This window comes from Schistocerca piceifrons, chromosome X, assembly GCF_021461385.2.
Source record: "Schistocerca piceifrons isolate TAMUIC-IGC-003096 chromosome X, iqSchPice1.1, whole genome shotgun sequence".
Lineage (NCBI taxonomy): Eukaryota > Metazoa > Arthropoda > Insecta > Orthoptera > Acrididae > Schistocerca > Schistocerca piceifrons.
Window position 1 is genome coordinate 395,518,389 of NC_060149.1, and position 144,179 is coordinate 395,662,567.

General features: G+C 39.6%; 1 protein-coding gene across 2 annotated transcripts; it reads left to right on the plus strand.

The window, feature by feature from the left end:
• Nucleotides 1–32,205: 32,205 nt before the first annotated feature.
• Nucleotides 32,206–99,637, plus strand: LOC124721871 (protein arginine methyltransferase NDUFAF7, mitochondrial). Of its 2 annotated transcripts, XM_047247009.1 has the most exons (8): nt 32,206–32,397; nt 32,472–32,681; nt 50,442–50,552; nt 69,524–69,790; nt 79,390–79,506; nt 80,992–81,135; nt 99,018–99,191; nt 99,281–99,637. In XM_047247009.1, exons 1-8 carry the CDS (start codon nt 32,344–32,346, stop codon nt 99,458–99,460), a joined length of 1,257 nt encoding a protein of 418 aa, XP_047102965.1. In that variant the 5' UTR covers nt 32,206–32,343; the 3' UTR covers nt 99,461–99,637. The 2 variants fall into 2 exon arrangements, with proteins under 2 accessions (XP_047102965.1, XP_047102966.1); XM_047247010.1 differs by lacking the exon at nt 32,472–32,681.
• Nucleotides 99,638–144,179: the final 44,542 nt, after the last annotated feature.

Below are 144,179 nucleotides of genomic sequence, written 5' to 3' on the forward strand. Positions count from 1 at the left end.
GGGGAAAACACAGAAAAAGGTAAACACATAACTTGACACTCTTTAGACATATGTCACCTGGAGCCAGGTCTTCTGCTCACTAGGCAGATGCACTAATCACTACACCTCCATGGCACAACGGCTTTGCACCACTGCATGGACTACTGTAGCACATCTCACTCCTCCATTCAAATACCCATTCACTTACAAAAACGTGAGATTAAACATTTTAAAGAGAAAAACATGCACAAAATTTAATAAATATAGTTTGGGGAAAACACAGAAAAAGGTAAACACATAACTTGACACTCTTTAGACATATGTCACCTGGAGCCAGGTCTTCTGCTCACTAGGCAGATGCACTAATCACTACACCTCCATGGCACAACGGCTTTGCACCACTGCATGGACTACTGTAGCACATCTCACTCCTCCATTCAAATACCCATTCACTCCTCAGTCTGGTTGGTATTTGATGGTGAGGCGCTATTCCAATACAGTTGGAGAGTCTCTGCAATCCTGTTTGAGTTAAGGGGGATTCCAATTGGGCTGAGGCGTGAATGGGAATTTGGATTAATGAGGGAAGTGTGCTAGTGTTGTCTGTGCAGTTGTGCCCAGCCACTGTGCCAGGGTGGCGTAGTGGTTAGCACGTCTGTCTAGTGAGCAGGATACCCGGGTTCGAATCCGAGCCTTGATACAAATTTTCATTCATCATTTCAGTCTTTTAAATAATGCCCTTTTACAACGTGAGAACGATCTCTTTCCTTATTGCTTTCTTTTTAGAGGGAGGAATTGGGTACAATTTTACTGTAAAATTCTTGTGAGGGTTAATGGTTAGTTTACATACAAAGCCTTTCATAATACCTGGATGATTAGAAAATAAACTACTGTTATGTAACACTATGTTCAACAGGTCAAATTTCTGTTCAAAAATATATGTTTCAATGAACTGATTCTACCTCTTAATTTCTCTTTTAATGAGTTCTCCTTAACCCTACTACAATTAACTGACACACTAATGTTCCTTGGAGTGGCTTCAGTGTACATGCATTTTGTCTTGACAATATTCACTTTTAAATCTTTGTTGGCAATACAAAGATCATGGCTGACTTTGTTCCCTTCAGATAGTGCTATACTTTGAGGTGACAAAAGTCATAGGATACCCCCTAATATGATGTTGAATCTGCTTTTGCCTGGCATAGTGCAGAAACTCAACATGGCATGAGCTCCACAAGTCGTTGGAAGTTCCCTGCAGAAATATTGAGCCATACTGCCTCTGTAGCTGTTTTTAATTGCAAAAGTGTTGCCAGTGCAGGATTTTATGTATGAGCTGACCTCTCAAATATGTCCCATGTCGGGTGATCCAGATGGCCTAATCATTTGCTCGAACTGTCCAGAATGTTCTTCAAACCAATCACAAGCAATAATAGCCTGGTGACATGACGCATTACTGCCCATAAAAATTCCATCATTTTTTGGGAACACGAAGTCCATCAGTGGTTACAATTGGTCTCCAAGTAGCCAAACATAACCATTTCCAGTCAATGATCGATTCATTTGAACCAGAGGACCCAGTCCATTCCATGCAAACATCAGTCTACACCATTATGGAGCCACCATCAGCTTGCACAGTGCCTTGTTGACAATTTGAGTCCATGGCTTCATGGGGTCTGCAATGCACTTGAACCCTACCATCATCTCTTACCAACTAAAATCAGGACTCATCTAGCCAGGCCATTGTTTTCGAGTCATATAGGGTCCAATCAATATGATTACAAGCCCAAGACAGGAGATGCAGATGGTGATGTGCTTTCAGCAAAGGCACTCACATCATTTGTCTGCTGTCATACCCCATTAATGCCAAATTTTGCCACGCTGTTGTAACGGATACATTCATCATAAGTCTCACATTGATTTCCGTGGTTATTTCTCGTGGTGTTGCTTGTCTGTTAGGACTGATAACTCTCCACAAACGCTGCTGCTCTTGGTTGTTAGGTGAAGACCATTGGCCACTACATTGGCTGTGGTGAGAAATAATGCCTGAAACTTGGTATTCTGAGTACACTCTTGACATTGTGGATCTCAGAATACTGAATTCCCTAATTTCCAAAATGGGATGTCCCAAGCATCTAGTTACAATTACCATTCTGTGTTGAGAGTCTGTTGCTTCCTCTTGTGCAGTCATAATCACGTCGGACATCTTTTTACATGAATCACCTGAGTAACAATGACGGCTCTACTAACACACTGTGCTTTTATATCTTGTGTACACAATACTACTGCCATCTGTATATGTGCATATCACCATCCCATGACTCTTGTCACCTCAGCGTATTTCATTTTGCAAGGAATCACATAGCAATCCTGTTACTATCACCGGAAATTTATACCACAGGCAGCAGAAATTGTAGAACTTCTCTGTAAGCTCTCCAGGAAAAATGTAAAGTGGTGTTGGATGCTAGCATGTGACAGGGCTTTCAGAGAATTTAAGCAGGCACTTATCCACCACGTGTGTCTCACTGCTCATCTTAGTAGCAGATGCTTCTGAGTATTGAGTGGGGGCAGTCCTTTCTCCATTATCAATGGGGTGGAGCAGTCCATTGCATTCATCTCCAAGACTCTGTCCATTGTTCAACAAAACTACAGCCAAATTGAGAAGGGGGCACTGCCCATCACCTTTGGCCTCAAAAAATTTCATGATCATGTATGTGTTAGAAAATTCACATTTTTGACTGATCATAAGCCATTATTACCCCTTTACAAGGCTTCTGCATCCATACCCACCAGCACAGCTCACCAACTACAGCAGCAGGTACTATTTTTTCTGGATGTAAGTGTGACATTCAGTTCTGTTCCACCAGACAACGTGCTAATGCTGAGCCTCTGTTCCAGTTACCAGTAGATCAGGAACCAGAATTTGACAAGGGTCCAGAAGTATGTTTCCACTTGGAGAACAAGGCAGAAGAGGCAGTAGTCAGCCTCCCACAGGATGTGATGCTGCTGGCTACACTGTCTGCAGATGGCCCAGACCTCAAGGAATTCCTTCATTTGATCCAGTGGTGGTGAGCCTCTGACTGTAGTCACATCAGAAACCTAAAAATCCAGGCATAATGATGCATAAGACACAAGCTTTCCACTCTTTGTGGCATGCTGCTCCTGCAGCACGAGAACCACTTCACCAGGATGGTTATCCCGACATCACTATGGCAACGGGTGGTGGCCTTACTCCACAATTTGCACTCTCACTGGCATGTGTATTGGCAGGGTATTGATGCCACCAACATTCAGATGGTTGTAAGTGGCATAACCAGCCATAGCAAGCAGTCCACGTCACTTCACTGATTCCTCCCATGTTCAAATACTTCCATGCAATGTTTGAGACTACACCTGGATTTTGCTGGACCATTTATGGGTCATACCTGGCTCATAGCCATTGATACAGGTACATGTTTTCCTTATGTCTCCTGTCTGTTGAGCACCTCATCTAGTCAGACCATACAGACGTTGTCAATTTTTTTTTCAATAAAAGGCCTCCCAGAGACCTTGGTAACTGCTAATGGCCCACAATTCAGTTCAGCTGAATTTACTTCCTTTTGCAAAAAAGAATGGCATACAATTAATACATATGGCACATTTCCATCTGGCCTCCAACAGCCTTGCAGAAAGATATCTCTGCACATTCAAGAATCAAATAACGACATTATACTGCTATCAATCTCTGGATGAATCCTTGACCTTGTTCCTAGCTTCACATCACACCACTCCACAAGATGAAGCCTCACCAGCAGGAAAATTACATGGTCAACTTCATAGGTCACAATTTTCAATCACCCATCCATAAATCAATCAGCAACAATCATGAAAAAAATATCACCACCATTAAATCCTTAAATATCTTGTCTAGGGCCTTGTTTTTTGTCAAGGATGGACAATTGCTCCCTGCAACAATAACAAAATTATTCAGCAGGGCCATGACCAGAGTTACCCTGACAAATGGCATGGTCTGCCAGAAACATATAAACCAAATACGGCCCCACAAAGGCAAAATCCCAAACATGGAAGGATTACCTTATGATCTTTTTCCAGTGATGGAGACCCAAGAGATGCCACAATAAGTTAACACAAGGTCATATCAACTGCAGCCATCAACCAGTTCTGTGGGCCAGCCCTGCAAAAACCAATGGCGATGGAAGTGCTTGTCATTACAGACCCTTCCCTGCCCACCATCAAGGACCCGAAGTAGCGGGGAGATGAGCTCTTCCAAGGAGGGGGGGATGATATGTCATGGTGTTACGCTTGAAAGGTTGACAACACATCATATGTCCCAGTGTCGGGGGATGCCCAATTGCTGGGCAACCATTTTTTGCCAAAAAGTAGATTACCTGGTTTTCCACAAGGCGGCCCTAGCAATGCTGCCAGAGGTTGCGGGTTGTGGGAACCTACTTGCTTCCACAATTCACATGACTGAAAATAGATTCTGAGATATCCTGCCACCAGACAGTACTTAAGCTGGCACAAGGCCACCCATTGGCTGACTCCAAGCCAGGACTCCGGGTTGGACATCCAGTCCATGCCAACGCCACTATTTCCTCTGCCAACCAGCTGCTGCTACTATGGACAATGCCACGATGTAGCTGAAAGACCTGTTGTCGTGGTTGTGGATGTCATAAAATTTTGCTTAAATAATTCTTGTCGTACATTGACTGTAGACTGTTCCAAGGGAACTTTAATTCCATGCCTAGGCGGAAAAACTTAAACCTTTTGTGCAACTTTAACTGTGTGCGTTCTTGCAAGAACTGAACGTTTAATTGAACTTTGCTTCAAGACAGTCTCAACAAGACCTAGCATTTTCATTTTGTGTGAACAACTTGTTTGTTTCTAAACTATGGCCTTCAACCACGGACTTTCAGCTTATCAATCTTGTATTATTATTGATCGGAGTAGACAAGTAGTGTTTCTTGGTTTTGTTAATAAGCTCTTTGAAGAATCTTGGACATTGTTTGTGTCACCTACAGTGGATTCTTCAGATGCAAATAACAAACCATGACATTCACTCATTGTGACCAGACATTATTTTAGATGATGTTGATGCCTTCATGGGTTTTAAATACCATTCTTCATCATCAGAAATCAGTTCATTTCATCTTCATCACTGTTTGTGCCTTTGACACCACACAGATATTTATATCATCAAGAAAAACAAATATTCTTGTTTCTCACTGATTTTTCTTACTCATGAAGTTAATTTAAATTTTGCCATGCTGTGCCAGAGCCTCAATTCTTCCAGCATATCATTTTGAATGGTTTATACCTGTAACAGGCAACTGAACTAAGCAAAATCATTTTTGACCACTATCATTATACTAGTCTCAGAAATTTTGACTCCATATTCCTCTACAATACTGGTAGTTTCAGATATTGCAGTTTCTTGATCCAAAACTTGAGAATCATCATCTTGCACTTCCTCACTGTCCTCTAATTATTTTCTGGAATTTATGTCTGTGATGTGAGACTTTTGCCAGGTGGAACATCCAGTTTTCTACTGTGACTTTTGTTGGCTTCAGAATTTAGAGAGCCATAAAGAACTTCCTTCGTGTGTTTCACAAAGATGCCAGACCTATCTGCTTTGAGTCATCTGTATCATTTTGCAAAATTCTATGCTCAGGTAAGGTGCCAGATGCACTAAATCCTTCAAGAATATTATCTGAACTTTTTTCACCCGTGTTTTCAAATGTCATCGTCAACATCCTAAGAAAGTCACATTTTGAAAGAACACCTCTATTGCCTTTCTTCAAATCAGTCAATGCTTTCCACCAAGCTATCCTCACTGGGCAAAGGAAGCCATGTATAGAGGCTGGCAGAAGTGTGAATTTGGGGGGAGAAAGATAAATTTAATATTGTTTTCCTCACACTGGGAGACTATAGACGTGGAAATGGGACTTGAGAAATTGTAACCTTTCAGAACTTTGACTCTGTCAAGCTGTCTGAAATATGGCAAAGCTACTGTCTGAAACTAGTCTTCGTATACACTGAGGTCACACCATGCACTTTGGTTTGTATTGCAGGCTCCACTATTAACTCCACCTTCGGTCAAAGTTACTAATGGGACAACCGAAAACTGACTGTTTTCAACAACCAATTGGTCAGTTGATTGTTTTCTCCTCCAGCCAGAGGAAACAATGAAAGAAACTAGTCTCTGTGGCCATGTCAGCTATATGAATGTTTTCACTCACTCATAAAGTTTAAGTGGTTTCACTTAATGCAAGACAACCAACTGAAACAAGTCTCCATCAGCTCCAGCTGTTATATGAATGTTTCCTCTCACTCACCAGATTCAACTGGTTTCATTCAATGCAAGACAACCAACTGACCCAACTCTCTGTCAACTGCAGTCATCACTCACACACCTGGTTTGAGTGGTTTCATTCAATGCGAGACAACTGACTGAGACAAGTATAACAACAGTTATATGAATGTTTTCAATCAGTGTCTGGGTTTGAGTGATTTCACTCCCATGATTTTTCCCTATTTCCCATGGGGTGTGAGGATCGTTGGGGGCAGGCACGTGGTGCCACCACTGCAGCCTCCTCCTGCTGCTGCCAGGGTCAGGGATGCAGCTGGCTCAAAAAGGTAGCACATGGCTGGCACGAGCACAGCACTACTAGGACCTGCACTATTGGTGACTGGCTACCTCCTTGCCCTGGCCGCTATCCTGGCCCTGGCAGTTACAGGACGCACACATGGACCATGTGGGACACTCAGTTACAACTAAAAAGACTGGTTGGTTTCACTTGAGAATAAAGAATGACTAACTCAATCAGTATGCAAAAATCCACAGCATTGTGTCGACTGTTTTCATTTGGTTTCTCCAACGGACTAGTTTCACTCAAAAGGAATGAAACTGATACATAAAGCTACAACTGGCTGATTTGCTTGTTTCCATTTGGTTGCTCCCATACACTAGTTTTACTGAAAAGAATGAATAAATAATTTAACCAATACATAAAGATACAACTGAATGAGTCAACTGTTTTCCAACAACTGACTGAATCAGTTGTTTTCATTTGATTATTGCCAGCACTAGTCAGAGTTGGATAGAGATGAATGACCTTGTAAACTGCACAAGGAGGAAGAATATGTACATCTTCTGCAGCAGCTATCATCATAGATGTACTTGTTCTGGATGAGTCTCTGATTATGTGTGGATGTTTATTTCCACTGCGATGAAGCGAGCTGGGATATTTTTACTTCTCCTCTTGTTTTGCCATATGCCTCCTTAAAATTCCTTTTTCATGTCTGACTAATTACCATTGACACACATGAGTATAATCTGCATTTTCATAAAAGAGAAAGATTGGCCCCCAGTTTTAAAGAGTATAGCACCAGATCCGATTTTGTGCTTGGTTTTATGTATGTAATTTACTTTCTAATTTAGTTTGACTATTCCTAGTTAATATCTTTTGTTATAGGGTGAAATCAGTAATTGTTTCATAACTTAAATTCTGTTCTTGAAATATAAACAAATATAAATTCTGTACTAAATATAAACATTTGGAGGAACAACTAATAGAATTCTTTAAGTATTTATTTGGATATATTCGAAAATATATTAGCAAAGCCAGCCCTTAATTAATTCCAAAATAATTAACAGGTTTGTCAAAAGTATTGTTTGTGTAACTATATATGTTAATTTAATCATTTAAACAAATAAATCGGACTAACTCTTGCAGTAGAAGAAACTGTTAAAAAGACGGAATTTTTCAGTCTATTCAGTTAATTTAATGAGCTAGGTTTTAATTGTGATTTCTGTAAATTAAACATCAAACAATGTGTACTTTCAGTGCCTATTATTGTGATGATATATAAAGCCCGGTTTTTGCTCACGAGACAGTCAGTCCATGGCCGATTTTCAGACAAGGAGCCTGTATTGGTTAGATCAACAACAATGCATCCACTTGACTGTGAAATGAGTGTAATAGGCCATATGCTAAAACAATGACAGTGCCTGTTCAATACATACTGTATTATGCAGCAAGAACTATATGGTTAGGTCTTTACTGCTCATAGTTGTTCAACAGTAAACTATTGTAGCAGTATGCTGATGTTTGCTTGCAAACAATTAATGAGACTTATGAAAAGTTAAACAATAGTGCACTCACCATATAACTGTGTGTTATTGGGGGGTTGTGAACAGTAAAAGTAAAGAACTGTGAAACGAAAATGTGCACCTGTCAACTACATCATTTAAAGTAATCAGTGTTGAACTTCCACCCCCTAATTTTTCAGCCAATGTAGCAATGCATTATGTCAACACCGAGGACAATCAACAAAGAAATAAAGCAGACAAACATCACACCCCTCTTGACCAACATGCTGACACCAACAGGATCATCAGAGAAGTTGTTCTCATTATAGTTGACTATATGACCGGGTGGGACACCTCTCACAGTCTCCATTCTGCCATTTAAATAAACCACTGTTTAAAGTCTTCTCCTCTTCTACCATAAAGGCACTCTGTCCACCTATTTTCAAAGGCGTTAGTGTACTAGCAGGTATTAGATATTTTAGATGCATTCCAGAGAGAGACTTTACATGCCTTGACTTAATTAATGACTTTCTGGAGGTTCATTTTGCTATATTTTGATACCCATTTGGCATAATCTTCTTATTGAGCACTTGTATCATGTTCAAATTAACCCTGTAGGAATACTTGAGGCAATACAGACCCTATGATTTATTTTACAAGATGTGGTGGAGAAAAGCAAACCTACGTTTACATTATTTGTAGATTTATACAAAGCTTTTGACAATATGGACTGTAACACTTTCTTTGGGATTCTGAATGTAAAATATAAAATACGGGGACTGAAAGGTTATTTACAATGTATACGGAAACAAAACTGCAGTTAGATAGTCATAGCACACAGATGAAAAGCTATAGTTGAAAAGGAAGTCAGGCAGGGTTGTAGCCTATCCCAGTGTTAATTCAGTCAATACATTGAGCAAGTTGTGAAGGAAACCAAATTGATATTTGGGTACAGTATGAAAGTTCAGGGAGAAAAATTAAAATTTGCTGATGATATTGTAATTCAATCAGAGACAGCTAAGGACTTGGCAGATCAGCTGGATGCAATGGTTAGTGTCTTGAAAAGAGATTGTAAGTGGGACACCAATAGAAATAAGACAAGGGTACTGGAGTATAGTCAAAGCCAATCAGATGATACTGGGGGAATTAAATTTAGGACTTGAGATGCTAAAGATGCTACATGTTACTTAGACACAGAAATAACTGATGATGGCCAAAGTACGAAAGATATAAAATTCAGACTGGCAGTAGCAGGTAAAGAGCATTCCTGAAAGAGAGGAATTGTTATCATCTGATATAAATTTAAGTGTTATGAAGTACTTAGGGATAAACGAGACAACTCACCAAAAGGCAGAAGTGCCATGTCATCAATAAGTACACAAGCAAAAGATACAGAGTTTTGCTTTGCTAGCTTTCAGAATGAAATTCCTGTCTCAAGCTTGTAAGAGAAACATGTGCGTGCTCTTGCGCATGCACGCACACCCGCACACACACACACACACACACACCACACACACACACACACACACACACAATTACACCATGGAGGTTGTGGAGGTGCAGGATATGCTGTAAGGATAGCTCCCATCTGTACATCTCAGGAAAGCTGGTGGTAGCAGGGAGGATCCAAATGGCACGGGTTATGAAGTAGATATTGAAATCTCACATGTCGTGCTCTGCTGCTTGTTGTACCACTATGTGGTTACCTTGGTTTTGGCAACAGTTTGGTGGTGCCATTTATTCTGGCTGACAGCTGGTTGGTTGTCATACCACTGTAAAACGCTGTGCAATGGTTGCAGCAGAGCTGGTATATAACATGGATGCTTTCGCAGGTGGCCCAGCCTCTGATGGGGTAGGATAAGCCTGTGACAGGACTGGAGTAGGAGGTACTGGGTGGATATAAAAGGTCTTCCATCTGGGTCTCCCACAAGAGTATGATCCCTGTGACAGGGGATTGAGGGTCGGAGTAGCATAGGGATGGACTAGGATGTTGTGGAGCTTGAGTGGGGGGCAGAACAACACTTTGGGAGGGGATGGAAGTATCTTGGGTAGGATGTTCCTCATTTCAGGGCCTGATGAGAGGTAATCAAAGCCCTGACACAGCACATGGTTCAGTTGTTCCAGTCCTGGGTGGTATTGGGTGACAAGAGGGGTGCAACTTTGTGGTTGGTTGTTTGGATGGATGTGAGTATTAGGTGTGTGTGGGGATATGGTATGGGAGATCTGTTTGTGTATTAGGTCTGGGGAGTATTGTCTGTCTGCAAAGGCCTTTGTGAGGCCTTCGGCACATTGGGTGAGAGAGTTCTCATCACTGCAGATACATCTGCGATGGGTGGCCAGACTGTACGGGAGAGATGTTTTGATGTGGAAGGGATTGCAGCTGTCAAAGTGCAGGTATTGTCAGTGATTGGTGGGTTTGATGTGGACTGAGATGTGGATGGAGATATCTGCGAGGAGGAGATTGACATATAGAAAAGTGACACAGTGGATGGAGGGGGACCAGGTGAAGTAGATGGGAGAGAAGATGTTGAGATTGTGGAGGAATGTGGATAAGGTATCCACGCCTTGGGTCCAGATTAAAAAGATGTCACCAGTAAACCCGAAACAGACCAGGGGTTTGGGGTTTTTGGAAGCTACGAATGTTTCCTCTAGGTGGCCCACGAAGTGGTTGGCATAGGAGGGTGCCACGTGGGTGCCCATGGCTGTGACGCGAATTTGTTTATATGCCTTTCCTTAAAAGGTGAAGTAGTCATGGGTTAATTTAAGAGTTAGTGTCTTCCGGAGGTATTTATCTGAAGTGTGGCCTTGTATGGCAGTGAAACATGGTCAATATACACACATCAAGAAAAGTTTTGCATCACTTCGGTTCCGAGAGTTCCAGAACCTGTACAGAAAATTGGAATAGAGATCAACATAAACTTCATTACCGCCCTGTTTACTACTCATGAAAGACCTTCATAGGTGGTGGTCCAGATTTCTGTACACACAGGTACCTCTAATACCCAGTAGCACATCCTCTTGCATTGATGCGTGCCTGTATTCGTCATGGCATACTATCCACAAGTTCATCAAGGCACTTTTGGTCCAGATTGTCCCACTTCTCAATAGCGATTTGACATAGATCCCTCAGAGTGGTTGGTGGGTCACCTCATCCATGCCAGCCCTTTTCAATCTATCCCACATATGTCCGATAGGGTTCATGTATGGAGAACATGCTGGCCAGTCTAGTCAAGTGATGCCATTATCCTGAAGGAAGTCATTCACAAGATGTGCACGATGGCAGCGCGAATTGTCGTCTATGAAGATGAATGCCTCGCCAATATGCTGCTGATATGGTTGCACTATTGGTCGGAGGATGGCATTCACATATCGTACAGTCATTACAGCGCCTTCCAAGACCACCAGCGATGTATGTCGGCCCCACATAATGCCACCCCAAAACAGCAGGGAACCTTCACCTTGCTGCACTCACTTGACAGTGTATCTAAGGGTTCAGCCCAACCGGGTTGCCTCCAAACACGTCTCCAACGAATGTCTGGTTGAAGGCATATGCAACACTCATTGGTGAAGAGATCGTGATGCCAGTCCTGAGCGGTCCATTCGGCATGTTGGTGGGCACATGGTGTCGCAGTTGCAAATATGGACCTCACTATGGACGTCAGGAGTGAAGTTGTGCACCATGCAGCCTATTGCACACAGTTTGAGTTGTAACACAACATCCTGTGGCTGCACGAAAAGCGTTATTTAACATGGTGGTGTTGCTGTCACGGTTCCTCCGAGCCATAATCTGTAGGTAGCAGTCTTCCACTGCAGTAGTAACCCTTGGGCGGACTGAGGGAGGCATGCCATCGACAGTTCCTGACGATGTGTATCTCCCCCATGTCTGAACAACATCACTTGGGTTCACTCCGAGATGCCTGGACACTTCCCTTGTTGAGAGCCCTTCCTGGCACAAAGTAACAATGCGGACACGATCGAACCGCAGTATTGGCCATCTAGTCATGGTTCAACTACAGACAACAAGAGACGTGTACCTCCTTCCTACTGGAATGACTGAAACTGGTCAGCTGTTGGACCCCCTCCGTCTAATAGGCGCTGTTCATGTATGGTTGTTTATATCTTTGGTTGGGTTTAGTGATATCTCTGAACAGTCAAAGGGACTGTGTCTGTGATACAATATCCACAGTCAACGTCTATCATCAGGAGTTCTGGGAACTGGGATGATGTAAAACTTTTTTTCGTGTGTGTACAATTGAGCCAAGAAAAGGCAGAAGCTTCTCAATTGTTTTACTAGAGCATAACGCTGAGGAGGTATGAAATCGAAACAGGAAAAAAGTAATTTATGGCCAAACTTGATTAAAAGAAGGTTTTGGTTGATAGGACACATTCTGAGACATAAAGGAATTATCAGTTTTATAATGCAAGGAAGCTTGAGAGAATAGGAGCTGCAGATGGAAACCAAGGCTTGAATACATTAATAAGCTTAAAAAGGAGCAAGGTTGCTGTAGTTATGCTGCGATGAAGAGGCTTGGACAGAATAGACAAGCAGAGAGAGTACATCACACCAGTCTTCAGACTGAATAATACAACAATAACTACAACAACGACATACAGCTGTGTACACGCTGACACCTGTATGGATGGATTTGGGAGTGTTTTATTAGTGATTTTGAGATATTAAATTTTATTTCTTTCATGCTCAAAATTATTGTCTGTTCACATGACTATTCCTGTGATTTAAACACTGGAATGATCCTATGTTTCTGGCCAAGAGTAGTTTGTATTGGTCAGAGACTGCTGGCAAGGAACTCTTTACATGTGTCGCCTATAGCTGAGCAGCTGGTGGCATGTTTGCTTTCCCCAGGCACAGCCCTTGTACTTTTATACTGAAATATATCACACTTATTACCTATTTAGCTCTCATGTTATCATTTGAAGCTACTACAAGATGTCCACTCCTTTATCATTCCCAACACCTGTATAAATTTGGCATCAATCCAGTGAGGTTCCACACCTTAGAATAGATAAAGGATCATATTTTCAGTGCTGGATGGCACTGTGTGCGTGTCGTCGTTAGTCGAGGATGCAGTAGGCCTACACATGGCTGGTAATGTCTGGGTTTTGGGGCTTGGGCCACACTCTGCATGTCCCATCAGACACATTCCTCCACTGATAGATGGCTGGGCAGCCAGCAGACATTTGTCAATCAAAAAATGTGCCTGTGTGTGCTGAACACAGGCCCCAGCCCACATGACAATCACACCAAGACACATCCACTGCCTCCAGGCCATGCTGTGCCACAGCTGGCTTTGTGTCCTGTCAACAGTTGCCATTGCTGATTTAGCGTGTTTAAACGGCTGCTACAGAAGCTCTTGCTACAGAGAATCTCTTTGGCTGAGGTGCCGCTTATTGGTTAGTTGTACAGCATATTTCGTTGGTGGGCAAGGATTTTATGCTCAGGATATAAAGGCCTGTCCCTGCTGTGCCTGTGAGAGTTCTGTTGCAGCAAAGGCTCTACTGCAAAAGCAGAGTGGCCTGTGGTGGGCACCCTTGATGGCATCCTCGTCATAATAATATTGATACAGTGGGAGATTGATTGATTTTATTTTTGGTGGTAGTATTAGCGATGCACTGCAAAACAGTCACAACAAATTGGCCGGTGATATCTCTTCGACACGTATATTCTTGTATGCAGGAATGACTCACTAAATCTTATGCATTTTTAAAACCCAAGAATCCAAAATGTCAGCCTGTCAGGTCATCGCTGTCACGTCCCGATATATTGCCATTATATTGGTCATACTTTATGGGGGAATTACGCTATGTTGATAAGCACTCACGACATGGTGTATAATTAATTTGTTTTGGTCATGAACTGAGGACACGGGTATAGAGTTAAAATCCAATATTAAGATACATTATTGGGCAAAAGTGCCGAATCTTTTTTTTTAAGATAATTTTCAGTTAGTGTGGTGACGCCTTCTGTGCAATTGGGTGACAACGCGTATCCTCATAGAAGATCATAATAAATCTGTATCAATTTCGGTACTGTTAAATACCAATAGCATTTACGGGGATTCTATTAATTCCTGGGGGTATATTAGAAGAAATTTGTTTCGTAATGACAGCTATTTCATCTTGATTAATAGGTTGTACTATTGACTGATCGTCAAAGTTCGTAGTCCAGGCGCGGCTCGTAATTAAAGGCTCTGAGGCGGAGCCGCCCCAAAATATGTGTTAAAGTAAATTTCGCAAGAACGTATTACATAATTTAAATTATCAGGACGAATTTCGCATATTTCCCATTCCGATTAAGATAACGATGGTCAACGTTTTTGGAACTGTTTGTATCGATGAATGTTTTCCGAACGGTTAGTAGTGTTTAGGCTGCGCCTTGGAAAGTCCGTAAGCGGTTTGGGGGCGTGGCTTCTACATAGCACTGCTCGTTATGGGCGATCCGAAGGCACAGAGCTTGCAGCCTAAGGGTGTCATACCAACCACCACACGATTTTCACGTTTCACTATCTATGTAATAAAGGAATGTAGAGTGGCCGAAACTTCGCTATCCAATCTCTGTCTCTGCACATCTCTACTACGCCTCGATGCGTCATTAATCGACGTTTAGTATTATAGTTTTGATAATGTTTTACATAGTAGTTTTGTTTCTGCCATTGGCTATTGTATCCACATTTAGAGTAAGTTTGCAAATATCCCGCCAGAGTGCACTAGACTACAGTAACATAACAGTACTGCCATCTAGCGAGAGTTTCGTAAGTGATTAGAGGACAAAGCGCGCGAAATTTGTCCCGTTACTTTACTTTCCTTGCTTGCTGATGCTGACTGCTTTTGTTGATACCGTGTGATATTAGCAAGTTTCTATTTCGGAGTGTATTTTGCAAGATTTTAGTGAGTTTTACTTCCTTGTGAATATCTGCGACATACGGCGAGTGTGAAACCAGCGCAATATGAATTCAGTGTGCAATTTAATAGGTAAAAGCTTGGAACACGGCCACAGGATGAAAATGAAAGAACTTGGTGCACACAGACCCGATCTAACGATCAATCAAGAACAGAAACAGTGCAAATCTAGGCAAGGATACAAACGCAGTTTTAATAGAGCAATGTACGATGCAGCTGAGTGGTTGTGTGGTTGTGAAGTGAAAAATGCATTTTTCTGTTTCACCTGTCTTCTTACAAATAGTACTGATAGTGCCTGGACTGAAACTGGTATCGCTGACTTAAAGAATTTTCACGCAAAGGTGAAAAAACATAATTCCAGCGAAAAACATTTAAATGGGTTCATTGAGTTTTCAATGCTAGGGAAAGTGGACATTATGTGCCAAATAGACAGTGCTTACCGCCGCAATATAAAGATATATAATGAAAATGTATCAAAAAATCGGTATATTCTGGGTAAACTGGTAGACTGTATTAAATTTCGCGGCAAATTCGAGCTTGCCTTAAGGGGCCATGACGAAACAGAAGATTCCAAAAACCCAGGAATTTTTCGAGGATTAGTCAGTCTTATGGTAGAACTGGACTGCGTCTTGAAGCAGCACATTGAGAAATCAGAAAACCGTGTTTTCTTAGGCCTATCGAAGACAATTCAAAATGAACTCCTGGAATCAATTTATGAGGTATGCCTCAATCTCATCAAGAGTGAACTGTCGAAGGCAAACTTTCTCGCAATAGAAGTTGATGAAACTACTGGCTGCAATTTTGTCACAATTGGTCCTAATAATTCGCTATGAGCTACTGGGCCAAATAAATGATTTATTTCCTTTCTACGCCCAAAAAGTCACAGTGCAGACGATGTAACTGCAGCTGTTCTCTGCGAGCTAGAGAAAATGAATGTACATGAAACACCGGAAAAACTGATAGCTCAGTATTACGACGGTGCTCCTGTTATGAGTGGCCATAAAAGTGGAGCTCAAACTAGAATTAGAGAAGTGTACAGGAATGCTCACATTATTCACTGTTACGCCCATCAGTTAAATTTAATTGTTGAACGTTGTGTGACGGGCAATGAACAAGTGCGGATCTTCTTTAGCAACTTGGAAGGAATTTCCACCTTTTTTTCCCGGTCTTCTAGCCGTACAGCCATTCTTGACAAAGTAGTGAAGAAGCGTATTCCTACCTGTCCTCAGTCCATCAGATGGAATTTTAAATCACGGAGTGTAACCACTGTGTACAAATACCAAAAGGAAATTGTTGAGTGCCTAGAAAGAATTATTGATGATGATGCCAGTGATTACAAGACAATAAACAAGGCCACGGGACTGAAGGGTTTCCTGCAAGACGAAGATTTCCTCTTCTGGTTAAATTTTTTTAATACAGTCATGCCTCACTGTGACATTCTATTTTAATCAACTGCAGCAGAGAAATATTGATGCAGTCAAAACTGTTGAATATGTTTCGCACTTTGCAGATTCTGTCCAGCAAATTAGGGCCTCACTTGAAACCGACGATCACTGGGAACAGGTAGAACCAACTGCAAAACGGGGACGTTTCACAGAATCAAGAATAGTGTGTGCACGAAACGTTTGCGACCTCATCACAACTCAGATCAGAGAACGATTCAGTTTCAATGATCCCTTATCGATTGCACAGCGGTTTGATCCATCGTTGTTTGCAAAACATCAAACTATTTTTCCGGAAAAAGAGTTTAAAATAGCTGTTAATTTGTTCAATTTACAGTCTTCTGATCTACGTCATGAGCTGAACGTGTTGTACAGCCGAAAATATTTTATGAAGGCGTCAGGTGCTTTGACCTTGTTGAACTTTCTTTACGATAACAATCTGGCTAAAGCTTTTCCTGAAAGTGTAAAACTTCTGCAAATAATAGTAACCTTCCCTATGACGACCGACGAGGCAGAACACTGCTTCTCGACGTTAAAGCGAGTGAAAACATTCATGCCCAACACTATGAATGAGGACAGACTTTGTGCGCTTGCAATGTGTTCCCTAGAAAAAGAATTATTTAATCGGCCAAATTTCAATGAAATGGTCATAGACCATTTTGCTGCGCAGAAGGGGAGACGAGCTGACTTCGTCTATAAACAAATGAATTGAGGTAAGCAAAAGTCATTCATACTTGATAAGAGGTAATTTCTTTATATTAAGTCCTACTTAGCCTATTAAGTGAAGTGAGTAAAAAAGTGTAGTGTCATGTTTAGCCAGTCATAAACGTGATGACATTTTCCGAAACGAATCACTTTTGGTACCGGTACAGTGTGTTGCGCTACAGTGTCACATTTTGTGTACTTTAGCACAACAAATCGTACTAAAAATGACGTATTTTGGAGAGATCTTTAGTGCGCTATTTCATATAAATGCATATTTTCATAATACACAATAAATACGAACTGTTCGCTTCTCAAACATGTGAATTAATATGGCAGTTTCACGGATTGCTCATGCCACCCAATCACAGCACAAGACTTGTGACGTCACGAAAACATCACAGTATCGTCATGCGAACCCGTAAACTTCGAGCTTTGGAGGTTAACCACAATAAACGCCTTAAGTTTAGTACTGAAAACACCAAAAATATTAAGCAACCGCAAATTTAACATTCATTGCATTAAAGATCTCTCCAAAACGCGTCTTTTCATATGATTTGCTGCAAAGTGTCAGAATATGTAATGATGACATATAAAAACACTAACCAAAGATTTTAATTCGAAGTTAGCTTTTAATCATATTTGATACCTGATTATAGAAGATGCAGTACGTAAAATTATGGGTAGAGAATGATCTGCCACCCCCCCTCCCCCTGAACTTTTAGTTGTTTATGTCAGACTAATCTGTAGTGCAACCCGAGGTCTATGTTGGCTCGGATCGATAAATGCCGCAGCCTTCCCCAGTATAGAAACAACGAGCCGCACCTGTCATAGTCACATGTTGGTATGATGGCTGGGACACCCAAGTCGGGATATGAGAATACAGAGCTTGAAAATGTCATAAAAGGTATGTTTTTTTATCTCTTGTTTTGTGTCCCATATACGTTCCTGGGACTTGATTAGCGAACTGATGATAAGATGTAGTGGGCTGTGTCGCTCTTACATAATATGATATATTGCAGATTCTTGCTGAAAGTCTCTTGTGCAATTCATAGATCTATAACATATTCCGGTGTAGCGACACGTCACTTGCACAATTTTAGCTTTGTTCCATTTAATTTCGACTATGTTTTGTTGTATAAACTCTAACGCAAAAACCGACTCATCAAGAAGGAATTGTCCCAATAGGACAGAAATAGGTAGATGTGATATACATTACATTGATTGTCTAAACAAATTATTGTATGAGGTTGGTTTGAAAATTTCTCGGAATCACCACAAGACGTCAGCGCTAGAGCAACGAATTGTTCACGTAATCTTCATTGGACTGTTGCTTGTAAACACGTGCCACGTCAGTGCTCTAGAAAAGAGCTATGGTGGTGACGTGGTTCTGTTGTTGTTCCCACGTAGTGATTTGTGAAGATGGAAAAAGTCGATATTCAAACAGTGATTAAGTACTTCGTAAAGAGAGGTATGAAAGCAAAGGACATTCATGTTGATTTCCAGAATACACTGAGGGACCCTGCTCCTTCATATTCAGCTGTTGCCAAGTGGACAAATATATTTAAATTTGGTCGGGAGAGCTTAGATGATGATTTGAGCAGTGGTCGGCCAAGATATGTCACTACTCCAGAAATCATTGCAAAAGTGCACAAAATGGTCCTGGAGGATTGCCGATTGAAAGTGCGTGAAACTACTCACACTTGCCAGATGTCATCTGAAAGTGTATATCACATTTTAATTGAAAATGATAAAAAATATCTGCAAGATGGGTGCTGTGACTCTTGGTGCTGGATCAAAAACGAATGAGAATGGACATATCAGAAATAATGTTTGGCCCATTTTAGGAGATACGAACATTATTTTTGCGCCGTTTTGTGACCACAGATGAAACCTGGGTGCACCACTATACCTCAGACACCAAACAACAGTCAAAGCAGTGGAAACATGCAGGTTCTCCTTCGGTGGGAAAGGTCATGGCATCAGTGATCTGGGATACGAAGAGGATTCTGTTTGTAGATTAGCTCCCCACTGGGCAAAGAATTACAAGAGGATACTACACTAACCTCCTGGACACATCGCAACGAAAGATACCCGAAAAAAGGCCAGGTATATCAAGGAAGAAAGACATCTTCCATCAAGATAATGTGCACCCACACACATGTGCCATCGTCATGGCAAAATTACACGAACTAAGGTATGAATTGTTGCCACACCCATCTTATTCACCTGATTTGGCTCTGTCAGACTTCCATCGCTTCCCAAAACTGAAAATTTTTCTTGGTCGACGAAGATTCACTCCAAACGAAGAATTGACAGCCGGAGTTGGAAACTATTTTGCAGGTCTGGAGGAAACTTATTTTCGAAATGGGATCAAGGCACTGAACATCGTTGGACCAAGTGCATTAATCTAAAACGAGACTACATTGAAAATAAAAGAGTTTCATTGATGCAAGTACTTTATTTCTATTCCATTCCAAGAACTTTTCAAACAATCCTAGTTATTGCAGAAAAAATGGGTTATTTATTCAAGAGAAAGAGCTTAACAAACTGAGCAAGTCAATAACAAGTTGGTCTACCACTGCTCCACCTCTGACCCTTATGCAAGCAGCTGTTTGGCTTGACAGTGATTGATAGAGTTGTTGGACTCCCCCTGAGGGATATCATGCCAAATTCTGTTCTATTGGTGCGTTAGATCACCAAAATCCCAAACTGATTGTAGGGCCCTGCTCATAAGCTCCAAATGTCCTCAACTGGGGAGAGACTTGGCGACTGTGCTGGCCCAGTTACGGTTTAGCAACCACAAACACAAGCAGTTGAAAGTAGCCGTGTGCAGGTGGGCAGTATAATGCTGAAATGTAATCCCAGGATGGCTTGCCATGAAAGGCAACGAAACGGGCGTAGAATGTCGTTGCTGTACCATTGTGCTATAAGGGTGCCGTGGATGACAACCAAAGGTGTCCTGCTATGAAATAAAATGGCAACTCAGTCCATCACTTGTGGTTGTCGGACCGTATGATGGACGACAGTCAGGTTAGTATCCCATTGCCGTCTGGGGCATTTCCAAACACTCTTTTTGCTGGTCATCAGGGCTCTGTTCGAAGTAGCTCATCACTGAAGACAGTTCTACTCCAGTCTGTGAGGTTCCTGGCTGAATGTGCCGCACACCACTGTAAATGGGCTTATCGGTGTACGGAGGTCAATGGTAGTCGGCGCAAGGGGTGCCATGAGCTCTGCCCACTTTCACTGATTACTCCAACTGGCTTCTTTGAGCCCAACAACACATCATCTCTCAAATACTGACATCTGCGTATATTGTTCACACCACTGTCTGCGAGGCATTGTGACTGTCCAACTGGATGCATAGAATTAAATTCGAAAGGAATTTATGCCCTGGTATCGAAATCTCCCCTGTTTACTATCCTTGCCAGCTCTGCAGTTAAACTGTGCTTCACTGTCAAACGTTCATCAATCAGCCACCAAAGTTTACAATTTTGCATTTCCCGTCGACACCTGTATGAATATCAATTTGTGACCAATTTGCAAAACTTTGTGGTTCGTAGTTTTTTATCTTAAGAGAATATTTTCAGTATCCTGTATCAGCACTAAGTAATAATAACTATGGGAGTTGCGTCTCCAGCAGACAGTTTCTCTCGAAAATTATTTTACTAGTCATATAAGTTTGTACTTCGTATGGAATAACCACTTATCAATGCCTTTCACAATCTTGGAGGAAAAAACAACACAAAATACCCAACATTTTTCGATTTCGATCTGTACTAAGTTACGTTTTAAATGGCTAGCATTAAAGTTCCAAAGGCCACTTGCTCTAAGTACTTTTTGAAACTTCCTGGCAGATAAAAGCTGTGTGCCAGGCCGCGACTCGAACTTGGGACCTTTGTCTTTCGTGGGCAAGTGCTCTACCGTTTGAGCTACCCAAGCACGACTCCGGACCCCTACTCACAACTTTACTTCCGCTAGTACCTCCTCATCTCCTACTTTCCAAACTTCAACACCTCTCCTGCGAAACTTTCAAGACTAGATCTGGAAGAAATACTTTTTATTTCGTTTGCTTTCGTATAATATGGCAGCTGCAGTGGCCGGAAAAATGTCACTAATCGATATGTCAGGTAATAGTTTATTTAGTCTGATTTATAAACGATCGAGTTTGCTTGCATGTTATTTGCAATGTAGGTGAACGCCGTTTGCATGGGGTGGTCTTTGCATCGCATTCAGTGAGTTTCACGTCTTTGACCAAGTTGTGCAATACTATATTTCAAGCCTAGTTTCTTGATCTTTCTTGCCTATAACACAACTGAAATCTCTGGCAAGAACTGTGGCTGTTCGCGTGCTTGCAAAGAATTGTACCAGTTGCGTAAAAAAAGGAAAAAAATCACGTCGTTCTAATTTCGCGCCAGTGCTCGATTAAGCATAGATGTTGATTAACTGTGTGTCGTATTAACTGGCATGATATACCTCTGCCTGATGCATGCAGAGAGGCAGGAGTAGATGGTAAATCTTGTTTGTACAAAATGACAGTGCCATAGTGTCGCCTATGTTTATAATATGTTTGTAACCAATGTCTGCAACCACGGGAGAAGTTGTAGGTACTTGAGGTATACTATTCACACAAAGTAAACACACAACAATACAGAACTGATATCCATTTATAACTCATTAAATACACCGATACAGAAAACACCACATGGGAGACATCCGCATAACAGAGCGTCCATACTCCAGTATTTAAAAAAAAACAACAAAAAAATAAAGAAAAACAGGAAAGTTAATACTTGCTTTCGGTGGTCGATTGCATAGCTGTTGTCACTACATCAGCCATCCTCAACCCCTCCCCCTTCCCCCGCCCACCCTGTTCTAGGACTGAAGTGTGTAGCACCGCAATAATCAAACAAATCGAGGCACTGTACGTCACTAACACTTGGAGCTCCCTTGATATCAAGAAAGCGGTACTTAATCTGCTTCCCAGTTCGTGAAAACGTGAAAAACGGGAGGGAGATAGATGCTGGAGAAGGTACTGTATCAAGCTGCAGCACCTGTGACTGTTTAGGTCTCGCATTGTTAACTGGGTAATCCTCTGCTTATGCTGGCTTTAAGCAGTCAGTGGAGACTGTGTCCTTGTATCCATTAATATCACGGACAATGGTTATGTCTGAGCGACTACATACTTTAAATGGATGGGCCCTTCCTTGTATGCAGGGGAGAGTGGTGGCTTAACTGCCCCTTCGTGGACCCAGACAAAACAGCACAAACGTAAATCTTTGTAACAAAAGGCAGGTTTTGAACCACAACGACATGAAGCATTCATATACGATTGCAGTTTGTGTAGGAAAAATTCAAAGTAACATGTATGGCAAGGGAGAAGGAGAGAAGTCACTCAGAACTTTTGGAGTTTCGCCACAAACAAGCTGGGAGGGGGAATAATCAATATCTTAGGGCTGTACACCGTTACTTGTGGGATGGTAGCTTGTAGCGTGGACATGGCCACACCCACACAAACGCAATACTTCAGCAAAAACGTGGCTTTCAAATTGTTTGTCCTGTCTTTAGGAATACTGTGAGTGATACCAAACGGTGAAAACCATGGAATGATCAAAGCATGAGCAATGGAGGAAGCAGAAATATCCATGACCAGGACAGTTTCAGGCCAACATGTCAACCTGTTGATAGTTGTTGCAATGTTATGGAAACCCTGAGGAGTGAGAAGTGGGCCTACAATATCCAAGAAGATATGGGCAAAACGCCCTGAAAGGGCAGGGAAAGAGGAGATGGGAAGAGATATGTGGCGAGATATTTTTGTGGCTTGACAGCTTGGACAACATCTCGCCCATCATGCTGCAAACTGGGCCAGACTACTTTATCAGCAAGCAATTTTGCTGTTATTTTGATTCCTGGGTGTGCTTGGTCATTGTAAATTTTGAAACTTTGGTGACACCATTGAATAGGGATGAGGGGACGTACCTTGTTATGATATCTATCACTCCAAACTTTTCGTTTAAAATCTTGCAGAGGGAGAAGCTCCAGATGCAGTCCAGTGGATGATGGATGGTGAAGACACTGCAGGACGGAAAGGATGGATTCTTGATCGGTGGCCATGGCGAACCAGTCGATGGCAGTGAGCAATGCACAATCCCGTGACACGCAGTCAGGCATGATGTTGGTATGGCCGGTGATGTTCCAGATGTTGGTGGTGAACTGCACAATGAAATCCATGTGGCAGCATTGAGAAGGCGAGCTAATCTCATTAATTTGGCGAAATAGGAACGTGAGTGGTTTATGATCTGTAAACACCATGAAAATGTGCCCTTCAAGCTATGGTCTGAAATTCTTGAGGGCCAGAAAAATTGCAAGCAGTTCTCTAGCAAAGATACTTCAGTGCTGTTGTTGCTGTGACACATATTTTGAAAAAAATGCTAGAGGTTGCCATCAGAACGAAACATGTTGTTGTAAGACAGCTCCCATGGCAGACTGGCAAGCATCAGCCATTAAAGCCAGAGGTACCCTTGGGTTGGATGTACCAGTAAGGTGGTGTTAGCGAGTTCCAATTTCGTAAATTAAAGGCAGGAACACCCAAAGGAGTCCACAGAACACATCGCTTTCTGGAGATGTGTTTGCCAATAAGCAAAATATTGAGTGGTTCCTGAAGTGCTGCTAAATGCGGAATTTGGCGTCTGTAATAAGTGAGCATTCCTAAGAAACTACACAGTCCTTTAAACGTTTGTGGTAGAGGAAGTTGCTGGCTGGCATGCACTTTTTTTGGCAGAGGTGTGATTTCAGCTTTTGATTCCAGGAATTGAACCTCTTGCTTAGCAGAAAAGCATTTATTCAGATTTATCATGATTCCAAAACTTTGAAAGCTGTCGAAAACATGTCTTATATGATGACGATGGTGTTTCAGGTTTTGGGAAAAATGAAATTATCATCCACGTAACAAAACTTCAATGCAAGTCTTGCAATACTTCATGCATAAAACGCTGCCATGTTTGTGCTGCGTTGCAGAGGGCAAAAGTCATCGTATTGTGTTTGAAGAGCCGAAATGGCATAGTTATGACATTTTTATGCTAATCCCTCTTTGCCACTGGTATCTGTGAGAAGGCTTTTGCACTGTCAATAACACAGGAGATACACGAGCCCTCTCCTCCACATTCGAGTTAAAGTTCTTACATTCAGAACTGGGTACCTATCTCGAATTGTACGAGAACTAACACCCCAATAGTCACCACACAAGCACCATTTTCCATTTTCTTCTTGACCACGTGTGAAGGAGCAGCCCATGAACTGTGATATATATATATATATATATATATATATATATATATATATATATATATATATATATGGAATCATCTGATACTATTTCACTGAACTCACACTAGGCTGTCAGCAATTTATCAGGAGGTAGGCATCGTGATTTTGTGGTCACTGGATTTCCGGGAGTCATGAGACTGAAATGTCGTGTAGAGGCAGCAGTTTTTACAGGCCAGCACTGGTTCTGTAAGTGCAGGATATTCAGGTAGCAGCTTTATGCAAAGTCGTCGGCTTCCAGTGCACCAGCAGGCGAGAGCCTGAAGGTCATTAATTGTGGTGCATGTGGTCAGTAAGTTTTCAACTACAGCAGTTCACACTGTCCATCATGGCATCATCACGTCATGGTACCATCATGTCAGGGCGTATTCACAGTGTCTGTCGCATCACGGCATGTCAAGTCAGTTCAAGTCACGTGATCTCAACTCACATTGCTATCCTCAGCTGTTCTTCTTGCGAAGACTGCGATCTTTGCAAGATGATTTTCAACTGATTTTATCCGCAAAGTGCACATGCACAATGCAATAGCTTATAACATGGGTGTTATGAGTTCACAGTTTTACGAAAATGACATGTATTGGACTCACATGGTTTGCAGCTTGTAGTGTTAGCTTGTATAATAGAGTAGAAAGACAGAGATGCAAAATAACACAAAAAAGAGTGTGCACTCGAAAAATGTCATTACGTGCTACAGAAGGGGAATTTCACACACTATACAAGGAGCTCGAGGGAAATGAATCCACATTTTATATTTTAGGAAGTCCATCCATCAGTTTTTTCATTTATTACATCAAATTGCACCCAGAATCACTAAAAGCTACAAATTTTATGAGCTGCCATCACATCCAATGAAAAATTGTTTTAAGGTTAAGTTTTGTTGCTAGTCCAGTGAAAATTTTTGTGCAATAGTCATATACCGGTACCTTTCCCTTCAAGATTTATAAGTTTTCTTTACATCTTGTATTTGGGTTTTAATTGTTCAAATGCCTTATTTGTACAGGGGTTAGCTAGTGAAATCACTTAAATATTGATCACTGATGCTTTTTACACACAATTCAGAATGCTGCTTAAGAATAAATAAGTCTGCCACAAACACATGTTTAACCACACAACTAAAAGAGCCTGAAGGCTCCAGTCCATTTCTCTATGAAATACTACAAACGCCTGATAACATTAAAACTTCAGAAGTTGCAGCCGTACTGCAGTCCACTTCATTGTAAAATATAAAATACAATACTGGTATGTATAAAAATCCACTTTCTAAATACAGTAGAAGACAAGTAATATAGTATGCTTGTGCCATACAGTTCGGACTGTTATCTCACTGCTTCAATTAATCTTTCATCATTTATTATCAATTATAATAAAAAAGAACTATTTATATCAAATAACAAACAACATACTACTGATATCAAGAATGAAAACCACGATGAAACGAAATATGGAGATCTGCACATGGCCGTGTATCAGGAGGAAATAAATTTTGAGGGTCACGTGACGAACAGCGGCAGGATGATGCGAGCTGTCAAAATTTTCTTCCCAAGGAACCTTGACAGTGCCGTGATGTGATGGGATGGGACAGCTGGTGTGGATGCCACCATTTGAAATGCATTGCAGAATGTTTTGACGGGATGTAATGTCACGTGATGTGATGTGACAGTCACTGTGAACTGGTCTTAATGCACCATAGCTTTCGCATAAGCTAGCACTGGCACTCCATACAGCATTGCTGCGAGCTCATATTTCTGATACTTGTGCCTCAAATGTGTGACAACTCTCCTGTAGCTTTGTTATCTCAGCAGAAGAACGAGCCGAATCTCCTTCTGTGCCACAGGTGTGTGCAGTTCTCACAGATATGGATACAGTAACGAATCCTGATGATGGCAACGGTTGGTGTAAATATTGTGGACATCTTCGAGTGATGGAGCCCGGCAGCATAACTCATAACATGATCTGTTACAGCAGAAGTATGAGGGAGATCGTGGTACTTTGTGGAGACATTGATGCACTAGATCAAGCATAACAGAAATATGATGCAAAAAATTAATGCCTAAGATTGCACCTTTGACATCAGCAACCACAAAGGTCTAGGTGGATTGCAGCTCACCACAGAAACCCAAAGTCAACTGCTCTGTTCCAAATGCAGCAATGTGGGAGCCATTAGCTACTGTGAGGATAGGCACTTGTTAACTAGAACACTGCACGTGTGTGACTTGGTGTTAACACTAATTTCAGACCCTGAATCCACTAAGAAAGTGTCTCCAGTGCACTTGTCCTTTACAAAAAGTCTGTGTGATCCTGTTACCATGGATACAGTTCCATTGTGTATGGCATGCAGGCACTTTCAATGACCTTGACGAGTATACATGCCTACTGGCACTCGTTCAGGAAGTTTGGGTAGTAACATGGCTTGGTACAAAGTCGAGCTGCTTTGCTGAAACATTTATGAAACAAGCACAATCTGCACACTCGGCTGTCATTAGAAAGTGGGAGAGTTGCATCTCCATGTTACTGCAACCTGATGTTAAGGCAGGCAAGTTCAGTGATGAGATAGCTCATAGATGGCTCCAGCGTCAGACTGGGTGCCAGCGGAGAAACAGTGCCACTTGAAACAACTGAGCCTGTAATGCTTGGTTTGGAACCATCCGCCATAACCTCAGATTTCAGATCACAAAAACTAGGATCTGCATAAGCAATCGCCACAGAGTCTACTTTTCGTGCTAGTTCACCAGTTGGAAGGTCAGTAAAAGCTTACAGTACGGCCCAAGCGTGTGGAAGAAAATGTCAGAACGAAAAAAGCTTCAGTGACTGTTAGATAGTGGGCCTTGACCCGCCAACATGTGCCGGGAGTGGAGCACCTGGGAAGGGGAATACCAGTTACTGCCTCACTCTCCATGATTTTTTGTAAGCGCGATTCCTAGGGTGGCACAAAACGTTTAAAGACAACATCCTGAAGAACAGCAAAATATTGTTTGTCAAACACATCCGCCAGATATTCACTAATTGTAAGCTCCAGTTGCGACATCACAGTAGTAAATTTCTCTGTCAGAATTGACACTGTGGAATCGAAACGGCGGCGACTTGCATTAATCACAATTGTGTGTAGCTCAGCCACAAAGGTGGAATTTTTATATTTCCGATTCCCAAATGAATACCGTTGTTGACAGCTATGCTGGTGCCGGAGCTGATCTCTGTTGTGAGGTCTCATGATCTATGTTGACAGAGACACTGGACTCCATAGTCGTGTGCAGTATTTATCAGCATGCACTCAGAAAGCAAACTGTTCAGCTCGGGGTCACCACTTGTGGGTTCTTCAGGTAAACTATTCATATGAAGTATATGCACAACAATATAAAGACTGAAACGCTTTTATTATTCACTAAATCACTGATATAGAAAACACCACACAAGAGACATCCTTGTAACAGAGCGTCCATATTACAATATTCAAAGAATACAAAACAGAAAAGGTAATACACTTTATGCAATAACGTTGGTTTTGATGGTCGAGTGCATCGCTATTGTCACCACAAAGCCATTTCTTACAAGGCAGTGACGTCTATCTCTCTGCAATGTCTCGCTGAGAACCTCCTACATGCATTTGTTGTAATCAATTAGCTGCAAATAGTTGATCACATTGTGCCAGCAGGTGACCCGTCCAAGTGCATAATGCGCAAGTTTGTGGCTGTCCACCATAATAGATGAGAACACAGTATCCAATAACATTTATACAAGACGCTTCTAAAATGTATGTAAAAACTGAGAGGGCTGTCAGAGTGGGTCATAACAAGCAACTTTCACATAGAAACCTATGCGTTCGGCAACCCTTAAGCCATCGGCACACGGACCGTGCATGCGAACGTTGAGCGTTGAGCGTGCCGAGTTTCTGACGTCATAGCGTGGAATAGCACGTTCGGGAGTCTTTCCGAACGTGCAGAGCAATATCTGGCATGTCAGATATTCTGAGCGTGCGTCTGTGCATTGACCAATGAGATGGCACAACACCACCTACGTCACACGCACGCCGTCTCCCTTCAGTACAGAGTTGTGAGACGCCATATTAGCATTCATTTCAAGCCTATATGTACACTCCTGGAAATGGAAAAAAGAACACATTGACACCGGTGTGTCAGACCCACCATACTTGCTCCGGACACTGCAAGAGGGCTGTACAAGCAATGATCACACGCACGGCACAGCGGACACACCAGGAACCGCGGTGTTGGCCGTCGAATGGCGCTAGCTGCGCAGCATTTGTGCACCGCCGCCGTCAGTGTCAGCCAGTTTGCCGTGGCATACGGAGCTCCATCGCAGTCTTTAACACTGGTAGCATGCCGCGACAGCGTGGACGTGAACCCTATGTGCAGTTGACGGACTTTGAGCGAGGGCGTATAGTGGGCATGCGGGAGGCCGGGTGGACGTACTGTCGAATTGCTCAACACGTGGGGCGTGAGGTCTCCACAGTACATCGATGTTGTCGCCAGTGGTCGGCTGCACTGCCCTTTTATACCTTGTGTATGAGATACTACCACCATCTACGTATGTGCATATCGCTATCCCATGACTTTCGTCACCTCAGTGTATCGCATTTTGCAAGATATCAGATTGTAATCCTGTTACATCTTCAGACATAAGACCAATAGACATCACAAGCCAGTCATCTACCTCACTAATTCTCGGTTTACTACTACCAAAGTAGACTGAACTTCAGTATATTCTTCTGGATGTATGATTTAATGATGAGCTGAGGCACATTACTTACGAACTGATGTCTTCAGTCACTGTGCTCCTGTCACTGGATATGGTATGTACACTTCCTTCTACCTGCTGCTAAGGGCTGAGCTTGACAGAAACAACAATATACTCTCTGGTATGTACAGTGCCGCTGCATTCGCATTGGCCACTGCACAGCGAATGTATCACAGAAGCATGTAGCTTGTGGAAAATGCGTTCTAGCTTCAGTGAATTTTAGGTACTTGGTAAATTCAAAATCCATTTTCTTGACAATTTTTGAGAGTTGCATTTAACTGCTTCAGGAGACTGATATCTGAATTCTGAACTTCATGTACCACAAATATAAAAATTACAAAAATCCTATTGCCTTATGGTCTCCTTGTATGTATCGTTACTTACGACAAGATAAATTTAATGATGCCAAACAATAAATTCAGGTACCACTTTGTCAATTGATGCTGCACAGTGGGGTGTCAATACTTTTGCTGTAGACTGTATAATGTAGTTTTTATCTTCATTTTTACGGTTTGAGCAGAAAAAGTATGGGGTCTGTAGACAGAGTGAGTGTGTGGGTATATAGTGACTGGTCATACAGGGAAAGGGACAATCTACAAACCACAGGATACCTGAGTGGGATTTACGTATGTAAGATAACTTCACTCTCATGCTGTCTTATGCTGGGCTAGATACTCATGTGCTCACTCTGTGCAATAGAGTCCTGATATTTATTGCCGTATTTTGTTAATTAAATAGAATATCATAAAAAATTCTTGTGTGTTGCCTGGTGTTATTGGTTACTCACTTCCAGTATCTTAATATTCACAGTTGTTAGAAGCAGATTCTTTGAGCTTGAGTGGAACAGTGTTCAATAGTATGTTATGATGATGATGATGTTTGGTTTGTGGGGCGCTCAATGCGTGGTTATCAGCGCCCATACAAATTCCCAATCTTTGCTCAGTCCAATCTCGCCACATGCATGAAGCAATGGTGTGTGGTCGCTTCTGTAGACAACCAAGAGCCAAACAATTTAATGGCAACACGCTGTTCCAGCAGCCTTGGCAATCAAAGGAAACATTCATTACCAGTTAAGTCACATGAGCCATACACATACTTGTGATGATTTTTTATTTTGACGAATTAAAAGTCTAATGTTTCTGTTTGAATTTCCCCAGAAGATTATGCTATATCTAACAACTGATTCAAAATATCTTTGATGTACTACTTTTCTTTTGCTTACACATGAATAGTACCAGATAAAACACATTACAAAAGCTAGGTTATTCAATTTATTTGTGACGAAATCTCGATAGGTTTTCCATTTTAAGTTTTTGTCTTGATTTTGGCCAAAAGAACTTCATTTCATTTCGCAATCATTGTGAGTCGTTTTTGTTCGAACCATTTCAGGTGATTTTGCTCAAATCTGCATCATCTGAGCCTTTGCCAAATTCAGTTTCAGTCCATTTTGGTGAAACCAGAATTACAGTTTTTCTTGAATATTTTGTGCACTATCTTGGATTTTTATATACACTATCATTGTGAAGCAGCACTGATGAGGAATCTGCAAATAATACTGAATAAACGTCAGTATTTAACGGCAAGTCGTTCATATGCAGCTGAAGTAGATATGGACCAATATCGAACATTGTGAAACTGCTTGGCAAATTGTCTTAAATTCTGAGAAGTAATTGCTTGCATTTGCTGTAAGTTCTGGTTTATATAGCTGTCATAAAGATAAATTACATATGGATGTATTATTGTGAACGTTTCAAAAGATATAGTTGCTATATTTCGATACACCAGTAACAGCCAAAATGCTGAATTAGTATTGTACATGGAAATCATTACATAGTACATCTTTCCCGCTGTCTTATCGATAGTAATGCCATAAATCCAGTGGCATTTGTCTCAGAATGTGTCTCTAGAGACTGGACTGAGGTCTAGTTTATGGTTCATGTAAATTTAAAAGTAGCTCACACTTGTAAAGATCATCATCTCTAGCCATACACTAACTAAAGAAAACTAGAGAGGTTGAAGAAATCAGCCAACCAGTTTGAACAAATTTTTATTGGAAGCCTTGACCTAGGATACGAGAATTTTAAAATTGTCTTCTTCAGATGATATAATGCACCTTTTTACATCAGCCTCTGATAAAGTACATTGAATAAAGCCAGACGGCTCTTGTCGTATCAACATTCATCTTAAGAACAGAAGTAATCACAAGCCATTACTTACGATTACAGCACTATAATATTATAGGTGTGCAGATCAAATACCAAGCGTAGTAAGAGAAAGTGTTCTTTAGAAGGACGCCGAATATGACAAGAAATATTTGGCTTTATTAAATGTACTTAATCAGCATCTGATGTAAAAAAGTCCATTATACTTTCTGAAGAAGACAATTTTAAAATTGTCGAAACATAGGTCAAGTGTTCAAATAAACCTTTATTTGCACCATGTTGGCTGAATGTTTCAACCTCTCCAAGTTTACTGTCACATAGCTGTTGAAGTTGCAGCCATGTTTAGGAATGTAGAAAGAAATATTATTTTTGATCAAACAGGAAATACATTAGTCATTATAAAAAGATATTTACGATGATGTCTATGGGACATTCAAATGATTGGCTAATGCAACATCTACACTGCTCCTACAATTTTTCTCATCTACTTATCATTCGAGCGCCAATTTCGTTATTCTAGAGAGCCATAATAGATCTTCCACTAGCGTGGTCTTTCTTCTGGTGTGGATTTTCAATAGAGTTAAAAGACAACATCTAGTGAGGATACACTTTTTGTGGTGCAGTGTTGCTTGCATTCGGCATGTTTCTAATCCTTTGTTCATTAGGGCAGTTTCCTACCCGAAGTGCATGCCCGGTATTACGACTACAGAAGGAAGACCATTCGTTTGAAAATGGGCTCCAAGTGTCCATAGAATACCGACATGAATTTTTGACAGCTTCCGCTTTAATTTCAATATATCGATATCAACTGATTTCTGTTTCAGTTAACTTTGAATGTCAAAGATGTACAGTTTATTCACTGATTGTTTGTAAACAGTGGTGTGGGCGTTTGATTTGAAATTATACGACTCGGAGACGATATACTCTTTTTGCTTTTAAACAAAGTGACATAGATTTGTCTCTTTCCAGCTTCAATGAAGAAATGTTTACCAAACTTAAGAACACGCTGTCACGTCTTATAACTGTAACTCAGAAGGTAAAATATATATATATTGAGCTTTAATAATGTTCAATCATGATAGAAAATTTATTAATGCACATTAATTACAGAGGTTCTGCCAAAATAATGGACAACACGAGAAGAATGGAATGTTTCTCTATTTGAAGGACAGAATTAAAGCGGGTGGACCTTTGACCGTTGCAGAGTACATGAGAGAGTGCTTGACGAACCCAAAGTATGGGTATTATATGCATCGTGATCCGATTACGGAAAAGGGCGACTTCATTACCTCTCCTGAACTTAGTCAAATGTTTGGTGAGGTATGCATAAATTTGAATATTCTCTTAGTTCTGCGCACCCAGTCCCATGCCGTTGTTTTGTTGTAGTGGTAAAGGGTTACATGTCAATTTCCACACAACTAACCGGACCTAAACTTTGTTTTATACTTGAAAAAATTACCAGCTGTATTAAAATAACATTTGATACGAACTATTGCTTCTTAATTCGCTTTTCATGGTGTAGAATTTTATTTATATCAAGTGGACAAATTAGGCTTTTTTCCGTATGATACAATCATTATTGCCGAGCAAAACAAAGATGCGCCAACGGGGAAAATAATAAACGGTGTTATTGTTAAAGTTGTTGATAGATTTTGCACAAACGTACTGGCTTTTAATTTGGAAAAAAAATCCACGTCATTTAGTTGCATACTGTCAAAATTGATCGACCCTTTATTAATGTAGTGTGTCTTCAAAAAGTAATAAACCGGGTGGAGGGTCTAGGTCCATGTGTGTGTTTCTTGATGGAAAACTGAAGAGGAATAACCCCGTAGTAGACATGTTGAAACATTTAGGTTCAGATATTTTTGCCACAAGATACTTTGACAGATACTTTTGTGGTGACAGACTGACGTGATGTATAACTTGAGGTGTAGGTTAGTTTGGTAAGTGATAATTTGGTTATGGGTTGGCAGAGTCAATGAATGTGGTGGTGACAGATGATTTAGGTCATAGTGGAGATAACCCCTTTTGTCTAGTGTTATGACCATGGTATAAACTGTTTCTTTAACAGTGAACAGTGTTGTCCACCACAAAACTCATTAATGAATGTACATACTGTGTTGTAGTCATAATGTCAAGCTTTTTGAAAAGGCTGTGGCACTATGTGCTTGGATGTGCATGACACAAGTCTCTCAGTTCATTTTTGTGCTATGAAAATCTGCTTTCAAATTGACATATTGGCCCTGAAGATTATACCATTAAAGCATGGAAATAACTGGAGTGTGCTGATATTGAGACAGTGATGCAACTAAGTCAGAATATAATTCACAAGGCAAATGTTGCTGATGATACCCTAATCTCCAGTTTCTGGAGAATTTGATCCTGATTCAACTTGCTGTGTATGTGAACACCTAAAAATTCAGAGGAGTACACTTGCTTTATAGTTGTTTGTTATGCATTATACAGATTTTCTCTGGATTCTTACAGTTTGTGTGGAACTGAGTGAAACTAGGTTTATTAAATTTTATCAAGAAAGAGTTAACAATGAATCACAACATAATTTCTTTCAGCATGTCGGTGATGTAAGATACTATGTCACTAGTAGACGCACTATCTACCACACTGCTTGTATCATCAGCAAACACTGCACTGTTCTATTTTCTGCTTATTGTTGAAGGTAAGTCATTGATATGTGTAAGAAACAGCAAAGGCCATTGAATATGTTCTAGAGGGTCTCTGTGACATATTATGTCCCACCCAGAGTCCACTAAATCTTTAGGAGTACTCTCTGACACACCTAGAACTGTCTTCTGCTTTCTGCCTGTGAGGTATAATTTTAGCAAGTTATGTACTGATCACTAGATTCCATAATGGTGGTTCTTTTCTGTGAGTATATCTTGATACATATGCTGTGGACTGCCTTGGACAGATCACAGAAGATGCGAGTTAGCAACTTTTTACAGTCTGGTTTCTCCAAGACATAATTTGTGAATGACTTCTTGTGTAGAGACTCCATTTGGAAAACCAAATTTGCATTCTGCTTTCAATGTGTAGTTTCACATGATACAACAAGTATGATAGTTTTTCCAGAATGTTAAAAAATGCTCTCAAGAGAGAGATAGGACAATAGTTAGTGATACTCGTTTCATCTCTCTGATCTGACTACATCATATTTCATTCTCTGTGGATACACTCCTTGGTATAGGAATGTGTTGCATATGTGAACCGACACCTGTGGATACACTCCGTGGTGTAGGGATGTGTTGCATGTGTGAGCCAACACCCTGCTTATCTCATTACAATAGGCTTTCAGTAGCTTACTGGAGATACTAGCTATACTTGCAGCATTTTTGCTCTGCAAAGTACCCACAAATTTTCTGATTTCTTTAATGGTGATGGGGATAACACCTATCTTATTTAAGTACGTGGAGAACTTATGTTTTAATGCACTTGTGGCTTCACATAAGAAACCACTGCAATCTATTTGATAAGCAACAGTTAGAAAGCGTTTGTTTAAGGGTTCAGAACAATGATTTTGACACTAGTCAAGGGAAGAGCATGTGTTCCTCTGTTCACTGCATTACAGATGGTTTTGATTTGATAATTGGACCTGTTAATTTAAGACCTTATGCACAGATTTTGGACTACCTGATTGAACATAGAAGTTTGGTTCCTCCTCCCTCCAGTTGACATATCTCAACACATGGTTGCTAACAATAATATATCTGCTGATTATTTTATCTGTTATGGCTTGAGAACTCTTGATTGTATAGATGTATAACAACAAGAAAACAGATTACAACCTATCAAAATTTCACCAAATGTTCATCTTGTCTATCTGTAACCTGTTTTAGGACTAAGCTCATCTTTAGATTGTGGCATACATTTTGTAATCAATTTTATCAATTTTACGTGCCTCTAATGAGAAGAAAGTGGAGCACAAAAGCAATACATCAGCACATGTTTCTGTTAGTCTTGAGAATTAGTACAATGGAGAACTGAATGGTATCATTTAGTGATGTGGGCTGCACCCATACCTATATTTGCAGATGTAGAAGCTTACCATTCCGTCCTTACACCTTGTTTTATTGTATCAGGAAGTTGGTGACTGTCCAAACAGTTTCAAGTGTTCATTCAGTGGGAGAAGGAAAAGTGACTGCCTACATTCATGATGTCATTTCATTTACCCTTTCTTTTGGCAATAATGATGTACTTTCTACTTCTACACTGTGAGTGTACAGTTCACTCTGATCATTCACTGTCAGCTGTGTAGGGGTAGTGTTGACCTGTCTCATGGGCTGTACCAACCCTCTTCCAACAGGAGTGATAGTTTTCTTTATGGCACAAAGATACTGAGTGAGATGGTGTGGTGGTAAGACACCAGTCACATTTGGGAGGATGGTGGTTCAAATTCCAGTGTGGACACTGAACAATAGGTTTCCATGATTTCCCAAATTCACTTAAAGTGAATTTCGGGATGATTTCCTTGAAAGAGCATGGCCAATTTCCTTCATCAGTCTGATCTCGTGCTGCATTGCTAATGAACTCATTAATGATGGTACTTTTACTCCTAATCTTTTGTCTTACAATGATAAAAACATTTCCAAGGCTGTTGCAATGGATAAATATAAAAGTAAGAAATTAGACAAAGGAATGATTTGAAGATGAATCCAGAGTTTCTCACATAAACCTAGGTAAAAGGCTCAAGACCCATCTCAAATAACATTAAACCTCAATCCTCCTCCTATCATTAATTCACATAAATATCTTGAGCACCCTGGAATTTTGTGTAGACCATACAACGTATTGGGTATACTTGGTTGTAGGATACCACCTGTCTGCTTTGACCAGTGACGTAGTTCTGCTGCACTGTGATGTGTTGTGTGATATCATTGACCGTAGTGTGTTTGTTTTGGAGTGAAATGTTGTTGTATAGGGGGTGGTGCATAAAGAGGTGCTGTCCCCTAATAGTTTAATTATGTGGTGGCAATGTGCTTGTTTTAATGTGCTACAGTCGTCATGATGTGGAGTGGTGGCATAATGAAATATATTGTGCAGAATGTTGTCATATAAAACAGAATATGTCGTAAAATTTAAACTGTACTCTTAGGTGCTTGCTGAACTACTGAGTGAGTGGATCATAGTTTCTAATTAAATCATGAAAGAAGTTAGGTGGACCAGTGTTTATTAATATACTGAACATGCGACTCTATTATTTATAAACATTGAGCCACCTACCTTCTCCCATGATTTTTAATTAAAAAACATTGATCCAACTACGACATATATAAAAAACTATTTTCTCATGGGTTCCATCATCTTGTCCTATCCAACTCATCATTCACTGCACATACCTTTACCAGTTGCACCATGCAACAGAAAAGCTGCCAACATCATAAGTGCACTTTTGCAATAGGGTTTAGCTATTTAGGTTAGCTGGAGATACTGTGATCTTATGGTGATTTTTTTTTTAATTTTTTGACAGTTTCAGGTGTTTTGTTTTTTGCAGGAAGTTACATCTTCAACAGTGTTGTTGTTTTTTATTATGGAATTTTTAGTTTGTCCCCGTCCAAAAACCCATTTCTCCCACAGTTGTCCCGCTAATTTAATTCGGTTTAGTCATTGTATTGGTTCGCATAGTTCTTGTGTTTTTGCAGATGTTATGATTGATGTTTTGGTCACCATTTTGGATATGCTCGAAACAGGTTGGGGAATATTATGTGTATCAATATATCCATATCTTGCATTTGCACATGCAATGCACCTACTTAATTAAACACTCTGCCACATCTCACCATCATTTTAAAAGTGTTCTGCAATATAATGTGAACTTTTAACTTGTGCCTACTGTGCACCAGCTATTACAGTTTGTGCAGCAAACATACAGGATATCCCAAACCTTTAGGGTCAAAGTTATATGGATGACAGAGAATCCTGAACTGAGCATTTGAGATAAGTTACTAGCAGCTGAAATGAATATTTAGTATTTTATTGACATAAACAGCTTGCACCTTATAGAAATAACTTTAAGCTCATACTAATTGTTGAAAGTGATGGCCAGTCTCATTTCATGCCTTACAACTTAATCTGATGTCAGAAATGAACTCTGTACAATCATGTGGTCGCATTTCATGTACACATTGATTATGGCAGAGGTGTAATACCTGCTCCATCTGTACTTTCCACTTTGTATTAATCAAAGGATACATTTCACAGGCAAGTTACAAGTGTTTATCGTTTAATCTGGTCCCAAATGGTACATCACCATCTCCTTAAATTCTAATATGGAAACAATTCTTTTCTGAGGATGCCAGCCAGATGTCTGTGGTTTTAATGGACCAGTTTCCCACAAGTTTATATTCACAGCAATAAATTTCTTCCAGCTAGGATGAAATTTGTTTCAAAATTTTCTCTGTACATTTCTTCAGCTTTCCAGGCACCAGATTGTGCTGCACTGTGCATGTCTGCAAATTTCTGTCATGACCTCTCCAGGGTACCTACAACTTTTTTGTGGGTACATGTGTTATGAGCTTGGGACTGTGAGCTGTTGCACCATTTTTCTCTTAATTTTATGTCCTGTCATTTCCTTTCTCGACCCCTATCTCTTAATTCTCTGAATTTCTCTTCTCAGATTTTACTGACTCCAGTGTTAAGTCTTCACACTGAGCTGAGTGATTCTTAGGTAGTGAATAGGATTGCTCTTTGTTTTCTTCTATCACCCTTTCTGCAAATTAGTTTGGTCCCCATTTTCAGATTTGACTCACTTTTTTTTCTATTTCAAAATTCTGACAGTGCTGCAGTAGGGAAGGTGACCTTAGATGGTGCCCTGTTCATGGTGTATGACGATCACCTATGCTTTCTCAGTATGGGAACAGCCTCTCCTGCTAAGAAGTCGACACAGTAGCCAATCTTATGTGATGAAGTCATCATGTAACCTGCTGACTGTAGCCCCCTGACAATCAAGTGCGTGCACGATTGATGCTTGAGCTGTTACCTCCCCATTTAAGCCAAAGAATCAATGCCTATTCTTTAGGGGCACAGGGACTCTGAACAGTAATCTTCGAATCAGGTGAACATTGCTGTGGCTGGGTGGCACCTGAGGTGAGAGCCCTCTACCAGAGTAGGTGTCATCATGGCAGTCACCTCACAAATAAAAAGAATTAAACTTGCATCAAACAAAGGCCATGTAAATCCAGCTGTCTCAGTGATTGGAAGAAGAAAATTTGATGTGAAAACTCACACAACTCCTCTGCCTTCCCTTCTATGATGGGATGAGGGGCACACTAAGAAACAAGGAATCAAACAATTTATCTAATATTTAGTTTGTACTAAAAGAAGTGGTGATCAGAATCAACAATGAAACCTATTCTTCTTCTTCTTCTTTTTCCTCTTTTTAAATAGAGAATGTCAAAGATAAGTTTGGTGAAGTAGCCACCCTGGTAGAAAAAAGCCAAATTGATCCTTATTAATTGGAGAGTCACTAAAACACAATCTCAAGTACTTCAAGTTTGTACCAAGACATTAAGTTGTACTTCCCACCACCCATGAGATGCTTCTGATGGTTTCGTTAGGTAATTCTGACAGAACTCCTTCTGATGATCAACCTTGTGAACACCCTCCACTGGGCACAAATTGTCCAGACTATCACCCTCCTCACTTGCAGGTTTACTGTAATTTTTAAAACAAAATACAGAAATATTAGACATTTGATCACCCATCATTTTAAAGCTTACAAAACTTCCTCCTTCCTGAATCAGTAAATCATTTGAGGGGAAAGTTATCACCTCCTTCGAACACCACTCATATTGCATCAGTAGATGACCCCCCCCCCCCCCCCCCCTGTTGACACAGCAGAAGGCCTTCCTCCAGTATTTTAACTGACCTATACACAAATAATGATCAATGGAAGAAAGCCATAAGAGCATTGGGTCATAGAGTGATCAGCTCATCCTCTTTCCCACATGTCTGACTCAACAAATCCCCCCAGAAATTAAAAACTTATAAAGGCAAAGGGAAGATAATGAAGAAATTTAAACTAAAAATCTGGGATGGTACCACATGATCTTGAATCTTCACCTACAGCAGAACTGCCTGTAAATATGGATATTACACCTGATGTACAGGAAGCTGTGGAAGGAACAGTGACTTAAACAAGCTAGCTTTCAGTTTTGCTGCTCAATCACCCCCCTCTTTTAACAATAATGCAGTGGAACTGTACTGGGGACAACTACTTCTGCGAAGAAGTCAACCCTGACATGGTGGGATCATTATGTACTCTTTTGACTATAGCCCCCTGACAGTGAAGTGCTTGCACGGTGTGTTGCACTGTAGGAATCATGGTTATTGGAAGATCACCTACGTACTTTCGTAACAACCAAACTAATTTGCTGAGAGTTTCAAGAGGTGTTTGGTACAGTCACCCTTTTTTAGCAAACAGGTGTTAGTGGACACCACACTCAATGTTGTAGCTGTTTGGATTCAATCATCTACCTTGGTAACAATGTACAACATATACCTCCTACCAGTATAAATGTTGTTGAAAAGTTCAGGTAGTGTGTAATACTTGAGCGCATGAAAAATAGGTGATTGTCATGATTTTTTTTTCCAAGTAAAATAAAAAGTAAAGTTAAATGTGGTGATATAGTTTTATTCCTTAAACTTTTGTCTTTAAAAAATAATTTTTGTGTCCACATTGGACGCTTCCTGTAACTGTTGCACCAAGTGATGGATCCCCTTGCAGCTGGAACATTGGTCACTGGCAGGAATTCCTGAAACTGTCGTATAGGACCTGTAACAAAATAAGTTTGTGCTAATCATTTTCAACAATTTTCTATCAGCATACATAGGATAATTGAAAAATATTAAGTTCCAACAAAATGGCAACATGTTGAAACAAGTATCATTTTCTTTGCCCACAAAAAAAGCCAAAAGTGTGCACTGAAAATAGACTTATGGAGATGTTGAAAAACAGCCACATACATTGATAGAAAATTCAAATTAGAATACCGACATCAAATTCCAATGAAAATCATATGCACTGCTTTCAAGTTATGTTTCCCACCAAATGGAAATATTCGGTTTTGAGAAAAAATGTGTTTAAAGTTTTGCTGTACTTTTTTGTAGTTAAGTTAAACATTCCTCTAGTCAGCAATCCTTGGACCATACAGTAATCTGTCCAGGTCCAAGAGGAGGTCCTCCTCCATCTTCTTCCTGGCCACAGTGGTCCTGGCAGTCCTCTTTGGCCACTTCTGTCATCTGTTGCTCTGTTCACTCGATACGCTTTTCGTACGCTTTTGTGCAAAAGTTGTAACAGGGTGGTCTGATCTCAGGTTTGAGCAAGTTTGTAATTTAAATAATGCCTTCACTGAAATTACATGTCAGCTATTATTTCCCTGCTGTGAATGGTTTTTGGAGAGACTTTCTGATATATCACTTTGTAACGGAGTTTCTGGCTAAGCTGGGATGAACACTACAATGAAGTAGACATCCAAGTTAACATTTAAAAAAAAAAAAATTCAAAGAGGACTATCCCCTTAAACGAGACATCACACAGAAAAGCAGGAGTGTTGAGTCGTTGATAGGCACACGGGAGGGGGGGGGGGGGGGGGGGGGACTTGACAGCTTTTGCTTTTCGAGCTAGAGTACACACACACACAAAGTGCATGCACAGGTGCATATATCCCCCTCCGTGGTGCTGCATGCCTTTCAGCAAGTGTACTAAGATGTGGTGTGGACTGTGTTGGGTGGGGTGGCTACTGGGAGAGGGAGGTGGGAGGCCAGGTGAGGGGTTCAGAGTGGATGAGTAGTGCCATGTAGGGATCAGCCGGTTTGCTGGTTAGGAATGTGGGATGGAGGGGTGGCAGGTGCATGGGCTAGGCATGTGATGCACAGTGGTTAGGGCCGGAGGGGAGCAGTACATGCTGAAGGTGACATGTGGATGTGAATTGGGATGGGGTGACTGAGCAGTGGAATGGGAAACTGTTGGGTAGAGGGTGTGGAGACTGTGGGTTACTGGAGATTGAGGCCAGAACAATTATGGGAGAGAAGGATGTGTTGCACAGATAACTCCCATCTGTGTGGTTCAGAGAAGCTGGTGATGGAGGGAAGGATCCAGATGGCACAGGCTGTGAGGTCATTGAAACTGAGCATGTTGTGCCCAGGTGCATGCTGTACTGCCAGATGGTCAACTTTGTTCTTGGCAACAGTTTGGCAGTGGCCATTCATCCTGGCAGACAGCTGTTTGGTAGTCACAATGACATAAAAAGCTGTGCTGTGTTTACAGCAGAGTTGGTATACACCATGGGTACTACCCCTGCCTCTGATGGGGTAGGACTATAACAGGATAGGTGTAGGGAGTGCTGGGTGGGTGGATTGGGCAGATCTGGCACTTTGGTCTTTCACAAGAATATGATCCCTGTGGCAAGGGGTTGGGAGTAGCGTAGGAATGGACTAGGATAGTTTGTAGGTTGGGTGAACAATGGAACACAACTTTAGGAGGATTGGGAAGGATCTTTGGTAGGAGATCCCTCACTTCAGGGCATGATGATAGATAGTCAAAGCCTTGACGAAGCATATGGTTCATCTGTTCCAATCCTGCTTGATACAGATCTGTTGGTGCGGCCCTAGTATTGCTGAGCGATTTGCCTGCATGGACTAGGAAATGGTCTGTGGTGATAAAATCCATGAGTGATGTGAGCAGTAGTTGGTTGGTGACGGGCATTGGAAGTAGTCGCATGTGCAAGTGACGACCCGCCAATTGGAAGTACAACATGCTTTCGATTGGTGCATGGTGTGTGCAGTAACATGAGGAAGTGTCAGTGGCCGCCACAGTCTGTGAAGGCCTTTGTGAGACATTCAGTACACTGGACAGTCGGAGTTTTGTCACAGCAGTTATGTTGTCCATGGGTGGCTAGGCTATATGGGATGGATTTATTTGTGTGTGCTGCCATCCGTTCCACACCAAAAAGTCCCTCCCATACATCTTAGCGACCCATGAATAACGTATTTGTAGTGACAAGAACTCTCTTGCCAAGTATGCTGAAGGTCTCACAAAGGCCTTTACAGACAGGCACTACCCTCCAAACCTAGTCCTTACACACCCCTAATACTTGCACCACCCCGAAGAATCAGCTACAGAGAGCACCTCCCTTGTCATCCAGTATCACCATGGACTGGAACAATTGAATCACATCCTTTATCAGGGATTTGATTACCTTTCATCCCTTGTCACCCAGTATCACCCTGGACTGGAACAATTGAACCACATCCTTTATCAGGGCTTTGATTACCCCTCATTGTGCCCTGAAATAAGGGACATTCTACCCAAGACCCTTCCCACCCCTCCTAATGTGGTATTCCAGCACCCACCCAACCTACACAACATTCTACTCCATAACTATGCTACTCCCATTCCCCACCCCTTTCCACAGGGATCATATTCCTGGGCAAGACCAAGGTGCAAGATCTGCCCAATCCACCCACCTAGCACTTCCTATGCCAGTCCTGATACAGGCTTATCTTCTGAGGCATCATGCCAAATTTTATTAAAAATGTCCCGTTTCATCAGCCTTTTCAAGTTGAGTTGGTGTGTCCTTTAATAATTGACATATACCTGAGAACTGGGTTCCATAGCGTTCAGTCTTGAGCACTATGCTCTTCACAGTTGCCACAAACAAAATTGCTGCCATTGCGAGACCAAATGTACTGTTGTTTCTTGTGGAACAGATTTACAGGTTGTAGTAGAATTTTGCTGAACTGACAATGGATGTATCTCTTACAAATCAACAGGCTCTTCTGTTTTAGACCACTAGGCCCTGTACATCCCAGAGGAGTCTGCCTGATGACTCGAACTCCCCGCATAAGCCCTGACTGTAGTCTCTTAGCTGAAGCAGGTAATCCAGCTCTAAAGATACACTGGCAACATATCTCAATTAACTGCACGGTTAACATTTACTCTGGCCAGAATATCCTTTTTACAGGACACTTTTCCAGAACCTCAATATATGTCTTCTCATGAATCATTCGAAAATGGAGAGAACAGCAGCAGTTAGACTACAAGATATGCTTCAGGAGCTTCCAATCCCCCTCCCCGTGATATCTTGCTCACCTACTCCACAAACTGAACTTTGCCCCCCCCCCCCTTTCCCATTCCCTGGCCTATTTCACAACCAGTAGCACAAATTGATCTCTGGTGTGGCATCAAAAATCACACGGATCGTAATATTCATTGCAGTAAGTTCTATTCAGTCTTCTGCACCTACACAAGCCTTAGTTATTAGATGCTGATGATGAGAAAGTCAGCTACATATTTATCAATAAATATGTTAATGAATAACACCACCTTTGCCCTGTGTGCAGCATCTACATGGTGGAATTAATAGCAATATACAGAGCTCTAACACACGTACAACCACAGCATCCTAGAAGCATGTTCAGACTCATTTGACCTACAGCGTAGATAACATGTTGATGAATCATTGCCACAGCTCATAGCTGACAATGCAACAAAAGCAGTTCACATTTTAACCTTTGTACAGACAAATGGATATTACCACTTGATTTAAACCACTCATCTTAATAATTGACTCGTGGGGTGAAGATGGGAAATGACCTCCTCTAGCTACTGCTTATTTATCAGTGGTTGAATGAGGGCAAAATAAGAAGCTACAGCAGGTTAAACCAGAAGTCAACCCATGTTAGACATCCCTTCAGTCACTCACATAGAAAGAAGTGACATTAACAAGATTTAGAAGTTTGCCACATTAGCACTCCCTCTAGAGATTTCCGTAGTGTACTAATTTAAACACCCATGGTTTGTATTGTGACTTGGACAATCCTTAGTACAGTTGAAAATTTGTGTATTGTTTTTTAGGCAATGGAGATATTAGTGTGGAATGGATTTGAAAGTTTTGTATGTTGTCTGATATATCAGAATTGACAAGAAGAATATATTAAGTTTTCAAATGAGGGAGTCATTCTTCCCTTATCTGTTAGTTAATCTGCAACTCTTAGTTATATTTTCATTGTATTGTATATTTATTGGTCCTGTGAATCATACACTGTACAGGGGTACATAATGATATAGGACAAGTCAAATAATTTTCAATAAAGTTTAACAGAAAAAACTGTTGTATGGTTTTCAGTATATAGCTATATAACTCTAACATATGGGAATAACATTTCACAAATAAATTTTACATGCACACATTTCATACTTTTGGCCTTGATTATACAGACACACATATATGTAATATACCACATATAATACACATATAAATCTACATGTACGCATTTCTTATTTTGGCCTTAATTGTATAAACTGTTTAAATTTTTCACATATTTACATTGCAGTTAAAAATTCATCAACACTATAGTAGCAATTCTGTAGCAAGTAGTCACTCACTGCAGTTTGAATTTATGCATGCCAGTTATTGCCTTAATTTCTTTAGGTAGTTTGTTATACAGTTTTTTTCCTGCTTGCAAGGGTCCTTTTTGTTTTAGTGTTGTATGTGAAAACTGCATATGTAAATCTTGATTATTCCTTGTGTTGTATGAATGGATATTTTGGTTTTTTGGAGCAATCTTGCTATTTTCATCTACGATTCTCCTTATAAACATTGTTTCTAGGATATATAGGCATGGTAATGGAAGAATATGAAGCTTTTTGAATGAGGGTTTGCATGAAGATCGAGGTGCTGAGCCTTCCATGGCTCTTATTCTTTTTTGTGCAATAAAACAGCTTTTGCTAGGTGGTGAATTTCCCCAGCAAATTAAACCATATCTTAGTAGTGATTCTGCTTGGGCATAGTACACATTTTTTTATGGCTTGCTATGCAACTGGTGCTGTGATTGAATAAAAAATTCCTGTATTTGTCAGTTATCAGTAATTTATTCATCCCTTACTAATAAGTTGGGAATTTCATTTATTTATGTTATAACGTCAAGTTTAACACATATTTCAGAACGACACAACACATATAAGTCACAGAGTAAGTTGATAAACAGGACATGTGTACACGTTAGCATTCAAATGAGCACTGAGTCCCGGTCTAGCGGCCGCTGCTCGGCTGGCCGCTTAGGTGGTGCAGCTGGTGCATGGCTGGCAGACAGCGCCGCACGTAGAGGATGCACGTAATTGCGTGGCGGCGCTTTCAATGATCGGCGAGTCACAACACTTTTCCCCCCTTTGAAATTGTTGCACTGGTCCTGATGGACGTGTCCTGGAGATGGACAACGTCCATAGGTGTTGTTTGACTCGCCGTAAAGTCTTGAGGAGGAGGCTTCCCATACGGACGGAAGTGTCCCCAATGATAACGGGTCGAGATGACAGGAGACGTAGGGGTCGAATCTGCTGGGGCCCCATGCACCCATCTGCCCGTTGCGGCAAGTCCAGTTGATATGACAGGAGACATGGGTGATGTGTCGGCGTCCGTTGGAGGAGGAGGTGAGTAGATTTGCTCTGACAGAGGATGGTCATCCGGTTCCTGCATGAGCACGTCTCCTGGTGGCATCCGTTCTTGTGCTGGCATCGCGATGACGGTGAGAGGGCTGCGTTGTGAGTATTGAGAGATGCCAAGATCCCGAGCGTCAGGTAGAGCCAAAGGTGGTGTAGCGGCATTCGGAACAGGCGTTGCTGGCACACGAAGCCGAAGCTGGTCCGAATGACGCACTGCAACACCCGTGTCCGTCTGGATTTCATACAGGCGTCTGCCACGGTGTCGTAAGATGCGGCCTGGGCTCCATTTTGGCCGCCTGCCATATCCCTGTACCCAGACAAGGTCGTCGGTGGTGAACCGGCCAAGTGAAGGCACCCGCGGCCGTGAGGTGGAAGGCCGCAGAAGATGAAGTAGCGTGCGGGGCTGTTGGCCATGTAAGAGCTCAGCCGGGCTGTGGTCGCCCATGGGGGTGAAACGGTAAGACGCCAGAAACTGGAGAAGCGCATCATCAGCAGCAGAAGAAGTCAGAAGTTTCTGCATCTGAGCCTTAAATGTGCGGACCAGTCGTTCAGCCTCACCGTTTGATTGTGGATGGAATGGCAGGGCCGTGACATGCATAACGCCGTGACGAGCACAAAAATCCGCAAATTCGGAAGAGGCAAATTGCGGACCATTATCAGTAACAAGAGTAGAGGGGAGGCCTTCCAAAGAAAAAATGCGGGTGAGAGAACTGGTGGTTGCCGCGGTGGTAGGCGACGTGCAACGGACAATGAAAGGAAAGTTAGAGTAGGTGTCAGTTACGAGGAGCCAATAAGTACCTAAAAAGGGTCCCGCAAAGTCAGCATGAATGCGCTCCCAGGGCTTCTCAGGCGAAGGCCACGGTGACAAAGATGACTTTGGGGCAGCGGCCTGTGACGCATAAGGGCCGCAGGCAGCGACCATGTGTGCTATTTCAGAGTCGATGCCAGGCCAGTACACATGACGGCGCGTCAGAGATTTTGTGCGAGACACACCCCAGTGCCCTTGGTGAAGGAGGCACAAGACCGAAGCACGCAAAGACGCAGGTACCACAACACGCGGCGAAGCGTTGTCAGTGAAAAGGAGGATAGCACCATCCCTAGCCGTGAGGCGGTAACGCAAAGCGTAGTAGTTCCGCAACGGATCAGAAGTCTTAGCGGACGGGCGATCTGGCCAACCCTTCTGAATACAGCGTAAAACCTGGGAGAGGTTAGGGTCAGAACCCGTAGCAGCTGCCAGCCTGTCCCCAGTGATGGGGAACCCGTCCACAACCCGCTGCTCGGCAACATCCAGGTGGAAACACAAAAGTTCGTCCCTATCGAATGCCAGATCAGGACCCATGGGAAGGCGAGACAGAGCATCAGCATTTGCATGTTGAGCCGTTGGCCGGAAATGAATCTCATAATTGAAACGAAACAAGTAAACAGCCCAATGCTGGAGGCGGTGTGCAGCCTTGTCAGGAAGTGACGATGGATGAAACAAGGAAACCAGTGGTTTGTGATCTGTAACAAGATGAAATTTTGAGCCATAGAGAAAAACACCAAACTTATGAAGAGCATAAATAATGGCCAAAGCTTCTTTTTCAATTTGAGAATACTTTTGCTGGGCATCCGTGAGCGTTTTGGAGGCATAAGCAATGGGTTGTTCCGAACCGTCAGAAAAACAGTGCGCAAGGACTGCACCGACCCCGTATTGAGAGGCGTCTGTGGCAAGAACAAGATGGTGTCCAGGTCGATAAGTAGCCAGGCACGGGGCCTGTTTCAGCATTGTCTTCAATTTCTGGAAAGCCGCATCGCATGACGCGGACCAGTGAAAAGGCACGTTTTTGTGCAACAGGCGATGCAACGGCTGAGCCACCGAAGCCGCAGACGGTAAAAACTTGTGATAGTATGCTATTTTCCCCCAGAAGGCCTGCAGTTCCTTAACAGATGTAGGGCGAGGAAAGGCATCGATCGCAGTGACAGTTTGCTGAAGCGGACGAATACCATCCTGAGAGAGTTGAAACCCCAAGTACGTGATAGATGCCTGAAAAAATTGTGATTTCTGAAGATTACACTTATGACCGGTAGTCTGTAAGACATGAAAAAGTGTGTGGAGATTTTGAAGATGTTCTTCAGTGGTGGAGCCAGTGACAATGTAATTGACAATGTAATTGATACACCCAGGGACAGGGAGCAATAATTGTTCCAAGAATCGCTGAAAGAGAGCAGGGGCGCTAGCAACCCCGAATGGCAAGCGTTGGTATTGATAGAGGCCAAAAGGCGTGTTAAGGACCAGAAACTGCCGGGAAGCAGCGTCGAGAGGAAGTTGATGATAAGCTTCTGACAGGTCAATTTTAGAAAAATACTGGCCTCCAGCAAGTTTAGTGAACAGTTCTTCAGGACGGGGCATAGGGTAAGTGTCGATGAGGCATTGAGCATTTACAGTGGCTTTGAAATCGCCACAGAGACGAATATCACCATTTGGCTTAGCAACAACAACGATAGGAGAGGACCACTCACTGGAAGTGACAGGAAGCAAGACCCCTGAAGTAGTGAGACAATCCAGCTCCCGTTTTACACGATCACGAAGGGCCACAGGAGTGGGCCGAGCCCGAAAAAACTTAGGCCGAGCAGTGGTTTTGAGCGTGATATGAGCTTCAAAGTCGTTTGCACGTCCTAACCCAGGAGAAAAAAGGGACGAAAATGTCATCGACAAGGAATCCAGTTGAGCATAAGGGATAGCATCAGAGACAATATTGACAGAGTCATCTATGGAGAACCCAAAAACGCGAAAGGCATCGAAACCAAAAAGATTCTCTGCGTTACTCTGGTCGACAACAAATATGGGGACAGTGTGAACGACGGATTTGTAAGATACCTCAGCATTAAACTGTCCCAAGAGAGAAATCTTCTGTTTATTGTACATCCGTAATTGCCGAGTGACAGGTGATAGGAGAGGAGAACCCAATTGAAGATACGTCTGAGAATTAATTATAGTGGCAGCAGAACCGGTAGCCACCTGCATGTGAAAATCTCGACCAAGGATTTGGACAGTGAGGAATAACTTCCCTGAAAGGGAAGAAGTGCAATTGACAGACAACACGGAATCAGAATCAGCATCATGTTCATGAACATCATGTATGCGGTCGGATTTGCAAACTGAAGACACATGACCTTTCTTTTACAATTGTGACACACAGCCCAACGTTGGGTACAATCCTCGCGTGAATGTTTCGTAAAACACCGCGGACATGAATGAAGTTGCCGGGGGTTTTGCTGCAGTTTCTTAGCGGGTTGTTTACGGTTAGGCCGAGGCTGCGCGTGGGATCGTACTGCGGCCACGTCGGCCGGCAGGGACACGCCGCACACTTCGTCAACAGTGCACAGAGGTTGTATTTCCCCGACATCACCCCACGCCTCTATTTGCGCCCCAGCGGCGCGAGAAATTTCAAAAGACTGCGCAATGGAGAGAACATCTAGAATCAGATTTGCCAACTGAAGGGCACGTTGCCGAACTTCTTTATCGGGCGCCGACCGGATAATGGCATCCCGTACCATGGAATCGGCATAGGATTCTTTGTGAACGTCAGTAACAAATTGACACTTTCGACTGAGGCCGTGATGTTCAGCAGCCCAAGCGCGATAGGATTGATGTGGCTGTTTTTGACAACGATAAAAGGCAACACGAGAGGCTACCACATGTGTTTGCTTTTGAAAATAGACAGACAGAAGTGAGCACATTTCAGCAAAGGACAAAGACGCAGGATCCTTCAAAGGAGCCAATTGCGACTACAACCGATACATTTTAGGTGAAATCCAGGAAAGGAACAGAGACTTACATGGTTGTTGGTCCGTGACATGAAATGCCAAGAAGTGCTGTCGAAGACGTTTTTCGTAATCAGACCAGTCTTCCGCCGTCTCGTCATAAGGAGGAAAAGGAGGTATAGCCAACGACGAGAAACGCCCTGCATTTGACGCCGGGACGAAATCGCGAATCGCCACTGTTAGAAGCATTTGCTGTTCAAGGAGATTTTGCAATAGTTGCTCGACAGTAGCCATGGAACCCTGTGGGTCAACGGTGAAAAGGAAAAATCCACTACCTCGTCGCCAATTGTTATAATGTCAAATTTAACACATATATTTCAGAACGACACAACACACATAAGTCACAGAGTAAGTTGATAAGCAAGACATGTGTACACATTAGCATTCGAATGAGCACTGAGTCCCAGTCTAGCGGCCGCCGCTCGGCTGGCCGCTTAGGTGGCACAGCTGCCGCATGGCTGGCAGACAGCGCCGCACGTAGAGGACGCGCGTAATTGCGCTGCGGCGCTTTGAATGATCGGCGAGTCACAGAGAGAGAGAGAGAGAGAGAGAGAGAGAGAGAGAGTGAGAGTGAGTGTGAGTGTGAGTGTGAGTGTGAGTGTGAGTGTGTGTGTGTGTGTGTGTGTGTGTGAGAGAGAATGCATATTTGCAATTATGCAGTACTGTTGAGCTAATACAAGAAAAAGAAATAAGGATTATGAAACTAACGCCTCAAGAATGAAAATTAATGCCAGTTCTATTAAAGATTGTAGTACTGACTATTGTAATAGGTCATTAAATCTCCTTACACCTCTATCTCACAAGTTAATGTTTCCTTACAGCTTATTGGAGTTTGGATTCTAAATGAGTGGACCAAATTGGGTGCACCAAATCCTCTTCAGATAACTGAATTAGGTCCTGGAAGAGGGACGTTAATTGCTGATATTATGAAGGTCTGTATTTTGAGCTTTTACTCGTGTTTGTCCATTTTGTGGTCTATACTGTGTAACAAATTTTTAAATATTTAAGTTTTTCAGCTAACATGGGATTCTGCGAAGGCCATTAAAATTTGAAAATTGTTTAATGTTTGTGATGCTTCAGGCTTTCTTGACTTAGTAATGATCTGAATTATCCCCAGATTGAAAATCAGATATTTTCAGAATAACTGCCCAGTATTTTGTGAAGTAACTGTTTAGTGTCACCACCAGATATGATGGAAAACAAATTACAAATTGTCAGCATGCGGCTTATTTGTCTTCATGGTTGTGCAACAGAGCAAGACAATAAACCCACCTCCCCCCCCCCTTGCACGCTTTTCCTGTTCTGCCATTTTCTTTCTCCTGTACTCCCCCTATCTCCAGACGAGCGTGATGTCTCCAAGGATAACATAATGAAAGGTACCCATAGTAGCCGAAGAAAGACGTCTGCACTGTTATTCAGGTGATGGTAGCCCACAATGAGTTATGCTGTTTTTAATGTTTTTGTGGTAAGGTATTTGAGTCTTTGATAGTGCAACAGATGGTCCTCCAACTGTTGCCATTCCTTGTTTGCTACTGGGTATTGTTTTAATCTTATGGGCCCTGTTTCCCCAGTCTTACAGAGTTAAAAATTTGATGCACAAGAGAAGAGTATTGACTCTTTAATAACTAGTGGTGCTTTAGGACCACAGCCAAAATGAATTTTTTGATGGACATTATCTTTCTGTTGTTGACTGTAATGTTTTATTTCTCAATACACAATTGCAATTTTGGCATGTAGACCAGTGTGAAGCCCTTCTGCAACAAACAACAATTGTTAAATGTGTCATAACGTGTAACATAGGATACAGTACATGGTCAAACCAAAATGTAACTACTTACAAAGTAGTGCATTAGCACAAATAAAAGCTATCTGGCCATTATACAAACTTCAAGATGTCCAAGGCAGTTTCTTGTGTCAGCATTCCATTCTAGAAACATCCCCCAGGCTGTGGCTAAGCCATGTCTCCGCAATATCCTTTCTTCCAGGGGTGCTATTTCTGCAAGGTTCGCAGGAGAGCTTCTGTGAAGTTTGGAATGTAGGAGATGAGCTACTGGTGGAATTAAAGCTGTGAGGACGGGGCGTGAGTTGTGCTTGGGTAGCTCAGTTGGCAGAGCACTTGCCTGCGAAAGGCAAAGGTCCCGAGTTTGAGTCTCGGTGTGGCACACAGTTTTAATTTGCCAGGAAGTTTCATATCGGCGCACACTGCACTGTAGAGTGAAAATTTCATTCTAGAAACATCTCCCAGGCTGTGGCTAAGCCATGCTTCCGCAATATCCTTTCTTCCAGGGGTGCTAATTCTGCAAGGTTCGCAGGAGAGCTTCTGTGAAGTTTGGAAGGTAGGAGACGAGGTACTGGTGGAATTAAAGCTGTGAGGACGGGGCGTGCCTCTTGCTTGGGTAGCTCAGTTGGTAGAGCACTTGCCCGCGAAAGGCAAAGGTCCCGAGTTCGAGTCTCGGTCCGGCACACAGCTTTATTCTGCCAGGAAGTTTAAGTTTCAGAATTTTCTGTTCCTGTGTTGTAGAAGGGGGTAAAACGAACCAATACAAAAATCAGGCGTGTGGAGAAATTGAAAGACGTGAGATGCAATAATGAAAGTAATTTCAATGTAGGTAGTAAATTTGATTCTGCTGTGGAAGGTGATTCAGCTGAGGGTGCATGTGCTGGAGGCCACATTAAATAGGTGCTTGAAGGAGGTGGCGTGTCAGCAGGAAAGTTGGTCAGTGACCTTCGAGGTGAACAGTTAATGGAAATGGAGATGGGTCAATTAGTGATGGGTTGCTGCATGGGGTCAGATCTCACAAATAGTATGTATAATGTAAATGGAGATTTTGTAGCTACTCCCTTTGATGCCTCTCTGTCAGAGTGGAAGCATTCACCTCCTTTGATGGTAAAGTAGATTCTAGATCATTATTTAAGGAAGGGCCTAAATTCAGTCTGGCTGGTTGAAGATCATGTGTAGTTTAGTGGTCGGTGGGAGCAAGACAAGTTTTGAGTAGGGAAGGAGTTGGGGCCAAAGATGTATTCTATACATTGTTCCATGATGACAAAGCAGTAGATAAATTGACTTGTCTAGTGCCTGACACGCAACTACAGCTCCATGCTTATGAAGTGAGATGAGTTTTTACAAACTGAGGTGAGCTTTTACAAAATAATGGGAGCTTTTATGAAGCGAGCTGAGCTTTGATGGAATTGCAGTGATATTTACACAGCATGCAACAGAAATGCAGCTTAGTCTTTTACAACCTACCACTACACTGTGACATCGTTAGAAGTGTATATAACCACAATGAAATTAAATTCAGCTGTAAAAGGGAGATATTTTACTTACTGTGTTACATACTAATTCTCTGCTGCTTTCCTTTGTGTAAATGTCAATGCCTGTTGCCTGTCTTGTAACAGAGAAACAGTAATGCCTCTTGCCTCAGTTGTACATGGTTTCTCAAAGTGCTGATGTGTGCTATTTTTCTCCTGTTCTTTGCAGAAAACACCCATCTCTTTTATACTTTGTTACCTTCTTGATGCAGCATTGCAGAGAACAATGCATTGATGATCTGTGTTGGTCTTAACAGCTGCTAGTTTAGTTTTCATGCTAGATATTTGGCATTTTAAAACTATCAGTTGTCTTGGAGAAGATATTTTGTCAATCAGATCAGTAAAATTTTGCTTAATTTTCTCCTTCTGTTGATTTAAATCTAAAAGCTTAATGTTTTCTTGGCTGAGTTCGGCCAATATGCTTTCTTTCTCACATACTGATTCCCCTTCTCTGTCAACATGTAACGTATCTTTCTTGATGTCATCATTAACAGCACAAACGTTATTGGTGTTCATTGAACTGGATGGCTGGCTTAGTTTGCTTATACATGTTTCATGTGATACTGGAATCTATGCATGAGCATGTGTATTATGGGTGCAAGCTTGACATAAAATACAAATCAGTTTGCAGCGGCAGTCTTGCAAATTTTTTTGATCAAAATAAGTGACATTTACCTCAAAAGTTGATAGTGCAAGCCTGCCATTTTCTTCTCCAACTAGGTATTTACGAACCACCTTTGCATGTAAGTTGTGCTTTTTGCAAATGTCCTGGAGCTTGCCTTTTTCTGAGGTACAACTCAGAGTTAGTTGTAACAGGATTTTAAATCAGTTGCTCCAATGCTAAATAAAATACATGCTCAAAAGTTAGAACTACTTCTTTTAGCATCAAACTCCTCACTAGATCGTAAGGTTCAGACTGTCTTTCCTTTGATTTGATTTTAGTACTGTATTTTTTTCTCCATACTCTGTCAGTTTGCCATGAACAATACAGTCTTCTCACTGGTTCTTCCATTTATGAAAGCCAAGCATTATTAAATGTTTCAGCTAAATCTGACAGAAAACACCTGAGTACTTATTATTCCTACTACAGTCTTTATTTCATTAAAAAGTAATGGTAGCACCTCTTAGTAAGACCAAGACCTGTTTGAAATAAAGGAGGCACAAGCAAAACCTTGTGTCATGTTGTACAGTACAATAAGTGTAATTGACTTAAAACCATAACCATAACTATTCATTTAATGAGTTCCATCAATGCTGTACTACTTCAGAATTTCACTTTGAGCATATTATGAGGACGAAGTCTTCTCTTCTCAGGAGCAGGTGATGTTGGCTGCTTGTAAAATGACACACAAATGTTATCACTAACATTGATTTTGATCATCCATGTTTCAACACTGGTGCTGTCATCTTAATGTCTCCAGACACTGGAACATAATTTATTATGCTGCTCAATGTTGGCACCAGATTGCTGTAGCCTGGACTCACACGCATAAAGTGACTCTTGTTATGTTGAATATCACATGGAATGGAATCTTATTTGTGATATCAGCACTATTTGTTTCTATCTGCTTCTGTCAAACTTAAATGATTGAAGATATTTTGATGTCCCACATGAGTAACCAAGTATTTTATTTTGCAGCTACTATCTCCAGCTTAGGTTATTTTATTCCTGAAAGGACAGATACCTCATATGTTGTTAGTACCTTGGGTCTTCATGTGTTGTATGCCTTTACATTTAGGTACATATTTTCCTGAATGACGATATGCAAAGAAATTCCATGTGACATTCTCCAAAGTACAATAAGACCCATGCTTTCTGTCGTAAAGTGAAAATGTGTTTCAGTTTCCCACTGCCAGTCACTGAAATCCTGGGTAGATGCAAATTCAGTCATGTTTCATTGACAAGTGATCATAATAGCATTTCTTCGAAAGGCCTGAATTTGGTCCACAAGAAACAAAATAATAGTGGGGATGCAATTTAGAATTAAAGACCCATGCAGGTGCTGCATTTGGTGACACATTAAATGATTCTCTGTTTGATTTAGATTGTAATAATTTCATAATGCACCTTAATATAGGCATTCTATCAGTTGGAATGGTGAACAAGTTTTATGAGCTAGAAGTATTTGTGGAGAACACAAATTCTGTAAAAGTTATATGCTGAAATGAACACTGGCCTAAAAATCAAAATATAAACTTGATAAATTCACTTTCAGATTACAATTTAGCATTGAGTTTTTGTAGAAAAAACAGCTTTGGAGCATTGTGCATTCTAGTAGAGGACTCACCAAACTATGATACAGAGTTTGTCAGGTATGTAAACAAATACAAAAAATATTTGGCAGAGTAGATAAACAGGAAAAACGTATGACAAATGCTAAATACGTATCAAATGCCACAAATAAATCAAAAGCTGTACAGCAGATTGTCAAAGCTGAAACAAAAAGTTATAGTTGCTTGAACAAGGAACTATTGTTTGAAAGCTGCTGCATTGAACTTTTGTAATATGGTGTATTATTATCATATATCACATCCTGACTATCCAGTTACATGTGCATTTCTTGACAAATCTGTAACCTTGCTGAGTAGGTTGCAGGTGGAAAAGTTATGTAAAAAGATCATAATTTCTGCCGACTTCAACATAGATGTAAGTGCTGATGACAGGTTTGCCATTTGTTTGAAGAACTTGCTATCTACAAGTGGCCTAACATTAAACTTTAGTGAGTACACTAGAGCAACAGCATCTTCTGCGACATGTATAGATAATATAGTGAGCAGTATCAACTATTGTGCTACAGAAAAGTTCATCTTAGAATTAGGCATATCTGACCATACAGCCCTATTTATATCACAGCCAAATTCAGATAAAGCTGTAACAGTGAAATGAGTCAGAAACTTCAGTGAACAAAATGTGAATACATTTGTTGTGAGACAAAATGAACTTTCTGGTCATTCAGCAACCAGTACTCAGTAAATATGAACTGAAATGCTTTTGTATCAGAATTCATAAGTGTTTTTTGATGAATGTTTCCCCTTTATAACAGCACATGAAAAAAATGAAAGAAAAAATAACCTTGTGAATAACTGAAGGCATCAGCACATGTAGTAGTAGAAAGAGGAAACTGCACATGAAAGCAAAGAAAAACTATGATGCAGAGTTTGTCAGGTATGTAAACAAATACAAAAAATATTTGGCAGAGTAGATAAACAGGAAAAACATATGGCAAACGGTAAATACATATCAAATGCCACAAATAAATCAAAAGCTGTACAGCAGATTGTCAAAGCTGAAACAAAAAGTTTTAGTCCTAAATTAAAAATAGATTGGGAAATGATTTCAAACTACAGACATACATGTGAAGTATTCAACAGATGTCTTATAACTTCAAACAAAATTGATGTTCTTCCTCCTCCACACATAAATCCCAATATAATGCAACACAGATCATTAGAATTCAGATCTACTCATGTATCCAGCTATGGAGTGGTTAACATTATAAAATCCCGAAAAAATCTTAAATATGTGGGCTGGGGTGAAATTCCAACAAAAGTAATAAAGGCAAGATGCGATAATATTGCACCCCAAATCTGTCACATAATAAATCAGTCGCTTGATGGGGGTTGCTTTCCTGACTGGCTGAAATATGTGGAAGTACAGTCTACCCACAAAAAGGACAGACAGGAGAGAGGAAATTTTCACACAGAATCAATACTTACCAATTTTTTCCAAAATATTTGAGCGAATACTGTATAACCAATTAGAAAAATATAACAGAAACATAACATTATTCTTATTAATCAATATGGATTTAGAAAGGAGCAAAGTTCTGTCCATGCTATTAATGAACTTATCATTAAAAAAAGTAAATGCCTCGATAACAAGGAGTGCATAGGCGGTATTTTCTGTGACCTCACTAAAGCATTTGACGTGGTAAACCATTAGCAGCTGCTCCTCAAATTACCTTCTTATAGCTTCCGTGAAAAGCCTTTAAGTTAGTTCTCATCCTATCTCAAAAATGGAAAACAGAGGGTAGTTATACAATGTAAGGGTGAGAAAGCATGCTCTGGTGGCAAGGAAATACAAGCAGGCATACCCCAGGAGACCATACTACCCCTGTTTCTGTGTTATATAAATTACATTTTGGATAAGGTAAATTCAGATTCAATTTTGTATGCAGACGACTCAGAAGCAGTAGTCTGCTGTAAAAACACTGAAGGGTTAACACTTAAAATGAAACAAACTCTTCAAGAACTATAAAATTGCATAAATAATAATGCTATGGAGCTAAACCTAACAAAAACACAAATTGTACACTTGAGGATCAAACAATCTGTTGGATATATAACACAGTTAAGTTATGAAGGCATAACACTGATCACTGCAGAATCTTTCCAATCTCTTGGAGTGACTATAAACAAAAATTTGTCATTTACTGATCAAATGGATTGCTTACTGAAGTGGTTAAATAGTTTTGTTTTGTTGATGTATGGGGGTTCTAAATAAAGTAACTGATTTAGCTGCTAAGAAAATTGTGTACCATGCATATTTTATATCAGTTGTAAGATATGGCATAATTTTTGGGGTGTTGAAAAAGGAAACCTGCTCAGAGTGGTGAAGCTACAGAAAAAAATTTATCAGAGCTATGACTGGAACAAACAGTAAACAGTCATACAAACCTTTATTTGCAAGCCTTGACTTTTGAGAATTCCTTCTATGTTTATATATGAAACACTTCTCTTTGAGCTAAAAACCCACACCTTTTTGAAGGAAATTTGCTTTCACATGCGTATGAAACAAGGAATAACCAAGATTACGTATTACCTTATTATATGAATTGTTATCAGGAGAAAGAAAACTGGCGTTCTACGGGTCGGAGTGTGGAATGTCAGATCCCTTAATCAGGCAGGTAGGTTAGAAAATTTAAAAAGGGAAATGGATAGGTTAAAGTTAGATATAGTGGGAATTAGTGAAGTTCGGTGGCAGGATGAACAAGTTTTCTGGTCAGGTGAATACAGGGTTATAAATACAAAATCAAATAGGGGTAATGCAGGAGTAGGTTTAATAATGAATAAAAAAGTAGGAATGCAGGTAAGCTACTACAAACAGCATAGTGAACGCATTATTGTGGCCAAGATAGATACGAAGCCCATGCCTATCACAGTAGTACAAGTTTATATGCCAACTAGCTCCACAGATGACGAAGAGATTGATGAAATGAATGATGAGATAAAAGAAATTATTCAGATAGTGAAGGGAGACGAAACTTTAATAGTCGTGGGTGACTGGAATTCGATAGTAGGAAAAGGAAGAGAAGGAAACGTAGTAGATGAATATGGAATGGGGTTAAGGAATGAAAGAGGAAGCCACCTGGTAGAATTTTGCACAGAGCATAACTTAATCATAGCTAACACTTGGTTCAAGAACCATAAAAGAAGGCTGTATACATGGAAGAAGCCTGGAGATACTGGAAGGTGTCAGATAGATTATATAATGGTAAGACAGAGATATAGGAACCAAGTTTTAAATTGTAAGACATTTCCAGGGGCAAATGTGGACTCTGACCACAATCTATTGGTTATGAACTGTAGATTGAAACTGAAGAAACTGCAAAAAGGTGGGAATTTAAGGAGATGGGATCTGGATAAATTGAAAGAACCAGAGGTTGTAGAGAGTTTGAGGGACAGCATTAGGGAACAATTGACAAGAATGGGGGAAAGAAATTCAGTAGAAGAAGAATGGGTAGCTTTGAGAGATGAAATAGGGAAAGCAGCAGAGGATCAAGTAGCTAAAAAGACAAGGGCTAATAGAAATCCTTGGGTAACAGAAGAGATATTGAATTTAATTGATGAAAGGAGAAAATACAAAAATGCAGTAAATAAAGCAGGCAAAAAGGAATACAAACGTCTCAAAAATGAGATCGACAGGAAGTGCAAAATGACTAAGCAGGCATGGCTAGAGGACAAATGTAAGGATGTAGAAGCATGTATCACTAGGGGTAATATAGATACTGCCTACAGGAAAATTAAAGAGACCTTTGGATAAAAAAGAACCACTTGCATGAATATCAAGAGCTCAGATGGAAACCCAGTTCTAAGCAAAGAAGGGAAAGCAGAAAGGTGGAAGGAGTATATAGAGGTTCTATACAAGGGTGATGTTCTTGAGGACAATATTATGGAAATGGAAGAGGATGTAGAAGAAGATGAAATGGGAGATATGATACTGTGTAAAGAGTTTGACAGAGCACTGAAAGACCTAAGTCAAAACAAGGCCCCGGGAGTAGACAACATTTCATTAGAACTGCTGATAGCCTAGAGAGAGATTGTCCTGACAAAACTCTACCATCTGGTGAGCAAGATGTATGAGACAGGCGAAATACCCTCAGACTTCAAGAAGAATATAATAATTCCAATCCCATAGAAAGCAGGTGCTGACAGATGTGAAAATTACCAAACTATCAGTTTAATAAGCCATGGCTGCAAAATACTAACACGAATTCTTTACAGACAAATGGAAAAACTGGTAGAAGCCGACCTCGGGGAAGATCAGTTTGGATTCCGTAGAAATATTGGAACACGTGACGCAATACTGACCCTACGACTTATCTTAGAGAATGGATTAAGGAAAGGCAAGCCTATGTTTCTAGCATTTGTAGACTTAGAAAAAGCTTTTGACAATGTTGACTGGAATACTCTCTTTCATATTCTGAAGGTGGCAGGGGTAAAATACAGGGAACGAAAGGCCATTTACAATTTGTACAGAAAGTAGATGGCAGTTATAAGAGTTTAGGGGCATGAAAGAGAAGCAGTAGTCGGGAAGATAGTGAGACAGAGTTGTAGCCATCCCCAATGTTATTCAATCTGTATATTGATCAAGCAGTAAAGGAAACAAAAGAAAAATTCGGAGTAGGAATTAAAATCCATGGAGAAGAAATAAAAACTTTGAGGTTCGCCGATGACATTGTAATTCTGTCAGAGACAGCAAAGGACTTGGAAGAGCAGTTGAACTGAATGGATAGTGTCTTGAAGGGAGGATATAAGATGAACATCAACAAAAGCAAAACGAGGATATTGGATGTAGTCGAATTAAATCGGGTGATGCTGCGGGAATTAGATTATGAAATGAGATGCTTAAAGTAGTAAATGAGTTTTGCTGTTTGGGGAGCAAAATAACTCATCATGGTCGAAGTAGAGAGGATATAAAATGTAGACTGGCAATGGTGAGGAAAGCGTTTCTGAAGAAGATAAATTTGTTAACATCAAGTATAGATTTAAGTGTCAGGAAGTCATTTCTGAAAGTATTTGTATGGAGTGTAGCCATGTATGGAAGTGAAACATGGACGATTAATAGTTTAGACAAGAAGAGAATAGAAGCTTTCGAAATGTGGTGCTACAGAAGAATGCTGAAGATTAGATGGGTAGATCACATAACTAATGAGAAGGTATTGAACAGAATTGGGGAGAAGAGAAATTTGTGGCACAACTTGACTAGAAGAAGGGATCGGTTGGTAGGACATATTCTGAGGTATCAAGGGATCACCAATTTAGTATTGGAGGGCAGCGTGGAGGGTAAAAATCATAGAGGGAGACCAAGAGATGAATACACTAAACAGATTCAGAAGGATGTAGGTTGCAGAAGGTACTGGGAGATGAAGAAGCTTGCATAGGATAGAGTAGCATGTAGAGCTGTATCAAACCAGTCTCTGGACTGAAGACCACAACAACAACAACAACAACAATGAATTTGAGGTATCTGTTCTTTCAGATATGTAAATTGAAGGTGGAGAGGCCAAGAAAGGAAAGGAATCCGTGTAATGCCCCAGTGCAGCTGACAGCAGTGATGCCCTCCCTTTCCTTTCTTCCCCTCTCCACCATCAATGTACATATAATGTATAACAGCTGCAGATTCTGCATGGTGTCTGTTCTTTCGGACATGTCTGAAATAACAGACACCACACATTCATATAATTCGATAGACCTAGCTGGGCAATGGATCCACCATCTTCAGTGAAGATGCACAAATACATTCAACCTCCTGTGGGAATCTCAGAGAGTGAACATGGAGGAAATTGGCAGGGACTGCTGGAAGGTGGCGCTCGATGGGAGTGTGGATTGGCCATGGGGTTTGCCAAGACAGTACATGTAGAAGCGATAAAGCTGTGTCCCAGATGGTGCAGTGGTTGACATACTTGATTAGTAAGAAGGAGATCCCAGGTTCAAACACCAGGCCGGTACACATTTTCACTCATCGCTGCTTGTTCCACATAATGTCCCAGTGCGGCAGCAGTGATCCCCTCCCATTCCTCTCCTTGCCACAGACTAACATTATTTGAAAAGCTTGAAGCTTAGCAATAAAATATGGTTAAAGTTCAAGGACTGCTAGCTTGAACACACTGGAAATAACACTGAAAAATATTAAAAAGAAGATGTTACTACAGTGTGGATGATTTTAATAAACAAGGAAGGCAGGCAGGAAATAGTAAATTTGGTTTGTTTTTCTGTTTTTTCTACATTATATCCTATGGGTATGCATATGTTCCCATTTAATGAAGGTGTATGTTCTTTTTATACGTATGTATGTAAACCATGATTATTAAGTATCTAGTTGTATACACATATTCCCTTTTTATGGAGGTATGTGTTCTGGTTATGTATGCCCATATTTATAAACAAGAGAAAGGAGCATGAAAAATTTAAAAAGAAAAAAATTTAAACCATTGTGGATAATTTTAAGAAACAGGGAGAAATGTAACATGTATTTATCTCCTTATGTTGCAATGTGCTTCTGGATGTATACATATATGTTCTTCTGATGTATAGCTATTTAAGTATTAAATTATTCATTGAGGAGTCACCAATGTTTAAATTAAATGATTTTATATAGCATCTCATTTGACACTAAAGATTCTATTCTATTGTATTCTATCACACAACAGACATTTTTCATAGAACTATTCTCCAATGCGTGTGCATTTCTTTCATGGAATATTAAACTGTACTCCATGTTGAACTGTTTGCTGTATAAAGTACACAAATATTTATAAAACTTTTGTTCCTTTAACAGTGGATCAATATCATTTAACTTTCCTGGATGTGCCTGTGATACGTGATTCCTCAGATTTTGTTGTAATCATAGCTTCTTCCACACACTCTGAAAATGTGCTTTTTTTTCTTCATTCCTTATATTTCTGATGGTGTTGTTCATACATACATACATTAATACTTGTTCCATAGATCATGAATATGACATTTTGTAATGATGTGGAGTGTGTCACTAACACATAAGTTTTCTTTACACAAAAAATAATATTTTTTTTTTACAGTTACTACTTCATATCTCAAAATTCATCTATTGAGTAAAAGAAGTTGTCATTCAGAAATTCTTTTAATTTGCTTTTAAACGTTGGTTGGCTTTCTCTCAGACTTTTAATGCTATTTGGCAGATGACCAAAGATTTTTGTGGCTGCATAATTCACCCCGTTCTGTGCCAAAGTGAGATTTAATCCAGAATAGTGAAGGTCATCCTTTCTTCTAATGTTGTAGCTATGCAGTTCACTGTTATTTTTGAATTAGGATAGGTTATTAATAACAAATTTCATAAGTGAATATATGTATTGCAAAGGTACTGTGAATTTCACGAGTTCCTTAAATAAATGTCTGCAAGGTGGTCTTGGGTGGGCTTCAGATATTATTCTGATTACATGCTTTTTGCAATAAATACTTTCTGTCTTAAGGATGAACTGCCCGAAAATGATGCCGTATAAAAGAAGTGAATGAAATTAGGCATAGTAGGCTAATTTACTGATATATTTATCACCAAAATTTGCAATAACCCTAATAGCATAAGTAGCTGAACCTAACCGTTTCAGCAGAGCATCAATGTGTTTCTTCCAGTTCAGTTTCTCATCAATGCACACACCCAGAAATTTTGAATATTCTACCTTAGCAACAGACTTCTGTTCATAGTCCATATTTATCAAGGGTGTTGTGCCTGTACAGAATTGTATAAACTGTGTTTTCTCAAAATTTAGTGAGTGTCCATTTGCAGAGAACCATAGAATTTTCTGAAAAACATTATTTACAATTTCCTCGGCTGACTCTTGTATTTTGGGTGTGATTATTATACTTGTATCATCAGCAAAAAGAACTAGCTTTATATCTTCATGGATATGGAGTGGCAAGTCATTAATATATATTAAGAACAATAAGGGACCCAAGACTGAACCCTGTGGGACACCATTCTTGATATCTCCCCAGTTGGAAGACTCTGCAGATTTTTGCAGACTATCAGTACTGTTAATTTCAACCTTCTGCAGTCTTTCAGTTAAATATGAATTAAACCATTTGTGCACAGTCCCACCCATACCACACTACTTCAGCTTATCTAGAAGAATTTCATGATTTACACAATCAAAAGTCTTTGAGTGACCACAAAATATTCCAATGGGTGATGTTAGGTTATTCATTGCATTTAATATTTGATCAGTGAAAACTTATATAGTATTTCCTGTTAAAAAGCCTTTCTGAAAACCAAATTGACATTTTGTTAGTATTTCATTTTTACAAATATGTGATGCTACTCTTGAATACATTACTTTGTCAAGAATCTTGGATAAAGCTGTCAGAAGTGAGATTGGGCAGTAGTTATTAGCATCAGACCTATCACCTTTTTTATGCAATGGTTTAACAATAGCGTATTTCAGTCTATCTGGAAAAATGCCCTGTTTCAGCGAGCTGTTACATATGTGGCTGAGAATCCTACTTATTTGTCGGGAACAAGTTTTTAATGCTCTGTTGGAAATGCTATCAATTTCATGTGAGCTTTTACTTTTGAGTGAATTTATTATTTTCTTAATTTCTGTAGGAGAGGTGGGTTGAATTTCAATTTTTTCAAATTGCTTAGGTATTGTCTCTTCCATATACTGCCCTGCATTTTCTAATGAATAGCTGGATTATAAAAATGTTTTCTACTTCTGACTTCTTGTTAATACAGTGCGGTACTTTTTATAATGTTTGACTGTTTCTGGATCATTACTCCTTCTAGATATGACACACATTTTCCTTTTGTGTTTACGAGATATTTTTATACTTGTAGTAAGCCATGGCTTTTTACATGGTTTCTTACAGTTACATTTCATTGTTTTCTTAGGAATACTGATTTCAGATATACTCACAAAAGTGTCATGAAATAGGTTAAATTTTAAATTAGCATCAGGTTCCTTGTACACCTCATCCCAGTCTTAACTGCTGCAACCTTTCCCTAAAATTTTCAATTGTTAAATCGTTAATTGGATGCACTATTTTGGAGAACTGTTTAGCATTACTGTATGGAGCTATGTCATATACTGTAACTAACTGCGCATCATTATCAGACAGACCATTGTTAACAGGAAAAGTTTTTGTTTGATTAAATTTATCTTTGTCTATAAAAACATTATCTAATCTGTGTGCTATATCACACATGTAGGAAAATCAATAACTGACGTCTAATTGAAAGAACCAAGTAATACTTCAAGGTCAATCTTTCTATCAGACTCTTTCAGAAAATCTACATTGAAGTCCCCACAAACAATAATTTGCTTCCCCCTGTCTGACAATAGCATAACAAAGAATCTAAGTTTTTCAAAAATTGTTGAAAATTTCCCAATGGGGACCTATAGACGGCTACAATTATAAAAGTACCATTATTTAGTTTAAGCTCACATGCACATGCTTCTGTATGTTGCTCTACACAAAATTTTTTAGTTTCCAAATTTTTCACACTATGACAGATTTTAACATACTCAAATAAAAAAAAAAGTTTTGCATCACCTCGGTTCCAAGAGTTCCAGTACTTGTACATAAAATTTGAATAGAGACCATTATAACATCATTTCTGCCCTTTTTATTGCTCATGAAACCCACACATTGCATGTTGTACCACCATACTGCGAGACCTTCTGAGGAGGTAGTCCAGATTGGTGTACACACCAGTACCTCTAATACCCATAGCACGTCCTCTTGCATTGATGCATGCTTGTATTCGCCGTGGCATACTCAGTCATGTTGGTGGGTCATGTTGTCCATAAACAGCCCCTTTCAATCCATCCCAGGCATGTTCGATAGGGTTCATGTCTGGAGAACATGCTGATCACTCTAGTCAGACAATGCTGTTATCCTGAAGGAAGTCATTCATAAGATGTGCACGATGGGGGTGCGAATTTTTGTCCATGAAGATGAATGCCTCACCAATATGCTGCTGATATTTTTGCAGTATCGTTCAGAGGATGGCATTCACATATCGTACAGCCATTACGGCACCTTCCACAACCCCCAGCGGTGTACGTCAGCCCCACGTAATGCCACCCCAAAACAGCAGGGAACCTCTACCTTTGGGTGCTGATGACCACGCAGTTGAGCACCCCACAAACCAAACATCATCAACTCTACATTGCTGCACTAGCTGGACAGTGTGTCCAAGGTGTTCAGCCTGACTGGGTTGCCTCCAAACACATCTCTGACAATTGTCTGGTTCAAAGCATAAGTGACACTCATTGGTGAAGAGAACATGATGCCAATCCTGAGCGGTCCTTTTGGCACATTGTTGGGCCCATCTGTACCACCCTGAATGGCGTTGTGGTTGCAAAGATGGACCTCGCCATGGATATCGGGAGTGAAGTTGCGCATCATGCAACCTACTGTGGCTGCACGAAAAGCGTTATTTAACATGGTGCTGTTGCTGTCAGGGTTCCTGTGAGCCATAATCCGTAAGGAGTGGTCATCCACTGCCCATGGGGGACCTGAGTGAGGCATGTCATCGACAGTTCCTGTCTCTCTGTATCTCCTCCATCTCTGAACAACATTGCTTTTTTTCTCTCCGAGGCGCCTGGACACTTCCCTTGTTGAGAGCCCTTCCTGGCATAAAGTAACAACGCAGATGCTGTGAGACTGCAGTATTGACTGTCTAGGCATGGTTGACCTAAAGACAACACGAGCCATCTACACCTCCTTCCCGGTGGAATGACTGGAACTGATTGGCTGTTGGACCCCCCGCCCCTGTCTAACAGGCGCTGTTCATGCATGGTTGTTTACATCTTTAGGCTGGTTTAGTGACATCTCTGAACAGTCAAAGGGACTGTGTCTGTGATACAATATCCACAGTCAATGTCTATCTTCAGGAGTTCTGGGAACCAGGGTAATGCAAAACTTTTTTTGATGTGTGTATATGGCAACTCCTCCTCTCTCCATAGTGTCTCTTACATGTGCTGAAAGCTTATATCCACCTACATTTACCATTTCCATACCTGTGATTACATGATGTTGAGACAGGCATAGTACATCTATTCCATCCTTAGTTTATAAATCTTCTAACCAACAAGAAGCTCATCTACTTTGTTTTTTAATTCCCTGGTATTCTGATGTGATATACTAACATTATTTTTCACTGTGCTTTTATGAGAATCTTGTGACACACTGACATTATTTTTCGCTCTACAATTATGAGAATCTTGCAATATTTTAACATCTGTAGTACCTGCCTGTCTGAGCTTCTCATTAAGCTTAATGTCAATCGGTGGATGATTGGACACTGATCTTAGCCTAAAAAAGAAGTACTCCCATGAGTTTCAGTGCCTCCACTTAAAAATTTTGTTATCATCCCAGCCAGTTTACCCTTCCCTTTCCTAATGAGATGCAGGTCATATCCTCTTAAGTCCCACCTACCAATACTATCAACAAGAACCAAACCTATGCCTGACAAAATAGCCGCACGAAGCAGCTGATCTAACTCCATATTGACCCTCCTGACAGGGCTGTTCAGTTGGGCCAATCATACTGCAGGAAAGCAGGAACCAAGCCAATATTTGTATAGTTCGTTTCAGATGCTTCTTTTACCAGGTCACACTCAATATTGTAGCCCTGATCCCTATCAATAGTGTTTCCTGCTCCACCCATTACCCCAACATGATCCCGCTTTGTTAAATCCTTGCACAATTATCCTACATCCTCTATCACTTGGCTAAGACATGCACTGGGCTTGGAAATACTAGTTCAAGAAGGAGAAAATCCTGGATGTGCCTGTGATACGTGTTTCCTCAGATTCTTGTTGTAATCATAGCTTCTTCCACACTCTGAAAATGTGCTTTTTCTTCTTCATTCCTTATATTTCTGATAGTGCAGTTCTACTTCAAGAAGGAGAAAATCTTAAAAATTTCATACCATGTCAGCAAAGACTGCATACTTGATAGATATACAATAGATCATGTGCACTATTAGGCATCTGGCTGCTACCTTCCGAACAGCGTGTATTTTCCTCATGTGGCTTGGGCTCTTTGTGTGAGAGATTGACTCCGTGGAGCTGTAGTTGAATGCCAGCTGCTAGACACAAGTGATAAATTGTCATTGGAATAGATATTCAATGTGGGTGTGGAGGTTAGAATCTGTGGTATTGAAAATGATTCATTGGAGGAAAGACATTTAAAGAGGGATGTTGTAGAAAACGTAGTCAGTCATCTAAATTAATGTAAATGGTATACAAACAGGCATGCCTCTGGATTCTGGCAGTTGTGTGTCAGCTGTGGTTGAATTCCTTATGCAAAGAATAAAGCATCAAAAACTTGTAATTTTTCTTCTGATGGGGCAAAAGTAAAGACAAGCAACAGGAGGAATGAGCAAGTATGTGAACCATGAAGTGTTATTAGTTTAAAAGTAGTATTTGTGATTTTAAAATAAGTTGTTTAATGGCTGTGGGCCTGGTAAAGGATGTAATTTTAGGTACTAGTTCTTGATACAGTCTCAGAACAATATAAGTTATAGAGACAATGTTTGGAATTTGATAGTTGCAGAAATTGCAAACAAATACAAATCAAATACTTTTTTTAGGGATGAGACATGAGTGGCCCACCTAATTACATCTAATGTGCAAGCTGTATGTAGATGACGTTCTCGTAGCAGTGACATCATGGTGAGAGCACTGTAATTTTATCCATATCTAGATCATGTTTTTGTTAATTTTTAGATTAATATGTATGTAGAATGTTTTGGAAGGTCAGAAAGTGACCATCTTTGGGAAGCGCTCATTTCAATGTGTTTAGTGTTAATGTAATTTCATGATCATCGTTTTAAAGTAAAATTGTAAGAAGTTGTGAATGTGAATAGAGCGCTATGATTTCCTAAGGTTTTAAATAGGTGGCACTGCTACACCTCACGGTCTTTTCACGTGGATCTATCTCATGTGTTGGTCAGAGAAGTTGGTGGTGAGTCAGTTTGGCTTTCACCAGGTGTTGAACTTAGTTGCTGGGCAGCAAGCCAGTTGCACCATATCAACACTTTAAAATTTTATAGGTTATAGGATTTAAGTAGATAGTGAATGCGTAGATTTTGTCATGCTGATTTCAAGTCTTTGTTTGTGTGACTCAATAACTTTAACTTTGCATGAGTGATAGTGATCAAAGTGAATATTTTTCATACAGTGAAGCAGCATCACCAAGCAAAATTTAATGTTAAGCAAAAATTGGGACTTGGGATTTTGGTTCTGCTTTCACAGCTTATTTAATAGGAAACTCTGCCAAAGCTTGTTCGCTATTTGTGCAGTTTTAATTGCACTTAACTATGATCTTAATTATTTAACTTTAATGTGGAATTCCAAGACATTTAGCTCTTCAGTTTTTTCCCTGTGCCTTTGCCCCCACACTGCAGCAGGATTGGTGTGGTTATTAACTGATTTGGCATGCTTAATTTAAAGGTTGATCAGATGCCCTTCCTGTCGTCTCCTGGTAACCCTATGGGGACAGAATATGTGTACCTCAGCTGTCTGTGTCTAGTGTTATTCATGTGTAGATGAGCAAAAGTTTTCTAAATATTTTTGAATTGTGTAACTGAGATGGGATTTGGATACCAGTATGATATTCACCTAGTAGGATGTGGGAAACCTCATCCAGGATGGCTGACACACCAACCTTCATTGTTAATCTGTTGGGTGGATTCGATCCGGGGCTAATGTGTCTCCCCATTCCAGAAGCAGCAATGTAACACACATGGCCATCTGGGCAGTTGGAAACCCGTACACATTAATTACTTGATATGTTTTGAGTGAACAATATATAATATTCAAACTTAACTTCACTACTGGGTTGACTACATTTTTATTTCTTTCCAATGAGTTACCATTTATTTTCCTTAACTTATTTATTTATTTGTTTAAGCATTTAATTTTGCAATATATGCCAAATTTCAAACATGTCATCAGTGTTTGCCTGGTAAAGTCTATGTTAGGCAGGTGGTGCTGTCATAGGTGTTATGTACAGCAGTGGGTGACCCACCCCTGAGATTGTAAAGCCACACTTTATCTTCAGAGTCATTCACCATCCTGAACTCCAATAAAATTCTGTAACTAATCTCAGAAAATTGATGCAACACTTTGTGAAAGATTTTCGTAATAGGTGCTGTCAGTTTGCAGTATGACAGTTCTTTTAATGGATTACATGTAGATGGGTCCTTTTTTGTTACATTGCTGAAATTAAATGATTGTGTTAGTACAGTACATCCAGAATTGTTTCCTATTAGACAGTACAGAACCACAACATGAAAGTAAGTGCTGTATATTTTGTGTGCCCAGGTGCTGAGAAAGTTTAATTCTACAGATGGTGTTAGCCTTCATTTGGTGGAGATAAGTCAGCACATGAGTAAACTGCAGGCCCAGGCCCTCAAATGTATCCAAACAAATGAAAGTGGATTACCGAATGTGAACATGGAGTACCAATCCGCAGTTACTACTGATGGAATAACTGTGAAGTGGTACAGACAGATACAAGATGTACCACGTGGGTTTTCATGTATAATTGCTCACGAGTTTTTTGATGCCTTGCCTGTCCACAAATTGCAAGTAAGTATTACATTAATCATTACAGTCTGCTTCATTGTAAAATGAGTGTTAAATAGTGCAAATATTGGAAGAATGAAACTATATCTAGATGTAGCAGAGTCCCCTTTTCAGTTATGATATCAGCTGAACCATACAAGGAAAAAGGAGAAGTAATGTATGCTTGACAGCACAGAGAAAGGGCAGTGCTGAAACTTGAGCTACCCAGTGTATTATGCGAAAGTCAATCATATTATGGGGTGTGGAGCACTGTTTGCAAAAGTAATTATGAGTGTGACTGAAGCTGTTAACCTGCTTGACACAAATCATGAGGACACTCTCTTTAAAAAAACGAAAACGTTCATTGTAGGCTTCCTAAGATTACAAACCTGGGAAAAGTACTTAATGTGAGGAAGAGAAGTCAAATATGCAGCAGTGGTGCTGGGAAATAGTGGAATATTGGAGCAACCCAATGATGAAGTCAACAAACTAACAGTGATCACATCTCAGTTTGTTTGCTTTGAACTCTAAGACAAGAGATTTTTTTGTGGTTTTAATTGTTTCACGTGTATAGAAGACAAAATTAATGTAACAAAAAAATCCTAGTTTTTATTTAAGATGGCTTGAGGAGATCTTAAAATGGCACAGCACGTGGTTTATGCACCACTTAATATCCTGACCAAAGGCCTTCAATTTAGTGACTGTGTTGTGCAAAGAAGGAATTCTATAAGTAGACAATAAATCTTTGCCTTTTTTGCCACCTGCTCGAATTATGTTCCAAAGAACATCACAGCCTTCTGGCATAGTATCAAGCCAATTTTCACACATCAACTCTGTGCATATGTTTTCAGTTGTATTGAGTACAGACAAAGGAATTGGCCAGTCTAGAAGAGCAATTTGCTCTAATCTGCAAAACTGTGCCTGCACTATTTCTGATGTAAATATTGAAGACTGGGCCTGCTCCTTCAAGAGTAGCTGTTGCACTGATGAGGCCATGCCTTTACTCATAATCTGAGTATTCGGAGCAGCACTTGGTTGACTGCCTATACTCTGAAGCATTTTGAGTTCATGGAATGACATACACCCCCAAATTGTCACAGCAAACAACCACAGCAAAATGAACATATCTCGGATGAAACCATATACCTTGTGGCCTGTCTATTTTTATCGGTTCATCGTTTGCTGTGGAAAATATTACTTTGTCAGGAAATATAAGATTTCACCAGTCACGTTTGTCTTTGTCCCTAGCAGATGCTAGCAGGTAGAGTTGATGCCCAGGGTATAGGCTCTCTCTGCAAGCTGTGCACTTGCTTTGTAGGTCTTCTGAAGATGACACCAAACTGCATCCACCAACCTAGGAAATGCAATAGGGGAGATCGTCTAATTACATGTGGTGTTTTTTTTTAATTTTTCCTCTCCCTCCCTCTTCCTCCCGTGGTGAGATATGGTCAACCCCCACCCCCCTCCTACCCCCAACACCCCATCATGTAAGGTTTTCCCTCTAGTCAGATAAAAGTACATAAAAATGAAAGTTTTTAATCTGTTTCAAACATTGATTAAAACACTTTAATAAAAGTTGGCATGCAAATTCATGATGAACACAATAACATCGGCACTGTGTGCATTGCAGAATATCACAACTCACTGGCTGAAACGCAGTGATTTCAACTGATGCAGTGGGAAACTCCCCATATGAAGTCTCACACTTTTGTGGTACTTGTCTCAAATTGGGAAATCTGGAGCATGCTCACATGTAAAGCATTCATTCTGTTCAGAGAGGCCATATACTCATGTTAATTTTATAAAACAAAGTGTTATCCATCATAATAATGTATACTCCTGAATTAAAAAGTTCACTTGAAATGCTCCCCCTTTAAATGAGATTTGCTGGGATTTTACCAGACCATGCCCCTAATTTTGAGCTCACGTAATTAATGGACATCCCTATAGTGTGTATCAGCTGCACTGCATTTAAAAACAGATTTTGTCATGATGTGTTCACCATTTCATTATTTTGAGCCAGTGATGGCATATTCTTATACAAGATTATATCCTGTACCAAATTGTTTGGAAAGTACTTAATGTGCAAGTGTGCAAACAGTTGATACCCACTGACACCTGTGTGAGCAATTTTCAACCCTTGGAGGACAAAGTTAACAATTTGATAATTTTTCATGAAGACTGCAGTGAGCTCAACATTGAAGTAGATAATTTGTTGTAATTATTAAAATTTAGCTTAAAATTCAAATGAATTTTATGATTATTGTTATTAGCTTACAGCAAAAGTAGATTTTAACAAAATAAAAAGTCACTGTAAAATGAACTTCCCCATCATTAAGCAGTAAGATAATAAATAGTTTGACACTGAAAGAGCTTGTGGTCATTTGAAGTCTCATGTTACATATGAGTAGCAATTTGAAACAACTGTGGAAGCCTGGATACACAATACTGGGGGGAAATGTATAAAGAACTCTAATTAATAAAACCTCACATGACATAAAATAATAAATAATGTGTGTGCTAACAGATATACTACTGGGAAATAGCAGTCACTCTACTGTCCTTTAGTTTTTCCCGTGTTCTTCAGTTTATAACAAAAAACAAGCCCAGACACATTTCACTAATAACTCTCTTCCATATCTTCAGAGACTTTTTTGTGAAGCAGTTTGGTATACCCAGTGTACTATATATTGACTGCTACTATAAGCAGTGGAAGTCAGATTTCAGCCATACTGCTTTGGGATGTACTACACTAGGAACAGACAGATACATATGTTTCAAGGTTCGTGACAACTTTACTGAATAAGCCTTATGTTTTTGCTTCTTACGGCACACTTAAGTTGTTGTCAAACATTTGACCTCCTGAAAGCTAATCGATTAGAGAAATATCTGTTGTTTACATGACGTCACACTCGATCTGCCTGTAAATGTTACATTGGGCTTGTACATCTCTCTTGACATGTCTCTTTATGGTGACACATACACGTCTGATCAGTTAGAATGTAATAAATTTCCTTGAGATGGGAAAGCTTCTGTCCATGAATCGGCACAGCATTAGAAACCAATGCTCGTGCGAAACTCAGCTTGCTCTTTTCTCACATGATATACTATGAACGATGGATGAAGGGCAACAGGCAGATTCCGTATTTCTAGATTTGTGAAAAGCATTTGATATGGTGCCCCACTGCAAACTGTTAATGAAGGTATGATCATGTGGAATAGGTTCCCAGATATGTGAGTGGTTCAAAGACTTCTTAAGTAATAGAACCCAGTACATTGTTCTCGATGGCAAGTGTTCATCAGAGACAAGGGTATCATCGGGGAGTGCCCCAGGGAAGTGAGATAGGACTGCTGTTATTTTCTATACACATAAATTATCTGGCAGACTGGATGGGCAGCAATCTGCAGCTATTTGCTGATGGTGCTGTGGTACACGGGAAGTTGTCGACGTTGAGTGACTGTAGGAAGATCCAAGATCTAAATGTAGAAAATGTAAATAGAATAGAGTAGAAAAAACAAACTCATGTTCAAATACAACATTAGTAGTGTGCTGCTTGACACAGTCACATCATGTAAATATCTGGATATAACGTTGAAAAGTAATATGAAATGGAACAAGGAGGTAATTGTTGTAGAAGAGAAGGTGAATAGTTGACTATGGTTTATTGGGAGAAGTTTACGAAAGTGTGGTTCATCTGTAAAGGAGACCATAAATGGGACACGTGTACGGCCTAGTGTTGAGTACTGTTCGATTGTTCGGGTTCTGCACCAGACGAGATTAAAGGAAGACATCCAAGCAATTCAGAGGCGGGCTGCTGGATTTGTTACCGGTAGGTTTGAACTATATGGAAGTATTATGAAGATGCTTCGAGAACTCAAATGGGAATCCCCGGAGGGAAGGCGATGTTCTTTTTGAGGAACACTATTGAAAAATTTAGAGAACAGCATTTGAAGCTGACTGCTGAACAATTCTACTGCCACCAATGTACATTTCACTTAAAGACCATGAAGGTAAGATAAAAGAAGCTGGGGTTCAAGAAAAGGCATATAGACAGTCATTTTTCCCTCACCCTGTTTGCGAGTGGAACAGTAAAGGAAATTACTAGTAGTGGTGTAGGATACCCTCCATCACACACTGTATGGCGGCTTGCAGAGTATATATTTAGATTTAGATATGGATGTAGATGTAGCCCTCATGAATGGCTTTTAGCAACACTGCGCTGGATGACTGTTGTTAATGTTTGCTATCACTTACCCACTTCCTGTCTTTCCTCGACAGTTTCCCTTGTAGTGTTATCCTCTTTGGTGAGTTTGTATCTATGCCCATGCTTTAAAAAGTTTTAAACCATTATTTTATGTCCCTGATGTGAAAAGTAACTTCCTGCCTCATAAATTATCATTGGCTCAGTGATCATAAGGCATTGCTGCGTCCAAAATGGATGTGTTGTAGCTGGATACTTGTTCATTTTTTGTGTTTAAAATTGTCATAATAAAACCTGTTAGGAGGGGGGCTTATAGGTGCTCAACATCGAGGTCATCAGCGACCTGTTAGGAATCCCATTGGTGTTCGTAGGGCTGTAGCCCAGCAGGACAGGTGTACTTTGCCATATGATTTCATATTGTCAGTTTTATATGAGATCTTCCACATGACTGGAATTTTTGCAGAAAATTTGACCCCATGTGGCTGAGAACTTTTTTCTGTGTCTAGTTTCTAGTTATGGATTAATCTAATTTTGGGATTCTGAATTCAGAGGTGCAACCAGATTTTCTGTTTAATGTCACAGTTCTGAGACACAAAATAATAATAAAAACTATCAATTTTATTTCAATATGTGGTGAATGAATATTAATAAAATCTAAGTATGAGACATGTACTCAAACTTTTACATGAACCTCAAAATAGACATTATAATCCACAAAAAATCACACGTCATCAAAACAGTAATCATAATTAGTAATGTTAGTGTATTACAATACAAAGTTTAATGCCAATTTATTTAGAGGAATGGGACAAGAATGCTTTTATTTTGTAAAATCTCTCATCAATTGCTGTAAACAAAAACTGTAAGTAATCAGTCATCATTGAAGGGTTCTAACATTCTTGCTAGTGATAGTGATCTTCTGTTGCAAGAATACCTTGGTAGAAGGATTCACCCTGTTCATTGCTAACAGCACCCAGGTTTATAGCAAAAAATCAGTGTGCAAATGGGGAAAAAGTGTATGTTTAGTGACACCACATACTCCAGTTTTTGTAGTCATCTATAACAGTTCATTCGCTATAGAAGTGTAATTCTCTTCTCTTGTATTGGCCAAAGAGCAACGAAGCCTTTGAAATATATCCAAGCATGTAATTCACAATATAAGTAAACACAGCAGATAATTACTGAATGCCACAGCATAACTGACTTTAACTGCCACAGCAAAAACATGCAGCAATGTTCAATAAATAATGGTAAAGAATCTGGCAAATGATAGTATACTCACCTGTCATGCAGCAATTGTATTTAAATTGACACTATATAACACAAAATTAGAAAGTAACTTCATAGTGACCCATTTTTATATTTTGAATGTGTAAAGAAACAAAATTACAAAACTTACCTTGAAATCCATATGTGATACCACACTTCACAGGGCAAATATTGATTCTACAACAAAAAATTACCTTTAAATTGATATGTCACATACCAAATGCAAAATGGTTGCTGCCCAGTGTTATGAGTAGTGCAGAGCGCAAGGCAAGGCTGTGTGGAGTAGGTGATGTACTGGACATTGAAATGAAATACATTAGCCAAAGGAATAGTAATTAAAAGAGATGTTAGTTAATTGGTATTTGATATTTTTGTTAACTGTCAGTTTCTGGCCAAGATGACTTGTAATTTTTGTTTGTTTTTAATTATGCCTACTAATTTCATTCATTTGAAAAGGTTGATGACATGTTATGTTTTAAGTGTAATTTTAATTGAAATCAATTTTGAGACAAGTTGATGCTAGTATTTTATTTATTTCATTTAGATGTCAAAGTTTTCTGATTGTTGTAAGTTGTTTACCTCTCTCACCTCCTTGGTGACAGTATGGTCAGCATCCATGAGGTTCTCAGCCTTTGAATTCCATATTTCTTTCTCTGTAACTTTTAACTATCCTGCATACTATGTGTTTTCTGTACAAAGAGTTAGTGGTAATTTGCTGAGCTGTTTTAGAACCTTCTTGAGAATTGTATTAAGCATCCAAAAGACATATACATTCCCATGTTTGTAGTAATTTGTATCAATACTGTAAAAACGAAATGCTTATGTGCTTTGCTTTGCTGATGTGATGCCTTGCCTGCATAAGTACACTGTGCCCAAAATTAGAGCAACAAATCACTATTCCCCTGTCCTGTGTGTAATTCATGATATAATCATACAAACTGTCAACAGATGTCCATACAGTCATGTTCTCCATGGAAGATTGCATTCCGATCAATGAACGTCCATGCTAACGATGACATCAGGGCACCTATCAAATGGCGTAGTGTTCGTCAGGTAGTCCCACATCCACAGTTGCTGTTTTCACAGTCACAGATGGTGCTGTATGGCACAGAGAAGATGCCTACCAGATTCTATGTGGTGAAGGGCCATAGGAATAATGGAAGCAGAACAGTCACAAACTAATGTGGCCTGATGGCTTAATGTGAATCGTTATGTTGTTTCTCAAGTGTGGCAAAAGTTTATAGAGACTGCAACTGTATCCTGAAGACCAGAGCAGAGCTGACCATGTGTGACATCAGAAAGAGAGGACTGTTATTTGGCTGTAAGGGCACGACGGTACTGCCTTAATACTGCATGGAACTGGCATCTGACCTTGCAGCATCCACTGGGCATGTTGTATCAAGGCAAACGGTGTACAGAAGGTGTCGGAATAGTGGCCTTTGTTGTCGGAGACCTGCGGTATGTGTACCTCTGATGCATCTTCACAGAAGGGAATATCTAGAGTGGAGTTATCAACATACCTGGAAAATTGAACAAGCGGCAATGTTCCTTTCACAGATGAGTCCCAGTTTGGTCTGGAGACTGATTCTCAACGGATTTGTGGAATACGATTTTGGGACCCAAACATTGTGAAAAGAGACCAATATAGAGGTGGATCCCTAATGGTGTGGGCAGGGATTGTGTTGGCCACTCTATCACCTTTTCAGGAAATTGTATGGGTGAACTGGCAAGGTTTAAATGCTGTCAGGTATCTTGATGAGATCTTGGGGCCTCATGTGAGGTGCTGTGGGCCCAGACTTCATATTGATGGACGATAATGCTCGACCTCATAGAACATGGGTGGTTGATGTTTTCTTTGAAATGGAAGTGTTGTGGATTGGCAAGAGCGCCAACCCACTATGAGAGGAAGCCGAAAGGCACGTGTTTTAGCTCACGCAGGCTGACGTGAGGTCTGGAAAAGGCCAAGGAAGTTAGACTAGCAAAAAACGTACGTAGCTGCTGGAATACTTAACTTTAATCCATAATTGGTGAACATCACTCTTGACGGTACATGTTTTACAGCATCAATAGTAACTGGTAATAGCGCCTTGCTAGGTCGTAGCAAATGACGTAGCTGAAGGCTATGCTAATTATCGTCTCGGCAAATGAGAGCGTAATTTGTCAGTGAACCATCGCTAGCAAAGTCGGCTGTACAACTGGGGCGAGTGCTAGGAAGTCTCTCTAGACCTGCCATGTGGCGGCGCTCGGTTTGCAATCACTGATAGTGGCGACACGTGGGTCTGAAGTATACTAATGGACCGCAGCCGATTTAAAGGCTACCACCTATCAAGTGACACACATGGCATTGCCTGCTCAGTCTCCCAATTTAAATCCCATAGAGCATGTCTGGGATGAAATTGGGATATGGGTTGCATCACATCAGCATCCACCAACCTCCAAGATTTGCGAGTAGCTCTGCAGGAAGCACGGACGTTATTGTCTCAAAATGAGACTGATGACATCATTTAGAACATGCTCATCATTGTCAGGCCTGTATTACTGCCAGAGGTGGTCACACCCCGTACTGAGCACATTAACCAGTTGGCGGAATGTGTGTGCAAATCCATTAAGTTGGAAAAAGTGAAGAACATTTTTGTCTACCACTATGCATGTTGCAGCAGTTTATGTTCTGTATTCTTTACATTGTTTCTACTTTACTGTCAGCTGTTTATACTATTTTGTGGCAAAATAAATGCAACCTTGCAAAATTTCTGTTTATTGCTTTAATTTTGAACACCAATGAGGTTAGTGTGTACTTGCACTCCATAAAACTAAAAGTAACTCAGGTAAGAACTATAATCGGTAAAGCAATGCAGCAATGTTATATTTCATGGTGTCATCACAACAGATGTTGAAAGTGGCTTTCATGTGATGCAATGCTTGCGTTCACATGTCAGTAAAGAGGACTGATGACAGAAATCTCACAGTTGTGACGGTCTGTTGCAAAAACCATTGACAAAATCCTTCCCATAGAGGGAAATATGCTGCTGATAATCCTTGCACCTATTGCAGGTGATAGTGATAGTAGCAGTTGTCATACAGGATACACATAATCATACTTACACCATGTTGCTGGGTCACATGCTTATAATAGGGGTTGTCTCAGTATTGTGTACAACCCAGTCCTCCAAAGCTGGTGTAACCACAGTCTGCTGCCTCCCTGCACATTTGTCCGCCTTAAAGGACCCATGATCACACAAATGCCCAAAAAGGGCTTGAAATGTTGTGTTTGGTGGTGGGTGTCTGTGAGAGTATGTGTTTTGTTACAGTCATGCTGCCTCTCGACCATTTCCATCTGCTTGACCATACACAGACACCATCTCAGCTTGTTCTTGACATGAATACTAGGCCATTACAATACACTGCATCAATCGCACAACCTGCAACATGCATGGAACACATGGCATGTGGTCAGAGGAACTTTCATTTGTCAGTGTGCCACCTACCGTGGCAACGATGCATTTCCGGACACATTTTCGTAGGACTTTTTTCCTTCCATTTCCAGTCAGGAATCAATCCTTGTGGTTTGTCGGTTTTATTACTGTTCACCCTGGGTACATATTTATAAACAAGCTAAACCAAATCTTTAAAAAAAGCTGGTACATAATTTATTCATGTTGCTTCACTGGTCACTACTTACATCCACACAAATGCTCTTACAGACAACTATTTAGCACTGACAGCAGGCTAAAAGCATATGTACTCCATTATGCACTTTGTTGTCAACAATTTATCACAGTTCAACAGTTCAAAACCAAAGGTAACGCTATTTTGCCATTAGTTGGCGCGCGCGTGGCCCCCCCCCCCCCCCCCCCCCCCCCAGAGAGATAGAGAGGGGGGGGGGGAGAAAGGGGAGGCATAGTTAAGTATAAACCATTGTGTGTAAAAGAATACAATGAAGGTGAATATCTGTGCATGAAAATCCCTCAGTGAAAGAAAACTATAATGTTTTTATACTTAGCTATGTGAGAAACAAACATGTAACTTTTTTGATGGTTATCTTGTTTTGGAGGGATTTGCCGTGTAATAATATTTTCCAGGTGATTTGTTAAATTGATCGAGAGGCATGATAATTTACATGAGTTAACTTTACTACTTATTTGTATGTTACAGAGAACTAAACATGGATGGAGAGAGGTACTTATTGACATAGACATGTATTCTGATGGCAACAGATTCAGATATGTAATTTCCCGTTCACCTACACCAGCCTCAAAACTTTTTGTACAGGTGTGTTAGTACTTTAGCTAATCCTATGTAAATATAAAGAAGGTGTAAGCAGTATGAAACCAGTAAACTTTAAAAAACTGAAGTAGACATAGATTACAGGCAACAAATAAAATTTTCGCAAGTGTTTTCAACAGTGTTGTATGCAGTAGTTTCCTACAAGAAGAAAGAGAAAAGTTAAAGAGCCAAATATCTTAAGAAGAAGGCCCAACACAGGATAACATTGTCTAAAAACTTCTAATGAAATTATTGATTCAGGTCACTAATAAGAGAATGGGAAAAAAGCAGGGAGAAAATTATACAAATGTAGATGAAAAACTATGTATAGTCAGTAAACTGGGTAAGTACACAAGATTTATGGAAAGTTGGCAAGGGCAAGAAAATAAAATGGGAAAGATGACTCACTGCACAGAAAAATATAAACAGAAAAGAGATTGTGAATTACATTGTTAATATTAGTCAGTGAAGTATCCATGTATGTTTCATATCTTTTCTTAGCAGGATGGGAGATAAAAGTTACTTTCTCAATGTTCAAGTATAATGAACATTACATTATTAGAGTGTGTGGTCTCTGAAGTGTGACTATCTACATAATAGTATGTCCATTGTGTTGCACAATCATGTGCCACCCCTGCTGTAAGCTATTCCAGCTTGAATTTCTCTTGTTTTGCCATTATCGTCATTTCGTAATTTTTATGAAAAGTAATAAGTAGGAAGTTCCTGACAGATTAAAGCTTTTTGCCATAGTGGGCCTCGAATTTGGAAACTTGTCTTTCGTGGGCAACACTCTGATTGCTTGTTGCACCAAATGTCTAGCACAAATGGGAAACCTACACAGATAATGACATTTTTATGAATCAAACAAGTAAATGCTAAAATAACTGTCAGAAGCAATCCAGCAGCACATTACAGGGGAGAAAAAACAGCAAGATGGTATTAAAAGTATTGATCTCCAGTTTCAAGTAATTTATCTGTAGATAAAACGGAGCTCAAATATTGGTTCATCACAACCTCAGCGTAAAGAACCAAATTGTAGCAGTAAATAGTTAGTTCTCTAGCTTATTAAATGTGTGGGGATTCATTGGCATATTGTGACAAAGATCGAAATCAACAAGCCTGTCATGTGAATAACTAGCTGTAGTGTTATAGTTTTGAGGGACCAGTGGAAATGACTAGGGTTCTTTTGAAATTGCACATTACATCTTTAGAGCTATAATTTAAATTCATGGATATGTTAGAATCTTGTTAAAGTGATCTGACATGATTATTTTTGTATGTGCTTAATTTTCTGCCTCTCCATTCATATCTTCTTTTTTCTATGTATAAAAATGGAACTCCACAACAGAAAAATTTGCTGTCCTGTTATTAAATTCTCTGATTCACTTTTCATTAGCTTACTTTGGATTTTCCTTAAAGTCTTATCTTTATTTGTTCAACTTAACTACAACAATTTTTATATTAACGCAAGTATTATGTATGATTTTCTAGCCTGAAGAGAAAAGGGATCATTTAGAAGTGTGTCCAGCTGCCGGTGTTATAGTGGATCATATTGCATCACTTTTGGAAGAGGAGGGTGGCTTTGCTTTGATTGGTGATTATGGGCACAACGGCGAAAAGACTGACACTTTACGGGTAATCTCTCTCATAAATATATAATCTTTCTAGCATAAGGGGCCACACATTAGTGTATTGTATCTTTATTCATTCCTTTTTATCATTTGCTGTACAACATGTACATGATGTTGGGCAAATCATTTCTGATGTTATGAAAATGATGCCAAGATGGAAAACTTACTGGAAATAATGAGAGATATGTTACATGATTATGATGGTGGTGATGGTGAGATAATACAATAATATTCATATTTAAAATATGCAAGACTGCTTAAGTAGATTTAATCATTTAATTTCATCACTCATGCATATATTCATATCAAATCTGTACTCATCCCATGTTCATATTGTATAAGTACATCAAGAGTGAACCAAGACAGAAAAATGAATGTCAGATACTATTACTCCTACATATATTCTTTACAAGTCTCTTATGTTGTTTATCAGGGGATATTTTGTATACAACTGTTATTCTCTTTCGTGTTACAGTTGTGAATGGTGGAAATAAAGAACGCCTGTTGATAAGCATCCATATGAGATGGAATCTGTCTTATTTCATGTTCAGAGTATTTGTTACAAGATGTGTGAGAGGAATCAATATGTTAGTTGACTGTTCTAGGAACATGCATTCTCAAAATTGTAGCAGTAAGCCACACCATTATGCATAATGCCTCTCTTGCTGCAGTTGGGACCAGAGTCAGATGAGCATCACCATGACACTCTTGTGCTCACCAAACTAAGCTGTGAAGAAAAACGGTGTTCTTCTTTGGAATGTCTGTTTCCTCTATTGATTCCATGTGGTAAGGGTCCCAGGCTTTAGTGTAACATTATCATATTGGTCAGATGAGAGTCTTTGTAATCTACCTCTTTCTTCGGTGGATCTCACTTCCTGAGGATTCTTTCTATGAATCTCACTGGGTTATGTGGAGGATCCACTGCCATCCTTGTACCAAGTGTTACTCCTCACAGGCCTTCCTGCATTTTGCTACAGTTTTGTAGTGTTGCAACTTCCCTTTATAAAACAGCATCATTTGTGAACAGCCTAATGGAGTTTCCAGCCTTTTCCACCAGATCATTTACATACACAGGTGTGGAAAACTAAAGGATGAAAGTGAATTTCACATTATGTGTCATTGCCGGGTAACATAGCTCAGTGAAACCTGGACCATACATAGAAAGAATTCACAGCTGTGTAATACAGAAGGCAACTGAAAGAAATGCTCAGTGGGATGAACAGAAATGACGCTTTTATTTAAAGACAACAATTACACGGAAGCCATTATAATTTATGGACATCGCAAATTGCAAGGCATTGTTCTGAATAGGTTGTGTGATCACCACAGGTGGCAATGCATGCTTTGCAATGTGCTCCCATGCTGGCCACAAGGTTGGTAAGGAACTCCTGCGGTATAGAGCATTCTATTGCTCCAACAGCATGGTTGACAACTGGTGGATGGTAATTGGTGTTTATGGATCTTCTGCAGTATGTCTCCCCAATGCATCTCACACATGTTCTATGGGATTTAAGTTGGGGGAATGGGCAGGCCACTCCATTCACCAAACATCCTGTTACTCCAAGAGCTGCTCCACCTGCGCAGTTTGATGCATTGTGCATTGTCATCCATAAACATGAATTCAAGGTGGAATGCACCTCGGAAAAGATACATATGAGGAAGGAGTACAGTGTCACAATAATGTTGACCAGATAGTGAATCCTGACCAAAGTATTGGAGGTCAATACACCCCTTAAACATTATGCCTCCCCCGCCATAATGCCTTAACCTCCAAAACAGTCATGTTCAACAATGTTCCTGGGTGCATTATGTATGCTCATATGGCAAGAGGTGGAAACACAGAATGCACCTAGGAACATTGTCGAGCTTTCTCTTCCAAATGCGAAAATACTTAGGAGAAATGATCACCGTAATAAAATAAGGGAAATCAGAGCTTGTACGGAAAGATATAGGTTTTTCATTCTTTCCCCACACTGTATGAGATTGGAATAATAGGAGAATTGTGAAAGTGGTTCAATGCCAGGAACTTAAATGTGATTTGTAGAGCATCCATGTAGGTGTAGATGTAGATGTTGATCGTTTTGGCGGTTCAGGTGTTGTGGAGTGGGGAGGCATAATGTTACGTGGGCATACTAACCTCCAGATCTTTGAACACAAAACACTCACTGATCAGCTTTATTGTGACACTGTATCCATTCCCCATGTGCACCTCTTCAGGGGTGCATTTGGCCCTGATTTCATTTTTCTGAACAACAATGCACCACTGTATCAAACTGAGCAGGCAGAGGACCTCTTGGAACTAGAGGATATTCAACGAATAGACTGGCCTGCCCATTCCCTTGCCTTAAATCTCATTGAGCACATGTGGGATGTATTGGGGAGACTTCCTGCAGTACATCCACACATACCAATGACCATGCACCAGTTGTCAGTTATGCTGTTGAAGGAATGGAACACCCCTACCACAAGAACTCCTTACAACCATGTGGCCAAAGTGAGAGCATGTTGTAAAGCTATCCTTGGTGATCTCACAATCTATTAAGTACCATGTCTCACCATTTGTCATGTCCAGGGAACCATAATAAATCATGGTGACAGTGCAATTATTCCCTATAAATCATCCAAGGCAACTGTTATTCTCTTTCGTGTTACAGTTGTGAATGGTGGAAATAAAGAACGCCTGTTGATAAGCATCCATATGAGATGGAATCTGTCTTATTGCTCTACACTGTGTTACCATATTTATTTTATATAGCTGCCCTGTGACTATATATACACACCTAAGTGTGTATATATAGTCACAGGGCAGCTATATAAAATAAATATGGTAACACAGTGTAGAGCAATAAATATCATTTACATACATTGGTAGTACTTAACTTTTGTGGTAGCCCGAAGCACGGCTTTTGATGTACTATACCTAACACAATTGATAAGAACTGACTATTGAAAGTGTTCTGTTGGCTTTGCTGTCACTGGCAGTTTATAAGAAAGTCACAATAACTGTTTGTAACTGAGCTTGAGACTTGGAAGCTGCGAATAGTCCAGGCTATGAGCGTGCACTGACTAGACAAACTGCACATATCATCAGTAACTAACTGGAACTGCCGTAATTGCATAACCTGGTGGAACTGCTAGATCTGACAGAACTGAACGAATATCAGCAGTGCATTTTGTTATGTCCCACTTGACAGAAGAATGTCTATCAGCACCCCACTTTGTGGAAGCAAAGTAGTTCTGATTGCCAGCACTCTCTGTGGCAGCTGACGACACTGTCAGTGGATGGATATGATGTGTTGATGGGCTCGTGGTGGAAGCAAAATGTAGTTCTGTAATGTGAGTACCACATGAAGGCAGTTGGTCAGAACTTAGGGGCCTCTGGCATGTCGTGCGTGTGGTGGCATCCCCTTGTAGTATTGCTGTGTACCGCTGGCTATGTTCACAGCATGTTCATTATGTGTTGGGATGTTGTTACTGAATGTTGCTATTAATTCAGGACAAACATCCAGTGTACAAGAAAACTTGTTTACTGCTATAGTTCATTAAAATGGGTGACAGGCTGCACGCTAGTACTATCAAATTATACACTGCTTGACAGGGCAGCATTAGAATAGGGATATGGCAACACAATAAGAAATAACAACAGCATTTATTAACAATTATGATACAGTGTAGTACTTAACTTTGGTAACAGTGTGATGCATGGCACTGGACATCCTATACCCACATTGAAATCTAAATAACTTTGCTGTCTCTTGGCAGTCTCTGATAGTGTCATAATGACTGAAAGTGATTATTCAGATGTATGTATTAGACTATGTCTGCTGCTCAGTAAACAGTGACTGCTAAGTTGGAATGTAATCTTCAGAATGGAACTTGTGGAAATGTCACCTGTAGCATAATTCCAAGAACTGTACTTCAGCAGTGTGTCATCTTTTCTGCCTGTCAGAGGAAGGATTTCCATCTCCGCCAGTAGTAGATGGAATCAAAGTAGTCTCCGATTGACAGCAGTCTCTTCAGTGGTCAGCAACATTATCAATGGATGAGTATGATGCACGATGGATGTGGCACGGAAGCAAAAAGTAGTCAGGATTCATGAGTGCCTACTGGAGGCCGCTGCATGGAACTAAGAGGTACATGGCAAGTGGTTGTGCCCGTGTGGTGGTGGTCTCTCATGGTATTTGTTGTGTACCTCTTGAGCCTGGTGTACTACGTCCCTCTCTCTTGGACGGGCCAGTGAATCAGACCTGATGAAGCCAACTGACTTCATTAGCATCCTGCTTTCTTGCTTGCCGGTGTGCATATTTGGTGAGTGCACATATTTTGCTGCCCCCGGCATTCATGTGCACCACCATGAGAAAACTGCTCAAAACAACAGTGAGGGAGCAGAGCATTTTGACATCAGCCTGGTCTGAGATGTGAGGTGCGACATTCACTTCTGTTGGTTCATCACTGGCTGGGTGCAGGTGGGCCACACTGCTTGAGGTGGTGGTGGGGGAGGGGGGGGGGGGGGGAGGAGGGAGCTGCCAGCTTCATCGTCAGGTTCCTCAGATGGCTGGCTGTGTACAGGTCTTCTGACTGTATAAAAGAAAATAGCTTATGAGTTCTATATGCATGTGAGTGGAGTGTGGCCTGATTGTGGCCTGATTTAATTTTTATGGTTGCAACTGTGTTTGAACATTTACCAGCTGTAGAAGTTTGGAACAGGATTTTCCCTATAGGCAGTGCTAGCCATCACTGTAGGGCCCATGAGATCAAGTCTGCAGTGCCATCTGTTTTCTGTAATAGCTGACGACGAATGTCAACACACAGTAACTCAAGTTCCATACACTGGTATCTGTTTCAAGCCCGTAAACATGTTGAGTTTTGTGCCTACCAACTACAATTTGCATACAGCATTGGTTGTCTGTTATCATTTGAAGAAAACTGCTGCAGAATTGCATGCTTGTCAGAGCTTTCAGCGAACATGCCCTTGGGAAAACACAGTGTTCTGAGTGGTTCGAAAAATTCAAAAGTGGGATTTTGACATGAGAAATGACGAGTGCAGGAAACCACCAAAAAAGTTCAAAGACAACGAATTGCAGGCCCTTCTGGATGAAGCTGACACTCAAACTCAACAGGAGCTCGTCGAACAATTGAATGTGACACAGAAAGCCATTTATCTTCAGTTGAAAGCTATGGGAAATGTGCTTTCGCACGAACTGAACAAAAGACAGCAAGGAAATCGAAAGACCGCTTGTGAAATACTGCTTGCCAGATACAAAAGAAACTCATTTCTCCATCAAATAGTGGCAGGTGATGAAAAATGGATATATTTTGAGAATCCTAAGCATTGTAAATTATGGGTGAATCCAGGCAAACCATCGATATCCACTGCAAGATCAAATCACTATGGAAAAAAGACAATGCTCTGCGTTTGGTGGGATTAGAAGGGTGTCATCTGTTATGAAGTGCTAACACATGATGAAACCATTAACACTGATCGCTACCAACAGCAAATGATCGATTTAAATTGAACATTACACGAAAAAGACCGGAATATGGAAAAAGGTAACGCACAGTCATACTGCTCCATGATAATGACCCATCATACCCAGCAAAATGGGTCAGGGAAATGATTGAGGCATTCAGTTGGGAAACACTAGGGCATGCGGCTTATTCTCCAGATTTGGCTCTGTGCAATTATCATCTGTTTGCATACCGGGACATGCTCTTGCTGAATAACACTTCAATTCATACGAAAATGTACAAAAATGTCTTGCCAACTGGTCTGCTTCAAAAGAAGAACTGCTCTTTAGCGTGGCATTCGTAGCCTGCAGGAGAGGTGGGAGAAATGTATAAATGGCCATGGAGATTATTTTGAATAAAATATTGTTTATCAGTTTCAGACAACAGATGTTGCAACCAAATTCCGATTTTGTACTTCTACACACAGTAATTTGAAACGTGAGATTGATGAGCGGCTCTATGACTGTGCCTGGTAGCCAGGTCCTTTTTCTTACTTGTACATTAAAATGAGTACCGGATCATTCAAAAAAATCAGCTGTTGTTGAAGCTCGGCTTGTGTATGCACGAATGGCTTAAAAATTGACATCAGTGTTCAGTATGGTCTTCCATGGAGTTTCTCAGCTGAAGATTGTGCATTGTGTGGAGTGGCTGTGTACTGAGAGAGGAAGATCAGTAAAGCATTGTCTTTATTGCACTGTTGAACTTTGTCATTTGTGACGTGAAAGTTTTATGAATCTTTCAGCAAGTCCATTGGCCTCAGGACGAAACTGTGCAGTTCTGAAGTGTCAAATGCTATTGGTTTCACAAAATATTTTAAACTCCCGGGGACAGAACTGTGTGCCACTGTCAGTGACAATAGATTGTGGCAAACCTTCAATAGAGAAGACTGAAATAGTCTTTGTTGAAAGTGTCAATGGCAAGTGTATTGTAAGTGGAAAGTTGGAGAAAGCATTGATGAGGATAGGCCAATTGCTTCCTAAAAAGAATACTGCAAAATTAGTCTGCAGACATTACCAGGGTTCTGCTGCCTGTGGCCATGGAAAATATTATCGAGGCAGACATAAATGGCATTTAGCCAGCATCATTTCGATGTCTTTGTCAACATTTTTTCAGTAGCAATGCACTCTGGCAATGCATTTGCTATGAACTGTGCCCCAATGGCATTGATTTAAGCACCACAAGGATAACCACTCGTGTCTTGCCCGATTCAGAATACACCACAATGACACCTTCATACATTGTACGATTGTATGTGTATGCCGCATATTCTAGTAAGATTTAATCTTTGGTTGATTAAGTAACTTCTTATCATTAGGCCATTCCATTTGAATATAATGTTTAATCTTAGACAAAAGAAAATCTCTAGACACAAGTTTGCTGGTTAAATTGGTGTTTACTGGGAGATTTTCCACAGTTTCTTGAATACTGATATCTACTAAAAAAACAAACAACAGCTTGTGAGTCAAACTGTGAATAGAATTTCATTGTTGTAATTCAACAAAAATAGTTCCCAGCACTGCAAATGTTGAGCTGTCCATGTAGAAACTGTATTGTTTGGTCCAAATATAGCGCTAAAGGTATATAGTCTGTGAGGAGGACAAATTTACATTCATAAATTTAATCCTGATATTTCTTGACTGCCTCTTTCTTGATTTGACTGTGATTTCTTTGTGGCACTGTTAGACTCTTTTGAAGTGAAAGCTACTGGTCTTTCAAAACCACAATGCTGATGCAACAGAATGACACCTGTGCCATAATTTGAAACATCTGCAGCAATTGTGAGAACTTTGACTGGATCAGATGTCAGAAGATATTTGGGATGAAGCAAATACTGTTTTAATTTGTGAAATGCACATTGACATAGACTGTTCCATTTCCACTTGGGGCCTTTATGTAACAACTTGAACAGTGGTTCACTGGTGGAAGCTGCACAAGGGAGAAACTTCCAGTAATAATTTTTATTTGTCCAAATACTGAACATAATTGCTTGACATCCGTGGGGGTTGGCAGATTTTTAATAGCATCAGAATGGGGCAGCATTGGCTTGATAATGTGTGCAGACAGTATGTGTCCTAAGTATTGCACTTCATGTTGAAAGAAGATCCACTTGCCTTTGTTGTATTCCAAATTTACCAATTTTATGATTTTGGAAACAGATAAACAGATTGCAAATTCTGTAAGAGTTCCTATGGAGTTGTGCCTGGCTCACTTAAATTGTCAAGGAACTTTCCAGACTAATTGTTCTAAATATTGCTAAAACAAACTTGGTGCACCGACTATTCGAAAGGGTAACCATTTGTAGCAGTAGAGATCAATTGTAATATTTATCACCAAAATCCGTGGGTGTCCATGTCCAAAGGAATTTGCAAATACAGTTCTGTAAGATACAGCTTGGTGAAGTACACACCACCAGCTAATTTTGACATCAATTCTACCACCTTGGGAATAGGATATGAGTCAGAAATAGACTGAACATTGACCATTGCTTTGAAATCTCTTCAGATGCATAGTGAGCTGCTCCGTTTCTGTACAGCTATGACTGGTATTACCCATTGGCTGCTGGTTATGTCTTCTGTAACCTCATTCGGTTCGAGAAGGTCAAGCTCCTGCTCTACTTTATTTTTAAATACAACAGGAATGTTGCATGCTTTGCAAAATTTCGGCACTGCATTCAGCTTCTATGTAATGTAGGCCTCATAACCTTTGATATTGCTTGTTGCTGTGGAAAAATATCAGCAGGAAGTGATCCAGATTTTTGAGCACCATCTGGAAGCTGGTGCTCAAAACCGAGAGGCACTGGGTGACTGGTTGTGCCTGTTTGGTGGCCTTCTCATGCGGTATTTGTTGTGTCCTTCTTGAGTCTGATACACAATATTTTGCAACTATTTGGAACTGCATTAAATGCCTTCTGGAAGGCAAGGAATGTGGCACCAACCTGGGTCTCATGGATTAAACGAGTGAATCAGGTATTGCAAAATCATTGTTTCTGGGATCTGTATTGATTCCTTCGGAGGAGATTTTTGGTTTCCAGAAACACAATGATAGATCATGTTCGCCGGCCAGTGTGGCCGAGCGGTTCTAGGCACTTCAGTCTGGAACCGCGCGACCGATGTGGTTGCAGGTTCGAATCCTGCCTCTGGCATGGATGTGTGTGATGTCCTTAGGTTGGTTAGGTTTTAGTAGTTCTAAGTTCTAGGGGCCGATGACCTCCAATGTTAAGGCCCATAGTGCTCAGAGCCATTTGAACATCTTTTGAATAGATCATGTTCCACAGTTGGACAGCAGTCTTACAGTTTTGTACATCTGTTTGGTGACTCTTCTCAAAACTGAAATGAATTGCAGTTTTTTCAATTGTATGGAAAGTTTTGTATCAAGCAAGGTGGTTTGGTTGTAAGACAACAGACTTGCTTTTGGGAAGGTGGTAACTCAGTTTCCTGTTTGGCTGTACAGATTTAGGTTTCCTGTGGTTTCTTTAACTTACATAGTGGAAATGCCTTGATGGCTTCTTTGAAGAGGATGTAATCAATTTCCTTACCCATTCCAAGCTTGACATAGTAAATTTAATTTTTTTGCTCCATGAAGGTCATTCCAAGCATAAAACGAATGCTGTTATCCCTCATGTTGTTACGTATGTGTGCCTCAACCTGATTCAGGTAATGAGAGATTGTTTATAGCAGCAGCATCTCATTAGCTTTGTAAAATTTTCTTGTAAAAAAATTATAGCACTTGCTTCGGGAATATTGCTTGTGAGCTGTCTACAACATCTTCCTCTTGTGAGCTCCCTGAATCTATAGTGTGTTCTGATGAAAATACCAGATACCTCCCCCGTGTAATTCACTTGTAGAGATGGACTGTCCAGGTTCGTGCTCACAGTATTGCAGAAGAGGCAGAATAATTGGTGGTATTGCTGTGAGTAGCTCAAAACCTACTGGGTATGTGTTGTCAACTAACATGGTTAAGGCCTCTAAAGGCTGGAGTGATGTCAGCTGATAGCTGTAGTAATGATAGTGATGTAGGTTTTACCTTAGCTGGCTCTGAAAGAGATTTCACGTCCATCGGTTCCAGTGAACATAGATGTTGCTGGACTGGCAAGGTGTGGCATTACTTGAGGTGGATGACCTTGACGAGATAGTAGTACCGATGGAGACAGATGATTGTCTCTTAGCATGCAGCTTATTTCTATGGCAGATGCTGTTCTTACTGTGATATGGGTGGAAGCACAAGTATTGCTTCTCAACTATCAACTGTATCAAAGGGCTGAGTAGCATCCATTGTTGACACATGTGCTATGTTGTTGCTTATCAAAGTCAATTTGTATGAACTCAAGAAAAGAGTTAATGCTGCCTCAATATATGACTTGCTCATGCGTTTTATCATTTGCTGCATAAATGTCCTTACTGTTCTTTGTGCTTTTCATTTCAAGTGTGGGTAGACAAGTGAGTTGTCAGGCATTCAGTTCCATGTTACTGTCCATTGTGGTTTGCATTTAGAGTGTGGGTAGACATGTGAGTTAGTGGACATTCAATCCCATTTCAGTGATAGAAAACTTCAAAGTAGTTCATCATGAAATGTAACCTCATCTGATTTTAGGGTATGTTAGACCTATCCTATTGTGAAGATTTTCTCTGTACAATGGCCTCTGTGGTGTGAAATATAATATGTATTATATGTTGGAAGTTTGTCATGTTGTTCATAACTAGCAACATGGGCTGGCATAATTCCTGTGTATTTAGTTGTAGGACTCTTGGAGTGTTAACTAGGGAGAGAAGCTTTTTGACTGTGAGCCCAGGTTTTATTTCCATAACTGATAACAACATACTGCACACTCTCTTTCAGCACATGAGGGTCACATCATGATTGTTATTCCCCTATAACCTCAATGGTAAAGGTGGAGTACTCTTCCCAGGAGAGCTTATCGTAGTCTGTTGCCAGATGGGTGATACCATCCTTTGTGAATGAGCTTTACTGCTGTCTGCAGTGTGGGCACTTGCTGTGCTTGGCTGTATAGGAAACTCACATATTGCACATTATTTGTCTGTGTCCAATGCACATTATTTGTCTGTGTCCATTTGGAAGCATATGACTTTCTGGGAATCATAGTTGTGACCCAGTTGCAATATTGGCTAGACCAGTGCTTCTTTCTCAGTTTGAAAAGAATTAATTTAGATATGACTCAAAGTTTTGGATGAAATGTAGTGGGTTATTGTGATTCACTAGCATTTTATTTGGCAAGACTGCTCCTGTACCATGTTGCGGAAGCATCTGTTGTTAGAATTAAATGCTTGCCTGCATATAATGTTCAAGGATAAGTCCAAATCTGAGTTTTGACTTTTGTAAGTGGAAAGGTGTATCACATTCTGTAGGGCATGAAAGGTAGACCCATTTTCCTTCATTTATTTACAGAAAATAAGATTTGTTCTGCATTGAGTATGAATTTTTGACGTTAGTGTTCATTGCTCTTCCTTCAGATTTTTACAAACAGGTAATTTGTCAGTTTCTGTCCTGTTAACTTGTTTAGCCAATTTTGATATGTATATGCCGTATTCTTCTTCATTGGCTTGGGAGAATTTAAAGATAAAGTAAGGTAAAGTTCTGCATTCTGGCCCTAGATGGGCCAGTGAGGCCCGACCAATTGCTGTATCGTCATCTGCTAATATTGTCATTGGATGTGGTATGGAGGGGCATGTAATCAGCAAACCACTCTCCTGGTTGTTGTTGGGTTTCTTGACCTTGGAATCACTACTGATTGGTCAAGAAGCTTCTCAGTTGGCCTCACGAGGCTGAGTGCACCCTGTACCAGTCCTCCCACAAAGGAAAAATCTCTGGCAGTACCGGGAATCAGACATGGAACTCCCACATGGCAGTCAGCTGCACTGACCACCCAGCTACGCAGGCAGCCTTCGGGAGAATTATACCTATTAAATTATATTTGAGACTGGGCTGTTCAACAGTGACAAATAATGTAATTCTTCAAGCTTTCCCAGAGATCTAATGACATCTTGGGTTGTTGGGTGTTCTTCCAGATATAAGTGCCGTACTTGCATGATATTTCAGTAACATAGCTCATAACCTTCATCAGGTGTGACCTGAGATTGTTCCTCGAGTGGACCTGGTCCAGTATTTATGTCTGTGGCTTTCCCCTTCCACTGACTGTTGCAGGTGTTCCCTCTGTGGTCTGTGCCAGCTTGCTGCAATCTTCTGAAATGTTGCTGTTCTGTTTTCCATCTGGTGCAGTTCTGAGTGTTCCCTCTGTGGTCTGCACCCAACAGACCAGCTCCTGGGCGTTCCATCTTTGGTCTGGTACATTTGGAAGTCTGTCTGAGGTACCAGGCATTCTCCCTGCAGTCTGCTCCCACCCACTGCGATCTGCTGATGTGTTGCTTTTCCATTTTTGGTCCACTGTGGTTCTGGATGTTCCCTCAGCGGTCCGCACCCGTCGGACCTGCTCCTGGGCATTCCATCTTTGGTCCACTGTGCCTGGCGCTTTTTCTGGTGCTTGTTTTCCATATACACGCCTTCCGTTCTTTGTTCGTGGAATGCTGCAGCTGTCCCTGTTGCTCCTGTAACAGTTCCAGAGCAGAACCCAAGGCTCTGCTTACTGGTACCCAAAGTTGCGGTTCATGAGATTGTCAGTCACTTTTATTGCAATCAATTCCCTTATAACACTGTCCCAAAATTATCTAGTTCCAGACAGAGTTCAGCAATGGCTGACTTTGTCACCTGACATAATCGGGTGTGCCTCTCATGTTGTTTGCACCTAATATCCACTGCTCTTATTGTCTGGCCAATGTAGGACATGCCACATTGACAAGGTATGTTATAAATTTTTGGTTTCTGTAAACCCAGGTCATCTTTAACACTCCCCACCGGTCCCCAGATCTTGCTGGGTGGACAGAAAACATACTTGATATTGTGTTCATGGAGGATCCTACTGATTCTGGCAGAAATAGAACCATCATATGCCAGATCACCCATGAGCACTGCAACAATCCAACAATTTGGCTTCACTGTCATCTTTCACCCTCCATACAATCCCAGTGACCACGTCCAATTTTCATTTGTTTCCAAAACTTAAGAAAACACATTTGAGGACTTCACTTTGATAGTGATGAAGCAGTGCAAGCAGAGGTGAGGTTGTACCTCCATCAACCAAGTCAAATTAGATTAGATTAGATTAGATTTACTTTCATTCCAATTGATCCGTAGTGAGGAGGTCCTCCAGGATGTGGAACATGTCAGAAAAACAACAATACATGACAAATATTTACAACTAAAACAAATAAGCTAATGTACCATTCCACAGGTCCCAAGTGGAATGATCGTCATTTTTTAATGAACACTAAGAGTCATTTTACAAATACTATTGCACTGAATTTAAAATAAAAAAGTTTTTTATTTATTTATAAGGTAAGAAACATGTAATACAACTACTGTAATACTTATTTACAATGAACACATTACTGCACTGAAATGGTGCAGAAGTTAGATTATACTTACACACTTACACACACACAAGCGCACACACACACACAAGCACACACACACACACACACACACACACACACACACACACACACACACACACACACACACACACACAAATTTTCAGTGAACACATTACTGCACTGAAATTGTGCAGAAGTTATGTTGTACTTATATACAAATCAGTTGGTTTTCCTAAGAAATTCATCAATGGAGTAGAAGGAGTTGGCCACCAATAAATCCTTTAGGCTTCTCTTAAACTGAATTTCATTGGTTGTTAAGCTTTTTATGGCTGCTGGCAAGTTATTGAAAATGTGTGTTCCTGAATAATGCACACCTTTTTGTACAAGACTAAGTGACTTTAAATCCTTGTGAAGATTATTCTTATTTCTAGTATTGATTCCATGAATTGAGCTGTTGGTTTGAAAAAGTGATATATTTTTAATGACAAATTTCATTAAGGAATAAATATATTGGGAAGCTGTAGTTAGTATCCCTAGTTCCCTAAACAGGCTTCTGCAGGATGTTCTTGAGTTCACACCACATATAATTCTTACTGCACGTTTTTGTGCCCGGAAAACTTTAGCTTGGCTTGATGAATTACCCCAGAAAATAATCCCATATGACATTATGGAATGAAAGTAAGCATAGTATGCCAGCTTTTTCATTTTTATATCCCCTATGTCTGACAAAATTCGCATTGCAAACAGAGATTTGTTAAGACGCTTCAGCAGTTCTGTGGTGTGCTCCTCCCAGTTGAATTTATTATCAAGCTGTAATCCCAAGAATTTAACACCGTCCACTTCTTCTATCTTCTTGTCATCATATGTTAGACATATACTCTTGGGACACCCCTTACAAGTTCTGAACTGCATGTAGTGTGTTTTTTCAAAGTTTAGTGACAAAGAATTGGCTAGGAACCAGTGATTAATGTCCACAAATATTTTATTGGCTGATCTTTCTAAGACTTCACTTGATTTGCTATTTATTGCAATGTTTGTATCATCAGCAAACAAAACAAACTTGGCATCTGGTAATGTTACTGATGAAAGGTCATTGATATACACAAGAAAAAGTAAGGGCCCCAAAATGGAACCTTGTGGGACCCCACATGTAATTAGTTCCCAGTTGGATGATGCCTGATAGCTTGATACATGTCTCTTTCCTAATAACACCCTTTGTTTCCTGCCAGAGATATAAGATTTGAACCATTTTGCAGCATTTCCTGTTACACTATAATATTCTAGTTTACTTAAAAGGATATTGTGATTTACACAGTCAAATGCCTTTGACAGATCACAAAATATACCAGTTGCCTGCAATTTTTTGTCTAATGAATTAAGTACATTTTCACTGTAAGTGTAGATAGCCTTCTCAATATCAGAACCTTTTAGAAATCCAAACTGTGACTTTGACAGTATGTTATTTGAGATAAGATGGTTATAAAGACGACTGTACATTACTTTTTCGAAAATTTTTGAGAATGCTGGCAACAGTGAAATTGGACGGAAATTTGATGCTATTTCTTTATCTCCCTTCTTAAACAGTGGCTTAACTTCAGCATATTTCAGCCATTCGGGAAATATTCCACTGATAAACGACTGGTTACACAGATAGCTTAATATGTTACTTAGCTCAGAATCACATTCTTTAATTAACTTTGTTGATATTTCATCATACCCACTAGATGTTTTTGATTTTAAAGATTTTATGATGGACGTTATTTCTGTTGGGGTAGTGAGGGTCAAATTCATATTATGGAAGTTACTTGAAATGTCTGGTCTAAGGTAATCCATAGCAGCATCTACCGAACCTGACAACCCCATCTTTTCAGTAACAGTTATAAAATGTTTGTTAAAAAGTTCTGCAACACTATACACATCTGTCACCAATGCATCATTTACTCTTAATGCTATTTGTTCCTCTTCATGTCTGGTTCTACCGGTCTCCTCCTTCACTATATCCCATATTGTCTTTATTTTGTTATCTGATATGACTATCTTTTCCTTGTAATATATTTGCTTTGACATCCGTATTACAGTCTTTAATATTTTGCAGTATTTCTTATAATGTGCTATAGCATCAACATTGGAAATGTTTCGGATTGACAGATACAGTTTTCTTTTTGTTTTACAAGATACCCCTATTCCTCGAGTAATCCATGGCTTCTTTGTAGACTTTGCTCTAACCTTGGTAAGTTTTGGGGGAAAGCAGTGTTCAAATAAGGTAAGCACTTTATTAGCAAAAATGTTATATTTTTCATTCATGCCATGAGCACTGTAAACATCAGTCCAGTGAATGTCTCTGAGGAGTGTCCTAAAATAATCAATTTTTGGCTTACTGATTACCCTCTTGAGCTCAGATTTAACAGATTTTATATCCTGTTCAGTATTAACATTTAACAGAAGGAACTGCATGTCATGGTCTGAGAGGCCATTGACTATTGGTTTTGTAATATAATTTTGTTCATTAGACTTTTCTATAAAGATATTATCAATGGCTGTTTGTGAGCAAGTGGTTATCCTAGTGGGGAACTTTACTGTGGGAATTAAGTTGAATGATAGTGTTACTAACTCAAATAGGTTCTTATTGGGAGAGTCTTTAAGGAAATCTACATTGAAATCACCAGCAACCACTATTTCTTTGTTTTTGGTTGTTAAATGGGCCAGTACAGCTTCAAGGTGGTTTACAAACAGATTAAAGTTACCTGCAGGTGCTCGATATACACTTAATATTATGAAAGATTTTTTGTGAAAATCTAATTCTGATGCACATGCTTCCATATGCTGTTCTAGGCAAAATTTATGAATGTCTATGTTCTTAAATTTATGACAGTTCCTGATGAATGTGGCAACTCCTCCTTTCTCCATTTCTGATCTACAAAAGTGAGATGCTAACCTAAACCCTGTAACACTTAAAAGTTCTATACCAGTGGTCACATGATGTTCAGAGAGGCAGATTATGTCAGCTGGGTTTGAAGACTCTAATTCATCTATGCAGATAGTTAATTCATTACACTCTACAGAGACGGTATCAATAAATTGGTCTCTTGCTGGGGAAATTTGTTCGTTGGCAGGGTAATTATGTTGAGAAATAACAATGTAGACATAAAGAATTAAGATGTAGAATGTTAATAATGTTTGTTTTGTTTAAAATGCTTTAAGAATTTTCACTTAAAAAATTTGTAGGCATTATTTTTTAGCACACCACCACATAAGTACGTTTTTATGAGTGTTGGACAGAGGGCCAGATGTGACTTTACTGAAGGAAGTATCCCGGCATTTGCCTGAAATGCTTTAGGAAAACCACAGAAAACCTAAATAGTTAGAAAGTTTACACTGTTTCTGTCAGCTCAATGTTTAATTGAACACACATTATAAAACAATTTTGTAGTGGCTATTTCACATTGAACAGCACTCATATACTAACATTTTCATGGCCTGCTCATGGATTTGTTTATTTATGTATTTATTTGTCTCAGTACTGTATTATCTTTGCCTATTTAAATGAATTCACAAACCATATTAGCCATACAGTGAACTACTGTGCTTATGCAACAGCATAAGTACTTATTGAGTTACATGGCTGTCTTCCAGATCTCATTTTACTTTTATTAGTGATGATATCTATGTGCTGGAGGCTACTCATACTTATATACTTGTATTTATAGTTATCCCATGTTTTGTGTTCAACTTCGGTGACCTTTTTTCACACCCTACAATCACGTGTAGACTATCTTAGTGACTGCACTATCTGTCCCTGACAGGAGGCTTCTTATAATTACCATGACAATCTACCATATAAACAGGTTATTTGAGCCACTGTAGCTTATCACATCCTCAGTTGTGCTCATTCAGATGTGAGAACTATGTTTCAGCTATGTACTTGTCAAAGGAACCATCCACCACTTAACTTTAATCACTTAAGGAAACTGTGGGAAACCTGGATCTAAATACGCAGAGGATGCTTTGAACACTGGTTCTCCTGAATGCAACTCCAATTTATTGATCACAATTCTCCCTCACTTGATTTCCTATTTCCATGTTGCACATTTCTTATTTCCATGCTGCAGGGTTTTGAATCACTTTACTCTTTTATCTGTTTAATGTCTCTACACCTTTCTTTGTCACCTGAATATTTTTGGTGATAAAGCATTTGATTTTCAATGCTTGAAATCGATCTTTTGATGTTTATGTGGTTGTGTGCCCAACCTCACATCCTCTGGTTTTGGTTCTTTGTGTGTGCTCTTTTCATCAGTTCATATATAAATAGTAGATTTAATTTTCTAACTATGCTTAATTGCTTGCAGTTATCCCTCCTCTTTTTTATTTTAATTGTAAATGGTATTTCAACAATTTCTTTTCAAAGCACAGTTTTGATAAAAAATTATTTTTCATTAATATTAAACAATGGAAAATCCAGGATGGAATGTAACAATATTATGACAAGGAAATTTGCTACTCACCATATAGCGGAGATGCTCAGTCGCAGTTAGGCACAACAAAAAGACTGTCACAAATAAATAAAGCTTTCGGCCATTAAGGCCTTCGCCAAACACACACACACACACACACACACACACACACACACACACACACAATTGCAGCCTCAGGCAAGTGTGACAGAGTGGTTTCAATTGCCTGAGACTTCAGTCTCGTGTGTGTGTGTGTGTGTGTGTGTGTGTGTGTGTGTGTGTGTGTGTGTGTGTGTGTGTGTGTTGTTGTTGATGAAGGCCTTAATGGCCAGAAGATTTATTTATTTGTGACAGTCTTTTTGTTATGCGTGTATGTGACTCAACATCTCCGCTATATGGTGAGTAGCAACTTTCCTTTTCATAATATTTTCATTAATTTTGTTTGTATGATATCCAATGTAATACATTTGCATTGTACATAGGCTTTTAAAAATCAAAAGATCCATCACCCTTTGATTGAGCCTGGTTTAGCAGACCTTACAGCAGATGTGGATTTCGAATATTTGAAAAAACGTGCTAAAACAAAATTAATCACATTTGGCCCAGTGACGCAGTCGTTCTTCTTAAAGAACATGGGAATTGATTTGAGACTAAAGGTAACCAGATTTTATACATCTTTTTTAAAATTAGCTTTTGCTGTCTACTTTCCACAAGGAAAATTGATCACAATATTTTTTTCTACTAGGTGCTGTTGTCACAGAGTGATTCTGAAAAAAGAAAAATTATTCAGGCAGCTTATCAAATGATGGTTGATGAAGACAACATGGGTCAGCGGTTTAAGTTCCTGTGTATGTTTCCTGCCGTGCTACAAGATCATCTGAATAAGTTTCCAGTCGCTGGGTTCTCGGGCACACTTTTTCGATGAACAAATACACTACAAAAGTTGACTCTGTGTCAGTATACTGTTGCATAAGATTGTTAAAAAGTATTATGATATTGCTGCACGAGTTTTTTGGTCCTGTAATTATGGACATACTCAATAGTATTAGCTGTGATCAATCTGTTTTTTAGTCTAAATTAAAGAGTATTTTTGTTCCTGTAATGTGATTTTGTACCTTTTTATTTTGATATAATTATTTGTTGCACTTTAGCACTGCATTGCACTGTGCATTGTCATCCATAAAAATGAAATCTGGTCTGAATGCACCCCTGCTCAGTATGCTCATGCAAAGTTACACCTGGACCACCAAAATGATGAAGTTTGACAGTGTTCCTAGATGCTATGTGTGTTCCCCCCTCATACCATATAAGGGTATGTATAGAATCACTACCTGAACTGTATCTGCTCTCACTAGAGAAGAGCACGTGACCCCACTTCTTGTTCATTCATTTCCTATGCTCATGGTACCATCACAAACAGTGCCATTGATGTGCAACTGTAAACAGAGCACAACACACTGGTCATTGGGCAGAAAGACCACCCCATGCAGTGGCCATGCCACTGTGGAGCATGATATTGTGTCTTGCAATCCTTTTAAATGTGTTTGCAGTTACAGCCACTGTATGATGTGGGTCCGCCTTGTGAGTGGCACAATGTAGCGGTCGTCTTCAGTTGTAATTGACTGTGGTCAACCACCTCTTCTCCGGGCAGCAATGTGTGTGGTTTTGAATGCTCCCCATGAACCTACAACAATGCTGTGAGCAGTACCAAAGTCCTGGGCTACACCTGTCATACCTCATCTTTCTTCCAGTTTCCCAACAATTCTTCCCCTGCAAAGTAATCCAAGTGTAGTTTTTGGGCCATGTTGTAATGAAGAACACAATGACAGTGCACCCTAAGTGCTCGATGATTGACACACGCTGTGTTTTCCTGTTTATTCAACTGCCTCATGTTGCAGCACCAGCCCTATTTAGCAGTATAATTACGCTGACCTCATGCCATATGATGTTCAGCTTTCTGTGCACGACTAGGAGACCTCTGGCAACATATTCCTGCACGTTCATTCATTTGCACTGAGTTGTTAATATATTATGATACTTTATCTATCTCATCCTCAAGTTTTACAGAGCAGTGTAGTACTGACAACACAAGGACAAAATTAGAAGAATGCATAAGGCAAGTTCTCAAAACACTAAGCAGTTTGTGGGTTGAAAATAAATTAATGATAGCAACACATAAAACATTTTATACATTACTAAAAGGAACATTACTAAAAGTAAGAAATGCCACAAAGAAAAAAAGCAGTGTATGGATACCTCAGTTTAGAGGTCAACAAAAACAGAAACCTTTATGCATAAACGGGAACCATTTGCCAGAGAGACATTAAAATCCTTAACAAAATAGGATCAATTAGCCAAAGAAGTTTTCAGCTGTCTCTAAGTGCAATAACAACATACTACAAAGCAATCCTAATCACTATATTTGGCTATGGGGTGAGATTTATGGGATCATAGAAGCAGAAAGGTTAAGACAGCACCGGCTCTTCAGCTAGCACAGAGGGGTATACTCTTGTGACAGATGGCAAGAGGAGCATGCTCGTAGAGTTACAGCCAGTGGACCTAACTGTAAGAGAGAGAGGAGCACAGTATTGGCTCAAAAATGGTGAACAGATAAGGTGGAGAAGTTACTGAGCACAAGAGGCACATCAAAGGAGAAAATAGAGGGAATCATCAGAGAATGGGATGAAATGTGGGACAGGCAGAAACAGGGAGGAGGACCTATCAGTTTCTTCATAACATAAAAGAAAGATAAAAAATGACTTACTTCTCACCACACACGGGAATGCTATGCTACCTATTGGAGTGTGGTCCATATCACAACTATTCACTAAAAGTACACCAATGCAACACAGACATCTGAGAATGTGGAGCAATCGGCACTGAAGAACACACAGTGTGGGAGTGGAGTGTGCCAATGGATATAATGTTACCAGGAAACTGTTAATACAGCAGTCTATAGCATAATAATGAACACTGCCATTTCTACCATTAGCCAAGACTAGGTGGCTGTCTACGGTGGCAAAATTTTAGGGGCAGCAAAGGACAGAAAAAATTAATTTCAAATCTAACAGTGAAAATGAGAAAAAAATTAAAACACTGAATTTTTTGAAGAAGCATATGGAACAGTTACTTATTAAGTCTATACTTACTTTGACGAAAGTGGATGCTGAAAAAGATTAGATTTATTTCTCATTATGAAAATATTTCAATTAAAACAGAAAAGAAATAACACCAGGATCATCCAGATGACCTAGTTTGATGTTTCTAAATCCAAGTGAAAACTCATTCGCACCACAAAATAGTTCCACACCTTTATTAGTCCGTTTTCTTGCAATTAAATAAGTAATTGATGCCTAATTTGGTTGCACTAGTATATTCAGTTGAGTTCTAGTTTAAAATGTTCAGCATATTCTTCCTATTTCAGCTATTTTGGGAAATTTCAAAAATTAAGGAAAAATTAAGTACAAAAAATTGTTGTCCTCTTTCAGTTTTAAAGGAATTGAGGGCAAAATTGAGGACTTTCTCCACAAAATGAGGATGTCTAGTCACTTTAGTTTAATGATTTAAAGCGTAATAGGAGATTTCCATTATTGTGCTGTTGTATGTTGTGGTAGTGGTGGAGGGGGGGGAGGGGATACTGGGGAGACCGTTGGTAGTAAGAAGAGGAGGTGTCATTTTTCAGTTCTCACCTAGGGTAGCAAAACAACTAGCAATGGTCCTGATAAGGAATGAGGAGCTGTGGCACAAGCTGAACTTACTGACAAACAGAATAGCAGCATACAAATTGCAAGCCTACCTGCATGAAATATGGACTAAAAGTAGCCACACATTATGACAATGGGACACACCAAGTTGGAACACTGATCTATACCGTTCTCTCAGAAGCTGTGAGGGGATGAGCCTTGAGAAAGTCACGCTCAGAATGAATTCTTGGTTGTCATCTCCCAGTCTCTACACCTTGGATCGTATGACAGCAACCCCTGTGAATCCAAAGTCAAGCATCGGTGCGCCAGAGGCTAACAATCAAGATAAAATGAGAAAAACAAGTTTTAGTTCTGATACCAAGTATAGTAGTGTACTGCTATGTAATGTAGTGTAGTGTTGTATGGTGGCTGAGGCTGTGCTGAGAGCTTTTTAGCTTAGGTGATTCTCCACCCAGTCCAGATAATGATAGTAATAGGAGACACCAAAATATTTGGGCAAAGATCAAAGAAAATGCTTCTATGCATGCCTGAAAGAACAGAAACTTTTTGCAATCCACACTTGTACAAAATAATTTGAAATTAATTTACTAAATTTGAATCCGATGACGTAAATTAGTCAATATTGCCAGGTTTTACATTATTTTCTGTGGGTCTCACATAAGCCCTACTCACTCAATAATTTTTTCCTTGGCCATTGAAAATTGCTCAAGCAGTTAAGAAATTGGATTTAAATTATAAGTTTGGGGAAAAAACAGGACATTACATTCAACACTGTAAAGTTGCTCAAATTTACTTTCATTGCAATGAAAGCTTCGTTGAACACACCTAATAGTAGTGTTTTACTATTGTGTATGAATGATTGTTTCAAGTGATATCCCTCCATTTTGGAGTTCACCTGCCTGAAGTGTGACTTTGCTGCTTCAGACAAAACACTGAAGTTGCAAGTGCTACAGAACATAGTCTTGCGGTGAGTGCTACATGCCCTGCACATCATAAGGGTTGCTGAACTGAACCAGAAAGTGGGTGTCCCACCCTTTCTCCAGGGATACAAGAGGCTGTAAACCAAATCTCATCTTTCTTGTGGTACAACTTGAAAGTGTCGCATTCTGAACTTCGAGATTATTTATTTATCATGTCAGAAGCAAACTAAAAACAATATTAGATACATTACTACATACATACATACATTATGGTTTATAAATTAAACTAGTCAAGAATGAAATAAATGATTAGACACAGGTTGTGTTGTCAAACATAAGATAATTTTAATCTATACAGTGGATGCCCAAAAATTTGCAACGTCCAGTGCACTTTGTGTAGCGTTTACGAGGTCCTCCATGGTGCACACAGTTGGAGGTAATGTGCATTGTAGTAGATGTGTTGATGTCTGCACAGCAGCTCCGCAGTCACACTGGAGAGAGTCCACCTGAAAGCCCCACCTCTTCAGATTACTCTTGGATCTTGTGACAGAAGAACCCAGGCGGTTGAGTGATTTCCATGTGGACCATTTCTCTGTGTGGCCTGGGGGAAGAACTTCTTGCGGGATCAGCCACTCCTCCAGATGCTGGCATCTGACCTGCCATCTCTTCTCCCGGTGTTGATGTGGAGTGTCAGCGAGTGGTTCTGTACTGTGAAGGAAGCTCTTTCTAGACACAAGTCTTTGCTGTGCCGGTTGGTGGCCATGTAGTGGGTGGGCTTCGGATGTTAATGTCTTCTTCATTTCACTCCGTGCTGCTGTATCTCTTCGGATGTCCGGGGGGGCTATGCCGGATAAGCAGTACAGTTTTTCCACAGGTGTGGCTCTTAGACAACCCGTAGTGATACAACATGTCTCATTCAGAGCAACATCAACTTTCTTTGTATGTGTAGATCTGCACCATACTGGGCAAGCGTACTCAGCTGCAGAGTAGCAGAGGGCTAGTGCGGATGTGCGCACTGTGTCTGGCTGTGCTCCCCATGTTGTTCCAGTCAGCTTCCTAACCACATTGTTCCTGGCAGCCACTTTTTGCTTTGTTTTTAAGCAGTGTTCCTTATATGTAAGAGCACGGTCCAGAGTGACTCCGAGGTATTTTGGAGTCTTGCAGTGTTCTAAAGAGGTTCCTTCCCAATCTATCTGCAAGGTTCTACTAGCCTGTCTGTTTCGGAGGTGGAAAGCACAGGTCTGGGTCTTAGAAGGATTTGGTTTCAGTTGATTGTCCCTGCAATAGGCAGTTAATTCTTTCAGAGCATCAGTTAGCTTCCGCTCCACCCTCTCAAAGCTGTGATCTTGTGCTGTGATTGCTCGGTCATCTGCATATATGAAGCTTTGTGTTCCTTCTGGTAACGGCTGGTCATTAGTGTATATATTGAAGAGGGTGGGTGACAGTACACTGCCCTGTGGCAGCCCATTTTTCTGCTGCCTCCATCTGCTTCTTTGTCCTTGGTATTCCACAAAATATCTTCGGTTCTGCAGAAGATTTCTAATTAGACAGGTTAGTTTGTAGTCCTTGGTGAGGTTGTATAGCTTCAGCAACAAGAGTCTGTGGTTGACAGTGTCGTAGGCGGCTGAAAGATCTATAAACACCGCTCCTGTTATCTGCTGCCTTTGGAAGCCGTCCTCTATATGCTGTGTCAAATTCAACACCTGTGCTGTGCAGCTCTTCCCTTGTCTAAATCCTGCCTGTTGAGGGATCAGTAATGGTTCTATCATATCTGTAATTCTTTGGAGGATCAACCTTTCCAATACCTTATACAGGTGGCATAGGAGGGAGATTGGCCTATAGCTTTTGGGGTCATCCCAGTCTTTCCCTGGTTTATGTATAGCTATAATTTTTGCTTTCCGCCAAGATTTTGGTATCTTGCCGCTCTTGACACAATTATTCATTAGCTCGAGTAGCCAGCACTTTGCGCCTGGACCAAAGTTCTTGATCTGTTCACTTCTTATGTCCTCTACCCCTGCTGCTTTTCTGACTTTGCACTTATTTAGAGCTGAGTCGAGCTCATTCAAACTGAATGGTCGAGACAAAGTGTTTCCCTCATGTTCGGGCTCCCTCTCCAGAGTTCGTCTCCCGATTTTACTGGTATGATCGGGTTTACCATTTTTCAAAAGCTGGTGTGCGATCTGGTCTGCCTTCACATTTGTATGCGTATTGGGTTGGGAGGGATCATTGTTAAGGTGTCGTAACAATCTCCAGGCCTTTTGACTACTTCTACTTATCTCACATTCTGTCATCAGTTTAATCCACTGTTCTCTCTTCGCCTCAGAGATTGAGGAGAGAGTATTTTGCGCAGCCAGATAAGTCTCCTCGCTATAAGGGTTTTCTTCATATAGTCGATAGTATCCATCCAGCAGGGCAGCTGTTTCAGGTGTCACACCCTGCAGATACATTGTCCTACACCCTCTTGGAATTGATGCCCGGGAGCAATGTTTGACAGTTTGAACAAAGCTGTCATACTCTTCAGGAATAGGTCGCACAGACTTAATCTCCTTGTCCAGCATCTTAGCAATTTTTTTCCGATCAGCTTTCTTGCAATTGTATCTCCGTTTGAAATTCACATCCTGTGGCCTTATTGCTGGAAGAACTTGACACAGTAGTGGCCTGTGTTGCATCTTTGGTATGGGCGAGCACACTGATTTGGAGCAAAGCTGTGTGATGTCTTCACTCACAAAGAGGAGGTCAGGGTTAAATCCACGTTGCCACCTGCCACTGTTGAAGGAAGGGGGTAGCTTGCTGTCGTGTATAAGAGACAACTGGCAGGATTCAGCCCAGGAAAGGACTGCCTGCCCATTTTCGTCATCTTCAGAGTATCCCCACAAATGACTATGGCTGTTAAAGTCACCGATTACTACAGACGTCTTGCTGTTATGGAAGTTCCTGGGTGGTGTGAAGGAAAATGCAGCCGAAGGGGGCTTATACACAGAGGTAACCACGCAGTTACTCAGCTCCACTGAGATGACTTCGATGTTATTTTCTACGGTGCAGTGAGCACTGATTATCTGAAGACCTGGTCTTACAAATATAGCACTTCCATACTGAGAGTGCGGTGTTTCTGCAGCTAGTTTCATGCCTGGTATTTTTGGTCGTCTCTGTCGCTCATCTCTATGCGTCTCTTGTATACACAAGAGATGTATGACAGAAATGAAGCCTTGAAACACAGGTGACCCTTGTGGTTGCTAAGCGACTGAGAAAACTTATTTCCAGGTCATTATCATTTCACCCGATCACATCCAAGCTATCATTATCTCGAAAACCTAGTCACTAATTAGATCAGTGCCTTGATAGCTAACATCATACCAGCCATGCAGTATTGAAATAAATACCAACTGGCAATAGCCATTTCAGGTTTTTGAAAATGTGCGAACCTAGTTATGTGTGAACTTCCATTCCCTAGGAAGGAAACATTTCCAAGACGGGACACTTACCACGGATATCCTTCATATTAGGACTGCATACAATTATAGTAGTTTCATCACTTATTCAGCCAGCAGCTTCATTTCATTTTGTTACAGTTTATTAGTAATGTTTGAAATTTGTTGATGTGAATGTAATATTTGTTACTTTTATGTGGTATGCATTTTTCACAAGTAATAAAATCCCAAATATTCTGGCTCTTGGAAAGTCAATTTAATTTTACATTTTTCATCAAATGGGTATCGTACTGCATGTAAGTTTTCAAGGATGATGTCATTTTTAACCTTTTTCTTCATTCTGTACATGTTTGTATTTATTGTCCATTTAGGATACAATAATTAATTCATTCAGAGTTGGCAAGAACAAACAACACACATGCCTCTATGTAAAACAATGTTGCCCTAGAATATATTTGTAAGCTGAAAATACACAGGTGTGCAAAACTTAGGACAAAAGTAACTTTCACACATGTGTTACTGACAATTGACACAGCTCAATGGACTTGCACCATACATAGAAAGAAGTTCCACAGAATAGTACAGAAGATAACTGAAAGAAATATGCAATGGGGCAAACAGAAGTTACACTCTTATTGAGATTCAATAGTTACACTGAAGTCACTGTGACTCATGATGGGCCCTGAACAATACAGAAAGCGGGACACTGTTCTTAATAGGATGTGTGACCACCACAGACAGCAATCCACCCAGTGCAACATTTTCCTATGCTGGACACAAGACTGGTAAGGATTTCTTGCAATAGGGCATTCTGCACCAGTGGGATTGACAACTGCTGGATGGTCGCAGCATGGTGCGTGAGGACATGTAGCAATTCATCTTCCCAGTGCATCCGACATGAGCTCGATGGGATTTAAGTCGTGGGAACGGGCACACCAGTCCAGCTGCCCAATATCATCTTGTTCCAAGAGCTCCTCAACCTCAACAGTTTGATGTGATCATGCATTGTCATCCATAACAATGAAATTAGGGGCGAATTGAATCCACCCCTGAAAAGATGCATATGGAGAAGCAGTAGAGTGTAACAACAGCTTCGTTTGGTGAGTGTGGTGACTTCAAAGATTTGGACGTTAATATGCCTATGAAACATTATGACTCCCCACACTGTAGCATCTGGACAACTAAAATGATTATGTTCAACAGGGTCCCTGGAAGCATTATGTGCCAAGAGGTGGAACACCTAATGTTCCCAGGAACATTGTCAAATGTGATTGCTTTAGTGGTCCAGGCGTTATGATGTGGGAAGTCATAATGTTGCATGAGGGTACTTGCCTCCAAATCTTTGAATATGGTACACACACTAGTCAACATTATTGCTACACTTTACTCCTTCCCCATGTGCATCTTTTCAGGCATGCATTCAGCCCTGATTTCATGCGAACAGGTGGAGGAGCTCTTAGAATGAGAGGATATTGGGGAACTGGACTGGTCTGCCTGTTCCCCCAACATAAATCCCATCGGTACATGTGGGATGTGTTGGGTAGATGTACTGAAACATATCCTCATGTACCAGCAACCATCCACAAGTTGTCAACTACACTGGTGTGGGAATGGAATACTGTATCACAAGCACTCCTTACCAACTATGTGGCCAGAGGGGGAAAATGTTATAGAGCATGCATTGCCATCTGTGGTGATCACACGCCAAATTAAGTACCATGTCATGGCATTTGTGTATAGGGGACCATTATAAATCGTGGTGACATCAGTGTAATTATTGTCTTTGAATAAAGGTGTCATTTCTGTTCATCTCGTTGCATATATCTTTCAGTTACCTTCTGTACTCTACTGTAGCATTCTTTCCATGTATGGCCCCTGATTGATCAAGCTCTGTTAGTTGGCAGTGACATATCATGCAAAAGTTACTTTTGTCCTTAAGTTTTGCACACCAGTGTAAGTTGATGGTTCATTTGCTAACTGTCATTGTTGCATTACTGATTACTGTATTAATAATTACTGTATCACGTGTGGGTACTGAAACAAAACATTGATATTGTACTGGACATAATGTTCATTTCTGAAATATTGATAATAGTGTGTCAATTTTTTTTAGGTTCTTTTTTGAAACTAATGGAAAATATCAAATTGTCCGCTCCAGTTGTTTCAGCAAATGTTGAAAGATTTTCTAACTACAAGCACATGTTATCTGACAGCAGATGCTCATTCACTTTTGAGAATGCCTACATGTGGAATGTCTTACATTTCCGTAGCTCTATGACAATTTTTGTACATCTTCAAAGAATGAAATTTCTTAAACAAAATATGGTGTTTTTAAATTAATAATTCTTTTTGTGATTTCAGTTCCATCCTCCTGTAAAGTTTTTGTACCACTCTATTTTATATTCCACTTTACGTATATTTTATATCACTTTTTTGTCATGTTATTGATACCTTTTCAAGGCATTTTAGGTCATTAAATTCTTGGCCCTGCAGTTACACGTCCTCTTTCATATTCGTAAACTAATGAATTCTTACTAGGGGCAACTGCCCTCAGTGAATTAATTTCGAATTATGTGAGTCATCAACAGTTTCTGTTCTTTCAGACATGCACATAGGTATCACAAGCCTAGATAGGCACAACAGATTTTGTCTCAGTTCCTCATTGTCTTGTTCTACCTGTTGTGGGTACCCAAGTAATGTTGCGACCATTAGGTGATGTACCAGTGGACTATGATATAATGCTGTCTACAGTGTGCCATATGGGGGTTTGGTTTGGTCTAGGGAGTGTGCACAGATTCTCGAAGTGAATAAGGTGACTACTCACAGTAAGTGGGAGATCCAGGCTCTTGTCCCCTGCCAGCACAAATCTTCATATGCTTTATTGGATAGTAGAGCTATACCTAGTACAGCTGATGTCAAGGAATTCACATTCAGAAAATTAATTTCGAACTAAAAAAATTGCCTCCACAGATGAGATGATCAAAATTCTACGTTCATCTGCCTCAGCACTTACAACAAAATCCCAGAGTTTGTCACAGTCCTAAAAACCAGTGGAATTCATATAACAATAGGTACAGCAAGCTGACTAAAACTTGATGTTCATAGCAGTGGAATTTTTGGTGTAGACCTTAAGTCTATACCAAAAGGATAAACTAATGGGAAACTGAGATGTGTGTTTGTCGCAGTAGCCAAAAAATTCAAATACACTGAGATAGAAATTGAAGTTGATGGAAGATTGGGCATGCTGTTCAATGGTGAGCATAAACTTGTCATTGGATCTTTCCATTGACCATCAGACTCACACAGAGATCTAACCAAAAACTTAGAAAGTCCTGCAATAGGTCAGACATAATTGTGTATCTGCACTGAACATGGTGGATTCATAGCCCTTCGAAGAGAGGCAACTATATGAATGCGTGGTGTCTGTTCTTTTGGACGTGCCAAAATAGTCCGCACAGTTGTGATAAAAACTGTGTCCAGTTGGCGGAATGGTTACTGCAACTGCCTAGTAAGCAGGAGGTCCCGGGTTCCAATCCTGCTACAGCTCACATTTTCACTCATCGCTGCCGATGCTGCACAACATCCTGTTGCAACTGATATCAATAATCACTTTACTTTCCTTTTCTTTCTCCCCCACCCCCCTCTCCCCCTCTCGTACAATTTACATAACCTCTTATCTGTGCTGTGGTAGCTGTATGATCTGTCACTGCTACCCTTACAATACAACGACCCTGGTGGGCATCTGTACTGCGCGGACATCTAGAACCTCGTCTGCGAATGTTAGAAAGTTCATGTGACCACTGATATGAGCATTATTTCACAACTGACACAGCACGTCCAACTTGTGAGGCAGTTCCCTGAAGAGACAATCCCACCTCTTGGGAGGCTAGAGTTTGACCCCTTTCAAACTAGCTCAGTTGGCTGTAGGTATCAAAAGTGTCTCTGTGCCATTGTTGCCTGCTTGCTTCACACGTTTGCACCACGCTTAGCCTTCTGGCTGTGAGCATTCCCTGTTAAATTATAGACATAGACAGTGCTCTGGTAGCTATTCTACTATATTGTCTATTGGCAGACGACGTTGAAACCATTATCAGCACATCTACATTCCCCCAGGTGGCATATTCTATCATAGCATCAAAATCGATGTCATCTTTCCAGGTGTACTAATTTTTTTTTTCTGACAGTGTATTAGTCGCAATCTGAAACATTCCAAAAATGACAGAGTTATTTAGCAGGAAGTGTTATCTGACAGAAAATTATAATAGTATTTAGGTGGATATAGACAAGACAATAAATCAAGAACTGTCTGTAAATCCAAAATATTGAAATGTAATACAACTTTCTTTCAATATTAATGACTCACAACTATAATCAGTCATTCCATACAAATATCTTGTATTAACAATGTGTTAAGGTATGAATTGGAATGATTACATAGAGTCCATAGCACATGAACCAAGTAGGAGATTTGATACACTGGTGGTATGTTGGGGAACTGCAGTTTGCGCATGGGATCCATATCAAGCTAACTTACCAGAGGTGTTGTATTTTATTTTTATCTAGACTATAAACAAATGACAGCACACACAGTCAGTGACTGACAGGGTGACAATTATTGATAAAATAAAATAGTCATAACTTCTGAACGGTTTGTGTTAGGACGTTCAAACTTCACGTTTAGCCGTGGGGCGTGATGGGAATTAGTATGCGTAATATGGTTTGGTCTAGCGACAAAGCCCACTTTTATTTTGATGGGTTCATCAATAAGCAAAATTGGTGCATTTGGGAGCCTGAGAGAGTCCGGATTTCGTGATCGAGAAGTGTCTTCACTCTCAACGGGTAACTGTGTGGTGTGCAATGTCCAGTCACAGAATAATCAGTGCTATATTCCTTGATAGCACGGTGGCTACTGAACAGTATCTGAAATTTTTGGAAGGTGATTTCATCCCCATTAAACCAAAGTGACCCTGATTTCGACGAGATGTGGTTCATTCAATACGGAGCTCGACCCCATCAAAGCAGGAGTGTGTTTGATGTCCTGGAGGAGCACTTTAGGGACTGCATTCTGGATCTGGGGTACCCAGAGGCCACTGGAATGGGCCTCGATTGGCTGCTATATTCTCCGGATCTGAACACATGCAACTCGTTTTTGTGGAACTATATTAAAGACAAGATGTACAACATTAATCCCAAAACCATTGCCAAGCTAAGAACAGCTGTTCAGGAGGTCATCGATATTCTGGTACTTCACCAGGTCATGCAAAATTTTGCTATTCATCTGCGCTACATCAATGCCAATTATGGCAGGCATATCGAACATGTCACAACGTAAATCTGTAGTGATGTTTACATGTTGAATAAAGTGTTGCACACTGTAGTTTGCAACTAATTTAGTTTTTTTTTTTTTTCATATAGTTCAACAATTGTCAGCCTGTATTTGAGTCACTAGGAAGTCACAGAAACTCTGCAGTAATTGATGAGGTGGATACTAAGATCGAATGCCTAGAATCAAAACTACAGTAAACAAATTATCATTGAACTTAAAAAAAAATAGCACAGTTGGGACACAATTTCATGAGCAACAGCAGAGCATTAGAAATATCTTATACATTAAAAAACTTTAAAAATCACAGGTAGTCTTAAGGACCAGTTGTACTCTCCTGATATAAAGCCAGGGAAAGCTATTCGAGGAATAGGCTCACAATGGTATAACATAATATGCGCAAACAAAGTTGACACTCAGTGCGGTGGCCGATGGGGATGACGAATTATACATGTGCTCTTCTATGACGACATTCTAGTCCCATATTAGTTATTCCTGCAACAGCGTTCCCTCTCAGATACATTGGCAATGCAAATTTAACTTGTGGAGAATTTTTACGAGCGAAAATTAGGATATCCAGCTGATTTCTCGGTTGTCTGTGAAAACGTCAATTGGTAACTCGAGTGAGAAGAATTTGAAATGCCAGAATTACGCTGTTGAGGGCACTGATAGTAGTGGACATTATTACGGGCTGGAAGAACTTTGTGGAAAATGAGCTAATATTTTTACATCTAACGGAAATATTAACAAGAAACATTTTACCAAGGTTTAAAGTGCTGTGTTCATTAACGGAAATAAATAATGTAACTCATCTAACTAAAGAATCAGATATATGCTGTAAGGCCAGTAAGAGAGATGAGTTTCAAAAGTTCAGAATAAAAGAAGGAAAAAAGAATACCAGATTTTCAATTCCAACACGTTTGCCTGTAGATTAGGGTTCAGTTGTGGCTAGCAAAGGCAACAGAAGATGCACAGTGGTGGTATTACACACATAGAACATAAATCTTGCGTAGTGTACAGTACAGTGTGTGAAATAATAAAGTTATGATGCATTTCAATGTAAACTGATATGCCATACAAAAACCTATGTGACATATGATGCTATGGGTGTGACAATTATCATCATTCTATATACTGCCGCAGTGATTTTGAGATGGTTATTTGTTTGCGAAAAAGTTATTTTACATTATGTTGTATTTTCAGTGTGTGCTGGTTTCCCTGAAAACATCGAGATCATGAATCTTCACAATTCTGAGGTATTACTCACCAGCTAGCTTGTATTTGCATCATTGAATTATTAATTATGCAGATAGCAACAGGTAACCTAAGAGACAAAATCTGTAAATTCTTGGTCGGCCGAAGTGGCCGTGCGGTTAAAGGCGCTGCAGTCTGGAACCGCAAGACCGCTACGGTCGCAGGTTCGAATCTTGCCTTGGGCATGGATGTTTGTGATGTCCTTAGGTTAGTTCGGTTTAACTAGTTCTAAGATCTAGGGGACTAATGACCTCAGCAGTTGAGTCCCATAGTGCTCAGAGCCATTTGAACCATTTTTGTAAATTCTTGACCTTTATTTGTACTTCCATTCTTCTACAACTGTTGCTATTCTGGCACATATACAGATTGAATTTTTATCATGTGCTGGTTATTAATACTTATATTGAAGCGTAAGTAGAAAAAAATGAACATTGCCAGTATTTTCAATAAACAACTATGCATATTAATTTCTCTTTTTGTTTTTTCTCACTTCGATACAGGAGGAACACTAGCTGTTATATGCATAACTTTGATTTGTGCCATCATGTGTAGCAGCTTTTGGATGGGGTTTGAAGTGGTTGCTTCAGATATTTATCTCTTGGCTTAATTTAGCACTTTCATGTCCATTATGTTGTACTACTGAGCATAATACCACCATTTCTGTTAGTCTGTATTCTAATAATTGTTGCAATATAAAAAAAGGAAGGAATCAAGTTCAGAGTTTAATGTTGAATCGACAGCACAATTATTAAGAGACTGAGCACAAGGTCAGATGATGAAAGGATGCAGCAGGAAATCATTCATGCTGTTTTCAAAGGAACCATCAAGATCTCACTCCCAAACACACTCAAGTGCCTTTGGTGGATCCTGAGGTACTAAATAACTTTTTTATTAATTCAGTTAAGGAAGTAACAAACAGTATTAAAGAAACAAGTTCTTCTGCAACGGACCTGCTGGCTGCCCAATGAACATGTATTTCACTGGAATCCTATCACACCCACTGACATTTAAAAACTGTTGTCAAATTTTCAAATTCAAAAAGTGTGGATTGCTACTGGTTGTCCAATTACATTATTAAAAAAAAACAAAAAAAACAATACACTTAATATGCTCACCATCAGCCAGTATTTTCAATAAATGCTTAGAATTTGGAGTTTTTCCTAATACACTCAAGATATCTAGAGTTATCCCAGTTTATAAAAAGGGGAATAAAAAACTGCCTGAAAGCTATCGACCAATTTCAATTGTGCCTATATTGTCAAAAATATATGAGGCACTAATGCTCCTCAAGCTAAATTCCTACTTTGAAGATCATGGCCTACTTTGTAACTTCTAGTTTGGATTTCGCAAGGAAAAACACACAACTACTGCTGTTTTAGGAATCATTGATCGAACATTATCTGCTATTGAAAACAAAAACAAAGTATCACTTGTATTATGTGACTTAAGCAAGGCATTTGACTGCATTCCTGTTGACATCCTACTAAAGAAATTGGAATTCTATGGGTTACAAGAGAACACTTTAGCCATCATCACTTCTTACTTGAACAACAAGAAACAGTTCGTTTCAGTCAGGAATATGCATTCTTCCTTGCTTGAGATAGACACAGGTGTTCCCCAAGGATCTATCCTCAGACCCTTCTTTTTCACTGTTGCAATCAATGACCTGCCTTACAACATACCACACCCTGTCATATGTTACGCAGATGATACTACATGGTTTACCTCTCATCAGAACATCTCTGAACTCAATCACATAACAAAAGAATCTCTTGACATAGCTTTGGACTGATTTACTGCTAATAAACTATTACGTAATCCCGATAAAACACAACAGCTCATACTAGGCATGACAAAGGATATAGGAACTAAATCAGTAAAACTTCTAGTTATCCACATTGACTCCAAACTTAATTGGCAAGAACATATCAAACATGTCTGCAAAAAGATATCTTGGATATCATACCTCTTTTTGAAACTAAGGGACATGATAAGCATGGATACATTTGGATTACATAATTTGGACTTTTCCAATCTCATATATCATATGGCCATATTATATGGGGACATTCTCCCCATGTCAGTAAAATTTTAAAAATACAAAAGAAAGTTTTGCTCTTGTCAGGTGGGAAGTTCATGGCCACAATATTAGGTCTAAGTCGAAGTTAGATATACCTAGGCACAGGTTAGAATGACTAGAAATTCTCACAAAGTAAACCCACTATTAATTTCAAAAAGTTACCAGTCTTTGCCCGGGCCATGGATATAATTCGTTTTAAACATAAGTGGTACAACTGGTTAACAGATCACCCTTTTTATAATATTAAAGAATACTTTGATTTACCAGATGATTATATTAACTTTTAAAAACTGTTACTTTTAATTGTGTTATTATGTACCACATAAACTTCGTAGAACTAATATTTAATGTTACACATTGTGCTATTGTGCATTGTATATACTTTATCTTGTATCAAATTGATTAAATGCATATAATTGTGAAATGATTTATGGTGAATAAAGATTCTTGATTTGTCCAGAGAAATTTAGGGAAATCACAGAAGACCTACATCTCCATGGCTATACATGTATTTGTACATTCATTTTCACAAATGTGAGTTGTTGCCACATAGGCAGTGGGCAAGATTAATAACAGCTACTTCCAAATATTTTAATGAAATATACTGTAGGAGGTCATGTATTTAACAGCCTCTGAAAAATGTTTGAAATGTGAATACTGTAAACATATTGGTACTGTACATATTTCTTATAAGCTCTAAGACAGCACAGTAGATTTTCAAATAGTTCATAACAGTTACAATCTGTATCTAGTGTGTTGTGAATACGAGAACAAGTTGTAAACATATTTTGTCATGTATATGTTTTACTGTTCATATGACAATGTCGTTCAGAATTAAAGTGCATGAAATTAATTGAGCAGCATTACAGTATGAATGAAGTATGTAATGTATTAGAATGGGATAGTGTAAAACAAATAGAACCATAATATTTACTTTGGGCATTATAATAATATTACATGATCTTTACGCAATGTCACATGCATGCATAACTTTCAATTGTATTGTCTTACTCTTACTATTTCTATGAAATCTAATCAACTTATCGCAAAATTATATGCATAATACATAAATCCAATTGAGTTATGGAAGAATTGTACTGCAAACTCAGAAGATGTTACATCAAATGGAAACAGACACTGTGAATATTATTTGTAAAAACAGCAGAACTAATAATGGTAGAACTCACTGTAAAGACTTTGAAATCATGTTTGTATCAAAAGTCATTGTGTAATTACAAAGTAATTAATAGATGCAGTCATTCTATTGTTAAGAGCGAGTATTTTATGAAACTTTGATGTAAAAAGTGATTTATTTCACCACACTAATCATCTCAACCTTGTTGCTACTATTTACCAAACCAAATTCTGTAATCAGTTTTATGAAAGCATATAGATTTCAAATATTAGTTTTATTATGTTCAACTTAAACAATACATGGAAAGCTCTTGTAATTGTTGGATGTTATATAAACAGCAGTGACTGTAACCATGATGCCTTTTAATGTCGAATTAGACTATGTCGAACTTTGCTCAGTCTTGGGTCAGCTATGGATGAGATTTTGTGGTGAGAAATTTGTGTTTCTCTTGTAGAAATAAACAGATTGAAGTTAAATTCCAATGTGTGGGCTACATTATTTAATTATTAGTTGTTGTTGTTGTTGTGGTCTAAGGTCCAGAAACTGGTTTGATGCATCTCTCCATTCTACTCTATCCTGTGCAAGCTTCTGCATCTCCCAGTACGTACTGCAACCTACATCCTACTGAATCTGTGTAGCGTATTCATCTCGTGGTCTCCCTCTACGATTTTTACCCTCCACGCTGCCCTCCAATACTAAATTGGTGATCCCTTGATGCCTCAGAACATGTCCTACCAACCGATCCCTTATTCTAGTCAAGCTGTGCCACAAACTCATCTTCTCCCCAATCCTATTCAATACCTCCTCATTAGTTATGTGATCTACCCATCTAATCTTCAGCATTCTTCTATAGCACCACATTTCGAAAGCTTCTATTCTCTTCTTGTCTAAAATATTTATTGTCCACATTTCACTTCCATACATGCCTGCACTCCATACAAATACTTTCAGAAACGACTTCCTGAAATTTAAATCCATACTCGACGTTAACAAATTTCTCTTCTTCTGGAACGCTCTCCTTGCTATTGCCAGTCTACATTTTATATTCTCTCTGCTTCGACCATCATGAATTATTTTGCTCCCTAAATAAAAAAAAACTCTTTTACTACTTTAAGCATCTCATTTCCTAATCTAATTCCCGCAGCATCACCCGATTTAATTCGACTACATCCATTATCCTCGTTTTGCTTTTGTTGATGTTCATCTTATATCCTCCTTTCAAGACGCTATTCATTCCGTTCAACTGCTTTTCCAGGTCCTTTGCAAAAAAATGTTTCAAATGGCTCTGAGGACTATGGGACTTAACTTCTAAGGTCATCAGTCCCCTAGAACCTTAGAACTACTTAAACCTAACTAACCTAAGGACGTCACACACATCCATGCCCGAGGCAGGATTCGAACCTGCGATCGTAGCGGTCGCGCGGTTCCAGACTGTAGCGCCTAGAACCGCTCGGCCACCTCGGCTGGCTGGTCCTCTGCAGTCTCTGACAGTATTACAATGTTATCAGCGAACCTCAAAGTTTTTATTTCTTCTCCATGGATTTTAATTCCTACTCCGAATTTTTCTTTTGTTTCCTTTACTGCTTGCTCAATATACAGATTTAATAACATCAGGGATAGGCTATAACCTTGTCTCACCCCCTTCCCAACCACTGCTTCCATTTCACCCCCTTGACTCCTATAACTGCCATCTGGTTTCTGTACAAATTGTAAATAGCCTTTTGCCCCCTGTATTTTACCCCTGCCACCTTCAGAATTCGAAAGAGTGTATTCCAGTCAACATTGTCAAAAGCTTTCTCTGGCTCTATACATGCTGGATATGTAGGTTTGCCTTTCCTTAATACATTTTCTATGATAAGTCGTAGGGTCAGTATTGCCTCACGTGTCCCAAAATTTCTACAGAATCCAAACTGATCTTCCTCGAGGTCGGCTTCTACCAGTTTTTCCATTTGTCTGTAAAGAATTCGTGTTAGTATTTTGCAGCCATGGCTTATTAAACTGATAGTTTGGTAATTTTCACATCTGTCAGCACCTGCTTTCTTTGGGATTGGAATTTTATTCTTCTTGAAGTCTGAGGGTATTTTGCCTGTCTCATACATCTTGCTCACCAGATGGTAGAGTTTTGTCAGGACTGGCTCTCCCAAGGCCGTCAGTAGTTCTGATGGAATGTTGTCTACTCCCGGGGCCTTGTTTCAACTCAGGTCTTTCAGTGCTCTATTGAACTCTTCACGCAGTATCGTATCTCCCATTTCATCTTCATCTACATCCTCTTCCATTTCCATAATATTGTCCTCAAGAACATCACCCCTGTATAGAACCTCTAGATACTCCTTCCACCTTTCTGCTTTCCCTTCTTTGCTTAGAACTGGGTTTCCATCTGAGTTCTTGATATTCATGCAAGTGGTTCCCTTTCTCCAAAGGTCTCTTTAATTTTCCTGTAGTCAGTATCTATCTTACCCCTAGTGATATGTGCCTCTACATCCTTACATTTGTCCTCTAGCCATCCCTGTTTAGCAATTTTGCACTTCCACTCAGTCTCATTTTTGAGATGTTTGTGCTCCTTTTTACCTGCTTCATTTACTGCATTTTTGTATTTTCTCCTTTCATCAATTAAATTCAATATCTCTTCTGTTACCCAAGGATTTTTACCAGCCCTTGTCTTTTTACTTACTTGATCCTCTGCTGCCTTCACTATTTCATTCCTCAAAGCTACCCATTCTTCTTCTACTGTATTTCTTTCCCCATTCTTGTCAATCGTTCCCTAATGCTCTCCCTCAAACTCGCTACAGCCTCAGGTTTAGTCAGTTTATCCAGGTCCCACCTCTTTAAATTCACCCCTTTTTGCAGTTTCTTCAGTTTTAATCTACAGTTCATAACCAATAGATTGTGGTCAGAGTCCACATCTGCCCCTGGAAATCTCTAACAATTTAAAACCTGGTTCCTAAATCTCTGTCTTACCATTATATACCTTCCAGTATCTCCAGGCTTTTTCCATGTATACAACCTTCTTTCATGTTTCTTGAACCAATTGTTAGCTATGATTAAATTATGCTCTGTGCAAAATTCGACCAGGCAGCTTTCTCTTTCATTCCTTGCCCCCATTCCATATTCAACTACTACGTTTCCTTCTCTTCCTTTTCCTACTATTGAATTCCAGTCACCCATGAATATTAAATTTTCGTCTCCCTTCACTATCTGAATAATTTCTTTTATCTCATCATACATTTCATTAATCTCTTTGTCATCTGTGGAACTAGTCAGCATATAAACTTGTACTACTGTGGTAGGCGTGGACTTCGTATCTATCTTGGCCACAATTATTAGTGTAATGCAAAAATTATCTTGATAGCGCTGTATGTGAATCCCAGGCATGCCTCAAGAAGGAAAAATTACTTAATTATTGGAGACCTACACCACTTGTTCGACAAAAAGCAGATGCAAAAATTAAGTATTCGAGATTATTCCCAGAAACGTTGAAATATTGTAAATATATGACTTGAAATGCATAGTATTCTATGTACTGTACATTAAACTAATATTTCACCAACTTTGGCTTCATTTTCCATTGGGCAATGTATCATAACTAGTGAAATGTCCCCTTAGAAAAATTAATTAATTGCTGTGCTGATAAACCTCTTACATTATTTGATTTTCAAACAGCTGAGCAGAACTGAACATACTCAGACATGTATCTCTTTACTTATTCTGATCAACACTAAACTGACATACAATATTTTTAGTGCAACGCAATCTGACTTTCAACAATCCCTACAAAAGAATGGCCCTGACTAACAATTACCTGTACCTTTCATGAATCACTTACCCCACAAAAATCTTCGTTACTCTAACTACTGCAATACAGCGAGCACCACTACTGCCAGCTAAATAAAAGATTCTAACTACTGAAGGCACTAACTACTGATAGGCATTGTTAGCAAATGACAAATTTTGATAGAGATTAAACACTGTATTAACCTTAATAATGCTCAAAAGTCATCATATATATATATATATATATAAAAATCAGTTCATGATATCCAATATTACAAATTTACTCTTTCTGATGGACACACGTCCAGATCGTCCGCTCTCAAAATTCTGCCATCTCTCTCTCCACATCCACCACTGCTGGCGGGTCACCTCCAACTGCGCAACGCTATGCGCTGTTCACATCCAACTGCCCAACACTACAACAGCAAATATTCCAACAATGCCAACCAGCCACAGACTGCACACAACACAGTCAGTGATTTTCATACAGAGCGCTACGTTGCTTTACCAACATAAAAACTTAAACAGCCTACTTATTGGTACACTAGTACAGATTAACGTGAAAGTATTTTGAAGAAACACTCCAGGGCTCTAGAATTTTTTCTTAGAAAATGGGCCCCTAACATTAAAAATAATGAAAATGGTGCTACATGAGAAAATTTTATATCTTTGTAGCATTAATGGATTTTTTGTTTTAATACTTCCTCCCAGTAGGATCAAGTTGCTCTAACACTACTGGGCTGTCTGCTGAAAACACAACCAATCTGTAAATGGAGAGGGTGGAATAATTTTTTGTTTGTTACAAAGTTACTGTCGCCATGGGAAAATTAGAAACTATCACTATCATCATAGAGAGAAGAAAAAAAGTTAGTATGTTCTGTCCAATAATGTTTTGTGAGAGCAGTTTCTTCAGTAATGCTAGGCCTATGTTGCATTGCTTTTGCTAAATAAAACAAGAATTGCGAAAATACTGTAACAATGGTAATACAGAGAAATGAAAATATTTAGCAGTTTATATATTTGAATGCACGAATGGATGTGTACTAAGTTTATTAACAAAACAAAAAAAAATTCTCTTTCTCCTCGGACGAAGTAATGGTGATAGTAATGACATGAAATTTGGAAATAACCACTTGCTAAACAAACGTGTATATATTCTCAAGAAGGGATGTAAAGGATTTTGAGATTTTCATCGTATCCATAGTGAGGACAAAGTTCAAGAAGGATAAGTTTAAGTACACCCTGAAACAACAGTGTATATTTTATAATAATAAGCTGGTCACATGATCACGACTTTGCTTCAGGTTATGACTCCTAAAATAAGAATACATATTGACACTAATGGTGAAAAAAATCGCATTACATGTTTGATTGGTTTGTGATGGTTTTGATGTGCGTGCCTGTGCTAGTTGCTGCTAGATTACTGCTCTGAAGCCACAGTAGATAGCAGCATATGTGGATATGTGTTACAGTTCAACCATTTTACACTAACATCATTATGCTGACGTAATAGTACCTATGATTACCCCTCATGACCGATCTAAATAATAATTATTTATCTCTTATTTAACACATTTTAGGAAATGATTCAGAACTTCAAGCAAAATTTTTGCGGTGTGTTAGGTAAGAATATATCATGTTATGGCAATTTCTCATTAGTCTGAGATTCTTACCAGTTAGAATTAATGGATGTGGTATACAATTATCACGATACTTACCTCAAACATATGTTCGTTAAATATCACCCAGCAGGGTGGCAACTATTAGAATACATCATCATATGTAAGGATTATGGACACCTACTAAATGATAAGTGAAGCATTTTCCACATTACAAGAGAACAAAAATAGTTTTAAACAAAGAAATACTTAGGTGATATCCCATCTGCAGACTTCTCCTTCTGGCAATCTCAGGCATAAACATTAAGTTTGCTGAACACTTATTTAAATAAATCCTTTGATAAAATCAGTCATCAGTATACAAAGAGTGTGTTACAGCAGTTTTGTTATTCTGCACATCTTGAGATAATAATGCAATGTATGAAATAGACGACAGTGTCGTAGACAGGATATTGTCAGAACTCTTAATGCTCTAACGATACAAAAACGACACGTGATAAACACAGAAGGAGGATTCGATGTTAATCTTGAAGTCCAGCACTTTAAACGTGATGATTTTATTGTAACAGAGGGAAAACGTGAGGAACGTGAAGCCAAGCATGGTTATGTATCAAGACAGTTTCCCATTGTCTGCCTGACACAAATACCTACCAGTATTTATTGTAATCACACTATGCTGAGACGCGCAGGATTAGCCAAGCGGTCTAAGGCACTGCAGTCATGGACTGTGTGGCTGGTCCTGGTGGAGGTTTGAGTCCTCCCTCGGGGCATGTGTGTGTGTGTTTGTCCTTAGGATAATTTAGTTTAAGTAGTGTGTAAGCTTAGGGACTGTTGACCTTAGCAGTTAAGTTTCATAAGATTTCACACACATTTGAATATTTTTGAACACTGTGCTGTGGGACTGATGATAAGCCTGCATAAAATACATACGAGTATACTGTAATAATGTAGTCTAAGACACCTCTTGACTTCACACACTAAAAATGGTGAGATAGGACTTAGTACATTTTTGCTGCAGTGTGCTAATTGTTTAGTCCCATATTTACATGGTCGTTGTGTAGTCAGCTACAAATGCCAGTTTGCTAAATTTTCCGCTATTACAGGGGGCAGGGGTACTACAAATGTAGTGTGTGGACAGTTAAGTTGGGAATTTGGGTCTCAAGGGGAGCGTGCCAGAGATAAGTCCCTGCAGTCGCACTATCCTATGTGTCCTTGGTGGCTCAGATGGATAGAACATCTGCCATGTAAGCAGGTGATCCATGGTTTGAGTCCTGGTCGGGGCACACACTTTCAACTCTCCCCGTTGATATTTATCAACACCTGTCAGCAGCTAAAGGTCTGGATTTCATCGTAATTTGAATTTACAGTTACAATGAAAATTTTATGGAAATTTGTGAAAGTAGTGGTCATATTTTCAGTTTTTAGGACTAAAAATTTCGGATTGTCATTATAATTTACTGATAAATAATTTACCAAAAATATTAAAAAATTATTTTGCATTTAAATGTTATTTTTAACAGTTGCTCATACAATAACCAAAAAATCTGAAATATACAAAAATTAAAAAATGTATAAACATAAAATTTTTCTATTTATTATTTTTTTATTTTACGATTAGTTTGAAACACAGCAAATATAAAATAAGTCATCTCACACTGTGTTATGATAAATTGCGATATGTATCTCAAAATTTTTCTTACCACTTATTGCTGCTACTTCTGTACTATGTAAGTCACAAAAAGAAATCTATATCACAGGATTTTTCAGTATAATTTTTCGTTGTTCAAGCTCATAATGAGTTTCATATTTAATAATTGGCACTGAATTTCCATATTATCAACTACAATTTTATCTACTCTTGCCAAAGTATCTTTTATTTCGACTCCACAATCATTATAATCAGCCCATCCAAATATAGCACCATTAGCACTCAAACTCTTAAGTAAAAATTACAGTGAGATCTCTTCCCCAAAATTTCTAGTGGATATAGTACGTCATTTTTTTCTCCTTATTTTACAGTTATCATGTGTATGTCCCTCTATACATATTTTATCAGCAAGAGATGAATTTCAATATAATAAAACTGAAGAAGAAAAAAATTGTTGTTCGATTGTAGATAAAATCTTATTTCCTTTCTTCATGATTACGAAATTGAATTGCTTTGCTACATAATTATCAATTTATTTTTTATTTAATTTTCCATCATATTTCAGATAATCTATTTCATCACCTGTAACTATTTTAAAACTCATATACAATTGAGCATTACTTGGTTTTAATCAGTCATCACCATTATGAATGTTAATTTCTACACTTTATTAGGCATATTTAGAATAGTTCTACTTTTCTCATTCACAGAAAAAGCATAAAACAGACTGCTCTCAATCTTGTTCATTTATTGAAAGTAAATTTTATTGATTCATTTCTAAAAAAAGTTGTTATAGTAGCACCATTGAAGTCAATCAGATTATTACTTTCATCAACAATATTAATTCCTATATCCTGAATTATATTATTAATCAGGATAAGTGAAGTACAATATGGTTCATAAATTGTATGCCTACCAAATTCGAAATTAGGCTTAAATGAAACAGCAGTATTGCTTTCTCAATCAAATAATCATCATTTTTATAAACATCTCATCAGTTAATTAAAATCGATTTTAATTAATTCAAATGGTACAATTTCTTTAATATTATTACTAATAAGTTTTTCATTTGGCAGAATAATTTAATTATTAATTCCTAATGCATTTTTGATACTATCATTTATGTCCATACACAGTTTAGCATCGTTGCCAATTACAAACTGTACTTAATCTTTTATCTTCTTTAATGGTTAAGTTTTTTGTATAAATAAATTGTTCTGAATTTGTTAAACTGTGTTGACCAACAGGAATCTCTATTGTTTCTCCCTGACAATAAAGTTTATTACTTTTTGATTTAAATATTTTGAGTTAAAAATATTGTATAAAAACCAACTACTGTAACATGTTTATAGCTATCTCTCACAGGTACAGTTAATATTTTCTTGAGAACTGATAAATTACCACTTAACTGAAATAATCTTTTAATTTGTTACTAATAAGTTATTACCAATTAAATGGAAAGAGACTGGAATCCAAAAAAATAAGATTTGCAGAAATGATCTCAAAGAAAGCATCAAAAACTATTACCTAATTCAATTTGATACACAATAATACGATCAAGTGGATGTGGAAGAATGACGTTAATGATTGATAATCTTATTTTAGCTCCAGGTAGGTTAAGCTGGCATAAAATCAATCACTTATATATTTATTCTAAGAGTTAGATCAACCAAAATATCAAGACTTGATGAAATATGTAAAAAAGTTAATGAGAATGTTGCTACTTTTATCCAAAATAATGATAAAATTATACCATTGAATGATCATGAAGGCAATTTAGCTGTTTTATTTGTATGAGTTCATACTTGAAAATCAGAATATAGTTAGAGAAAATTTTGCTGGATGTAGACATGAAGGAACAGATTGATTTTATTTAACACAAACAAATCGAAAAAAAGCTAAAAATTAGTGCGAGATAATCTGTTTTTAAATATCTTTTTACAAGATGGCACAAATTTAAATCATATTTAGCATAACTTTTTTGCAGAAATTTAAACATTAATGATTTTAAAGAAAAGTATAATAAATTTAGGATTTTTTTTACTAGAGACACAACTAGATAAACGAGTGATAGAAAATATTGATATAAGATTAAAAGTTTTCTAACAATATGAGCAACCAATTATTTTTACCTTGATTTCAAAAAGTTATCAAAAACATATTAATTAACCATGCCGATCCCATTTAACTTTTACAAAAAAAGAATTTACCGAAGGAGTTGATTATTTAGGACAAATAAAACATTAAAAAATTAATCAACATTAGAGAATTAGTCTGTGGTCAAAGCATACATGTGTCTGTCAATATTCTTGAAATGTAAACGTAAAATACAATAGCTTATTAATTTTTTATGTATCTATGAAAGCAATTTAATTTTGATGTCTTAAGACCATATGCTGAAAACATATAAGATAAATGATTATTATCGAACACATTGTTATAAATTATTCAACTGTTAAACAAAACTTTAGTCATGAACCTAAATTTTAAAAACAAATATAAATATTAAATAAAATAATGATAAACATTACATATAGCTGTAACATAAATATAAACAACATAAACAGAAACATTAATATCAAACATGAAGTATAATAACTGCTGATGTTTTATCTTAATTAAAAGAGTAAAATATGATCCAGAAGTTGTTAAACTGTTATATAAAATAGAAAAAAATTGGAGATTTAAAACAAGTTTTCAAAGATGGAAGAAAAAACAGAAAAAATTGAGAAATATAGAAAAGTAAATGAACCTGATATTGACTGAATTGAACAAATAATAAAAGCAGTGAAGTTTTATGTAGTGATGTTCTGAAAGCTGTTGAAGAAATTACAGAAGCAGAAAAACAAGTAGCCCCTCACCATTATTAAAATTTAGAAAAAATTAAATATATACCACCACTAGATTACACATTAAGTGAATCAAAAATATGAATGTGTTGAATAAATATGAAGAATACAAAAAAGCTAAATGTAAGGGAAAGAATAATGAAAAATAAATATAAGTGAAAGAATGTTTAAATATGTCAACAACAGAAAAAGAACATTTTGGGATTAAGACCTGTTCCTATGTTTAAGTATGTTGGAAATTTGCAAGTAAAATTTCATATCAATGAATTAACTATTGGTGAAAGAGAATATGAACATGGAGATGTATTAATGAATCTTTTACTTAAAATCAAACTATTGTAGATGAAATAAATACAAAATTTGGTACTATCAATTTATCATATTCTTCAGATATGTTATTTGATTCAGGAACTCTGCATTCTGATAATAAACGAAATAACATAAAATTAAATAGAGGTATTAAATATAATAATTTGATAAAAGAAATTATACAAGTTTATGTTTCAAAATGAATGACAGATAAGTCACAATCAAGTACAAATTATTCAGAAAGTGAAAAGACAAGTGAAAGGTTAATAAAAGATACAGAAAAACCTATTGAATATGTTTGGATGAGTGATGTTAGTAAACACATTAATTAACAGTCTACCACTTGGAATGCATCTATCATGCCATAAATATTGTGGTCCAGGAAGAAAATTAGAAGAACTATTAGCCACAGGGGATCCAGGTATAAATCTGTTATATGAAGCATAAAAAGTTATGATATTTCATTCAGAGATCATGAAGATTTAGAATGTAGACATGAAGATAACAAACAACTTCAAAAAATGTATGCAGAAGATGCATTATTTGGAGAATAATTAGCTGCAACAGCAGTTGGAGGAATAATGTATAAAAAAAGGGAATTAGGTATTGGAACTGAACTTAATGACTATACTTTGGAATTATAATTTTGTTAATATTTTTTTAAATCTATATAAATGAATAACTTCAAAATCGATTATTCTGGTCTACTAACTGGTAAAGCTAAAGGTAAATTCATTAAAATTAAACTTAATAATTATGAACTATGGAGTATTGATGATTATTTAACTGGCGCTCAGATAAGAAAGAGTGTTAAGGAAAACGATAAAATATTTATTTATAACATGAGATATACCTGGTATGAAAAAATATTGAATATTTGACGAAAAAGGAAGAAGCAGAAAGTTTAAGAAAACGTGGGAGAAACTTTTTACCAATTTTGCTAGCCATTAGTTCATTAGCTGGCAGAGCAGTAGCTATAGCAAAACCATTAATTGTTAAACAAAGAAATGATACAGAATTAGCAGAACAAAAGATAGAGTATTAGAAAAAATGTGTTTGAGTTAAAAAAATGTGATAAGTAGTTAATATATATCCTGATGCATTAAGTAATTCTGGTGTAGAAATACTTGTTAACTAAATGAAAATCAAATATTTTTGCAATGTTATTATGAAAAGGAAGGAAGGAAGATTAATTTTAATGTTCTGCTGATATTGAGGTCTTTAGAGACAGACTCGGATCATGGTAAGGATGGAGATGAAAATTGGCCATGCCTTTTCAGAGAAACCATCCTAACATTTACCTGGAGTGATTAAGAGAAATCACAGAATACCTGAATATGGATGGCTATACAAGTGTTTCAACCATGATCTTCCTGAATGCCAATCCAGTATGCTAACTACTGTGCCACCTTGTCCAGTGATGTTTTTATGATTGATAAATTACGTAATTAAACATTTGTTGAATGTGGAATAGTAAATTTAGGTATTACTGGTAACATTGGCACACATTGGGTATGTTTATTATTCAGCAAAAAAATGGAAAAACTGTCCTTGATTCATTTGGTCAAAGCAAACCAAAATAATTAATTAATCATTGGGGAAAAAACAAACTATACCACAATGTTGAGAGAATACATAATTTTGATGAATTAAAATCTGATCTTTTGTGTATATTTGTGTTAAAGCTGTTGGAAATTGTTATAAATTCTATAACTTTTCAAGTTTAATAAATGGGCATTTTTGGAAAGAACATAAACATGGAAAATACTGGCAGAATAAAGAATTAGAATAAGAATTAGAAAAAGCAAAAATTAGATTAAAAAGGACTTCATCGAAAAATAAAATTAGTGGAACAATTTTGTAGTGAATTCAGTAACATTTTTAAGTACCCAAAAGTTATATTGATATTAATGGCAGATGATTGGAGCTAATTGATACAACTGTTAAAAAAGATTTAGTGAACAAAAGATATTTAGAAAATGAATTAAATAAGTCAGTTACACAGATTAGAATAAGAATTAGATAAAGCAAAAATTAGATTAAAAAGGACTTCATCGAAAAATAAAATTAGTGGAACAATTTTGTAGTGAACTCAGTAACATTTTTAAGTACCCAAAAGTTATATTGATGTTAATGGCAGATGATTGGAGCTAATTGATACAACTGTTAAAAAAGATTTAGTGAACAAAAAATATTTAGAAAATGAATTAAATAAGTCAATTACACAGATACTCAGTTTACTAACAATGTCAGAATAACTCAGTTTAATAGAGAGATCAGTAATCTAAAGCCTGTGCAATAAACTTTGTTGATGTACTAGAAAGAAAGATATGTGATAAACAAATAATTGAATTTTCATTTATGACAGGAAATATTCAAAAAATTATAGTTTTGAGTATGCATTAAGAAAATTACTGTCATTGGTAAAATTATGAAAATTTTTACATTTAATGATTTTGATATTACATTAAGTGTACATGATAATCTATATGAAATAAATAATAATAACGAGTGAATATAGTGAATAAATACGATTCTAACTATGGGATTAAAAGATAGAATTAAAACTGTATCAGTTGTTATAAAAATAAGTTTATTTTTTGAAAATCAATCAATATAAATGAACTTCATCCTCAGTCCATAAGGACCATTACATTTGCTGTCTTACATGGAAAAATTTACTGTACACATAATCCTCAAAGAACAATATCAAAAATGGACAACAGAAGATGCACGGTATCTGCAAACTATGTAAAATAAAAAAATTAAATTTGTTTAAAAACATTATTTATGTTCATAAAAAGTTATTAATGAATTACATAAGTCAATGTAAATATTTTTAAAGAAGAAATATTGTTTCACTTATTTAACATATTTAGATGTAATTAATTAATATGGCCACTCCACGTGTCAATGTATACCATATGGAAATTTTGAATGGGAAAATAATTTATACATTGATCTCATGAAAATTGCTGATATTTCTTTTACAGGTTATATAGTAGAAGTTGTTTTAGTATAAATATTTCATCACAGAAATATGAAACAGTAATGATCTCTGGGAATGAAGTTACCAAAAATACACAGTGTTTTAAAATGTACACAAATCTGAGTTGTTGAAAATGTACATAGATTTAAACACAGAAATAAGGATTAAAGCTACAAACGATTGTTGTAAAACACTCGGCATGTTATGCTTGGTGTCACAATACACAGTCTACAGACACGCAAACAACTCCTAATTTCTGTACAGACCTGAAAACTGCTCCAAAATAATGCTTCACAGTGATGTGTAGACAAGCTCAGTACTTGTAAACTGTCCAAATAACACATAGCACAGCCTAAAGATCTGCTCACGAAATAATGCAATCAACGCTCATAGGCAGCCCAGCAAAATGATGCATCTGTCAGCTGTCAAACCACACGCAGCTGTCCACAGGCATGAGGTGGATACATCCCCTTTCATACTTGACACTAGAGAAATTCCTATCGCAATTCATGTTCACCTAGACGCCCATGATGACGCGATCAGACATAAAAAATCTCTCACGGTTATCAGTGTGCTGAATATATATGTCCCTCACGATATTACACAAAGTCATCCTCCCTAGTCATGCCATAAAATAAACCATAGTAACTTTACAAAACTATATTACACAAACAGTGCAATTATCTTTCATATCTCTACAGCACCCAAAAAAATTATTGTATGCCTACACTCACACAGGCTATTTTTCACAATGCTCCCCAGTCCTAGGAGAGCACTGTCCACCTTTTCTTTGTTTCTACAGATGTGACATTCAGATGCAATAAACTATTTTACACTGTTTACTATATTGCACCGACAACTAAACCTCGCAAAATCAAATACGTAAAGACACCTACTCATTTACACGGTCCTCCCACTCGTGCCAGGAGCTTGAATATTAGTGCGTGAAACTGATCTCCAACTCAGCAATATATCAACGTGTACCGTGCTGATGTAGTAAACATACAATTCCTATCCTATGCCATACAAAATCACCCCTTTTACATCAGAAAGCCCTCACTCAACTGAAGTCACTCTCAGAACTTATGTACAAAGACAGGCTCGTTTCCCCTCAGTACAAACGCGCTACTGTTTCTGCTCCGGACCTGCCTGCTTGCTTGCTTTTCTACACACATCTCCATACCCTGAGATTACAAGAACACACCTATTTTCGCCATAATATTATATCATTTTCGCCGTACTTCTCGATATCAAGCACACAGCAGTAGATGCACGATCGCTCACACAACATAATTCCGAAGATATAGACTGGAAATTATTTCTCTACAAACTCCAAACTTTAGCTAGGTCGAATGTGCTCTAGACCACTGAGTAACTAGAAACAAACAGATGAAAAATGATATTTCCACCTGCGAATGCCAATCTCGCTGATCTAACAAATTCCAAATCATCCAGGCCAACTAATGTCTTTCCCATGTCTAGAGAACAGGCAAATGTGTCTTCCACATGCCAGATGCACACACCACAAGCGATCTTCCTCAACTATGGAAAGGCCCGAAATGTGCAGAAGCAGTCAACCGAAAAATTTATATGGGAGGGAATAACAGTCCAGTGCAAACGCACCTCCATACACAATCTTCTCAAATTTCCACTTGATCACGAATGCTGCGCATCTAACAGTCACGGTCTCAATTGAACGTCATTTGACAATGAGCGAAGTATCGGAAATACACCCTACAGAAGGTGGTGGTTCTGGAAATGGAAATATCTGTACCTTTCTTACGACTGGACATACTCTTCCCTTTGCTAACACAGTACTCCAAATCAAATCCATACCTTTCCTACAACAGGGCACAGTCATCTCCTTTCCACAAACACATACTTTATAAACATGATGCTCAAATACGTACATATCACGCACCCACCACTACTACTAATCATAATATTTCATCAATAAATCATTGCCTACGCTACGAAATAATACTGACCTAAAATCAACGATGCGTGTGCATGTACCTCATGATCTTCTTGCGAGTCCTACCACCATGTTACAGAAAGAGAGACGTAATCGACCAGATGTTAAAGAAAAAACCGATCCCAACAACTACTACATGTTACTCCCACAATCGCTCCTGGTTCTACAGGTGCACACAAGTATCCATGTTAAAAGCTATACCTGCTTTACAAATTGTGGTATGACATTACCTCTGAATTAGGTAGTTTTCTTTTTTCCGGACAAATACTGTGACGGTGATCGTAGGAACGTGTAAGTCCATGATGCAACCTAGTGATAAAATTACCGCATTTGAAAGTCAATCGGCTAAGGAACGTGATATGAAAGCGGTATTTGTGACTCCCTCGCACAGCCCAAGTTAAATAGTTGTATAGTATTTCTAGCACGTTATATATCAGACATTCATCTATATATCCTCTGAGTTATAGGTGATGACTGATTGAGAATGAACACAAACATCAGTAGTAGTAGATGATGCGCTGATTGAGATAGTAAGAAAATGTACACTAGTTTCCCCGATCTCTAGTGTCACGCTATCTGCTAGAAATGATGGCAGTGTTTTGGAATCGGATCTTTCGACTCAAGCACATACCCGCGTTCGATCCTATTGACAATTATTTTAATTATTACAACCACTATTGAATGATATTTCTGACATTGTCATATCTCGAAACGAGTCACCTTTCCCGAACCTAGCTACTACAGTAAAATTCCAATATCGTTTTAGTCACCCCCTATGCATCTTGCAACTGCTCCATTTTCTACAGCTTTCCGCATGTGATCGTTCAAATTTAAGTCGGAACTGAGCAAAAGCCGGAGAAGGACATATTCATCACCTTGTGCAACCCATGTAGAAACAGAACGACCTTAGTGCAACAGGACTGTGTTTTGACCACTCGGCAGAAATGCGAGCAGTTTGGTACGTCCCCAAACCACATACAAGTATTACAGATCCACGCACATTCAAATCAGTCAGCCCAACATGCTATCATCGTTATTCTCTACCCCCCCAAAAAGAAAAATTACGAACTTTAAAAACTCATCCCATTTAGAAGTCAACTAGGCACTAATGCTGGCGCAATGACGCACAGCTGCGCAATGGCCCAGCGCAGAGAAAGAGATTTCTCAATACTCCCCAGAATAGTGCAGCCTGCAGCTAGCCAAGCATTCCTAGCGGTATACACAGTCCCTCTGCGAATTTTCACCTCAAACTGCTACTGCCTCCTGTATCTTACGGCGGAAACCATAACTCGCCACACATCCGCTGATGTTAAATAAAAGACACTTACAACATAAGCAAACTGGAAGACTTTTACGACGTTGGCATAGGTCTCCAAACTGTAGTCTGAAGGTGATTCACAAGCTCTACATTTAGACTCGTCTCTCACCCTGACGAAATAGCTGGCGACTGTGTGTTCCCTTTCGCCTCATTCCTCATATTGCACCCATGTACGTGATCACTGTTTCACTGCTAGCAACCCCCAGAAGTTGCTGTCCATTCACCAAAACTTTTTTCCCACCTCAAACATGCCATATCAGTCAATCATTATCTACTAACCAGTGCAGGGATGGGATAGAAAAGACACCATCCATGTACTCTAATAATGAACATCACACTTGATAGCATGAAGAATTTTACATGAAGTTCAACACCGGCCAATGATGTGACAGCATGTTTTCCCAATTTCAGTATCATAGCTAAACCATGCCCTCTCCACTTTGCGAGTATCATTGCGAACATGGATAGGTGACTGAGCAGTACGTCCATTCAGTCTTAATTCTCGAACACATAAATCATCAAAATATACCAAACACCGCTCCACATATTTCTATCACCTCGAGCATAGTGCTTAATTTACGATCTATCTCTCTGTGTATGGGAGTCACAGAGCATTCTCGCTGTCTTAGGGTAAAATTAGAGAGTGAAAGACCGTCATCACACTGTTACTGACCAACCAGTCCTGCAGCACAGTTAGCGAATTAATCTGCAACCGACCAGAAGAAGACCGCTATACTCCACGTCTCGTGAATGAATTGAGCTTTCCGAGTCCTAACCCATCCAAGTGCATGACAATTCTCGAGATGCGACCACGTCGAGGAGATTAGCACACCTAATCGATGTATAGTAACAGATTTCAAAGTGTCGTGATGTAATAGCAGACGGTTAAGAAGAACAAGAAACGAATGATTTTTATACCTGATGGAGCCCCAGATAGATGTAGTTCGACGCATTTTTACGTAAATCAACCAAGCTATCAACTCTAAAGTATTTTTCTAGAGTGTAGGATCGGCACCTGGAAGGTATTCATAAGAGAGAGAACATAAACACAGGCACTCTTAAGGATGCAACGTTCTGCACTTAAAATGGGCGTATAATGTTAGATTGCATGCGCTTGCGACCTATCAGACTTATGGAATTGTAGCGTTGTTAATATTCCAATGTGAGAAATATATTTCAAGCGTATTACATACATTCTTCTTCCCCATTTCTCTGCCATAAATTATCTTTTCGAACTGTAAAACGAAAAACATACTATTTCCGTAAAACACTTGCTCTGCGTGATACGAGCACAATATAGGTTCCCTAATACGTATAGTGTCCACTGTTCACATCTGATCACGGTTCAGAAATTATACTATGCCTGCATCAGGCCTATATAAAATGATTCCTAGTAGCGGGGTATACATCCTACAAGCAAACAGATAAACGCCTAGCAGCAGCGTCTGACATGTCAAAATTACAAGTCATTCCATCACTAACTATGTAAACCGAAAATGTGTCGGGCAGTTGTGTACATGGGGATTGCAGCGCCTCACAGGCTCCTATTGCTAACTTAGTTATGACACTGAAGTCTCAATTTTACACCCAGGATGCGACAACCACTGAAGCCTGTACTTCACAAGCACCAGAAATATCCACATTAACAGGAGCCACTCTCTCATCATCTGTATCCTGTACCTCTACATTTACAACATTATGATGATTAGTTGCCCGGCAGTGGTTCTACTTTACAACGTGAAACGGATATTAGTGAATTTGCCTACAGTTTAATTGCGTTATCCACGATGAAGAAATAACCTTGAATACACATATTTAACAACACACCAGTACCAAACGTTCCATTAAAGCTTGTCTCCTGATTCTGAAATGTAATTAGGTTATGACGAATAGTTAGTCCTCCAACGGAGCAATGGAATCTAATACTCAACGTAGGATTCCACTGAGGGATTGTCTACAATATGACCATCAGTATAGCTGTTTTGGTATCGTTTCTTTCCTTTATCAAATGTTCCATTAAAGCTACAGTATACATACACCTGTGTGACTTTGGTTAAGGAGCATAGGTGGTCACCCAGCAGAACAATCGAATCACATGTGTGAACATCATAGATATTCAGCATAGTTTGTCATATATCTGTCAGTTGCTTCTTACTGTGGTGTGCTGTAGATGGAGGCTAAAATGTGTTTCTATAGTTTTAGTAATAAAATGATATTTATGGATATTACATGTATGATCTACACAAAACTGTGGCAGTTATCCCGTAGAACAGTCATTTTAACATTGACCATTTGCAATTTGTAACAAAAGTTTTATTTTGTTTATTTAAAATAATAATAATGTATGACAGTAAACATTAAATAATTAAACCATAAATATAGACAGGCACTTGCTGACTGCCTGATAAGAAACGCTGCCAGGTGAGCACATCACTGACCTACCACACAACAATGCTTTAGACATTCCCGACAAAGTAAGTATGGGTATCTCTATGCAGAATACATACACTCCTGGAAATTGAAATAAGAACACCGTGAATTCATTGTCCCAGGAAGGGGAAACTTTATTGACACATTCCTGGGGTCAGATACATCACATGATCACACTGACAGAACCACAGGCACATAGACACAGGCAATAGAGCAGGCACAATGTCGGCACTAGTACAGTGTATATTCACCTTTCGCAGCAATGCAGGCTGCTATTCTCCCATGGAGACGATCGTAGAGATGCTGGATGTAGTCCTGTGGAACGGCTTGCCATGCCATTTCCACCTGGCGCCTCAGTTGGACCAGCGTTCGTGCTGGACGTGCAGACCGCGTGAGACGACGCTTCATCCAGTCCCAAACATGCTCAATGGGGGACAGATCCGGAGATCTTGCTGGCCAGGGTAGTTGACTTACACCTTCTAGAGCACGTTGGGTGGCACGGGATACATGCGGACGTGCATTGTCCTGTTGGAACAGCAAGTTCCCTTGCCGGTCTAGGAATGGTAGAACGATGGGTTCGATGACGGTTTGGATGTACCGTGCACTATTCAGTGTCCCCTCGACGATCACCAGTGGTGTACGGCCAGTGTAGGAGATCGCTCCCCACACCATGATGCCGGGTGTTGGCCCTGTGTGCCTCGGTCGTATGCAGTCCGGATTGTGGCGCTCACCTGCACGGCGCCAAACACGCATACGACCATCATTGGCACCAAGGCAGAAGCGACTCTCATCGCTGAAGACGACACGTCTCCATTCGTCCCTCCATTCACGCCTGTCGCGACACCACTGGAGGCGGGCTGCACGATGTTGGGGCGTGAGCGGAAGACGGCCTAACGGTGTGCGGGACCGTAGCCCAGCTTCATGGAGACGGTTGCGAATGGTCCTCGCCGATACTCCAGGAGCAACAGTGTCCCTAATTTGCTGGGAAGTGGCGTTGCGGTCCCCTACGGCACTGCGTAGGATCCTACGGTCTTGGCGTGCATCCATGCGTCGCTGCGGTCCGGTCCCAGGTCGACGGGCACGTGCACCTTCCGCCGACCACTGGCGACAACATCGATGTACTGTGGAGACCTCACGCCCCACGTGTTGAGCAATTCGGCGGTACGTCCACCCGGCCTCCCGCATGCCCACTGTACGCCCTCGCTCAAAGTCCGTCAACTGCACATACGGTTCACGTCCACGCTGTCGCGGCATGCTACCAGTGTTAAAGACTGCGATGGAGCTCCGTATGCCACGGAAAACTGGCTGACACTGACGGCGGCGGTGCACAAATGCTGCACAGCTAGCGCCATTCGACGGCCAACATCGCGGTTCCTGGTGTGTCCGCTGTGCCGTGCGTGTGATCATTGCTTGTACAGACCTCTCGCAGTGTCCGGAGCAAGTATGGTGGGTCTGACACACCGGTGTCAATGTGTTCTTTTTTCCATTTCCAGGAATGTATAATAACATGACGTATTTTCAACCCTGCGGAGTAATACCCATATCGACAAATACTGGTACTGTCTGCCAATTCTACGTTTTAGTGCTAAAATCATAACTTCTTAGTGTTGATCTGATTTTTTTCTATTTTCTTCTTGAAAGATGTGTTAAGATCAGTATGTTCATATATTAAGAATTAACCTATCTAGGTATTGTGGTCACCTAACTCTGTCACCTCACATATTTCCAAAAAGAAACAACATGTGAAAAATGCCATCGACCAGGAATGCACCTGTCAGGGGCTAACACAATGTGCGGGACTGCATGATCTATAAAGGTCAATGAACACTTTTTCAACACAAAGTTACATTCTTTCAACTTGGACATATGTGTTTTTTTCTACAGTAGTGAAAACTGTAGGTCCAATTAGCGAACACAGACTTGGTTTCGCTGTTCTAAACTTCATATATTCTGAAATGAAAGACTGTAAAGATGAAACCAGCGGCACATTTTCTATTGTAATGTGCAGGGCAACAGTACCCTACACCGTCCTACAGCCTGCTGTAAACAGACCACTGTCAGTACGCACATTCTACCTACACTGTTCAGTCTACTAGTATCTCCTGCTCAGGCCTGCAGTGCTGCTGTCAGTGTCAAACGGGAAAATACAGTGTGACGCTTTTTTTTCGTATGTTTTGGACAATGCTTTCCCTGTTTTGGTGTGGCTCCTGACATTTGCAGTCGTCTCGTCGATATGCTAGTCTTCAGTAATGAAGAAGAACAGATATGGTGTTAATTGGTGGTGAATGACATAGAAATGCAACGACAGTTGTAACAGTGTACAGCTGACGTTACTCAGATCGACAGTGACCTTCGTGTCATGCCATTTCCAACATTTGCACAAGTCTCATAGAAACAGGCAGCTGGGCACCCGGAAAGTGACAACGCACAAACACAGCGACTAACAACTACAACAAAATTACTGTTCTGGCTGCTGTTACATGCAGTCTTTAATTTTAGAATGACCTGTAGTAGTGTATGGAGAATTTCACATGGGCATATGTTTCATGCGTGTCATATCTCACTCCACCAAGAACTACACAGGAATGCTTAAAACTGCACATTGAATTCAGTAGTTTTGCATTTCAGCGTTTGCAAGTCATCCTAGCTTCCTACATAATACATTGTTTACAAATGAAGCTTTGTTTACAGATCATGGTCATGTGAATTTGCAGAACATACACTGCTAATTCATGCAGAATCTCCACTGGCTTCATGCAGTTACTCATCAATGACAGTGTGGTGTCAATGTTTGGTGTGAATCATTGCTATCCATATTACAGGACCCTATTTTTATCAGGCAAGACTAACCAGATGGCGATATGCATAATTTCTACAAGACACTCTACTCTTTCTCATAGAGGATGTGGGATTGGAAACATATCTATCAGTGTGGTTCCAGCATGATGAGCCTCCCACACTATATGCACTTATTTCCAGGTAAGTTGTGGATGTAATGTTATGAAGTAAGTGGACAGGATAAGGAGGTCCTGTGAGCTAGAAATTCTGATCCCCCAATGTGACGCCCTTAGACTTCTTTCTCTGGGGTAATTTGAAAGAGTGTGTGTACAATGAAACACCAGCGACACTGGAGGATATGAGGATATGCACCGACGTATTACCACTGCATATACGGCAATAACCGTGGAAACACTACATTCTGAGTAACTTGTTTATTACTCGTGCAAACAAAGCTGACACTCGGCGCGCTGGCTGATGGGAGCGACTGTAAATGGGAAATGCCTTTACAGTCGCTCCCATCAGCCACCGCGCCGAGTGTCAACTTTGTTTGCGCGAGTAATACCACAGTCTAATATATACAGTCGCGACACTCTCGCTGATTTTTGTTATACACCGCGACAACAGCGCTCCCAAGCGGTGGAGAAGCTACGCTGCTGAATAAGGTATTCAGTAAATGTAAACAGTTTCGTTTATATTAATTTTTAACGTGGTTTTTACGAAAGGCAGCGTATGTAGCGCAATCAATTGCAGTAATAATAGGAAGAAGACACCACATTTGCCATTCTTCAGGTTTCCTAAGGACCCTGAGAGGTATGAAACATCACATTAGAGCGCTCTTTATTTACGATTTTTTTCTAAACTGTATTGAATTACTGAATTTGTTTTTCTTTTTTAGGAGCAAGAAATGGTTAATAAATAGTAGAAGACAGGACCTGCTGCAAAAAGATGTCCTTTATGTGCAGAACAACGTGAAGTTTTGTGCATTACATTTCGAGTCAAAGGAGTTCATGAGCGCGGAAAAGAAGACATTGGTATGGAATGCAGTTCCTACGTTATTTGACGTGCCAAATAAGTCACAACTAGTGACGATGAAGAGAAAGTTGCCATACAAACGTGAAAGTGTTACTGCAAAAACAATAAAACTATCTCCTGACACAGAAGAAACAGCTACCACAAACGTTCCTACTCGAGAGACACATATAAAATCACTAACAACGGAATCTGCAACACAGACATCTTTTGAAGATGAAATGCTTAGATTACGTGAAATTATTCGCGTGTTGGAAAATCGTGTGAAATGTAAAAACGTGCAAATCATTAGACTTCGTACAAAATTACTATGTGACAAGGAAAGTGCCCACCGTAAAGCAGCCCATACACAGCCGGACCGGTCCGCCGACCGATCCGTTAAGAGGGTTGGCCCCGACCGGCTCGCCTGTGTGTGAGCGATGGGCTCGCGCTCGTGTCCGGAGTTCGGGTGCGTCGCCTCCACCGGCGAGCCGCTACCCGCTTCCCCGACCGCCATTTGCTGAGCCGGAGCCACAGCTCAGGCCGGCCGCTTCCTCCGAGCCCACATTCCGTCAGTACCGTGTCAGACTCTCTGTTATTCACTACTTCTTTCGTTGTCACTGCTTTTCGCTGCTTTTATGATAACGTCGTTCGAGGAAAACAAAGACTTTTGGGCGTGTTTCATTAATAATGTACAGAGAATGGCCATGTTTGTGGGAGATAAAAATCGAAGGACTACTCCAATAGGAATACGAGGAACAAAGCCTACGAAGTTCTTATGGCTATGTACAAAGAGATAAATCGTGCAGAAGACAAGGCGTTTGTTATTAAAAAAATTAGTTCTCTACGAGCGTCTTTCCGGCGACAGTTTAGAAAAATACAGGACGCTAAATCAGCAACTAGAAGTGCTGCTGAAAACATGCCAGAACAGTATTTTGGTACTACGATCTCCTGCAGTTCACCCTGGATCAAGAAGAGGTGCGATGTGGGATATCTTCACTAACACAGGGGAGGACTCTGGAGGATGAACAGACTGAGGAGGTAAATGATGAGTCAGATATTGATGTTGTAAGTATACAAACGCTTTTATTTATTAAGTATACAAAGTATAAATAAATGTTGCTCTGCACATAAATTCTAAATGATCAAAGTTTCTTGAAATTCTAATTCATTCACGTCCAAAAGCATTCTCAACTACCCACTGAGCTCTGCTAAGCCTGTAATTGAAGATCTTTTCCTCCCTTGTTAAGTTCCTTTGAGGATACGGTTTCATTAAATCCGCCATCAAAGGGAAAGCTTCATCACCTACAAACACAAATGGCAATGTAGAATCCACTCCTTCCAGATAAACGGGATCTGGTATATTTAGAGTTCTAGATACTACTGAAGTGTAGAAATCTGTAAGCTTTAGAATACCACCATCTGACACTCGACCATTCGTACTGGTGTGAACATATATAAACTCATAGTTTGCATTTACAACAGCGAAAAGGACAACTGAAAGTACCTTTGTAATTATAGTAATAGGAGCCACTACCCGCAGGTTTTTTTTAATCAGGACATGCTTGTTACTAGTCGCTCCTCAGCAGTGATGGTAGCTCCTATACGCGTTTCTTTCTTCTCGATTTTAGGCCGTATGAGATCCAGTAATTCACAAAAAGTATTGTCATCCATACGTAAGAAGTTTTTATAGTCTGTAGGCTCTTGAACTTGGAGGGTACGTAACAAATTTGTGTAAGAAAACTTGAATTTATCTCTCAACCATTCTTTCATCCATAAACGTTTCTTTTTATTGTCTTTATCTACACATCACTGCTGCAGCCACAGCAAGTTTTCCTTTTTGTTTTGGCATGGCGAACGCTGCCACACGACTGTGCGCTCGCAGCTAGAGGCCGCCCAGCGGTCGGGGGTGGCCACACACAGCCCGACTTGTCGGGGCTACAGTTAGCGAGCGGTTTGGTGGACCGGTCGGGCTGTGAATGGGCGGCTTTAAGAATAAACTGCAACCACAACGTCACAGGACACAAGTACAAAAGGACAAGTTCATTTTAAAAAATATTGGTTCCAAGTACTTGAAAAAAGATGCTCTCGATTTATTGATAAGCCAAATCAGTATACCACTGAATGGAAAACGTGGCGCGAGATGGAAAGATGAATCTAAATTATTTGCACATAATTTGTTGGATTATAGTACTCAGGCATACAGTTTTTTATCACACTGTTTTAGCCTTCCATCAGTACGTACCTGACAAAGGTATGTGGAAGATACACAATTAAATTGTAGGATAAATAATAACATATTTCATCTTTTAAAGCAGAAAGTGCAGCAGTTACCAGAAACTGATATAATTGTTACTTTGTCTGTGGATGAGATGTCACTAATGGAAAATTTGATATATGACAGCTCTAGGGATCGTGTTATTGGATTTAAAGACGTGGGGTTCATACGTACATCTGTGGTTGCTAATACTGCATTAGTTATAATGATTAACGGCATATTCTCAAATTTTAAACAGCCATTAGTATATTATTTCTGCAAAGGACCAGTAGGAGCCACCCATCTGACGCGCATATTTTTTGAAGTTGTCAGAAAACTCACAGAGATTGGTTTCGTTGTAAAAACATGTGTGACTGACCAAGGCTCGAATTTTGTGGAGTGGATCACACCAGTTAATCCATGCTTAGTACACGAAGGGAGTAAGATCTACTTTTTTATGACACCTCACACTTGATAAAAAGCATACGTAATAATTTATTCAGGTATAACATTATGCACACAACAGATGAAGGATGGGTTGGCACTGCTTCATGGAAGGACATTTGTCAGTTGTACTCAAGTGATTGTGAAAGGAAGTGCAAGTTGGCCCCCAAGATCACTAAAAGACCTGTCCAACTGCCAGCATTTTCAAAAATGAAGGTAAGCACTGCAGTTCGTGTGTTGAGTCATTAAAGACACTGAAGCCACGGATACAGTCATGGAAATTTGTAGATGTTGATGGGAAAGATTTTTCATCTAGGATTAAGTGTGTTAAAGGGCTTCTGGGTAATATAAGCGCTTTGAACATGTTTGTTGATGATGTTTTGGATGGAACCAAGTTATATTTATTAACACGCGAAATTAATCAAGATCCACTGGAAAACGTTTTCTCAGTGATAAGGCATAAAGGTGGTTTTTGTAGCAACCCATCACCACAACTGTTTTCTGCTGCGTTCAATAATTGTGCTTTAAGAAAATTAATACACACACAGTGTAGTTACCTCCAATTGTGAGGGGATCAACTGGGGTCAGACAATAGTGGATATGAAAGCAGCGCCCAAATTACTTGTTTCACCACCGTTGGACATCAGTGACACGAGTTCAGTGATCAGACTACCAAATGTGGAAGTCCAGACAGACCTCTGAAAGGCAAACGGCATGAGATACGTGTTTGGTTATGTATTAAAGAAACTGCTTACAATTCATGACTGTCATAACTGTAGGAGAGTACTTGTAGATGGCAGCCAAGACTTAGATGCAAATGACAAAGTTTATTGTCATTGTAAAAGTTATGAATGCAACTTTGGAAGCCTATTTATTTGTACAGAAGATGTTCAAATGGTTCAAATGGCTCTGAGCACTATGGGACTTAACTTCTGAGGTCATCAGTCCCCTAGAACTTAGAACTAGTTAAACCTAACTAACCTAAGGGCATCACACACATCTGTGCCCGAGACAGGATTCGAACCTGCGACCGTAGCGGTCGCGCGGTTCCAGACTGTTGCGCCTAGAACCGCTCGGCCACTCCGGCCGGCACAGAAGATGTCAAAGAATTTTTAACTCATTCTGAGACTAAGATGACTTCTACTTTTGATGAATATGCTCACATATGTAATTGTGATGCTTTCTTTGTGAACATGTTGATGGACATCCCCAATTTTCCACCTGGGTGCTGTGCTGAAACCAAGCTGATGTTAATAAGGGTGTCTGTGAAAGTGAGGCTCTTTTAGATTATTAAATTCAGGAATCAAGACTTAGTCTGTAGGAGCAAGAGAAGAAATAAAAAAGTGATGAACCTGGCTCATTTGGGTTGCTAAAGTGTTAGGACTGACTCATTTATCTAATTATATTTTCGGTAAATGTATCAATGGGATATAACAAAGTTTTAAAACAGTCATACCACAAAGAATAAGATGGAAATTGTATTTTCGGAAGCAGGCTTCCTGCAAAACAGAACGTAATGAAAAGTGATATGTCGCTTCATTTTTTCACAAGGCAGAGCATCTATATACACTCCTGGAAATTGAAATAAGAACACCGTGAATTCATTGTCCCAGGAAGGGGAAACTTTATTGACACATTCCTGGGGTCAGATACATCACATGATCACACTGACAGAACCACAGGCACATAGACACAGGCAACAGAGCATGCACAATGTCGGCACTAGTACAGTGTATATCCACCTTTCGCAGCAATGCAGGCTGCTATTCTCCCATGGAGACGATCGTAGAGATGCTGGATGTAGTCTTGTGGAACGGCTTGCCATGCCATTTCCACCTGGCGCCTCAGTTGGACCAGCGTTCGTGCTGGACGTGCAGACCGCGTGAGACGACGCTTCATCCAGTCCCAAACATGCTCAATGGGGGACAGATCCGGAGATCTTGCTGGCCAGGGTAGTTGACTTACACCTTCTAGAGCACGTTGGGTGGCACGGGATACATGCGGACGTGCATTGTCCTGTTGGAACAGCAAGTTCCCTTGCCGGTCTAGGAATGGTAGAACGATGGGTTCGATGACGGTTTGGATGTACCGTGCACTATTCAGTGTCCCCTCGACGATCACCAGTGGTGTACGGCCAGTGTAGGAGATCGCTCCCCACACCATGATGCCGGGTGTTGGCCCTGTGTGCCTCGGTCGTATGCAGTCCGGATTGTGGCGCTCACCTGCACGGCGCCAAACACGCATACGACCACCATTGGCACCAAGGCAGAACCGACTCATCGCTGAAGACGACACGTCTCCATTCGTCCCTCCATTCACGCCTGTAGCGACACCACTAGAGGCGGGCTGCACGATGTTGGGGCGTGAGCGGAAGACGGCCTAACGGTGTGCGGGACCGTAGC

Bases quoted from the DNA above. Each gene is read 5' to 3' on its own strand.
- LOC124721871 (XM_047247009.1), top strand. From the start codon at position 32,344: ATGTTTACCAAACTTAAGAACACGCTGTCACGTCTTATAACTGTAACT. The intron at 32,398-32,471 runs GTAAAATATATA...CATTAATTACAG, and splicing joins TTATAACTGTAACTCAGAAG to AGGTTCTGCCAAAATAATGG. The intron at 50,553-69,523 runs GTCTGTATTTTG...TTGTGTGCCCAG, and splicing joins TAATTGCTGATATTATGAAG to GTGCTGAGAAAGTTTAATTC.